Below are 142,698 nucleotides of genomic sequence, written 5' to 3' on the forward strand. Positions count from 1 at the left end.
GTAATGTAGGGAAGAAGATCTTCTCCAGTGTGGCTAGGTAATTCACGCTCTCATTTCATTGTGCCATGGGTTGGTGATTCTCCGATATTACTGAAGTTTCCCTATTTGACAGTTTCGTCAGTCATCGTTATGTCAGCTTCATATTTCTACCTTTGAAGACCACCTCAAAAGCAAAGGAAGGATGGTTATGTTTTAGCTATGTTGGATGCTTATTGGGGTTGAGTTTGTGATCTCCCCCCAATCTTCCCAGGGCCGGCGGTCAAAGAAGAAACTATCTCTATATATGAAAAAAGCTAGCTTTATATGGTCGACCAATTTATTGGTCGTTGGCTTTGTTTGTTCGACTTCTAGTAGTCTTTTGTATCCTCTCTGCGTGGATACAACTTTCATTTAAATTTGAATGAAATCTTAGTTTGATCAAAAAGAAAAAAAAAAACTGGATAAGATCAGGAAAACTGGGTTGCATTGGAGCTTATATCACATAGTTAAATTTGTACAACACAATGTGTATGATCTTTCTTGGTCAACATTTTGAATCTAGGAACACATATTTGTCTTTGCGAAAATGATATTGGTGAACATGTTGGTATCGTTGACATGGAACGACATACGCCAAAAACCAAGAACACATTTTATTTTTATTTTTAAAAAATATATAAAAACCCAAAATCATCTATGTCTTAGTTTAAGTAGTTTGTTATAAAAACTGTGTCTGATAGGTTAGGAAACTAAAACTATATCATCATTAGTTGAGTGTTTTCTTTTTTAGCACCGAAGTTCTCGAGTGTTGTTAAAATGAAAGAGTTGAGGACTAAAAAAAACATTAAATATGTGATCAATACAATAAAAACACAATGTTTCTTTCCATAACTTGACACCTCAGCTTCTGTATTGAAGCAGGTGTTGACACTTCAGTAAAAATCAACAACCTATCACATTATAACAATTAATACAGCTCAGCTTTTTTCTTACTTATGTGGACAAAGCAAATAAAAAACGCTTTGTAACACTGCGTTTAATCAATTCCTAAATTTATGTTCATCGTCGCCGTGATGCCCAACAATGGAGTACATAAACCCAGAAAGTTCGATTTGATGGTCGCCGATTCAATGAGGTATGTTTCCCATCTCTCTATTCCTTGTCTTTGTTTGCTGATGATGCCTTCACAAGTTAATTTCTGATGCGTCTTGTAATGAAATCTCAGTTTAGGCAAATCGTAGCTGGTTTTCCATCTCAGTTTTAAATTTGGCACTTATATATGAACACAAAAATTTCAACTTTGTTTTTAGTTCTGCTGTTTTCGAGATGGGCATACCAAAGTAATTGCAGCTGTCTATGGTCCAAGAGAGGTACTTGATTTGACCTATAAACATTTGTACTTTAGTTGTATATAATCCAGTGAATTAAGCGAATTGGTTTATTTCTGTCTGTTTTAATCTTATGTATCTATCTCTGTGCTTCCTCATATTCAAAACAAGAGCCTACAAAAAAAAAAAAGAACGATCATACATTGGTATGTATATGCTTTCTTGAGTTGCCAGAGTTTCTGCATGAGGTTTTTTCTATGTGATAAGTTCCCTTAAATCTTAATTGATAAATAAAGATGAATTGACATCTCTCTTGGCTGATTTTAGTTACTGATAGGTTTCAGCGATGGAAATAGAACACTTTCCTCATCTTCATAACGAAAAGCTCCCCCCTTGTATCATCTATATATAACAAATTGGTGGGTATGCAGTTTCACGTTTTAGTTTTCGCATAGGTTCTATACTATATCTTAAAAGGTTTAGCTATGAAGATTTTTAGGCATAGTTGCCTTTTAGAATTTAACCTCATTATTAAGAAAGGTGAAATTGAGCTCCTATAATATGGAACCCGTTTTATTATAAACAACATACAAAAGTTATCATACAAATAATTAAAATAAAAATAAAACAAAAAACATTCCCGTGGCATAGCGCGGGTACGTACTATCCTAGTATTTTCAATAACTTTCACTCATTTGATTGTGTTTTCTATATACAAATATGTTATTTATTTCGGAACTAACTGAGAGTTTATTAGTGAGTACTTTGGTAATGAAAGATCGGATATATTCAATACCCTATCGCTGGTAACTATAGCTAAAGTGAGAACAACATACGCTTAGGGATGGTGAATGTAATTCATTTCTAAGTACTTCAGTTTATTCGTTTTATGAGAAACATAATGTTAATCATGGGTTTATTGAAGGAGGACAAGAAAAATAAGTAAATGTAACCAATTGGCATCACTGCAAGGTTAATTTTTTGTAGGGAAATCATATTTTTAACATTCATAGTGTCACTAAATAACACTTTAAAACTGAAGAGAATTTCAGTATATGTAAACCACCAAAATAATGTTATTTTACACTTTAACCTTTAAATTAGTTTTCTTGTTTGTGCCGTCGTAAAAGATGACGGAGCAGTAACGTTCTTCAACGCAAAATAGTTCAATTCGGCTGGTTTAATTACTGTTAATTTCAATTTTGATTAATGTAATTTAATTTGTATTAATTTATTACAATTAATATTTTCAAAAAATAAAATTTTACCTTTTTCACTTATTCACCATCTGATTAAGTCGTGGAAAATTGAAGACCGCAACATATGTAGAGGATTCATTGGTTTACAGTGAAAAATCAATCGACTTTAATCAGATTTCAGTGGAGATGCATCTATTAAAAGAATTAACTTGAAGAGAAACAACGGAAAATTTTGTCTATGCGGAAGATGAATAGAGACAATGTATTGAATAAAAAATCTAAAAAATATGTAGTAAAAGAAGATAACTTTTTTTTTAACAAATAATAAACTCGTTAAAATTTAACTAAACCAACATTATAACTATTTCGTGTTGATGGACATTGTTGTTCTCTAATTTTTTATAGCGTAAAAACATGAAAACTAGTTTTTTTTTTGACAAAAATGAAGCTTATTTTAAGGTTTAAATTGTTAGTACAGTAAAATTATTTTGGTGAATAGTGCTAGTGTAATTATTTATAGGTTTAAAGTGCTACCAAGTGTTACTAGTGACAATTTGAAAATTAAAAGTGTGATTTTTCCATTATTTATCATTTCATTAGTTATTATTTTTTTTTTTTGAATTATTAAGAGGTTCCGGGCCTAGGGCCGTACATCCCCTCAGACCAGGGACCAAAGCATTTTATATGGTTCCCTTCCAAGCGCCGTCCCTCGAACCGGCGACCTCTAGACTTTGCCATTAGTTATCTTATTTGTATAGTTTCTTTCAATTCTTCTTAGTTCAATTGTATCACTAACAAGATCTCAGAAATCAATTTCTCACTCACCTCTTTTTCTTTTCTTTTCTAATGTACAAACATAGTCTGAATACGTGTTGAAGAATTCTCCGCAGAAACATGATTTGGTATTGAACACTTATACAAAGTTAACTTAACTAATACAAAGATAACATTAAAACATTGAATTAGAATCTTAATCCTTTTAGCAGGAGTTTATTTTTCCCTTAAGATCTCAGAAATCCGTATGGAAAGGTTTGTAGACCTTGAGATCACTGACAATGCCAACTACTGATCCTGCAGCCGCGGCTACAGAAACGACAAGACAGGCCAAACTCAATACTTTTAGACAAACCCACCTTGTGCCCCATCTCTGAACATTTTTCTGTGCAATGTACATCTCGACAGGGAAATAAACCGTTAAAGGCCAAAAACCAACGGCCCCCAAGAGACCGAGTACATCGTTAAAGAAAGGCATTAGCATTGCGATTAACGTTGTAGTCATAACGAAGATCGTCCTCCACACGAGCCTGAATAGATTCAAATTGAAGGGCTTCCCTGGAATAAGTTGGATCTTTATCTCGTTTGTGATGAAACTACTCTCTGGATACCTCCTGGAGGCTTCCTTTTCGATAAACGAAAAGAGTGGTTGGCAATAAACTTGGTAAGCACCGACTAGATGGACCACTATGGCGATATTGGCTATGTCAAGCAACCAAAACGGGTTTCTAAACCCTCCAGTAGCGAGGAGATTCCCGGGCGCGGAGTCCCCGAATGCCGCATACCCTACACAGCCACAGAGCATGTAGAAGAGTGTCGTCACTGCCACACTTATTAGAGTCGCTTTTTTCATCGTGTTTTCTTCTGAAGGCGGTGATTTAACCGTGTCCTGCACCATCATCAAATCGCCTCTGTTAAATCATGCATTCTCAAAACAAACACTCACACATAGATAGACTCGAGTAGAACGTACCTGGATTTCGATGAGAATCATCGAGTAAGAGTAGGCGAACGCAATGTTTCCAAGAGACTGAAAGGTTCTCCAAACTTTCTGTTCCGGTGTCACTGTCCCAATGCTAACTCCAGTAAGAGTACCTTTCACTTCTTTGTTCTCTACCACTTTGGAGATACCGAGGCCAAGCCCGATGGTCGAGTAACCGAAAGACATGACTGTGGCAACAATGGACAGCCACCATAACTGATCAATATCCGGAATCTGAGAAAATATGATTTGTGAAATACCGAATGCAATCATGTAGGGATTGCCATTGACGGGACATGGAGCATCTTCCCCATTAGTCTGTTGACAACTCGTCCGTTGAATCGCTCTGTTTTTTTTTTTTATAATTCAAATCATAATTAATTAGTACAGGTCAAACAATAATTGAACCAAGAAGCAATAGGACAGAATCTGAAACCGTGACAGCGTTTTTGAGCCGTTCTTTAATTGATTTAATAAAACTACATTGACTTTGAGACAGCATTATTGAGTGTGAACCAAACTTAAAAATGACTTGTATGGACTATATTGAACAGCAAAGTGAGACACGCATCTACTTTTTGGACAAGTGTGGAGAATTAAAAAAAGAGTTGTGAAAACAAAGTTGTAACTTACATCATACTTATAGCTGATGCAATAGTGTATCCAATTGCAGTACCAAAGAGATTAAGATATTGCACAATTCCACATATTTTCATCTTCATGCCACCTGAAAAAAATGATACAAGATTCCCCTTTTAATTTAATAAATCTAACCATTAAAAAAAACAGAAATGAATTTTTTTTTTTTTTTTACCGAGGTTGGACTGAATAGCGTCCATGTAAGTATAGTTTCTTTTTCCCGTAACAGAGTCACCAGAGCGGTAACAAGAACATAGGAGGATAGATGTGTAATAAGTGACAAGAGAGAAGAGTAACATAGTCACTGGACCACCAACCCAACCGATCTGAGCAACAGCCCATGCTAAAGACAACACTCCTGACCCTATTACGGCTGTTATTATGTGTGCACTTGCTGTCCACACCGTCCCTAGATTCCAATCACAACCAAATCACCATCAATTTCCCCAACCAAACTTTCGAGGAAAAAAAAAAAAAAAGGTCAACTCTCATGGGTCTGATTTGTATTCCACACAAATCATGTTATTTCACAATTCCAGTGCGGGATTTGGCAAATGTCCACAAAAGCTACGCCTTTTAAAAACCTATGATGGTATGGTTCATCAAAAGTCACAAAGTCCAAAAGAAAAAAGGTTTGCAAAAACTTTCTTATTGTTAAAAACTTAAAAGACTCATTGTGAAGTTAAGGAGTAAAGAACCATGGTTTAAGTCTTTTTGGTTTAGTCACTGTATGTGTTTCAAAAAGTTTAACAGACTCTAGTTTCGATTGAAATCCCGAACCCAAACTTTACGAGGTTTGGGTTTCGGTTATAAAAAAAAGTTTGGACAGACTACTTTTTTGAGAAAACTATTTTCAAGAAAACATAAATCCGGTAATTCTGGTAACAGCTTTTACTTAGCTCTATTAAAAACAAAACTTCGAAGAAAAAAAAATGGTACCGGTTCGCTTGGGACGACCATCATCATCGAATAAATCGGAGCTATTTCTTGGAAGAACATCCAAATCTTGAACATTCTTGACGACCATCTTCTACTTCTTCTTCTTCTTCTTCACAAGAAACCCCAACACTAATTCCCAATAAAAATCCAAAATTTTAATTTACCGACAACCAAAAAGAAACGGTTTCAAAAAAGGTTTTAGCTGTTTTGTTTCTCTTTCTTGTTCTGGTTTAGATCTTGAAATCTTTTAGACCAGAAGTGAAATGAAAGGAATCAACGATTTTAAAGGGAGATTTTTTTCTTTTCTTTTTTCCAAATAAAATCAACGGTCACAAGAGACGGATGTTTTTTCTGCGGAGGATCCAAGATTCTGTGATTGGAGGAGAAGAGAGTGAAGCATAAAATTGAAAGAGATGATGGAGTCGTGCGATTATAAATGCACCATCATAATAATAATAACTACTAACCCAAGCTTCGCTATTTCCACTAATTTATAAGCTCCGTGGAAGACAGAGACATCCCAACTTGTACAAGGAAGAAGCTAAAGAAACCGCCGCATGTGCCTTTTTTTTTTTTTTTTTTTTTGTTTTCTGAAGCTATATTTTCTTTGTGAGGACTAGGAAATATACTTTAGTTTTTATGAAAAAAAGTTTATATGTTCAACAAAACTTTACATTTTTTTTTGTCTATAAACCCTTTATTTTAATATTTTAATCTCAAATCGTACAAACTCCAGAAAAGCTAAAACATCAACATAAATGTTATCTTTGACCTTTTAAAACATTAACATTTAATTCTAAATTATATGAAAATATTTTATGTCCTTAATTTAAACTATATTTGAGTAAACTAATGTAATTTTGAAAGGTATCATTAGTTCATTACAGATAGTGTACTTTTTTTAATACATTTTAGAAACTCTTTTTTTTTTGCTGAAAAAAAAATACTTTTGGATTTCTTTCCTTCTACCATTTCCTCTCTTGTTGTTTTCTTCATATATGATTTTTTTTTCTTTAAAAATGAAAGAGAGGAAACTACTACAGTTTTTTTTTTTGGTCATCTGATAATATTATAGAACATAAAAAGATACATTGTGAATTACAACTTATGCCGGCGGAAAACAAAGATATTCCCGGAGTCTACAGCCCAAAAGAGGGAAACTAAGCCGGCAAACAAAGAGAAGTTCCCGGAAACTAAACCTTATCCAAAGGAGACAAAGAAAACTACAAATGCAAGCAGATAGTACCAAGACCAAAATCGAAAGAGGACAATTCCTAAACATAAAAGCAGAAGTTTTAGGCAGACCTTAAAAAAAGGATAGCACCAAAAGAAAAGAGAGACTTCTTCTCCTGAAACACCAGCAAATGCGATTTATCACGAAAGCCCACGGCCAAATCGTAGAATAACATCTACCTTCTCCTATCACAAAGAGAGCCAATCTCTCAAGAACAAGGACAACATAACCCGGCAAGTAAAGAGCCTCATAGAAGGACATAGAGCCTCGAACACACTTCCAGATGCGACGACGACGACTGAAACGTCTCTTAACGTCTGACTAGAGTCCGCCAAAAAGCTAACTGATCTACACCAATCACGAAAGCAGAGACAAGGAGCAAGGAACAACTTATCGAAAAAACACCAATCACAGGAACGAGACTGACGAAGGATCAAGCTAGCTAACACACACCGTGAATGCCAAGGAGAAGAATCTCTCTAATCTTTGAAGACTACCACAACCAATCACTTAAACACGAAACTTCTACTAAGAAAGAAATCGAACCTGCAAGGAGTATAAGCTGAACCGAAGAGACAATGAACGGGAGGAAAGGCAACGGCTGGACGGAACTTACAAAGATCCACTACACAGCCAAACCACAACTGCAGCTTCGAAACGTAGATAAGAACAAGAGTAACTACAACATCTGAGACAGGAACAAGCAAACGACAATGGCATTTATTCTTCAAACCAACCGTAGATCTATAATCCGGCATCATCATCTTTACTTGTAATCAGTGATCTTCACAGATAAGGCTGCTCAAACTGCTTCCTCAACACAATCACAAAGTCTGAACACGAAACAAACAAATACTCCCCAATCGAAGGCCAACACCACTGCAACCAAAACTAAACACCTAAACCAAGCTAAGAGACGGAGGAGAAAGATGGGAGGATTAGCTTACACAATCAGAAGACCACAAAAGCCCAAGGTCACAGAAACGAGAAGCACCAAAGGAGACTTCTCCTGAAACCGCTGGGGGAGGAAGAGCAGCTCTCCAACGAACGCCTACCAAACCTCACCGTGAAGACCAACTAAGGATTGACTCACTAACATCCCCATCAAACTACCAGATCTCACTGATGCGAAACAAAAACATGAATAAACGAAACACAAAGAAACAGAGGCCCTCTCACGGTTTCGGCGAAGAGCGCCGATCACCGGAGAGGGCAAACGGAGATCTAAGTCAATATCAGGTTTTGTGGGAGGAAACTACTACAGTTATTTGAACATTTAATTTACTATCTCTTAACTTGAAAACAAATCTGATTTATCAAATATGATTTTGTTGGAGAAAACATACTTTGTTTGAAACATACTAGGATTTAATCCGTGGTACACCACGGGACAACTATTTTATATAATTTTTTTAAAAAAGTAAATAGAGTGAGTTTCTATGATTTTTAATATTGATATTACATTTTTGTATATATATTTTGGTGTTTTTTTAATAGCTCATAGTAGTATTTATTGTTGAATTTGAGAAAACTATAATTATTTGAATATTTAAGGCAATAGGATATCTAACATTTAATGGTGGTGTATAATTTTGATTTTTTCTTGCAGGAAAATCTTACCCAAAAAATAACATTAATTTTTTTTTTAATTTGAACTATATTTCTCAAATTCTGAGTCTATTTGCAAGATTGATATGACCTTTCTTTATAGTATGTTTGGTACTTTGTGAATCATCTTGTATTGTTATAACAGATCAATTAATCATAGAACAGTATTTACAATCAAATTTTTTGATGATATACAAGTTTTCATTAGTCAAGTCCTCCATTAGCAATTTTGGTCCCTTTTTTGTATATTAGTAAGCTGTAAATAAGAGATATATTAGTAAGCTGCAAATTAGTGTATTTCTTTTTTTTTTTGATCAAAACAAATTAGTGTATTCAACTTGACATTTTAAGTGATTTGTGTAAAATTTACAAATTCTATGTTATTCAATCATGGATTTTAAAAAGTCCATTAAAATCCATTGTTATTGAACTGATGATTTAAAAATCTGCTTTAAAATCCAAGGTTATTCAAAACAGTTTGTGGATTTGGATTTTAATTAATTTTAGGGATTCTGGAGGATTTGAGAGGATTTGTTTAGTTAAAAATACAGAAATCTAAATCTCATATTTTTAGGTGGGATTTGAAAATTTTTTACTATAAATCATACCAACTTCCCTAAAATCTCTTAAAATTCCAAATTTCTTAAATCCTATAAAATCCTCCAAAATCATGGTTTCAATATACCCCCTAAATCTCTTATTTACAGCTAAGGGGTTAGTACATACCCCTTTCACTTCCTGGATGATTTGCTGAAGAGAAGTGTTGATGGTTTGGAGGTGTATATTTTTGTTCTTATCTCCTTGTGGGAAAACGGCCTATTCCCCCACAAACTATGTTACTTTATCGCATTTATACATGAAACTTTTATGTGTGCTTAGAACTACATGAACTTTTATAAAATTTGAATTTCATACATAAACTAAACAAATCCGGCCTAAACCCACAAATTTCTAAACGCTGTTAATATTCCGTTAATACTATGCTGACTAGGATGCCATGTGGATAATAAGGGAAAAAAATTACATAACATCTGTAAACTGGGTATTCGAACTGTTGACAATGAAGACAGGATAACATATACTAAACCAAATGAGCCACCTCGACTTACGACATTATTGAAAACAAATAAACTTATATAAACAATTTTATAGTGACTTTGTTTTCCCACATATCGCTAACGATGACCTCCATCGCTAACGAGCTTCCAAGTTCCAACGACGACGATTCCTTAGCGTCAACCTCTGAATCCCTTGGCAAATTCGATATTTCTGGAATTCTCACTCAGTCACTATGTTTGTAACTTTATCCGCGCGAAAGTAGCAGAGACTGAGAGAGAAATGATTGAGCTACGGATTGGTGCGTGAGTGTGAAAGTTGCTTTTATTCGGATAAATGAAAACGTAAATTTGAGTTATTTTTATTAATATTTGTGCAAAAATAATGAAAATAGAGATGAAAACCTAAATAATAGAAGAAGAAAACGCAGGACCCATGGAGGCGGCTAGGGTTTTACTGTGGAAGAAGATAATGCTAGTGAAATGACAATTTTGTCCTTCTCATTTAAGTGAAAATAAAACTTATGGTCCTCCGTTTGGTTCGAACCTTGGGCTGGACCAGATTTAAAACATCACCGACCACTACACCAAGTTTAACTTCTGATGTAAAAGCTAACTTTAATAGTATATAGTCTATCTATTTGTCTTATTATCCACGTTGCAGCCTAGTCAGCATAGTATTAACGGGATAGTAAACGGCGTTTGGAGATTTGTGGGTTTAGGCCGGATTTTTTTAGATTGTGTATGAAATTCAAATTTAATAAAAGTTTATGTAGTTCTAAACACATATAAAAGTTTCATGTATAAATGCGATAAAGTAACATAGTTTGTGGGGGAATAGGCCGTTTTCCCATCTCCTTGTACCTTCTAATCATAATTTCGTTAGCTGCCTGAAAATATCAAAAACCTATTCAATAAACGTACCCTATAGTCGACGGCAATCTCTGTCTCTCATCACCATACAAAAAATTTCTCTATCATATAGTAACGAAAGGAACTGTAGATTATAAATATTAAAGTCTATTAAACTCGCTTTAGTCTCTTAATTTGAAATCAAGCTTGTTGGCTTGCTGTTAAACTCTAGCATTTGCGTCTCCCAATATTAACGATTTGGCCAAGCACATCTAGAAAAAAGAACAAAATTAATTAGTTTATAGCATAGCAAAAAATAATAATCTTTATATATATTATACTATTGTAGATATCAGTATGATTTGGAGCATTTTAGGTCATCTATTTACAGTTTCACATGTTATTTATAGAGTTCCTTTGTGACTATAGAATTAGGTGTGGTATCGAATCGAATATTTAGTATGTAGGTAAGGAATATCCCATTAAAGTGTCGTGTAGGTGTACTAATTAGTTTCTATTGTTGTATTTTAGCAATTTTATGAATATATATTAGAAAAAAACATATACTATTATGATTTAATGGCGTTATATTAGCACTAAATCGTCATATTCCTTCTCATCTAAAAAAATCCTACCAAAACTGGATTTATAGCTTGAAACGATATAATTGTTATATGGTTTTGTGGAGTCCGATTGAATATATCTTGCAAATCTAGAGTTCATATCTTTCATTATTTCTAGAACGCACATTAATTTTCATTTCCTGATTTTTTGTATGTTTAGACACATATATAGAAAATAAATATGCAATTAATAAGGGATTTATGTAGAAATAAATATTTTCTATAGAAAATATTGATTTTGTCGATTAACTATATTTAACTTAATGTTTTGTTATGCAAATATGTAGGGATCAATTTTGTAAATAAGGTTTTAAATAAGTTAAACTTCAAGGGTAGAAACCAAAATGTACTTCAAAAATGTATATATATATATATATATATATATATATATGAACTGTTATGGTTAAGAAATCAAAGATGTAACATCCACAAACCGGAATCCTGGTTTAGGGGATGCATCGATCGATGCACTATTGGTGTCGTTCGATGCAAGGCTGGTTTGGTCGGGAAGCGAATAAGCTAAACGTGCGTTTTGGATTGGGGGAAAACCATTAACTCGTTTTGTCTTCATTCGATGAGATTGGCCGTTTTTGAGAGAAAAGAAAAGAGAGAAAGAGTTCTAAGTGTTCTTGGTGAGACTTTGGGAGTTTGTGGCCGTTCCTGTAGAGATTTGTAGCTGGGATCGTTGTAGGAGCTTCCTAGGAGCGTTGTTTTGCTTGTTTGAGGTTCAGAATCTTCTTGGCAAAGGTGAGTGCATGACCATGGCTTATCTAAGCTTAAGATTTATCTGATCTGCTTGTTTATGTGTTGTTTGGCTTGTTAGAACATTATTTGAGGCTTTGTGAAGCTTTCTTGTGGCTTGGGATCGAGTTTGATGGTTGTAGAAATGAGGAGCCGGCAAGAAGCTTTGTGAAGCGTCGGTCGTTGCAAATGCGAGGACGGCGCAATTTGACCTAGAAGCGTCAGTCGATGCCATGTGGAAGCGTCGGTCGATGCAACTAGGGTTTTTCGTGAACTGTCGAGCATGCGTCGGTCGATGCATGGTTAGTGTCGGTTGATGCAGGCTAGCTTTGCATCGGTCGACGCAAGCTTGTGTCGGTCGATGCATCCCCTGTTGGTGTCGGTCGATGCATGGTTGGTGTCGGTCGATGCAGTTCCTGGTTTGTTTGTTGATTGTTGTTTGATGGTTAGAGTATCTCAATTACTTGTGTGTATAGTCCAGTTGATGAGAGGATTGCCTCACTGAATGTTTATAAAATACTCATGCATCTCAATTTGTGTTTGTGGTGCAGGTAAAGGTAAATAGTGATCGTGGAATCAAGACAATAAAGAGGAGGATGTTCTAGTGGTTCGCTTGGTTGCTTTCTGGCTTCTGTTAGGTTGCTAGAGCTGAGTCCTAGAGTGTTCCTTAGGATTGCTGGTTATTTTTTTTTATGTTGATTGAATTAGTAGACTATTTGTTATAATTTTTTATATTGATTATTGGATTCTTGATTATTCATTGGTATTGCTTATTTCCGCCGTTTGATGTGTTGTGGTTAGGTGGCTAGTATATATGGGACCACTAGTTTTAGATATTTATTATTAGTATTATTATTATTTTTTATTTTTTATTATTAAAAAAACGGGTACGGTCGTTTCAAAAGAAAAGAAAATCATATATCTTATTTTGAGGGGATCAGATGATCTAAAAAAATATTATTATTGTGATAGATATAAAAATTTAGCATATTCACTATACCTGAAAACTTAGCATAATCAAAGGATTTACCAAAATAATAAGGTCAAGTTCCTCCAAACTAGATAGATTTTCCAAGTTATTGTGAATTTTATGCTCAAGTGGCCAAAATAGCATAATCAAAATGATTTGTTAAAATTCTTCGAATTAGATTTTTGCCGATTCAACTATTCATTCTATAGGGTATGTATGGTTGATTATTGCTCCTTAAATTCGTTAAGTTTTTGTTGTTGTTGTTGTCATTCCTGTTTAACATAGATGTAATTAATATGCAAATTAAATCTCACCAGATTTTATGTCGGGAAGTTAAAGCTAATATGAAAATGAAAAAACATCTAATAAATATTTAAAAATGAAATTAACTGTTTTAACAAGAAAACGAAATTTTGCGGTTCTGGAAGGAAAACATAGTATTTGTGATTTTGACGGGACAACGAGATTTTACGATTTTTGTAGGAAAACATAATTTTGCGTTTTTAGCGGTAAAACATAATTTTGTATTTTTGCGTTTTTGAAGAGAAAACATAGTTTTTGCGGTTTTGGCTGAAAAATGAGATTTTACAATTTTAGCGGAAAAATATAGTTTCGTGTTTTGCGTTTTTGACGGAAAAACATAATTTTGTCCTCAACTTTAATATCACATTTTAAGTATATACAGTAAAACCATTATAAATTAATACTGGCAACAAATTATAAACATTATAAAATAATAAATATTTTAGTTCTGACAAAATAAGATAATACTTTTTTAAAAATCTTTTATGTAAATTTATTTGTATTGTAAATTATAATGTTGTAGTAATATACGTTAGGGACATTTGCAAAAAACACCTTTTATATTTTTTTGCAAAAATACTCTCTTTTGTTGTCCATTTTACATAATACATTTTTTTATATACAAAATGACTAAATTCTAAACCCTAAACTCCAAATACTAAACCCTACCCCCTTAAAACTATACCCTAAATGTAAAATAAAGAAATTGAACCTAAAAAAACTTCTAAAAGTTAATTTAACATATTATAATTATGTAAAAGATGACCAAAATGAAAATGACCAAAGATGAGTGTTTTTTAAAAAGGTATCTACAAAAAAAGTATTTATCACAATTCTCTATACTTTATCTCTGTCCTAAAATAACTAAACATTTCTGTACAATTTTTAATTTTTAAATATGCAAAATTTTAATTCGATAATCTAATAAATTATTAAAATACAACAGTTGAGATCATTAATCATAAATTTGAATTGATGTTGTTGGTATAAGTGAATCCACTTACAGTTTGATAATTTATTTGTCAATTTTTTTTCTAAATATTGAAATATCAAGTCCAAAAGTAACAACATATGACATCTAATACACTAATCTTATTTTCTTAAAAAAATAGAAATTTATTTTTCAATAATTCTAGAAATTAAAACATGTATCTGTTTAAATAATTATTATTAATTATGTTATAAATATTAATTTGTAACTAAATTAATATTACTATAAATTAGTCAAATATTATGATTCATACATTATTAATTTATACATAGAGATTTTACTGTACTAAACATTATTTACTTATTTTTTTCAGATTCTATTGTATTGGTTTATTTTTGTTGTCAACATAAAATATTGCACGACACAAAATGTAACGCCCACGAACCAGAAATCCGGTTTGTGCACGATCGACATCATGGAGTGCATCGATCGATGCAACTACGCGGATTGTGTTCGGCTTTGTTCTATTTTCTTTGGTTTAATGCAGTTTAGTTGATGAAAACCTAGAGCTTGAGTATATAAGGCCAAAACTCGACGCTACTTAGAGTTTTACCACTTTTGTCGTTTATGGAAAAAGAGAAAGAAGAGAAAATTTCTAAAAAGTTCTTTAGAGGTTTTTGTAAGTTTCCAGAGATTTCTAAGTCGTTTTTTGGTGTTTTGGGAGCTTGGAGAAGAAGATCTGAGTGTGGGTGTCGAGTAGAGATCTTGGGAAGCCTTGGATCTCGTTGTTCTTCGTCAGATATGCTTGTTTTAGAGGTGAGTGCATGACCATGGCTTATCTAGAGCATGATATATCTGAATTTCCTGTGTTTCTCTATGATTTGGTGGATTGATTCCTTGTTTGTTGTGTTTTTCGTGTTTTCTATAGCTTGGTTTGCTATTGTGATGCTCTTAGTCGAATGGTGGTGTTGGAGGACGAGTTTTGTTTGATGTCGGCGTCTGGAGTCAACACTAGGGCAACTACATCGATCTATGCCAGGAGGGCGTCGATTGACGCAATCGTGATGGTTTGCGAGCAATCGATGCGAGGAGTGCATCGGTCGACGCGTGGTGTACTGCATCGGTTGATTCAGGGAAGTTGCATCGGTCGACACAAGGCGTGTGTCGGTCGACACCGGTTCACAGCAGACGAATGATATGTGTGTTTTGTGGTTTGGTCTGATTGTGACTTGTTTGTGATTGTTGTTTGTGCTTTGAGATCTTATTGCTTGTGTGTATGACCCAATAGATGAGAGAATTGTCTTACTAAGTATTTTTGGTGATACTTATGCCTCTTTCTTGTGTTACGGTGCAGGTAAAGACAAAGTGTTATCATGGAATCAAGGGGATGAAGAGGAGGATGTTCTAAAGGCTCGATAGTTTGGTGGTCTGGCTTTTGTAAAATTGCTTGAGTTGGGTCATTGAACACTTTTAGAATGTTGGTTGATTGCTCTTTGATATTATTGGATTATAAATTGTTAGACTTTGTTACATTCTTTATTGGAGTTATTTATATGTTTATTGGTATTGTTTATATTATATGTGGTTGCTGGTTATTGTTAGAATGTTAGTGAGTATGAGAGCACTAGTTCAATGTCATGTTAAAAAAAAAATGGAATGAGTTGTTTCACAAAATAATAATAACTTTTCTTGAAGTATGGTATTACAACTTAGTGTTTTATTACCAGATATTTGATACCACTTTTGTAAGATTTTTGAACCGTCCTAGGACTAAGAACGAATCAAAGCGTTACTTGTGATGCTTGTATACGATCTGACCGAGTTTACTAGAGCAAATCCAATATCATTCATTTCTAACAGGACCTAAGACTTTTCAACGTTTTAATAAATAAAATGAGATTTTATTGAAAAGCTTTTGTGTTCTACTCGATATTAGTCTTGTCCATATATTTTCAGTATAGAAAAACAATATTTTTTTAATTTTTTTACTTTTCGCTAAGCCTTATCTAAGACAATTTTTGAACATATTTCTTCAAATTGATGAAAAAGACAAAAATGCCTTTTAAATTTCAAGATCTACATGTAGATATACGAGATATTAAAGTAGACTTACATAAATTTGTTCGTTGTTTGGTATTCAATTTTTTTTTCTTTTTTTTTTTTGGTGTTCAAATTTTATAAATACATATATAACATATATCAAACTAAACCACAATCCTAATATGTCCATATTAGTTATGTTAGTCAATGTTTGTGGTTTGATTTTACAATTTATTGCTTAGCTTTTCAAGCAATCTATGATTATATTTAACTTGGTATATAATATATCAAATGGAACACCAAACATAACTCAATTTGTGTGTTTTTTTTAATTAATATATTGTGTTCATACATATAAATTTTAAATTTGGCTACGGATAATTCGTTTTGTCCTAACTATTTTCACAAAATCTGAAAATTGATATTATTTAGACCAAAAAAGGAAACAAGTTCATGAAAATGAAAAATTTATCTTAGTGTATTAAATAATTTATTAAAAAGCAACGATAAAATTATTAATCTAAATAATAGCTTTGGGTTTTATTTATTAAATCCACCAACAAGTCTACCTTTTCAATTGTCAACTATACGATGGATGGTAATACAAACACGACGCTATATCTTTTATGTTCGTTCACACACATGTCATGGTTTAACAACTTTGCCTAATTTTAAATAACATAATAGATATATTATAATGAACTACAATGTGTCATTGGTGTGTTAAAAAAAAAACAAAAAACAAAAAAAACAACAACAAAAATGTGTCGTGAGAATTTATTAATATGATGGGTGATTTTTGGAAAGAACGTGAATGGCGTACGACCATCAAAAGTTGGTCAGTAAAGTCCCTTTGAATGTCGACTTACTCTCACTTACCATCGGAGCTACGCTCGAAACAGTTGACATTTTCAATTTCCACCATTGAAAACAAGTCAAAGTTAGAAAAGATGATGCTCACACACAAGTCACAACACATTATAATAATCCTAAAAAGAATAGGCTAATTGATCATAAATATTTTAAAAGGGCAAAAGGCATTCCAAAATAAATAATAATAATTGTAATGATGGGCAAAAAGCTTCATACTAAAAGTATACGTAAAAAATCTTAGGAATACGTTTTCAGAATCAAGTCATGCATATTTATTCGTTTCTCAAGTCAGCATTTCGATCTTAGCGTAACCATACCAATTGATACAATTTTTAACTAGGACAAAGCTCTTTTGCCACATCCCAGTGGTCAAGTTGCCAAGCCATGTAGGTTTAATTTAAGATTTATTCTTGTAGATATACACCGCTAGATGCAAATCTAACAAAAATCTTCGAAAATTATATATTGAAGAAAAAGTACTAAACTAAAAATATTTCACAAAAAGAATGGTATTGTCAACATAAAAGTAGTATTGTATAATTTAACTATATAAAGAGAGGTTAATGTGGTAAAAAAGCTCTATTCTTTTTTGTATATGGGTCATATATATATATATATGTATATATATACACATATATATATATATATGTATATATATACACATATATATATATATATATATTTAAATTTAAATTACATTTACATCTAATTGGATATAGATTTTGTATAATTAAAATGTATTAAGAAATATATAAAGGGGAAAAACCCGAAAAATATGCAATCTAATTTTTTTTGCCCGTTTAATTCTTCTAGTTATTAAATTTCCTAAAAAATACTTGGTTTAATTTTTGTTGTTTTTAAAAAACTTCATTTTATTAATAATGGTAGATCCATACTTACGACATAACGACTGTTAATTCTAATGACGGAGATGTTAACTAGAGTTAAAATATAACCCCACATGGTTAATTAGAGAGAACTAAAGACACTGTTACCCTTTTTTTCTTCCCCCAAATCGATTTCGAGTTTTAGAACTCTAGAAGGGTGAATAAATTTAAGTGATTTAAGATTGAGATACATCTGATATTGGTTGTAAATTATCTATGATTCAATAATGCAATCAAGTATCAACCGTTACTTCGAATTTATCGAATAATAGATTTTAGAATAATTTTTTTTTTACTAAAAAATAGGAAACCTTTTTTTATATATTCAAAGAATTGAAACTTTTACAAGTATAGGTTTAAAACAAAAACAAAATTGATGATAACAAAAAATTAGTATACTACAGCACAAGTGGTGGTCTACAACATTTAGAGGCAGCCAAACAATCTCCTCCACAACTCACAACGGTTAGCTCCTCCTATCATTTTCAAGATCGTCGATAGGGAGCTTCGCAATATCATCACCTCTAGAAGGCCTAACTAGGAAGCATTGGCGAAAGCTAATGATTCTTTGGATCTGTTAATTCTCTCAAATCTTTCTTATTGTAACCTTGTTTTTACTTTCTTTTGCCAAGGCTACTCTTGTCACTACAAAAAAGACGCTGGATAACGTCGGTATATTAACGTCAGTTGATAAACCGACTTAAAATTTTCGATTAGGAAGGAATTTTGCGTCACTTAAGAAACCGACATTTTGTTTTGTGTCATTTATCTAAAAGATTAAAAAAAATGATTTCTTCCATTAACATAATTTTAATTTTATGAGCTTTCGATTGTTTCTCATCTCTTCCATTTACGAGTTCTTCGTCTATGCTTCTCCTCGCTATGGTATATGGAGCTCTGATTTCAATCAATTTGGATTCAAGCTCAGAGGCGGAGAAGTAGATCTAAAATTGATGCTCTCTGTGACGGATCAAGCATCCTCTCATCTCGAATCCGCCAACTCAGGTATCGATTCTAACTTGGAACTTGATCGGAGATGTTCTTTGTTAGGTTTTCGAACATTGATTAGAATCGTGATAGTTTATGCGGAAAATTGAAATGTTAGTGTTTGAATGTATCGATCCATTTTGTTGGCTCTCAATTGGTACAGAGGAACTGGCGAGAGATTAAGTCACAGATTGACCTGATTCTAAGAGAAGCTTGGTTGCTCAATTTTCACTGTCAATATCGATTTAGAAAAAGGAGTTGATTTAAGCCAAGACTGCCTCAAGTTTTTGTTTTCCACGACTTCAATAAGTTGAGACTTGAGGATCTTCAAGGAGCATCGTGGACTTGTTCCAATGTTTTAATTTGGTTGATTTACCCTCTAGTTTTGGCAATGATGTTTTTGGTTGCTCATCAAGAAGAGCAACTACGTATATGTTTTGTTTTACATGTCACAGGGGCAGATGAGTTATAGCATAAGCTACAATAGGTGTGAATAACAAGAGATTGTAGCTTTTTCTTTAATCAAGATACTAGTATATGGTTTTGAGATTGTTTACAAAGTGTGAGAAGAGATTGCAGAATGTTAACTTAGGGCCTTAGACTGTTGGAGAATAAGTCAATTTTTAGTTTGGAAAAAGGTGTGGACGATTGATCAGGATTGGCAACTGATGCAAGAGGTAGAGATGTTACAGTTGGATTAGTACTACTTCCGGTTTCTTTTCCAAAAGATGCTTGATCCTGAAGAGGTAATGGCTATTCCCTGTAGTAATCTTTAAACTGCCAAAATCTGAACAATTTATCTAGCCATTGGAGTTATATGATAAGTCTTTGGTTTTGTATTTCAGCTTCCTCTAAATGATGAACTGATTTTTTTGCTTGACTTCATTTGTTCAGCTGAATTTGGAATTATCTTGTGCAAGAGCAGGAAGGGAGATATAGAGGTTAACAACATGTTTCATCCAGCAGCATTTGACACTCTTCATCTATTGTATCAAACGACCATGTAAGAATCACATCACATCATTTTCATTATAGTATACTAATTAATTTTTATAATATTTATATAAGTCTGGTATTTGTATATGATTCCAGGCCAGAACAAAAGCAAATAACCGAAGAGGAGAATAGCGAGATACATGGATAATAAGATGGCATATGTGTGTAACTGTTAAAGTGACATTTATATTTTATGTAAAACAGATTTATTTAATTAAGGGAGCTTTTATTTGAGTTCTTTTTGAAATTTGAGTTATTTTTTCAAATAACATTTAGATTTGAGTTATATATACTGATGAGCATAAACAATCTGGAGAAGAAACAAAAAAAACAAATACACGTCGGTTTACAAGTGAGAACACGTCGGAAGAAAATCGTTGCTAAGATTACTAAAACCGACGCTAATTAATCCGACGTAAAAGTAAGCGTCATTTTATAAACTGAAGTTAATATACTTAACGTCGTAATGTTACGACGGTTTTTAAACCGATGTTATTACTTTAAAGTCAGTTTGAAAATGACGTTAAAGTCACTAATGACCGACGTCAAATACCGTTTTTGTTGTAGTGTGTGTAGGAATTACTAACTTTCATTAATATGATATTTACATGTTTAGCAAAAAACAAAATAGTAGACTGCATAATTTCTATATATAGTTTAGCAAGTTGGACAGTTTTCTGATTTAGCTTTGATTGGATAGCTTAATATTGCGAATTGGAGGTTTGTGAACAATATTACAAAAGAAGAATTAGGTATGTTCTTATCGGTAGGCAAGAGGCATCAATTCCCAATACTTCTCGTAAATAATAGAATAAGTAAAACATAAATCAAGAACTAGGTTTTTTATATCGTATTTTAATTAATTCAAACGGTATAATCTTTGTAATCATAATTTATACTAATTAAGGTCAACTGAACATGTAAACAATATATTATAATCTATTGTGGATTTAATTATTACCATAACCGTTTTACCGTATGAGTTAAATTGTTGTAAGAAGTAAGAACTAAAACTACTTCTACTTTGTTAATATGTGAATAATGTAATGGAGAGATACGTTTTCAATGCAAACATAGATATACTCTGATGGCCATCCATATCAGCAAGAAAGGTTCCGCTCAGTCGAGGACCATCCAAAACATTCTTCCAAATAAACATCATTTATATTCGTATGCGGCTATACTGTATCCACTAGTTTTGAAAAGATATGCTCGTCTATTTTTAATACTAAACTATATATTGTATTATTACTATGAAAATATGCATTAGAGATTGTCATCAACCGTTGCATGCCGGTATTACAAATTGAAAATAGTAATTAAGATTACGTTTGAGATATTGGCATAGGTTAGACTTATTTAAATTTCATCTAGTCGTTTTTTTTTGGTGCAACTTTAAATTTTATACTAGTAATCGACAAATTCCAACCTATAATCTAGTCCTTACTATATAAAGTAATACGATTTGTCAGAGTCAAACTTCGATGGAAAAAAATCTGAATGCATTTCATTTCATATTTATTATAAAAAGCTATCGATTATCTTCAGTCTTCACGTGCAAGTAAAGAATGTATAAAGATTACACTAGTTCTATAACAGAAATGCTTACCGGTTAGTTTTTTATTTAACTGTTTCTTTTTTTGTTGAATTCATTATTAGTCATCAGTTTTGTTTTCTTTGATGATAATTCAGTTACTTAAAAGAGAGAATAATTTGGAACTGTATTTTTCGTGAGAATAAATATATATATAAAAGATTTTTTGCACCGAATTAGTCCATTAACAACTTGTGTTATTGGTTTCTTGTTTTTCTTTTTTTTTTTTTTTTTTTTTTTTTTTTTTTTTTGCCAAGAAACGAGTATTATAGGTTGTATACTATGTAAAACCAATCTCTTCATTTAACAAAATAAAGATTTTGGGAATCTATTCCATTTATCTAGAGAGTGACTCGTGCTACCGCCCGAGTTTAATACTACATAGTGTTTTTAGCATTTTTTTGAATTTAAGAGTTTAGTTTTGAGATATTTTCTATTATAATTTGTTTACTATTTTGTTTAAAATAAAATTTTATATTATTAATTAACATTTGTCATATTTCTAACATTTTGCTCGATATAACATTTAAAAGATTTGAAAAATGTATGGATTCAAGTATAAGATGGTAATGTATGAAACTAAAGGTTTTAAAATAATTTTAAATGAAGATATCTTCATAGTTTTAATATTAAAATGGTTTGATAATATTAATTAATAATAAGAATTAATATGCCAACATCCAAAAAATAAGGGGAAAAGAGCATTATGCTTGCCACATTCTTATAGTTTCGCAATGATTTTAAAATGGTAATGTATGAAACTAAAGGTTTTAAAATAATTTTAAATAAAGATATCTTCATAGTTTTAATATCACAATGATTTAGCCCATTGTTGTACCTACGATCTGCCATCTCGGGCAATAAGCAAAAGAGCCCATGCCGGGCTTGTCTAATGGGCCAAGAAGGTATTACTGATCGGCCCATCAGGCCTGGAGGAAGGAAGTGAGCGCGGAGGTGATCCGTGTTGGTCAGCTCGCAACTCGGGCCCGGTCAAAGATTCCCGCATTCAAGCGGATTAATTGGGTCGCGCAAATCGTGCCCTATTAATTATGTATTAATTAGATAATAAATTGGTTGGTATAAATATGTAAGGAAGGGGTCTTTTGTAAGGGGTCAAAAAGATTTTCCAAAAGCAGTAATACAAATTCAAATTCTCCAAACTCTCTCAATTCAGTTCGGAATTATAAACGGCGATAAGCTCCTCCACATTCGAATTACTTCGGAAGGAGAAACTAGATTTCAGTTCTCACACCCATTCTTTTTAATTGCTGCCTTTTGATTGATTAAAGACTATCAAATTACTGATAAATAATCTTTTACTATAATAATAAGATTTATGCAATTACATTCTATATTTAATTTTGAATTTAAAGTCTTATATTTACAATAATTGTAGCATAAAAAAAAACTAAAGATTTGCCTAAAATTTATCAATTATGTTGTATCTCATTTGCAACATAAAAGATATATATTTTTTTATCTTTTTAATATGTCTTTTGAGTTTTTTTTTTAATTATCTTCATAGATTGCATCATCCAATGTGTACTACATTTAGTATTTTCAAGACAAAATTATCAGACATGCTATTGCCTTCACACCACATCCAATACAGAAAAAAACAAAATATATATTATTGACTATATTAACAATAAATTGAGTTCCTAGTTAAAATTAAAATCAATGGTTACATTATCCACAATAAATAGCATTAAAAAGTTTTGTCTCCAAATTTAGCACACCATCTCTAAAATTCCAAAGATAGCACCATATTTAAAAATTAAACTTTCAAAACTAAATCATAAACTCTAATTACTAAACTTTACCTCCTTAATTAAATCTTTACCCTAAATGTAAAATAGAGAATCCAAACCTAAAAAAAAAAATTCTTAAAACTAATTTAATTATTATAATTATATTAAATTGTGCTATTTTTAGAAATTTACGGTGTGTGTTAAAGTTATCCATAAACCTTATTTTGGTTCTTTTTTTAGGGCATTTCTTTTTTTTTAAATCATTTTTCTGTTCTATTTGTGATGTTTAATAATTTATGAGTTTTAGAAGTAAGTTGTTTTTTTTGTCAACCATTGGGCCACAACAAGTTGGCAAATTAGCCAAATCCCTATATTCGTAGGGAGCATGACTTGATCCCTGGTGTGATGGTGACTTGGGCATTAAAGACTTACCATTGGCCACTGCACTAAGGTCACTCCACTAGAATTAAGTTGTTTAAAAATTGTAAATTTGGGAAGTATCTTTAGTCATGTAGTTAACGGTCCACATCTACAACTTTCACACTAAAGTTCGACTCCATTAAATCGCGTTATCCCATGTAGTAGGGATTGACTATAAATAGAATCTTGTCAATCCATAGATGTAAAAAAAAATTCAATCTTAAATATACACCATGCATTCACTTTCCTCACTAATGATGGTTTTATTTGTTATTAAGTTTCTGTTACTCATATCTAAGTATCTAACAATAAATATGTATCAACTAATTGTGTTGATGAGGTATTTTGTTACAACATTTTTTTTCAGTTTTAGTGTTATTAACGATATGTCCAAGCAGTAAAATAAAGCTGTTAAATTAAATATATGGCGATGTTCAGATATTAAAACAATAAATAGACATCTCAGAAAAGTTTTTGTGAAGTTTAAATATAGTTTTTATTAGGAAATCGATGAGATATTATCGAGTCCGAATACTTTCGTGGAGTAGTATTGTGGGTTGTTAAAAAAACAAATCCAAAATACATTCCAAAAAAAATCTTATTCCGATAAGGAGGATTCACAGTTAAAGACATATAATAGAATCAGTTCCAAATTCCATTACATCCCACAAATTTGGTCCACAATAGAATACGGTCTCGGTCAATCTCATTCTCATTGATCACCACGTGCTATTAATTTTTAATAATTTACAATATACACAAACATATATATATACCAAGACTAAGGCTAATCCAAAAGCTGGCATCAAGTGTCATTTAAAAGCTCCCAGGCCCGAGTATCGAGGAAGCAAGTAAAAGGATGGTAACTCCTTTTATCCAGATCTCAATCACCAACAAGTACTAGGTCTACCTTTTTACCCGCTAGTCCGAAGCATGAAGAATTTGAATTTTGGAATACTGGCTGAGAGATCCGGCAACCACACTCCTCAATCTGCCTTAAGCCTCTCCTCCGATCTAAGGATTCTCGTGGTGCAATACTAAGTCTGGTAAACTCTCTTTCTCTTTACATCTTTCTAACCCTTGGAACCTTTTTAAACCTTGTAAACCAGTGTGAAAAGTCTTGACCACCATATTAGCAAACCTGTTTTACAACCTCCGAAGTTACAACCTTTAACCGGAAAAAGAAACCCCACAAACCTGATAGTCAGTATGAGCCGAAACATACCTTACCGCCTCAAAGGGAAAGAGATAGAACAGGGTTTCTCTCCACCACCCCGGAAACGCATCAGAGCTCTAGATCTAGATACGACCGAACTCATTGAAGCCAATGCTCTCACTTTAATGGGACGCCTTACCAATCCGTCGGTGCAACGCCTATGGTCACTCTTCCCTTTCCTATCCAACCGCTGGAATCTACGGGGAACAGCAACAGGAGCGGACCTTGGTAAAGGATGTTTCCAGTTCGTCTTTGAGTATGAGGAGGATATGCAAAAATTCCTGGATAATAGACCATACTTCTTTGATCAATGGATGGTTATACTTCAAAAATGGGAGCCAGTAATTTCAGAAACTTTCCCGGCTATGATACCTTTCTGGGTCGAACTACAGGGCTTACCCAAGCACTTCTGGCAACCAGCCATGTTAAAAACAGTGGCAGAGGAACTTGGCGAATTCATGGACATGGAAATTACTCCTGCAGCAGTAAAAGTTAAAGTCCTTGTCAATGGTCTACAACCACTCACGAAAGAAACTGTAGTAGAGTTTGCAGATGGCAAGGAAGCGATAGTCTACCTAGATTATAAAAGTCTCAAAAATCACTGCCTCCACTGCCACAGACTCACTCATGAGCAGAAGGACTGCCCAGGACTCGCCCGTCCAAGAGAAAATAGGTCGCACTCTGCAACACTTTCGGAACCAACAGCCTCTAAACCTGTCTCAAGAAATTATTATACTCCCCAAGACAACTTTACAGCACCAAGATCAACAGTAGGAGCTTTTGAACCTCGTACCTCAACTGACTTTGAGTATAATCCCAGGAAGAGGAAGACGGCGTACCAAGAGGATAGGTCCTATTCCCAGGTGGAAACTAGATCAAACAATCACCCTCACGTTACTCACCGCAGATCACCTGTCAGATCTCCAGAACATCAAGTGAGAACTTACAAACGAGATGACAGACAAAACTGGTCTCATCAAGGAAACGAAAGTTACCTGAGACGACATAATCTGGAATGGAGAGAAAAGGTTGCTTCCCCTGCCCTATCCAACCAGGAGTTATCTTCATCATCCAGAGCTCGTCGACCCCCTCTCGAAAGATCAGCTACTAGCCCTGAACCAACAACACCGCCACCAACACAAGTATTATCGAGAGAACAAGTGTTGAATGATCTAAGAGAAGTCACAATCCAATACACTTCATGTGTTGATCAAACTGAAAGCGCGGCTAGGAAAATGAGAGTCATACAAGGTGAGAGCAGAAACCTTATGGCTAATACAGCTGATAACATTCTCGCAGCATCCGCAAGCTCAATACAAGTTCCTATCCAGGCTGCTTCCCCAATGCTAACCGATAGTGTATCTCCAAGAGACTCACCCTCAGTGGATCTACCTCGACCAAGAGCACTCACGGAAGAACAACAACGAAGGGGGAGAGGAAGACCACCGTTAGCAAAGGGCTCAACAAAAGTTAACACTACTTTGATGGGAGCAAAGTCGCAGAAGAGAAATCTTACCTTAGGTTCCCTAAAGAAGTCATCAAAAGCCCATGGGGGAAGATCCGAAACAACTGGAGGAAGGTCCGAACCATCGGGGAGAACTGGTAGAAGCAAAGAAACTAAAGGTAGAGGTCAGAGTTGTGAAGTTGGACCCTCAAGGACCGGAAAAACTAAACAAACAAAGGCTCCAAATCCCAAGATTACCTTAATACCGGCAAGCAAAAAGAAAGGGGTGGATTTTCAGAATCCGCCAGCTCCTCTTCCTTAAGAGTTCTGAGCTGGAACTGTTGTGGGCTGAGGAATCCCATGACAGGACAGCGACTTAGGGAAATCAAGAGAAAGATTTCCCCAGATATCCTATTCCTCATGGAGACACGCAACACTTCTGAGTTCGTACTCCAACACCTAGAGTGGATGAACTACTCCTCTTCTTATCTAGTCCCCCCCTCTGAAACAACTGATGGAGGACTTGCCCTGTTCTGGAAACCAAGTGTAAAAGTAGAAGTTATTCAATCGTGTGCAAATTTTGTTGACACAATCATCACTGCAAAAGGAAAAACTTTTTACTCTACCTTTATTTATGGAGAACCAGACCAAGGCAAACGCCATATTATATGGAATAAGATCCAGGATTTTGCAACCTGTAGAAGTGGCCCCTGGTTTCTTACCGGAGACTTTAATGACATCATTAATGATGCGGAAAAAGTTGGTGGTCCGCAGAGATCAGAGAGCTCATTTACTGCTTTGAGAACATTTATGTCTACATGTGACCTCTATGATTTAAAACACACAGGTAATTACCTATCCTGGAGGGGGAAAAGACATACGCACATGGTCAGGTGTCGACTGGATAGGGCCATGTCAAACAGTGAATGGGTGGTTGAATACCCATCTGGCCGCAGTGAATACTTGAGGTTTGAGGGATCGGATCATCGCCCCCTGGTAACATCCTTTGACCCTGTTAAAAAAAGAACAAAAGGGTTATTCAGGTATTATAGGCGCCTTAGAGATAATGAGGAAGTACGACATATGGTTTGTGATGCCTGATCTTCCCTACCAACGGGCACAGTGAATGAACGTATTGGTGCTTGTCGCCACGCAATTATTACCTGGAGCAAGGAGCAACATGAAAATAGTCAGAAGGAGATCAATGAACTAAGGTTAAGGCTGGAGGACAGCATGAACATGAATACAGATAATCACGAGGAGATCTCGCTTATAAACAAAAAACTCCTAGTAGCCTATAAGAAAGAAGAGGCGTTCTGGCAGCAACGCAGCAGACAGCTGTGGCTAACGTTGGGGGATAAGAACACTGGATATTTTCATGCTGCAACAAAAGGAAGACGAGCAGTCAATAATATCTCAGTCATGGAGTCAGCTGAAGGAGCCCCAGTTTTTGAGGAAAAAGAGATTGTTAAGGCAATTACTGACTATTTTCAACAAATCTTTACCTCTCAGGATGGATCTAGTTTGAATGTTGTACTAGATGCGCTAAAACCTCGCATAACTCCACAAGTTAATGAAGTGCTGATCCGAATACCAACAACAGAAGAGATCCACCAAGCTTGCTTTGAGATCCATCCGGACAAAGCTCCAGGCCCTGATGGTTTCTCAGCCAGCTTTTTTCAGTCAAACTGGAGCACGGTGGGAATGGAGATAACAGCTGAGATCCAAGCTTTTTTCATTTCAGGCTCGCTACCTAGGCATATAAACCATACACATGTCAGGCTTATACCAAGAATCCAAAGTCCACAAAAGGTCTCGGACTATAGACCAATAGCTCTGTGTTCAGTGTACTACAAAATCATATCCAAAATCCTGACAAAGAGACTACAACCTTTTCTGCATACCTGTATCTCTGAGAACCAGTCTGCTTTCATCCCAAACAGAGCAATCTCGGATAACGTACTCATCACCCATGAAACACTCCACTATCTGAAAACTTCAAACGCAAAAGAGAGAGTCTCCATGGCGGTAAAAACCGATATGAGTAAAGCGTATGACAGACTTGAATGGAATTTCATTGAAGCAGTCATGGAGAGGTTAGGCTTTCACAGAAACTGGATACTTTGGATCATGTGATGTATCACGTCAGTCTCATATTCATACCTTATAAATGGTCAAGCCCTGGGATTAGTAGTACCAACCAGAGGTATCAGACAGGGCGACCCTTTGTCCCCCTACGTCTTCATCCTTTGCAGCGAAGTCCTTTCCGGATTATGTAACCAAGCGCAGGAACAAGGCAGTCTCCCTGGAATCCGAGTGGCAAAAGCAAGCCCAAGAGTTAACCACCTACTTTTTGCGGATGATACTATGTTCTTCTGCAGATCTGACCACAAAAGCTGCCTGGCTCTGAAAGGAATCATGCAGAAATACGAACAGGCATCAGGTCAGAAGATTAACATTGATAAATCAGCAATCACCTTTGCAAAACATACAAAAGAAGAAGTGAAATGCAGAGTGAAAAGGGACCTTGGAATCACCAAAGAAGGAGGGCAGGGTAAATACCTGGGACTCCCTGAACTGTTTGGACGCAAGAAAAAGGACCTCTTCTCGCAAATTGTGGATCGTATCAAGCAACGGGCCATTAGTTGGTCCTCTTGCTTCCTCTCGTCAGCAGGAAAAATGACTCTCCTCAAATCAGTACTAGCCTCAATGCCCACTTATACTATGACGTGCTTAAAACTACCTAATGGTCTGTATAATAGAATTCAGTCAACCCTTACGAGATTCTGGTGGGACTCAAACGCGGGAAAGAAGAGCATGTGCTGGGTAGCCTGGAGGAGAATGACCAGATCGTTCAGACAAGGGGATTTGGGCTTCAGAGATATTAAGACTTTCAATGACGCCCTATTGGCAAAACTCAGCTGGCGCTTACTAAAAAACCCTGACTGCTTGCTGTCCAGAGTTCTGAGGGGAAAATACTGTCAAACTACATATTTTCTGAACTGCAATGCCTCCTCAACAGCTTCCCACGGCTGGAGAGGAATCTGCCTTGGTAAAGATCTGCTAAAACGAAAACTAGGCAGATTAATAGGTAATGGGGAAACGACCCCGGTCTGGTACACTCCCTGGATGTCAATATCCGAACCTTTAAGTCCGATGGGACCTCCCACACAAGCCACATATTCACTAAAAGTGGCGGATCTTCTCTTACCTAATTCGGGGGAATGGAACTTACCACTGATCAGAGAAACTCTACCAGAGTATGAGAGGGAGAACCTGAAAATTAAACCAAGCACAACTGGAGCAGCGGATTCATGGGCCTGGCTACCAACAGCTTCTGGAACCTATACGGCAAAGTTAATATACTACGAAACGCTAACCCAACGAGAAAGAGGTGATCTCCCCTTCTTACCTCCCCCAGCCAATGACTTCAACTGGCGATCGGCGATCTGGAGCCTGAAAGTCTCCCCCAAAGTGAAGATGTTCCTTTGGAAACTAGCTCAAGAGGCTCTCCCTGTGGGAAGTAAGCTTGTGCAAAAACATGTCACCTTGAGTCCAGACTGCCCCCACTGTGGAGAGGAGGAAACAGCCCTGCATCTCTTTTTCCACTGCCCTTTCGCGTCTCGTGTTTGGAAGCTAGCCCCGGTAGTCACACCCTTTGGGACAGCAACTGTCATTTCAGTCAAAGAAGGGATCTCCAAAGGTAACTGACTGTTATGCCTCCCCCCTACAGGCTTATGGCTAAGCCCTATGGCTCCGTGGATCCTCTGGTCTATCTGGACTACACGAAATCGTCTGCTGTTCAACAAAGAAAAATGTCAACCCTCAGATACCTTATCCATGGCAATACTACGAGGACGGGAATGGCAAGAAGCTCAAGGAAGGAATACAAAAAAACCTACCAGACCTCGCTTCCCTCAAACAATTTCCAACCGAGGTTCGGCTACTTTAGCTCAGTCAGATGCAGCTTGGCGAGTACCGGGGCAAGCCGGTTTTGGATGGAGCTTTCTCGATCAGAACAATAGCACAATCCTGGAAGGTACAGCCTCTTCGCCACAGGTCAATTCACCGTTGATGGCCGAAGCCTTGACAACTCTGGCGACAGTAAGAGTTGCAATCGCTTCGGGCTTCACAAACGTTTTCTTCGCTTCAGACTCGTTGAACCTTGTCAAAGCTCTTAATCAGGAGATCCAATCTAAGGAGCTCCATGGGATTCTACATGATATCCTATCACTATCTGCAAATCTTCTGTATTTTTCTTTCAATTTCATACCCAGAGATCTTAATCAAAGAGCTGATGCTCTCGCAAAAGAAGCTCTGGTTTGTACGGAAACCTAATTTGGAAATGAAAAGTCGCGTATTTGACCAAAAAAAAAAAAATACCAAGACTATCTACATTCAATTTAAAAAATATACTAGTAAGAAAGTAATGTGGCTAAGTATTTATAAAAAATTATAGTATGTATCATAATAATTTTCTTTTAAACTACTAATGAAAATTATAAAATGAAGAAAATTAGTTTGTCAACTAAAAAGTTTCATTTAATTAAATCTATAAATGTATTATACAAAACTATAGATTTACATTTTTGAAGTAAACAATTTTATCGTTTTAAAAAGTATTTCAACTTTTATTTTAAAAATCTCTTAGCTTAATAAAGCATAAAATATCTTATGCAATAGTTAAATATTAAGACCAAGACCACTGGATGTTGGTCAAACAAATATTTTTATTAAAAAAAATAATACAAGGAAGAGAAAGAAAAAAAAAAAAAAAAGGAGAAACGTTCCTTACTTGAACAACTTGAAAAACGTTTCCCAAAAGAAATGAGACAAGTGTCACTTATTTAATAGAACAAATATTAAAAAAAATAAAAAAAATTGTGAGAAACGTTAACCGTTGCTCCACTAAAGATGCCCTAAGATAATCTTATTATGTAGTTAAATATTTGTGTTCTAGTTGTTCAATATGACATACAATATTTGTTCAGTATTTTGGAGAATTACAAACTTTTAATTACTAAAACTTTAAATTAACAAAGTTAAGACTATAATATCTTGTTAATTTATATAATTATTAATTTATCAATATAATTTGAAAATTATTGACTATTGTATGTCATATTGACAAAACACCTTTATTAACTATTGTATGTCATAAAAATAATGTACACGAACATTATGCAAGAAAATTAGTCATTAATTTATCAATAGTGTTTTGTCAATGACATATTTCCGGATTTTGTCAACGCAAGAAAATTATTGACTACACTATCAACACGTTCGTGTACAAAAAATAATAATGCATTAGTCTTCAATTTCTAAGTCTACAAAAATGGAGAATGGTGAATTTTTTTTGTTTTTTGTCAACACGTTTTTTATAAATCTTAACCAACACAACAATACTACACCTTTTTCTCTACATAATTGCAGTTACCTAATTATGAACCACGATTGTGCTAATTCATCGATTAGTCATAAAATATATCAAAGAAAAAAATGCATTTCACGTTTACATTTTTCATTTGATAACTTTCCTACTTTTTACCCATCAACTCATATAATTTTATCAACTAATTTATTTCTCATCTTAGGTAAGCAGCATCATCATCCTCCACTTTATAGAGAGCAAGATAATATAACTAATCAGCATAAGAACTATAGTCGAGTGAAGTGAGATCGTAGACATCTAATTTTATAAAAGGCCCAACAACAGCAAGAATCATATACAAAACCATCCAACGCAACATTGGAAATAAAGTTTAAACTTGTGAGGATTTAGCTGTTGTTGAAGAACTCGTGCGGGATTATGGATGGATAGAACTTCTTTGCCACAAACTTGTACTGCAAAATAACAAAACCACAATCGTTATTAGACATAAAACAACTAAGCCATCATTTCTTGATTCCTCTTACACAATCAAACTTACTTTGTGTTGGCTGTACTTCTCTCTCACAGCAGGTAGAGTAGAGCCGTGAGCAGTACTACACAATCGTTGAAGATCTTTCACACATCCTCTCAACTCCAAGGCTTTATATTGCGTATAGTGTTGCAATGTCGTATTCTGATCCAACCAAGAAACAACAACAAACTCATTTTACTAACATGTACCCGAAGGAGCATGTATCCGAAGGAGCCATCGAGCTGGAAGAACAAGTCTGAATCCCAACACGATCGAGGAGGATCCAAGAGCAGGAAGAACAACTCGAAGATCTACCCGAGGAGTAACCCGACCTCATCCTCGTGTACCCCATCGAGTAGACCCTCGGGCAGGACTGGGAAGCTAGGTCAAAGGGGTTTCCATATATAAATCCCTCCTCTCCTTCCTCGCAAACAAGCACGCCGCAGACCCTCAAACCAGAGAGCGAGAGCTTCTATGAGAGAACTGAGCGACTCAAAACACTTTTCCCCTTTTGTTAGATTTTATTTCATAACTTTTTATCATTTCTTTAGATTTCTATCTTATATTCTTACTTCTCTACTCTACCGTTTATTATAATGCAATTTTCGTTTATATATGCTTTTATGTTTCTTGCTATGATTTTCGTGTAGTGTAGTAAAGTTTCTAGGGATGGGATAGATGATTTTGTGTTCTTGATCGGTTAGGATGTCTTAGTTTGATTGTATATGTTTAATAGATTTCCTTCTAGATTGGTGTTCTTAATGATGTCAACAAACCGAGAGGCTGAGATTAGATCTAATGTGTTTTACCACCGAGAGGTGTAGATGAGATGCTTGAATCTACCAATGCTAGAGGTTTATCCACTTAGCCTAAGAGATTAGATGAGTAAGGGGTTTACTGACAATAATGAATCGGATCATAATGCATGCTTGGTCATGTTTCTCCAACGAGAGTTGGGTAGGGGAGTGATCAAGGTTGATTGTTTCTATCACGAGAGTGTTTTAACAAGATTTTAGAGATTCATTGTCTAGGAAATATTTTCTTGAGGCATGTAAGACATCTGTACTGGTCAGGAATACTTAGGATTCGATTACCCCATCCTTAGAAGCTTTCATATCTTAATTGCTTACATTTTCATTCATCACTCGATCCCTTACCCAAACAGGTACACGATCACCTGCTTCGAGTAACCCCTCGAGTTGTTCATACTTCATTTGCTAACTCGATCATCCCACCTGATCCTGTACTCAAATGCTTGCATCGAGTGCTTAGGTCGTGTGGTTTCTTTGTTTATATTATTTTCTTTCATTATTTTAGGATTGTTAGACAAAACCATTTATTGCTTGGCTTGACTTGCATTGTTCTGATTGCATCCTTCTTGCTAGCATAAACAACTATTTGGATTGATAACCCTTTGTACTACAACTGCATAAGGAATTGATACCTTGGGTGAAAATCCATTTATCAATTTGGCGTCATTGCCATTTGGTTGTATTTATTTTGCTACATTTAGGATTTCAGCACTCGCTAGATCAAGTTATTTTATTTAATTGGTTCAGAATCTGACTTGTTTGCTTTCGTTTTTGTTTGTTTTGAATCTCAGGTACAACCCGAGCACCCACCCGACTCGTCATTCGATCACATGGATCTGGTTGACCCTCATGTACACACTCGGTCATCTACTTGTGCATGCAAACACGATCAAGAGGTAGCCAAAACTTGAGTCCTTTCATAGACAACATCGACAGACCAAGGCTACTCAGACAACAACAAGTTCACCAACCGCAACCAGTAATCATTGAGGAGACAATGAACAATCAGAACGGTCCACCAGCTCCTCAAGCAAGGACCAACATTGGAGCACGAGATGCTCCATCTACTCACACTCAAAGGAATGGTATTGTGCCACCTGCTGTCCAGAACAACAATTTTGAGATCAAGAGTAGTCTCATCCAGATGATACAGAGTAACATGTTTCATGGATTGCCAATGGAGGATCCATTGGATCATCTGGATGAATTTGATAGGCTCTGTAGCCTCACCAAGAAAAAGGAGTTAGTGAGGATGGATTCAAACTCCGACTATTCCCATTCTCTTTGGGAGACAAAGCGCACATCTGGGTGAAATCACTCCCCAATGAGTCCATCACCACTTGGGAAGCGTGCAAGAAGGCATTCCTGGCCAAATTCTTCTCTAACTCCAGAACCGCAAGGCTGCGAAATACATTTTCAGCTTTGTTCAGAAGAACAATGAGACTTTCAGTGAAGCTTGGGAACGTTTCAATGGATACACTACCAGATGTCCTCATCATGGCTTTAGTAATGCTTTATTGCTGAGTACACTTTAAAGAGGAGTGGTCCTCAAGATACAGATGTTGCTGGACACCGCAAGCAATGGTAACTTCCTCAACAAGGATGTTGATGAAGGTTGGGACCTAGTGGAGAACTTGGCTCAATCTGATGGGAATTACAATGAGGAGTATGATCGCAATGTGCGATCTACTGGAGAGGAAGAAGATGCCAAGTACAAGAGGGACATGAAAGCCCTCAATGACAAGCTCGATAAACAACTCAGCCAACAGCAGCAATATAAGAGGAAGAACAATTTTTACAACAAGATGGGGACACTGTACAACTAGAGGATGTTAACTACATCAACAACCAAGGAGGTTACAACAGAGGGTACAACAATTACAAGCCGAATCCGAATTTGTCCTGCCAGAACCCAAATGTTGCCAATCCTCAAGACCAAACCTACCCATCTGCAGTCCAAGGGAACCAGGTCCAACAGAAGCATTTTGTCCAGTACAATCAAGGCTATGCTCCTAAGCAGCAGTATTCTGGCAATTACCACCAACCTACTGCACCACCTGGATTCCAACAACAACAAAGCACGCAGAACCAATCACAAGAAGCTGACCTATGCGGCCTATTTCAGCAAATGATTCAGAATCAGGCATCAACTGCTATGGACACCGCAAAACATTTTGCGGAAATGAGCAACAAGATCGATTCTGGATACAATGATTTGAACGCCAAGTATGATCACCTCAACACTAAGCTGAGGTACCTAGAAGGCCACCACAACAACCAACCAGCTCCAAAGATCAACCAACTCCCAGGTAAAGCTGTTCAAAACCCTAAGGATTATGCCACTACCCAAGCCATCTTCCTTGATGATGACTATGAGGATTACCTCACCGAGAACAGTGATGTTCAAGATAGGGAGGATATGGACCACTATGGGTTAAACGAGGCCAAGTACTACATATCCGAGCATGAACCCGAGCCTTCATCCGAGGAAACTGATCGAGTTGATGATCGAGCAATGGTTCGAGAATCACAAATTAAAGAACAACCCAAGGCGGAACCCCATTACCTACCCGGCGAGGGAGATCGGATGATACATCGAGTAGATGTTGAGATGAGGGATCAACCTCAACTACCTGTAGCAGCGGAAGGGGAACTAGAGGAAAGGTTCAATGCTGCATTTGACATCCAGCTGGAGGCGCTTGCAGAGCATATGGCCAAGCGTAAGGCTCCACCACCTAAGCTTTTGCCACCAGACGAACTTCAAGAGGAATCTGCCAAGGAGGCAGCTTGGCTGGAGAATGAGGTTAAGGAGGCTGTCAAGGAGATTGGGTTTGAGATTCTCAGGAGTGGAGTGTGCTTAGATCCTGAGCTGCGAATCGAGGAAAAATTAGAGGATCCTGGTTCTTTTACTTTGCCATGCTCAATAGGACTTCGGATTTTCAAGAATTGATTGTGCGACCTTAGAGCTTCAGTTAGCATTATGCCACTGTCAATTGCCAACAAGATGGGGTTCACCAACTTTAAACCAAGTAGTCTGTATTTGGTTCTAGCTGAAAGAACAGTCAGATATCATATTGGGATCCTAGAAAACTTGCCACTCAGGACTGGAAGAGTGGAGGTCCCTACTGATTTCATGATCCTTGATATGGATAAAGAACCAGACGATCCACTGATCCTAGGAAGACCATTCTTGGCAACAGTAGGTGCTGTGATTGAGGTGAAGCAAGGCAAGATGAGAATTGAGCATTGGGAGCACTTCAAGAGGGAGTTTGATGTGAAGAAGGGAATTAAGAGGCCAACCATTGATGGTCAAGCTTTTTCCACTAAGACAAAGAAGAGAAAAGTCAAACATCTTGAAAAAGTCAACACCACATTTGCTTTGGAACCTGGACAAGACCTGGAGAATCAATTGAACCAGCTTGGTACAGTGGAGAGGATTTCCAGAATCTCTCCCTCCTAGATCCCATGCTTAAAGAGCATGAAGAGTCAAGCTCAGTGACTTAAAACAAGCTCACTTGGGAGGAAGTCCCAAAGGCATCCTTTATTTTATTTTAATTCTGATTTATTTGTTTTATCTTACTTGCTATTTTTGCATATTTATTTATAAAAAAACAAAAAATGAAAAAAGGAAAATTTGGGGAACCCGAGGCTCAACCCGACACCGTACTCGACGTGTCTGATCGTATCCCTGCTCGGGTGGCGAGTGGAGTCCGAATTCCACAAGCAAAGCCCACTCTCGGTGAAGCCCAAACCACTAACCCTACCTTATTTAAGGGTTTCGAACCGTTCTCCCTCAGCAGCACCGATAAGTCTTTCTACCCTAGAGCTTTTTGTTTTCCTACTTTCTATTCTCTCTCAAACTCGAGTGATCTTTGATTTTCTTTGGGAACTAACCCTATTAATCTCGAAGTTTAGCCTTTTTCTTCTCAAGGACTTGACAATGGAACCACACACAAAAACCTACCAATGGAAGGGACGAAGATCAACATCCGCTGCTGCTACAACCGGACGTGATGCCGTCGAACCTCAAGAATCCCAAGGAAGAGGAAACGTTCCGCATTCCCAACAGCTGGCTGGACGTTTTGCTTCCCCAACCCGACGCTCAACCCGATCCGCCACTCGATCCGGTGCTCGAGTAACCGATCGTGTAGACCATCGAGTTCGCTCACTAAGTCTGATGGCGAGTGTTGTTCGCCGATCTCCTCAACGTAGGGACCTGTCTGCGTCCGAGAGAACTGTTACCAACCTCATGGAGGTCGATTCTGATGCTGGTGGAGAAGAGCAAGGGGAGATCCAAATGTTGCGGCTAAGGAGTCGAGCCGCGGTTGCAAGAGGAAAGATACCAGCCTCCGAGAAGGCTGAGACGGTAGCTGAGAGAGCAGATGAGGAAGAGGATCGAGATACAGAGGAGGAGAACCGTGAGCGAGAGGAGAAATAGAGAGAAAGAACACGCCAAGCCTCGCGGAGGCTGAAGCAGAAGGACGTGGAGACTCCGGCAAAACTCTTCAAGGTTTTCAGGAAGATGAGCTTCGTTGGTACCTGTTACCCTCACCGAGAGACGATGAAGCAGTTGGGCATCGCTAGAGATGTCGAGTTTCTGTTCGACATGTGCCACCTGGGCCATATGATGCGAGCCCAACTTGAAGCTTATGAAGAGGAGACGGTCCATTTTCTCTCTACACTTCAGCTGCACTACTTTGAGGACCACCCGACCCTACCTTCTCCGTGAGAAACAAAGAGTACCAGCTCACTTTCAAGGAGATGGAGAAGTTGTACGGTTTCAAAGCTGGGAGTGGAGAAGGAATGGAGGTTAGCAAGGAGGAAATGAGGTCCCTATGGCTGAAAATATGAGACAAGCTCCCCTACAAGTCCACAAGCTCCAAATCCGCTCAAATAAGGAGCCCTGTCTTGAGGTATTTTCACAAGTCCCTTGCATGCACTCTTTTTGCTAGAAAGGAGACTGGGAATGTGAATAATCACGAGCTCCAGCTGCTGGACATTGCACTGTGTGGAGTTTTGGACAATGCTAGGGATGGTACACTGCTAGTTGGAGATGTTGCGGATACTAACATGGTCTTTGTGCTGCTCGATTAGTTCCTCTACCTCAAGTCATGGGCTATTAAGAGAAGAGAAGGAGGCGGAGAGATCTCCATTGGAGGACTGGTCACACCGATCTTGGTGGCTTACGATGTCCTCTTGAAGGGAGTGGTACACGATCCGAGATGGCTGGACGTAGACTACCTCGTGCTGGCGAAATTTTTAGCCTATGAGAGGCCTAACGACATGATGCTCTTCAAGTTCGTCCATCCAACCGCCGGAGCCGCCCAAATGATCCTACCCAATGTAGTGTGCACCAAGGTCCGGCTGGGAGACAACAACGACTTTGCACCGCCTTTGGAGGAGCTGTACAATCCGGAGGAGGAATTCGAAGCTGAGAAGAGAGAGGCAACCGGGCAAAGACAGGGAGATAGCTCGGAAGATTTTGACTTTGAGGAGTATGTTTGCTCTCAAAAGCAACCCGTTGGAGTGAGGGAAGCCCAGAAAAGGATCGGATGGCTGAAGAGGATGAACAAATTTTTGGTGAGAAAGGTGAAAGATCTTACCGGCTCGTTGAAGACTATGGGAGGTCAGATTAAGGAGCTGCAACACAAGGCAAGCTGTGCCTCAGCCCCTACCTCGGCATATGCACCAACATGGATGGGGAGAAGCGGACCGCTAGGAGGAATTTGAGGACTGGCACCTCCAGAACCTCACAGAGCATCATCCTACGAGCCCCAAGCTGAGGAGAACATCACACGACCTGAAGTATCGCGGAGAAGCCATTCAGACGCCTATCTGATGCCTAACCCGATGGGATACACGATGCCCTATCCGATGCACCCATCGAGCACACAATCGGGTGATTACTCAGGATTCTTCCCTCCGCCTTACTAGATGCCATACACGATGCCATATTTGACGCACCCCGCGAGTGGCTACACGGGTGATCACTCTGGACCTCTTCCACCATACCCATCATATTACCCGATGAGCTACGCGATACCCCCCTCGATCAACCCATCGGATGCTGGTCCGAGTAAGTCGTCCGTGCATATCACCGAGCTCTCTGACGAGCAAACCCTGACACCTGCTGAAGCCGGTGACGACCCTGGCTACACGTTGGCGAGTATGGAGGCTGCTGCAACCTCCTTCTTCACCAACCCATGAGGTACCAAATTCATCCAACTATTGTAAATAACATTGCATTTAGTTTTTATTTCATTTTGTGTGATTCTTGGATTTTTTTTTCCGACTTTTATTTACACAGAGACTGTGTAATTTAAGTTTGGGGGAGGGTCCTAGAATATATTTAACATTGTGTTTCATTTTCTTAATTTTCTTATTTCAAATTTTTGCATGCTAGTTTTATTCATTTGAGTCTGCATCTATGTGCATTGAAAAACCCAAAAAAATTGAAAAAATATATATATATATATATATATATATATATATATATATATATATATATATATAAAGAGTGTTCAAGTAGTTGCATTTACATATTAGGATTGAGTCTAGTTTGTTTCATATAGGATTGTTGCATATGCATCTTAGGGGACAATGATTAAAACTACCTTGTTTAAAATCAAACCTTACAATTGAAGTTATAGCCATTAATCACAGTTCATTGTTGCTAGATCAATCTTTGGAAAAAAATGAAAAATCTTTGCTTAGAAACTTATGTCTTTTGAATGCTTCCTCCACTTGTTTGAACATTGGAACATCTCTATATTATTAGATTTAATTTGAAATTAAATTGTCTTGCTTATGGAATTTGAATACTTGCTCATGATAACTCTAAATTCGGGTTAGCACTCCATTTTTACCAATCTTTTTCGTTTAACCCGATTCATTTTTCCTACCCATGAACCCAAACCTTTCTTTCAAACCCTGTTGTGAATTGTTGAGTGATGCCTTTTTCATTGTGCTATAGGTTGTGAAACCTTGAGAGTATTGAGAACGACAAAGAATTGCCTCTTGATTTAGCTAAGTTAGAATTTTAACTAGCTGATAGACTCGGTTTTGAAAGATAGGTGGTTAGCATCTTTATTTGGGTTGGGTTGAGGAATAAAAAAAAAGGGAAAAGAAGTCCCTAAGGTTAAAATCAATTAGCTCTAAGTATCTAAGTAAAAAAAAAAAAAAAGATCTTGCTATAGTCTCCTAGAAAAAAAAAAAAAAAAGAGCTAGAAGTTTAAAGTTTAAACCTTAGGGAGTAAAAAAAAGAGTTAAAATCAAGGATGTGGGTAGTTTAATTCTAGGGGTTTGATAAAAAAAAATGAATGAGAAAAGGGTAGATTATCAAGAGTTAAGCTTTGTATGCCCAAATTGTTCTCAATCTAAGATAGTTTTCACAACTGTCTAGCATTACTTCTTTTGAGGGAAAACCACCCAAAGAATTTGTTTGAAACCACCTTACCAAAAAGCCTTACCCTTGAAACCAATTGAGCTTGATTCACCTTCCATTTGCAAGAATTCGCCAAACACTTAATTGAATGTGAAAGAGATGTTCTTTACTTTTAGTTGGAGGTTGAACTAGATCGATGCATGGTGATGAGCATAGAAAAATATTTGTAAGTATGTTGAATGATCTTAGGACCATTAAACTATCTTCAAGGACTACAGATTGAATCCTTCGCTTAGCATATAAAGGTTATGAGTCCCCGTTTTTAAACCGCACCCTCCTACTTCCTTGCTAGAGGACTAGCAAGATTTAAGTTTGGGGGTTTGATAACTCTCTAATTTACATGTTTTTAGCATCCTTTTTTTGTCCATATTTTGTATTGTTCATACCCTTAACTTAGCATTTTAGGTCATTAATTGTAGGAATTCACTTTTAGGCCATTTAGGGTGTTGCATTTTTGCATTTGCATATTTTAGATGAAAACAGGTGCTTAAGAGCCTAAAATGGAGAAAAACAAGGACAAACCCGAGCATGTATCCGAAGGAGTCATCGAGCTGGAAGAACAAGTCCGAACCCCAACACGATCGAGGAGGATCCAAGAGCAGGAAGAACAACTCGAAAATCTACCAGAGGAGTAACCCGACCTCATCCTTGTGTACCCCATCGAGAAGACCCTCGGGCAGGACTGGAAAGCTAGGTAAAAGGGGTTTCCATATATAAACCCCTCCTCTCCTTCCTCGCAAACAAGCACGCTGCAGACCCTCAAACCAGAGAGCGAGAGCTTCTGTGAGAGAACTGAGCGACTCAAAACACTTTTCTCCTTTTGTTAGATTTTATTTCATAACTTTTTATCATTTCTTTAGATTTCTATCTTGTATTCTTACTTCTCTACTCTACTGTTTATTATAATGCAATTTTCGTTCATATATGCTTTTATGTTTCTTGCTATGATTTCCGAGTAGTGTAGTAGAGTTTCTAGGGATGGGATAGATGATTTTGTGTTCTTGATCGGTTAGGATGTCTTAGTTTGATTGTATATGTTTAATAGATTTCCTTCTAGATTGGTGTTCTTAATGCTATCAACAAACCGAGAGGGTGAGATTAGATCTAAGGTGTTTTACCACCGAGAGGTGTAGATGAAATGCTTAAATCTACCAATGCTAGAGGTTTACTCATTTAGCCTAAGAGATTAGATGAGTAAGGGGTTTACTGACAATAATGAATCGGATCTTAATGTCTGCTTGGTCATGTTTCTCCAACGAGAGTTGGGTAGGGGAGTGATCAAGGTTGATTGTTTCTATCACGAGAGTGTTTTAACAAGATTTTAGAGATTCATTGTCTAGGAAATATTTACTTGAGGCATGTAAGACATCTGTACTGGTCAGGAATACTTAGGATTCGATTATCCCATCATTAGAAGCTTTCGTATCTTAATTGCTTACATTTTCTTTCATCACTCGATCCCTTACCCGAACAGGTACACAATCACCTGCTTCGAGTAACCCCTCGAGTTGTTCATACTTCATTTGTTAACTCGATCATCCCACCCGATCTTGTACTCGAATGCTTGCATCGAGTGCTTAGGTCGTGTGGTTTCTTTGTTTATATTCTTTTCTTTCATTATTTTAGGATTGTTAGATAAAACCATTTATTGCTTGGTTTGACTTGCATTGTTCTGATTGCATCCTTCCTGCTAGCATAAACAACCATTTGGATTGATAACCCTTTGTACTACAACTGCATAGGAAATTGATACCCTGGGTGAAAATCCGTTTATCAAGATGATAGCTCCTCTAGCCATTGATTTTGGTATGTTCATGCATAGATCGGCGAGCCAACTATTGGATTACGCCAACTATGGATTGGGTTGAGCATTTGCAGATCGGACTTTGATATTATAATAGACTATGGACTTCCAACTCATTATGTCTACCTGCAAACATATTTATTAAACACACTAATGTCAATATTTGTAAACTGTTCACCCTAGAATTGGATAACTAACCATATAATTTTGATGTTTATACAGTTACAATTTGATTACGGTTTAGATATGATCCGGTTAAAGTCTAAAATATGGTCATGGTTTAGTTTTGACCATGCCTACATTCGTTCTAGATGAAGGTTTTTGTATTGTTATCAAATTCAACTTTAAAAAAAAAATATCATACAATAGTGACAAATTCAGATATGTAATTGTAATTGATAACAACCTTCAATAATTTCCAAAATAAATTAGGCTTATGAGATCCTTTCTAATCAGATCCTTTCTAAATTAGGCTTATGAGATCCTTTTTAAGGTTATAAATTACCACTATCTGTGTTAGAATTCACATAAATATTGAGAGAAGTTTCTAGGTTAAGAAATATTATGATTTTTCTATGTTAGCTAGGTTTTTTTTTTGGCACAAAAAAAAAAGTTAGGTTTTTTAAATAAACAAACTAAAAGTTGTAATATACTCAAAATTGTTTTAGCATACGACACCTAGTGGTGTAAATCAGGTATGCGATAAAGAAAAATAGGATAACAAATGTGAAAGAATGAGAAAATTCAGGAAGTTGCATCAAAAAGTTTTTTCTTTTACTTTTTTAACATTTGCGTAAATAGTTATGGTTTGGGATTTCTTGATTTCTCCCTCTTCTCTGTCAAACCTTTAGAACAAAAGAAAAAGAAGAAAGATTTTTTTTTTGTTTGTTTGTCGAACAAACTGTCCGGCGATTCTTGTCCGAAACAAAAACTGAGAGGTATAAATAGTCATTCAGAAACGTTGATCACAACCCATCGTCACACATACTAATTGCAACCTTTGAATATTAGGAGAATGGAGTTGTAGAACGTTTTGGGATAAAAGGTAAATTTATAAATTAATTATGCATTTCATTTCTTTGGATTTTCTTCGATAAGAGTTAAATCTTGGAACTCTTATGTTGAAATGTGTTTCGTAGAAAATGCCTAACCATTGGTTACAAGGTGAGGTTTTAGATCACCAATATGATGCGTAGACGTGTGATTAGGAAGAAATATATATACCTTAAAACAAACAAACAAAAAGTTATATAAAAGCTAAATAAGTTTCATATGTTCCCTGCGTTACATCGCTAGTATCATATGATTAGATTTTTAAAATACACATTCTCAATAGATCATTATTACTAATGACAAAAAAAACAAAGAGATTATATATTTAGTATGATTTGTTGTTGAATTGATTTAGCTATAATTCTTTTTTAGTATATTATCAATTAAAGTTTTCTTTTATTCAGATTAGAGAAGATGACAAAGCCTCCCTCCTCAACAAATCAGCAAGAGACTCATTCTGTGTCTTCTCCTCGGCTAAGGAATTGATCTGTTTCCGCAATATTTACGCTAATAAATTTGCCTAGCTTTCTCATTGAGGGCTTTTGGGTGCAGGGAAAGCAATAAAACAATGAGTCTGGAGATAGATAATGATCATGAGAAACCAGCTGTCACAATCACACGTCTCATCGAACAGCTTCATGCCAAGAAATCATCAACGCAAGAAAAAGAGCTCAGCACCGCTCGAATTCTCGGTCTAGCCAAAGGTAAAAAAGAATGTAGAAAGATCATTAGCCAGAACGTGAATGCCATGCCTGCCTTCATTTCACTTCTCAGGAATGGAACCCTCTTGGCAAAACTCAATTCTGCTTCGGTCCTGACCGTTCTATGCAAAGACAAAAATGTTCGTTCTAAGGTATTGATAGGCGGATGCATCCCGCCGCTGCTGTCACTTTTGAAATCTGACTCTGTGGATGCAAGAAGAGCTGCGGCCGAGGCTATATGTGAAGTTTCCTTGTGTGGAATGGAAGATGATAATGTAGGTAATAAGATATTTGTCACGGAAGGTGTAGTACCAACTTTGTGGGATTTATTAAAGGCAAAGAAAAAACAGGACACGATAGTTGAAGGGTTTTTGGTTGGAGCTTTGAGAAATCTTTGTGGCGATAAAGATGGTTTTTGGGCATTAACACTTGAAGATGGTGGAGTCGATATCATCCTTAGCCTTCTTCAGTCTAGTAACCCGGTATCTCAATCAAATGCAGCTTCTCTCTTAGCTCGTCTTATTAGGATTTTCACTAGTAGCATCTCAAAAATAGTAGAGTCAGGTTCTGTGCAAGTTCTGGTTCAACTTCTAGGTGAGGAAAACAGTGTTGTCGTACGTGCCAATGTAGCCAATGCTCTAGAAGCCATTACATCAAAGTCCGAAGAAGCAAAAAATGTGGCAAGAGATTTGGATGGGATACACCTTCTGATTGGTGCAGTTGTAATTTCATCTAAAGAGTCAGTGGATAAAGAAAATGAACGCATCTTACAAATTCATGGGACACAAGCTTTAGCAAACTTATGCGGAGGAATGTCTGGTTTGATAGTGTATCTTGGAGGGCTATCTTTGTCTCCGCGCCTCACTGAGCCCATCGCTGATATTCTTGGAGCTCTTGCTTATGCTCTAAGGAAGTTTCAGCTAAGTTGTGATGATGATTTTGATCCAACACTAACAGAAGGAATACTAGTGAAACTACTAAAGCCGCGAGATACTCAGTTGATCCAAGAACGTATCTTGGAGGCTATGGCAAGTCTATATGGTAACACTAATCTATCAGAAAAACTCAACAATGTGGAGGCTAAGAGGGTTTTAGTCAATCTTACAATCTTGTCCACAGCTGGTCCACGTGAGCGGATGATAACCTGTTTGTCAAATTTATACAAATATGATAATGTTTGGGATGCTATTGGGAAGAGAGAAGGGATACAAATCCTAATACCATATCTTGGATTGTCAAGCGAACAACATCAAGAACTGTCAGTTGAATTCTTAGCGATCTTGACTGACAAGGTCGAAGAAAGTAGATGGGCTGTTACTTCTGCAGGCGGGATTCCTCCATTATTGCAGATACTAGAGACTAGTGTATCTCACAAGGCAAAGGATGATGCAGTCCGTGTCATTTGGAACCTATGTTGTCACAGTGAAGAGATCCGTCTCTGCCTTGAGGAAGCAGGAGCTATTCCTGCACTTTTGGGGCTTTTAAAGAACGGTGGACCAAAATCCCAAGAGTGGTCAGCAAATACCCTTATGAAACTGATCAAAACAGCTGATCCAATTGTTATCGAGCAAGTACAAGCTTTGTTTCTTGGAGATGTTCCTAAATCAAAGGCTCATTTGGTAAGAGTTCTAGGCCATGTTCTTGCATCGGCTACTTTAGAGGAATTCGTCACCAAGGGTTCTGCAGCGAATAATGGATTGAGGTCTCTTGTCCAGAGACTTGCCTCATCAAATGACAAGATGAAAGAGAATGCAACTTCTGTATTGGCTGATTTATTCAATTCAAGAAAAGACCTTTGTGGTGGTCTTGGATTTGATGAGAATGACAATCCCTGCACCAAACTTTTAAGTGGAAACACTCATGCTGTTGCAACACAGTTAGCGCATGCCTTAGGCTCTCTATCTAATCCAACAAAGAAAAAGAGTACTGGCCAAAAGAAGTTATCTAGTCCAGAAGTCGAAGTGATCAAACCATTGATAAAGTCAGCAAAAACAAACCCTATCGAGTCAACAGAGAATCCTATGTCGACTCTTGCTAACCTTCTTTCAGACCAAAATGTTGCAGCTGAAGCATTAAATGATGATGTTGTTTCTGCATTGACGAGAGTGCTGAGAGAGGGAACCCTACAAGGTAAAAGGAATGCTTCGCATGCTCTTCATCAATTACTAAAGCATTTTCAGGTCGATGATGTGTTCAAAGGAAATGATCAGTGTCGGTTTGCTGTTTCCGAACTCATTGATCTCTTAAACACAACTGATACGAACAATAGCGCTTTTATCGATGTTCTAGAAGTACTCTCTTTACTGGCCAAAGCTAAATATGGTGCTAACTTGTCCCATAACCCATTTTCTACATTCACTGAAGTTCCTTCGTGTTTGGACTCTCTTGTTCGCGGTGTGGCTGAAGGTCATCCGTTGGTCCAAGATAAAGCAATAGAGGTTTTGTCTCGCTTCTGCAAGACACAGTTTTTATTGTTAGGTCAACTTTTGGTGATACAGTCAAAATCAATTTCTTCACTGGCCAATAGAATAATCAACTCATCTATTCATGAAATAAAAGTCGGAGGGGCTATGTTGCTTGTTTGTGCAGCAAAGAACGACAAGAAATTATGGACGGAAACAACTGGACGATCAGGGTATTTGAAAAGCTTAGTAAAAACTCTTCTTGATATGTCAAAGGAGAACTCTAAATCTTCTTCATATGGAATTGAAATTCAAAGACCAAGATCTTGCATTACAAGCATTTTGTGCTTAACCATGGATGGCTCTCAAATGGTTGATCCAGTTACTATCTTGGGAAGCACCGTCTCCATGTGGTTACTTTCTATTATTTGCTCTTCTCATCCCAAGAACAGACTTGTTGTCATGGAAACCAATGGACTTGAAATTATTGTAGAAAAGCTTCAAAAAATTAAGTCCAACAATACAGAGGTAGATAAGTAAACTTACTAGCTTTCTTTATTTTTTTTTTATTTTTTTATTTTTCTCCAAATCCAACAAGTTTTGGTGTTGTTGAGTTGTGATCTTTAATTTTTGCAGGACAATTTCTCCGATTCCGAAGAAAAATGGATTGCTATGTCATTCTTAGCTGTTATGTCTCAAGAACCAAACATTGTCTCATCTCCTATAACAGAAAATCTTTTGCCAACACTAGCACCTTTCATGCAATCTGATCAGATGATTGATGGATATTTTACTGCACAAGTATTGGCAGCACTAGTTCGTCAAAAGAATGACAAGATCATTTCAGAAATCATGGATTCAGATATAGTACAAACTACAATAAACTTGGTAGGGTGTGAAGAATCAGACACAAGGACTTTTTGTGCTTTAGCAGAAGAGTTATCTTTGGTACAAAATCCTTTTGAGGCCACTTTAGAGGCACTCTTTGAAGATGAAAGAGTAAGACGTAGTTCATTTATGAAAGAAAATATTTTTTTGCTGGTGAATCTCTTGAAGCCAAATGTAGACAAAGTTGGAGCTACTCCAGTGGTTGTTCGGCTTCTAAGTCGTATTGCAGAGTGTGGCGATTCAAGTAAATTACTTATCACTGAAGCTGGAGCTCTGGATGCTTTAGTGAGGTATCTTTCTTTGAGTCCTCAAGATTCGAATGAGATAATTGTTTATCAACTATTAGAATCACTGTTCCGCAACCCAGAAGTTACACGGCATAAAACAACTATAAATTCCATGAAGCAACTTATTGGAATTCTTCATCATGATTCTAGAAGTACCCGTTACAATGCTGCAAGGGTGCTTTGCGAACTTTTTAGCCATGAACACGTCAGAGATTCTGAATTAGCATGGAAAACACTTTCCCCTCTTCTAGAAATGTTGAATACTAAATTGGAGAGTGAGAAAGTGGCTGCTCTTACAGCTTTGGTGAAACTAACTATGGGAACTAGTCCAAGCCCATATATTCTTACCAGTCTTGAAGGCAACCCATTGGAGAACATTTACAAAACTTTATGTTCAGATAGTTCATCGCTTGAATCAAAGACAAGTGCTGCGAGGGTATGCCGCTTTCTATTTACCAGTGAAGTTTTGAGAACAAACTCATCCGCCGTAGGTTGCATGGCACCTCTTATATCACTAATCCGATCAGGAACAAGCACAGCTATAGAAGCTGGAATGTTTGCACTTGACATACTCTTGGATAGCAAAACATTCTCAGATGTCGCAGAAGAACATGATTGTGTGAACCTGTTTTATGGCTTTGTGGCTTCTGAAAACTATCTGATCAGTGAGGCTGCAATTTCTTGTCTTGTGAAAATGGCTAAAGACAACACTCCGCGTAAAATGGATCTTATTAAAATGGGTATAATCAAGAAATGCCTTGGTCAACTCTCTAGATCTCCTACGTGTTCTTTGTGTTCAGTAATCGCAGAGCTTTTCAGAGTTTTGACGAATGTTGGTGTTGTAGCTAGAAGCCAAGATGCAATAAAAATGGTACAACCACTCCTCTTGATGATTTTGATTAGACAAGACTTGGATTTTCAAGGCCAGCTCAGTAGTTTACAAGCTGTCGCAAACATCTTGGAAAAGCCAAAGATTCTTGAATCATTAAATATTTCATCGTCTGCTGTCATTACGCCTATGATACCATTGCTTGAATCTGAATCTTTAGCGGTCAAAAATGCAACGGCAGAACTACTGACCTCACTACTCAAAATGCCACGTTTCCAAGAAGAGATAATGACTAAGGATCTCGTTGCTCCTCTTGTGAAATTAGCGGGGATCAAAGTAAGAAACTTGCAAGAGACAGCGTTGATGGGTTTGGAGAAATCTTCAGTTACATGGACAAAAGACGTAGCTGATGCCGAAGGAATTCAAGAGCTTTCCAAGGTTATTATCGACGAAGATCCTCAACTTCCTGTATATCTTTGGGAATCAGCAGCTTTCATTCTCTGCAACATCCTCAGATTCAATCCAGAACACTATTACTTTACAGTGCCTATACCAGTTGTAGCAAAAATGTTGTTCTCAACAGCTGAGAGCATAGTGATCTTAGCCATAGACGTATTGATCATCCGTGAGAACCAAGATTCATTAAGCGTCTTGGAAATGGTTGAAGCTGGTGCACTCGACGCATTACTAGATCTACTAAGATCACACCACTGCGAAGAACACTCTGGAAGATTACTCGAATTAATACTACGCAGTCCAAAGGTTAGAGAGACAAAGATATGCCAGTTTGTAATAACTCCCTTGTCAGAGTATATACTAGACTTAAACACAACATCAGAATCCGCAAAGCTTCTTGTAGCCATGGCTTTAGGTGACATATCTCAACACGAAGGACTAGCTAAAGCCACTGATACTCCTCTGGCTTGTCGCGCATTAATCAGTTTGATAGCGGAGGAACCGAGCAACGAGATGCAAATGGTTGTGATTTGTGCATTAGGAAACTTTGCAATGCATAGTAGAACAAGTCGTAAAGCTATAGCTGAAGCTGGTGGAGTGTGTTTGGTTCAAGAGATGCTTAGATCTTGTAACCCACAAGTTTCTACACAAGCAGCTCTAATGATCAAATCTCTCTTCTCAAACCATACACTTCAAGAATACGTCTCCGGTGAAATCATCAAATCTTTAACAAGTAGGTTTCCGATTCCGACTTCCAATTGCGATTAGAGAAATCAAAACACTCACCGATTTTTTATGCAGCTGCTATGGAGAGAGAGTTATGGACGACGGCGATGGTAAACGTGGAAATAGTAAGAACACTAAACGCGATTCTCACGACGTTTCCCAAACTCCGTTCGTCGGAAGCAGCCACCGCTTGCATCCCTCACTTAATTGGAGCTCTAAAATCCGGCGAGCAAGAAGCGAGAGCTACAGCAATGGATACCATATACACAATGCGACAATCGTGGACAACAATGCCGACGGAGATAGCGAAATCTCAGGCGGTTTTAGCGGCGGAGGCGATACCGGTTTTGCAATTGATGATGAAATCAAAATCTCCGGCTCCATCGAGCTTTCACGAGAGAGGTAACAGTCTCTTGAATTCTTTGCCGGGAAGTCTCACGGTGGCGATCAAACGCGGCGATAACCTGAAACGTTCCAATGCGTTTTGCAGATTAATCATCGATAATTGTCCCAGCAAGAAAACCAAGGTAATGTAATTTTGGTTTAACTTGGTTTAGTCCGGTTCTAGTCAATTCGGTGCAATTCAATCCCATTATGGCGGTTTAAAGTGGTTCAATCCGAGTGTCTAAGCAATTCGGTGCAATTCAATCCGAGTTTCGAAGCAATTCGGTGTAATCCAATCTTGTTTTGGCTACTCGATTTCATTTAACCGGGTTTTGGTTCAGGTTGTGAAACGAAGCAGCTCACCGGTTTGGAAAGAATCATTCACATGGGACTTTGCTGTACCTCCAAGAGGACAGTTTCTTGAAATCGTATGCAAATCTAACAACATCTTCCGAAACGTACGTAAAGATTCATCATTGTTTGTGTGTTTTTGGTACCAGATCTTTCACAAATGTTGTGTTTATGATTTTTTGTTAAATCTTTGCAGAAAAATATGGGAAGAGTGATGATCCCAATCGATAAAGTATTGACAGAAGGGAGTTACAGTGGAAGTTTCAAGCTGAGTGATGACAGCAATAAAGATGATTCTTCTAATAAAAGTCTAGAAATCGATATTGTCTGGTCCAATCAGACATTTTAATTTAATTATCATTTAAAATGGTACGGTGTTTCTAATTACTCAAACTTTTTCTGTAAATCGTGAATATTATTGTTCCTAAATTGCTTTTATGTAAGGAGTTTATATAGTATAAGTTAATGGTGATGTTATGACTTATGATCTAGGAAGCTTATTGCAATCTGCAGTAACCCATCCTAGTTGTTGTTTCTCGTTGTCGTAGATCACCATTAGCCCTTGCATAGATATATCTTCAAACATGACAAAAGGAAACACATATTCAGTTTTTAGTTAGAAAACATTACTATTGCAAAGTGTTAATGTTGTTTGTTTCTTCCTACCTCCGATTACGTTGGAGTCTTGTAATCCAACCTCACTTCCATTTAGTAGTCCTAAGCAGACGTTCCCAGTATTCTAAACAAGACAAATAAAAATATCATTATTAGTGACTAATTATGTGGTATGAAAACGAGTTTTTTTGGGTCTTATTCTTACAGAAATTATGAGATAAGATTCAGGTGGAATCTGGAGCTGAGTGTTTTTTCTGCCGTTTGTAAAGTTGATTGTTAAGGTCTTGAAGTAGGTCTTGACGTCAAGAACAGATTTAAAAGGCTTAGCTCCTTTCCAGCAGATTGGTAAAGTCTTATCCTCTTTCGCATCTTTTAACGGCGTGGCTTTTAGATCAGTTTCGATCTGAATCACGCGTAAAAGAGATTGATGCATCATGTGACATACATAGTGTCTTGAGTGTTATATGTTTAGTGTGTGTTCAGTTACGTACCAGCTTAACTATTGTTTGGTATGTTTTGCTGTTGAAATAAGTGTATGAGCTTCCTGTATCGAAAATGAGTTTAAGTCCTTTTAAACCTGTTGGCTTTCCGTTGAAAAGAATCTCGGCTGCTCCGGTCGTGTAATGGTTACTGAACACAAATAGATGAACATGAATCAGTTCTAGTAAACAACAATATAATCAATCTATCTTAAAAAACTGATCGATGCAAATATGTAAAGAAGTATACTCTGGTGACAATAACGGTGTCCATGCCACACCAGTGGAAGGAATAAGATTGTCTCCAAAGAACAAATAGCCTCCACCTTTAGAGCTTAAGCAATGTCCAACCACGTTTCTCGTTACTCCCGCGGAGACAAGCTGTGACAAGATGCTGATTTTGCCTTTCCCAAGCCCCAAAACTCCAGCAGTCGCAGGCGGAGGATGTGCACTAGGGAAACTCTGATCATAACCACACCTGAAAAAACAAAACACCAGAGTCCTTTCAAGAATTCAACATTTTTTCATCATCTCAAGATTCACATGTCTGTTTTTCTAGCTCACTCACCCGAATGCTAAACGAGGTTGGACGATCGCGCCATTTAGGGTGGTTAAAGGAAACTGATCAGTAACAAGTGCACCCATTGATGAACCTTGATCAGCATATTCAACTTCATAATCGCATTGTTCTTTCGGGTTTGGGCATTGAGGCTTGTTAGGCCAGTGAAGAGCCGAACAAATCGGGTCTGAACACGGGACAGTGTTTGCCTTAGGCGTGTACTGAAATGGAGGACCCTACAAACAAAACAGAGATCATCAAGAAAGGATAAAGTCTAATCTTGAAAAGAAAAAAAACATAATGGATCAAAACAATGTACATACCACTGTGCAGCCAGAGCAAGGAGCATTGCATTGAACCCAAGTGACATCACTACCAGTATCAATATCAAATTGAAAGGCCTTTGGAGGGTTTCCTATTTTAAGTAAGACCGAGTAGTATCTACAAAGCAAAAAAAAAAAAATCGAAAAAAAAATCAAAAGAAATTGTTTTTTGTTTGTGTGGATCAAGAAGATAGAGAAAACATTTGATGAGCTTACCCGAGAGGGAAGACGTTTCCGGAGAGAGGGAGGACGATTGAGGAAAGAGGAGATTTGGGAGAGGTAATACTAGAGAAGGTTTTGAAGATGGACGATCTTGATAAAGGAACTATAACCAAGAACAAGAACAAGAGAAGAGATAATCTTGAATTCATGTCTTTAATTTGTCGCTCTTTCTTGCTTGGACAACAAACAATCAAAAGCTTCTTCACAAAGAGATTAAAATAGGAGACGGATCTGAAGATTATAAGGTTTCGAGGTCAATGAATATAAGCGTGTGTGTTTGTTTACAGGTCAATGGTCATTATATAAAAGTCATATTCTAATTAATACTATATCCTAACAAGAAAAATAAATACAGCAATACATTAATTCTTTGTTTTTTTGTTCCAAAAAAGATATACTATAATTAAAGAATTTAATGTACACTGCTTATGATTTTTATATACTTTTCCCAATTTATCATTATTTTGCTGTTTTGGACGAGCAGATATAAATAATTTTGCTCTATTTTTAATTTAAGTTTTGTACCAAAATTAAGATGACTTTCGAGGTAAGAAGAGAATTATATTAAGGAGAGGAAGCTTCGTGGAACATATTGGATTTGGATTCCAACGCGGTTTTAGACACGGAAAGAGCTGTACTTGTGTGTTTGATGATTTTGACACTTTTAATTTTACTTTGTTCTAATCAAAAATTTTGACACTACTAATTAAATAAATTAAATAGTGAACAGTTCAGATCAGTTAATTATATAAATATTTATCAAATTTTTCTACCAAAAAAAAATAAAATTTAACATTTAACATGATAAAAGTTTCATAACGGTTGATCCTATCGGTTGAAATGGCGGTTTAGCCTTATTTTATAATAATAATTATGATGTTTCTGTTTTATTTGAGTCTAATCGGTTAATTGATGTGGAACTTACTTATAAAGAACAAATTATTTACTTTACTTTTGTTTATGGTGACCCGGTCCTAACGAATCGTGATTTAGTATGGGAAAGGTTAACATGAATTGGTCTCTCTAGAGACTCCCCTTGGTTTTTGGTTGGGAACTTTAATGAGTTGAAACAACCATGAAAAACGTGGAGGGAAGCTCCGCCATGCGTCTTCCTTTGTGGGTTTCAACACAATGATTCGACATTGTGGTTTATTAGAGTTTTCTGCGGTTGGAGACAGCTTGTCTTGGCATGGTTGGCAAGATAAGAAGCCAATTCGTTGTCGTCTTGACCGAGCTCTAGCCAATGAGAAACTTCATGACCTGTTCAAGATTCCTTTACGGAATATTTACCGATGATAGCTTCAGACCATAAACTGGGTTTAGCTTCTCTGGAAGATAAAGTTCAGCGAGGGAGGAGCATTTTTTATTTTGACCGACGGTGGCTTGAAAAAGAGGGTTTCTTTGGAGCTGTTTCAGAGGGTTGGGATGCTGGGGAAACAGGGTAATGCAGGGAGTAGAACGAGTAAATCGAGAAGTCAAACTTTGATAGTAAAAGCTTGAAGACTCGAGCTAAGATCTTGATGACTTGTGCAAGAAGAAACGAGATTCGAAGACTTGTGTTAAGAAGAGATATCTTCTGTATAATAAAATATTCAAGACCGTCTTACAAAGAAGCAAACAAAACACTTAAATAGAGAAGAGGATAAAGCCGCTAACCCTAATTAGATAATCTAGAAACATCTATAGCGTATCTTCGTAAAAGGAAATACATAATAAAAGGAAAATCCAAAACACCAACAAAAAGTAAAGGTTGAGAAGAAGCTTCTAGATGCTACATCACAGGGGTAACTGGAAACTTAATGGACAAAATCATTAGTGTCGCCAAGCCATTTCCCGATGACGGAAAGCGCAGGCCCCGTTCGGTCGGGAAACGATTGAGGAATTAAAGTCTCACTTAGCAACCACCCAGGCGGATGACTCTGTATCTGTTGAGGTTATTTCGGAGATGACTTGGAAGTTGCGAGAAGCTTATCGGGATGAAGAGATTTACTGGTATCAGAAAAGTCGGAGTCGCTGGATGCGTTTTGGGGATCAAAATACTAGCTATTTTCATGCCCAAACAAAATTAAGAAGAGCTAAGAATCGCATTGTCGGGCTGCATGACGAGGCTGGACATTGGATTACGGAGGAGACTAAGGTTTAGGATATAGCGGTCACTTATTTTCAGGAGGTCTTCACGTCCACAGATCCTGTGGATATTGAGGAATCGCTGGGTGAAATAAGCACGTCTATTACGGGTGAAATTAATGAGACACTGACGCAACCAGTCACAGAACAGGAAATCAAAGAGGCTCTGTTTATGATGCATCCTGATAAAGCTCCTTGACCGGATGGTATGACGGCCCTTTTTTATCAGCGTGCATGGGATACAATTAAGGCTGATTTAAAGCTTTCGGTAGAATCTTTCTTATAGGGTGATAATTTTGATAAACGCCTAAATAGGACAAATATTTGTCTTATTCCAAGAGTGGATAAACCGATCCAGATGACTGAATGGAGGCCAATTAGTTTATGCAATGTTGGTTACAAGATTATCTCGAAGATCTTATGTCAGCGTCTGCGTAAGTTTTTGCCAGCATTGATCTCTGAGACACAATCGGCTTTTGTGGAAGGACAGTTAATTACGGATAACATTTTGATTGCTCAGGAGATGTTTCACGGACTCCGCACTAACATCTCTTGTAAGGGAAAGTTCATGGCCATAAAAACATATATAAGTAAGGCCTACGATCAGGTAGAATGGTCTTTCATTGATCATTTATTGCGGAAATTTAGTTTTTGTGACAAATGGATTTTGTGGATCATGTGGTGTGTGACATCAGTTGAATATAGTGTTTTATTAAATGGTCAATCCCATGGGTCCATAATTTCTTCTAGAGGGCTTCGTCAGGGAGATCCCTTGTCACCTTATCTTTTTATCCTTTGGACTGAGGTTCTTATTGCAAATCTTCAAAAGGCAGAAAGTTCTAAACTTATTACGGGTATTAAGGTGTCGACTGCTTGTCCGGCGATTTCGCACTTATTGTTTGCAGATCATAGTCTGTTTTTCTATCGGGCCACGAAGGAGCAGTGTGAAGTTATTTTAGGGATACTAAGACAATATGAACGGATTTCTGGACAGCGGATTAACTTTCAGAAGTCCTCGGTTCAATTTGGACATACAGTGGATGTGGGTGTGCTTGAGGAATTTAAAGGCATCTTGGATTTTAGCATTTTGGGTGGTATGAATTCATACTTGGGCATCCCGGAAAGTCTTGGTGGGTCGAAAACTAAAATATTTTCCTTTGTTCAGGATCGGTTGCAAAAACGGGCCGGTGGCTATCCTGCTAGGTTGCTCTCTCGGGGAGGGGGGGAAGAGGTAATGATCAAATCGGTTGAGACCGCTGTCCCTACCTTTGTTATGTCATGTTTTCGACTTCCGAAAACAGTTACACGGAAACTTACTAGTGCGATCTCTAACTTATGGTAGAGCTCTTCAGAGGAAACACGAGGTTTACATTGGATCGCTTGGGACAGGTTGTGTGTTGATAAGATGGAGGGAGGTTTGGATTTTTGGTGTCTGGATGATTTTAATACCGCACTGCTGGCTAAGAAACTATGGCGGTTAATTTCAGTTCCAGACTCTTTATTTGCAAAGGTTTTCAAAGGACGATACTATAGACATTCTGATCCATTGGATCCAATTAAATCTTATTCCCCATCTTATGGATGGCGGAGTATGATTTTTGCTCGCTCTTCTGTGAACAAAGGACTCATTAAACGGGTAGGATCTGGGGACTCCATTTTAGTATGGTATGACCCCTGGATTCCTGCTCAATCCCCAAGACCAGTATTGCGTTCAGGATCGCCAGTCGATCCAACGCTTAGAGTTGAAACTTTCATTGACAGGAGTTCGCACTCCTGGAATTTGGCTTTGCTTTTGGCTTTTTTCGAGCCGGAGGATGTTGCCCTTATTTCTGCTTTACCTCTTGGCAATCTGACCACACCGGATAGATTGGGTTGGAATTTGACAAAAACCGGTGTATACACCGTTAAATCTGGATATCAAGCTTTACGCCAGAAACCATAAAAGCCTGTTTTCGGTCCCAATATTATTCCTCTACAGGCATTTGTCTGGCAGATTTGGTGTCCACCAAAAATTAGACACTTTTTGTGGCAAGCAATTACGGGTTGTATGGCGACAACAGCTAATATGCGGCGACGTGGACTAAGCTGTGACATGGAGTGTGCGCTTTGTGTAGGGACGGAGGAGACAGTCAATCATGCACTTTTCTTATGTCCTCCGGCTAGGCAGGTTTGGGGATTGTCTCCATTCCCGACATCTTCGGGTTGTTTTCCTTCAGACTCTATCTATGCAAACATGGATTCATTATTTTGGAGATTTCAGGACACTCCTTCGGTGGAGGTGTTTCCGTGGATTCTCTGGTATATCTGGAAGGCCAGAAATGATAAATTGTTAAGCAATTTGGACTCCAATCCATTAGCGATTTTACGGATAGCGGAAGAGGAGGCAAAGCTTTGGTCTTTAGCCCAAGAGGATCCCTTTGGATCTTCACCTCAGGGTGGCTTTCGACCTCTATCTATGTCTAAGGTTCATACTAGTGCTGCGGTTAACGGATATGGAACTAGTTACCGATGCTTTGTGGATGGATCTTGGAAGACGACTGACCAGTTTACAGGTAGAGGATGGCATTGCATTTCTCCTGAGGGGGAATCTCCCACTATGGGTGCATCTAACTCTCGCCGTAGCTTATCACCCCTCCATGCAGAAGTGGAAGCTCTCATATGGGCAATGCGGTGTATGATTAGTGCGGATAATGAGAAAGTTGTATTTCTCACAGACTGTTCTGATTTGGTGGAGATGGTTTCTTCGCCTTCCGAGTGGCCTGCTTTCAAGACATATTTGGATGTGATTAAAGAAGATAAGGATGAGTTCCTATTATAAACTGTAGTTCAGATTCCCAGATCCCAAATGGTAGTGCGCAAGGCCGGCCCGTACTCTGATGTGGCCTAATTGCTATTTAGGGTAATTTGTTTTCAATTCATATTGCATATAAATAACTGTAAAAATGAAAAGATGGGAAGGAGGTTAGGGGGAGTCGAACCATAAAACTGCATGATATAACATGAAAGGGGAACCACTAGACTATATTTTTCTCACATGTGTGGCCTTCAATACTAGTTTATAATCGGTGGCCTAAAGCACATGCTTTAGCTGCCTTATGGACTGGCCGGGCCTGGTAGTGCGGACAAACTGGCGCGTCGTGCTAGAGTGGAGTCACATCCAATTACCATTGTGAACAATTTTCCTGCTAACTGGCTCGTTTGAGTCAATTTTGTATATTGTTGGCAAAAAAAAAAGTTTCATGACGAGGCATTCATTAAAAAAAAAAATTTGGGTCGAATGCTGTGTAAAAAGGATTTGAGTCTAAATATCATATAATTCGACAAAAATCAGGTCCTTGAAGTTAAAAAGCCTTTGGGGTAGAGTTTTCTTTTTTCATGCTAACATATAAGTTTGCTAACATATGAGTGGACTTGGGTTGGGCGGTCCTAAAGTCCCAAATAAATAGAGTAGTCTATTAAAACCTTAATCATAGAGCTTAAATGTGTTTAGTGCAAGTTTTAATTTCTATATTTTTAATATTAATATTAAAGTTTGATTATTTCTTTTTTTATATATATAACATGTTTTCTTCGTATAACATGATTTGAAAATTGAAGACAATGTCAATATATAACAATGGGTTTTCATCAAAACTAAATCATAAACCCTAAATAGTAAAATCTAAACTCCATTGGTTTTACTTTTGTTTATCGGTTTGGTTGAAACCCAAAAACCAATAATGCCGTAAACAAACCGGTATTCGAAACCATCTACTGATCTACCTCTAATTATTCTTTATTTCAAAAAAAATAATAATAATATGAAACTAAACTAACCAAATCCATACCATACACTTCAATTTTTAAATAACTGTTAAGTTAGATGCATAGGCTGATAACCATACATAACAGGCCAAAAAGGCCTTCTCTAAACCTATTCTAAGCAGAATTATAAGGGCTTCTCTCTCATTCGCTTGCAATTTGGTGATTGCGGTTTATCAAAAGAGGGAAATAATTCGCTTGCAGATTGTTGCGTTATTCAATGAAGAAAGTGATCTAAAAGAACTTTAGTGAGCTATGAATCACTTAACGTGATTTTACGAGTTCACATCTCAACCGTAACCCTATATCTTGACTAATCATTGTTAATAATCCATATCTCCATATCACAGAACAACTGATTTTAAACCACAAGATCTCAATTTTGAAGACATGGCCCTGTTTGTTTCCTTGTTGGTTCTCCGTTTTTTTTTCATAATAAAAACTTTAACAGCTTTCATTGACTTCCACAATTGCAATCTATTGTATGTGTGTAATCCCCGACCATCCCCAATCTCCACTTTTTAGTGGGTCCCATGTCTAATCCTAGTACAACACCTTCCTTAATGGGCCTCATATCCTCTCACTAGGTCCGTGAGCCCATCAATATCCGACAGCCGGTTTGCTATGTCTGGGAAGCTTTAAAGACTTGTTACCGTCCCTACAAATCACCACATGATCTTTCGCTGTGTTTTGTCCTCAATCACACAGTTCTGATAGTGATTTCTTGGAAGGTCACCTATCCTAAGACTAATCCAGCTCAAAGCACGCTTAACTTTGGAGTTCTCTCAGGTCCCTTGACTGAAAAGATAAGTGCATTTGGTGATATAAGTGACCAAATCAATTTTTTTAAACTTTTCTGCATGTCCCTGAAATCGAGGTATGACAATTATATGTATGTCTTAACGAAGGTGGTTCAGATTTGAGATCAATTTGTCTGGCTAAGCTCAATTATTATTGGACCGATCTCATTCCCAATTATATAGCAAACCTGAACTAATTGTTAACCAAGAATAATTGAGCTTAGCCAGACAAATTGATCCCAACTCTGAACCACCTTAACCAACTTTCGGTTTACCTCAAATTCAATCGTTCTTTGTTTGTCACACTTATTAGGTCAACAAGCCCCCTTTAAATTCACAAAGAAATAAAGCCATAAATATATACTATTTTTTAATTAAAAACGAACTGAAATTTTAAGGAAATACAAAAACAATCATCGAAAGGTCAAATCTAAATTAATCAATAACCTGTTTACCTTTCTTGGCAAAACTGTTAGATCCAATTGGTAAATACGGTAACCAATTGTAATTTCCTTTCGCCAAGATAGAATGATTCCAAAAATTGGTATAAGTGAATGAACTCGGTAAATTTCATCGAGTTGCCAACACCAAAATATTCTTTCCTAACAATGGAATATATCTCAAAATCTTTTTTACTAACTAAAGCAACCAATCTTAGTTTTCCATGTATATAATTATATCATTACATTTTTACAAAAGTCAACTCCTAATCTTTTGGACAGTAGTCATATTTTTGTCATATATGAATATATATTATAGATATCGTAAATATTATGACAACAGCGACTCGTTATGAGATTGAGATGAAATAAATGAAAAAAAAAAAGATAGGTTTAAGCTAATTAGTAAATATGACGAGAGCGTTTCTTATCTTGAACCTTATTGATCTGTACTCCTATCTGTGTCGGTCAATAGCAAAAGATTTTGTCTAAAAAAGGAAGTTATGATAACAAAAACGTTTCAATTCTCTCATTCATCCATCTCCCGGAAACGTCTCTCTCTCTCTGTCTCTCTCTCTCTTTCTCTTTCTTTTTCTCTGTCTCCGCCGTGAATGGCAACACAAGGTATGGCTCAGCCATCGGCGAAGAAACGAAGCTTCATCCTCCGTGATCTCTTCAAACTTTGCCGATCAATCTCAAGTGTTTTGCCTCGTGAAAAACTTAAACATCATCATCATCATATTCATAAGGCTAAACATGTCACAAACGAATCCAAACGTGTTGATGAAGAACCTAAACGGAATAAACCTAACGCCTTCAAAGTCCAGGTTAGTTTCACAACAAAACATACGACTTAATTCTTTTGAGGTTCGGTAATATGTATTTGATAGATTTTATTTTCCCTAGGAAACGAAGGGGACGGGTGATAATAATGATGTGGAAGGTGTGGGTCTTTGTAAGGTTCGTAGCTATAGATATGTCAACACCAATACCAATTTCGTGGGGAACAAGAAACGATCATCTCTTTCAAGAAGTTGTAGCCACAACACGGCCACGGATACCTCAACCAACTCGACATTGCGGAGCTTATCGTATGTAGGGAGGAACAACAGGATGACGGAATCCGGTAGATTTATGCCAACACTTATGAGATCTTCAACCACGGTTCCAAGGAGCTTTGCGAATCAGATTTTGTATTCGACCTCCTCTGCCAGAGTGGCCAAACCTTCTCCAACAGAGAAGAAGCTAAGATGCACGCTTGAAGAGCTATGCAACGGATGTACCAAGAAGATCAAATTCAAGAGAGATGTTATTACCAGCTCAGGGTTGGTTCTGTTTCTTTACCTAACTTGGCAACGAGGTTACGAAAAGAAGACTATATAACTAACTTACTAAATTTTTGTGTTGTGTAGGCAAATGTGTGAGGAGGAAGAGATGGTGGAAATAAAAGTGAAACCAGGATGGAAAGGAGGAACAAGACTAACATTCGAAGGCAAAGGAAACGAAGCAATGGGGAGTACTGTACCGGCTGATTTGATATTCGTGATAGTTGAGAAAGAGCATGAGGTGTTTCAAAGAGAAGGAGATGACCTCGAAATGGCGGTGGAAGTCTCTCTCGTCGAAGCTTTAACGGGATGCGAGCTCTCCGTTGCTTTACTTGATGGTGACAATATGAGTTTGAGGATAGAAGATGTGATTTACCCTGGATATGTTACAGTTGTTCAAGGCAAAGGCATGCCAAAATTAAAGGAGAAAGGGAAGAGAGGAGACTTGAGAGTTCGGTTTCAGACTAAGTTCCCACAACAACTTACAGATGAACAAAGGGCAGAGATTCATAGCATTCTTGAAGATTCTTCTTGATCTGTTGCTACACAACTCTCTTTCCCTTTATACGGGAACTTTTACAACATGGTTTAGATAAAAAAATCACTCTGTGTCATCTTTGTTTGTAAACAACTAAGTTGAAATGAAGAAACCGGTTACCAATCTTTTATTTATCGACTTAAATATTCATCCACAATAAAACAAATCATATATCTTTGACAACAAACCATGTTCATAGGGTAAAAAAAACCGAGAAAGTAAGATACAAGGGGAAGTGGTATTCATGTTTTAGTCTTAGCCGTTTAAGATAAACCTAGAAGGACTTTGAATATATTGAATATATTGCTGTCGACAAGGGCTTTTAACAACCTAAGCTTTCCTCTCGAGTACGGTGGGTACCTGACTGGGGCATCACCAAATAGGCTTCTGTAGAGAACAGCCTTCTTGTGACTGAAAGCATCAAATGAGAATTTACCATGGTAAGCACCCATTCCACTTTCACCAACTCCTCCGAATGGTAATGTGTGAAGTGCAAGCTGCAAAACATCAGTTTTATTATGATAAATTGCTAAAGTGTGTATGTATCTAGCTTAATAGATCAGATAGAGCTAGTGTTTTTTTACATGAACAGCTATGTCGTTGACCACTATGCCTCCAGCGGAAACTGTCATGGCGAATCTCTCTTTCAGTTTCTGGTTATGGGTAAACAAGTATGCAGCCAGTGGTTTTGGTCGAGAATGAATCACGTCAAAACTCTCTTCCAAGTTGTTGAGCTGTAAAGAACAAAAGAGCTCGTTAAAGTTGCCTCCAAGGAGATGAAGCAGAGCCTATATAGAATGTAAAAATGGTTCCTACCGTGATGATTGGGAGGAGAGGGCCAAATATTTCTTCACTCATGATCAAAGAATCTAATGGTACATCAAGCAAGATTGTTGGAGCAATTTTCCTGAATGATGTAAACTAAAGATTAGCATAAGGAAACTAAGGGATGATGAGAATATAATATAACAGAGAGGAACTCACAGGTTCTCTCTGTCTTTGTCACCACCGTAGACGATTTTGTCAGAAACATCCTTCTCTTCTAACAGCTTGGATAGGCGATCAAAGTGGTTTGAGTTTACAATACGTGACATATCTTTCGAGTCCATAGGCTTCTTCCCATAAAATGTCTCCAATTCATGCTTCATGGCATCAATCTTGGGAAGAGAGAAGAAAAAGGTCAAAAACAAAAGTGCATCAAGGGAGCTATCTTAAGGTTCTTAACCTTACCAATTTTGGAGCAAATTCCTTTGTTGTCAAGATGTAGTCTGGAGAAACACACGCCTGACCATTGTTGCAACCCCATTTGCCTGCGATTATCCGCCTGACAGTAACCTTCAGTATACGTAAAGAAGACACTACATTAACCTCAGTACAAACAAAACATTATGCAGGAGTCGTGATATAAAGAAGTATTTCAGTACTTTCAAATCGGTGTTTGAGTCTACTACAACAGGAGATTTTCCTCCAAGCTCCAGGACAACTGGTGTGAGATGCTTTGCAGCTGCAGTCATTATGACACGCCCGATTTTCGAACTACCTAACCAAGCAAAAGTAGGAATCTTTTAGTCTCCTGAAAGAAAATTTACTAGAATAGTGCGTTTCATGTTGCTCCTCACGTATGAAAACTTTGAGGGATAACTTTTGAAAGAAACACATTATGCCAAGTTTTAATAAGAACCTGTGTAGAATATTTTGTCCCACTTTTGATCCAGCAGAAGAGTTGTCTCATTAACATTTCCTTCGATAACTCTCACCGCAGAAGGGTCTAGATACTGTTCCAATAACTTTGCGAGCAGAGCAGACGATGCTGGAGCCAGTTCTGATGGCTTTAAGACAACAGCATTTCCAGCAGAAATTGCACCAATTACAGGATCAATAGACAGCACTTGCAAGAAACAAGAAACTGTCAGAGTTCATCCAAAATGTATAAATACATTAAGAGTGCAAATCCAATCAATTAAGAGGGACATACAGAAGGGATAGTTCCAAGCCGAGATTACTAGGACAACTCCAAGAGGCTCAGACACAATCTCGGCCGATGCAGGAAACGTCGTTAGGGAAGTCTTTGCCTAAAAGCAAAACAGAACAGTAAATAACATAGCTTGACAACAAAACTCTGCAGAAACTTTAATCCAAAGCACACCTTATCCGGCGCCATCCAGTTTTTTAGCTGCTTAAGAGCTAACTTGCACGAGTTCCTCAGTAGAGCTACCTGCATAATTAGTCAAACATCATAATCAGATAACAGCTAATGTAATCAAGATTAGTCTTTGTCAAAAATCGACAGCTTAGGGCCAAAAGTGATAAAGACCATGGACCACTAAAGAATTGGCAGAACCACAAACTAATCAACTCAAGGGTAACTTGTGTTGGTAACATTAAATGAGGAAAGGACAGTTTTCGAAAGCTCTGTGTGGGTGTCATTGGATGTAAACGTTGTTACAGAGTTAAGGAACAAAAGTAATGGAAAACGTGGGAATCCATACAGGTAGGTGTATCAGTTGCATAAAGATATTAAATGCGTATTGCTTTCAAGAGGACCCCAATATTATTTAGAGTATTGGTTCCTACATCCAACAAACATAAAGTTACCAGCAGTTTTGATCTGAGTACACTATTAAAGTTATGAAACAAAAGTTGCATTGAAGTTGGTATTGTACAAATGTTGACACACAACATCATCGACGTAGCCAACTAAGGTGAAAAGATATTAATGACTCCGACCAAGTTGGAGAAATATACTAATCGAATTTAAAGAGAGGTATGGCTAATATATGAAAGAGACACTAATTCAAGAAAATATCTCACTAGACAAATTATGTACGCCGCAAAGATATTGCAACTGGTCCTTGATGGTTTTAACCGACGCTTACAACTAATTATAGAGGTGAGAGCATGCTTCTTATTATTTTACGCAAAATCCACCAAATATAAAACAGAAACACCAAGTTCAAACTCAAGTCGACAACAAATAAAACACTAAGACTAGTACCAGGTAATATGCTTTTGTACTAATAAATCAACATATTTAGGAACTAAGTCTACCTCGAATAAAACAATAAAGACTATCACAAACTAGTAATTTAGAGGGTAACCAATTAGCTAATTCACACTGTAATTAATTACAAATTAGCTTCTAGTTTTCGTGAATCCTATATTACCACAATGCCACAACACGTTTGATCACACTGTAATAAATGGATCTTCAATTTTAAAATTTCAAAAAATTCAGAAACTAGATTCGAGTTAGAATTGATCACCAATCTCAAATCTAACAAGCTAAAGAAAGCGAAAGCATAATAAATAAGAAAGAAGGAAAAGGAAAAAAAAAAAAACAGAGTTTGTTAAGAGACCTCAAAGACAGAAGATTCAAGCTCAGGCTTGCCGAGATCGTGGCGAAGAGCCTCGACGATGTCATGCTCATGGTTATCACAAATAACCAAGAGTTTCTTAAGCTGAGTAATTCTCCAGTCATAACCACGAGTCACTCCATCATCAAAGCTCCGACGAAGCTCGTTCACCAAATCACTCGCTTCCGCCGCTCCAAACACCTTCTTCGCTGCCGCCATTCCACGAAACGTGTGCTAATCAAAGACGTTACGCAAAAGATGTCACGGGAAAGAGAGAGAGAGAGAAGGAGAGAAAAGAACAAATATTGAGTTCGGATCCCGAGAAAAAAACTGATATTGATTTTTTTTTTGTTAAATGAATGATAAATAATAAATATTCTTCTCGTATAAGATATTGACGTTGCTCGTGTCACCAAAAACAAAAAAAAATGTGATAATATCTTTTACTTTTTCTTATTTTCTTTCTCGATATTGATTATAACAAAAAGGCGAGCGTTTCAATATATTCATTCACTTATATTTATAGACATGTCGAAAAAAAATAAGAAGGAAACATTAATCTATAAATAGAAATATATATATAATGAAGACATCAAGATATTTTTTAAAAATATATGTATATAGAATGAAGACCAAAATAAGAATAAAATAAAATAAAAATAAGAATAAGGTAAGGATGATAATGTAATGGTGCGTGTAACGTATGAGTGATGATGTAAAGAGAAGAGGCGTGTGGGTATAACTCGCGGAGCATAAGCGAACTCACAACTCACGTGTCATGAGCGTGAGATACACGTGCGGTATGTGCGAAGTGTGATGGACACTGATCTGGGTGGGTTGGTGGGAGAAGTTGAGATTAGGCAAGACGACGGACCATATTGTATTATTGATATTTTTGGGTAGAGAGAGTTGGGCAAATTAGCTGTGTTTTACCGGGTCAAGGTTTTCTATTTAAATTCCACTCTTGTTCTCTTTTAATATCTTATCTACTTTTATTTTGGGTGTGACTTAAAGACATTACTAGAAGGTGGAATTGTCTTTTTTTTTTTTGTTTCCGTGTACTAGTCAAAAAAGAAAAAAAAAATTTGATGGAATTTTTTTTGCTATGAATAATATAATTTTTTTATAGAATTAATGAAATTTTGTAGTATATGATGATAATAGGCCTAGACATAAAAACCAAAATCTAAAATTAAAAATTTGGTTACAAAATTAGACCGAATAGTCACAAAATTTAAACGTAGTCTAAATGTTTATATCTGAATTAGTTGAATTGAATCGTACAAAAAACCGAGCTGTATATCAGAAAATCCAAAATAAAATTATATATCCTAACATATTAGTTATAGTTATAATTTTATAATCAAAAATATCTGAAATAACCTGGATATCCAAAAAGCATTGTTATATTTGTCAAAATTGTACAATTGTTTTGCAAAATCTACCAAACTTTATTAAAATTGAACAACTTTTTTTGTTTAATTTGAAAACCAATCCAAACCCGACACCTATTAAAACCAAAACTGAACTGAATAATTTATAAAAACTGAACGAATAATAATTTATCTTACCCAAAATTATCTTAATCCTAGAAATTACACATCAATATGATTACATGAAAAGCTCTTAATTAACAAACTGTAACAGAAAAAAAAAATAGAAAAGAAAAAACAAAATCAAGAGAAAAATAGGAAAAACACTGGAGGAGAAGGATGTGTATTCCTATATTTCAAACTTGGTATAAACTTTGATGCGATTACTTATTTTGTTTATTTGGTTGTGATACATAGGAACACTAATTCAAGAAACAATGTTAATGATGCTGCAAGGAAGTTCTATGACAGATTCTAATTAGGAAAGGTCTATTATATATATCATGGGAATAACTTACACATGCTAACAAGCAGTTCAAGACGGTTCATAATGATTATGAGATGACACTGAATGAAAATTTAGAGGTTGAGATCACATCTGAGTGATGGTATACATAAATCTAGTTACAGAATGCATATCGCAGTTGTGCTACTTTTGACTTCAATGAGTTAACCTGGGATACAATAACTCCCATCAATGAATACATAACTCTTTCTTTGTTTTGGTTACTGAGCAAAGAAACTGAAAGTGAACACATCCATCAGTTAAGAAAGCAATGGACAAAAATCTGTTACCTACCTTTCTTGAGTCTATTAATTGATTCTCCTAGAGTTTTTGAATCTTGATTGAATTGATTTCACATTTCCCCTTTTGCCAGGCAAACCCTTTTCTTTTTTTTACAGGAATGGTGGACCTCTCTATAGATACCATATTTGCTTCTCCACTCTTTTCTCTTCTGTTTTTAAAGTCGTGGTAAAGCAAGCAACCAGAGCGGACATTGAGGCCAAGCAAGCAAGCCATGTACATTCGGCCTTGTCTTGTATTAGTAAATTTTCGGCTTTCTATTGGTAGGGTGTATAATTATGAATGTTGAGTTGTCAAGTTCGAATCATCTTGTGATCTCTTTTAACATTTTCTATAAAAAAAATTTCAATAGTTTGTAGGCCCAAATTTTGTTTGAGCTTAAGGCATTGATGATTGATGATCGTGACCTCTATTAACGTTTTTTTTTTGATATTTTCATTAATTTGTAGGCCCAATTTTTTTTAACTTGCGGTATTGATGCTCTGGACTGGCTCTGGTCACAACATATTGTAAACTCTTTTGTGGGTCACAACAAATTTCAGACAGTAAATTTTGGAACCACGGGGGTCTTTGTAAACTTTCTGATGGGTCTTTATTGGAATTAAATTGATTCAGATCGTAGTGTGAAACATCTTTAGAGGAGGTGGGTTCTATTCCTACAGAAAGTGGTAAGACTTTGTGTGTGGGCAAGAATAGAATTGCGCATGAGAATATTATTTTGTTGTTCTCTTTCCCGGCTTTGTGAGGTTTAATAAAAGCAAAGAAAGTTTTATTTGCTTTTTCTGATACAACGCTGGACTGAAACTGACTTATTGAATGTCAGCTTTGATCTTTTACATGCATGCCATATAGTTCCTATATTAAGTGACGCACATCGTTTCGGAGTTCATAAATTGTTTTTCTGAGCTCCCCATCCTTGGTACTCTTAGACCTTATTATGTAGCACGTGTGATATGTTGATATCAATATCGGAACGATTGTTAAATTACGAGAGAGATACTCTAGTGTGTAATCACCGACCCATCTCTTACGGGTGGCAAGAGGGATTGCATCATCAGTATCAGGTCCATGATGTAGTTTATGTAGTAAGTCTGTCAAGTCCCTAAGGATGGCATAAGCATCATGATGATTGGTTGTTTTTTTGGTGAAAGCACTGCCCATTGGAAAGAAAACAAATATATGCGCATTATACATTATGACAAACAAAGAAAGATTCATAATATCATCCACGCCAACAAAGAATGTAGTTTCTTCTTACTCTTGAAGATCACCAAAGATAACATAAGAAAATATTTTACAACTTCCTTCGTTTTGCCCACTATATTTAGTGCTTCGACTGTGAATATACAGAAAAAAAATATTCAAGTAAGATTATATCGCCAGCCATAGGCAAACGAACATGGCCTAGTGTTTGAGTATTTGACATGATATTGGTGGTAAAATCTACTTATCGGGAGAGAATTTTCTAATTTCATGAAACCATCAGATTCATTCTGCCTATACAGAACATCAGCTCTTGAAATGTAACCATCAGATTCTTGCGTAAGAAGATCGCCAACTAGCTGACTCATGTAGTAGTTTCTTCTGCCATTGATTTAGTAACTTCCTCAGCAAGAATCTGCCTATACAGAACAGCAGCTCTTGAAATGTACTTAGCCTTGATTTGCCACTGTCCGTCCATCCATGTTGCTTGAAGAACACGTGAGCACGGTTGTTGCCACCTAAAATCATCGTCCATGAGTTTACCTACAAAAAAAATGTAGCATTCTTTAATGATCCTTGATCTCACATGTACCAAAATGATTTCTAGTTTTTGGCTCAAAGCTTTCAAAAATCTATTGTCGATTAATCTTTTCTATCATTGTTTCTTTGTTGTTTTGGCATTGGGGAATGCTCTTCTCGTTTGTGTTTTAAACATTGGATTTTCAGAATCCTCCTCTTGTTGTATTTGTTTTCAACTTTAATGGAATGAAAACAAACTTTAGCCCAAAAAAAAAAAGGAGCTAATATTCTTGAATTTCCGCGTTTGTCCATTTCTTGCTCTTGAAACTTTTAAACCATAAAATTGATTATTATCCAAATTTTAGAATTTTTCTTTTAACGGTTTTCCTTCTTTTTGAACAACCACTGACAGAGTCATATTCTAGTTAAGGTGCATGTGGTTGGGGAAAAAAAAAAAACTGATGTGTGAGAAGAAGGATTTTTGAGGTGTATATCGTGAGACAAAAAGATTATACATTAGGCCAAACAAACTCATAGTTTAGAATCAAGCTTTTATTCAATGCAATAGATATGTAACAACTTTTTTGAGAGCTCAAAGATCAACATATTCTAAAATCCTGCTCCAAGCACGAACCACATTTCTTTTAGAAGTTTGAGAATTTTGTAGACAAATCACATAATCTGATATTAACAAAGGGTTATTACTTAACTATAAGCAGCCACTTAGGATATCACAAGGCTAGAGTGAATGTATTGCTTGCATCCATACATGTTTCAGATCACTTGACCAGCAGATACTCCCTCAAAGGAACTTAGTGCGCTGATAACCGATTCATATACCTCTATACCTTTCATGAACACAGTATCTTTAAGGAACTGAGGCCAAGAGAAAATGTTTATATCAGTATTGTGATTAATACATATAATTCAAAGATATCAATACAGAATATCATCATGCCAAATACCTCGTTATGGTCATGCACTAAAACAGGAGTATTACTCATTGGAGAGAAACCCAAAACCGGAATTCCCAAAGTGCGAATAAAGCGTGAATCCGTAGTTGAAAGCAAAACTTCAGGCTTTGCGAGTTTTCCTCCCGTTGCTTTAACAGCTTGCTTGAAGATAGACCACCAAGGATTCGAATCATCTATTGGATTCATCATGGCTCGTCCTAAATGGTCTCTTAAATTTCCTTTCAGTTTTATCTGGTGGCAAGAAAAATACAGCAAAATGATTATTCTACCTAATTAAGAGCCAAGAACAGTTGAGATTTGCATAGCCATAAAATGTTATTTCTCTCCTTTGCTGCATTTGGTGCTAAATTCTTAACCAAGGAAGACCATAGAAGGATCACTCCTTAGACAGATTAAAAAAGAAAGAGCTAAAGAATATTCTATAACCAACACAAACAACATCTAGTTTAATTCTTACTATGTAGGTCATGTTCCTAATAGAAGGAGCCCATTCTTCAGCAATTCTTTTTTCCATAAGATCTGGATCTGCCGTAGGAGGCAACCTTAGATCATACCCAGCTTCTGCTTCTGAGGGCTGCATGTTCATCACAAACCCCTAAAAACACACACACGCACACTTAAAACAAAATCTCATACGTACACATCAAAAAAGAAAAATTGCAAAACTGAAATCATCAACGTAACTCACAGTAGTAGAAGGAGTTCCAGCTTTAAGATAAACTGGATTCACAGAGATAACTTCAGAATTTGCAGCTTTCCCAGCTTTGACTAAATCAAACTGCGTCTCTCTAAACTTAGATATCAACTCAACACTCTTCATCAAATTCTCCATAGCTGAATTATCATACAACTTAGCATCATGCCCTGGGATGCCTTCAGCTCGTATAACAAGATGCCATGGAGTACGTTCAGCGTAAAACAATCTGAACTCATCTCCAGGACTCGCTTGCCCTTCATCCATGACAAATCCTAAATTCAACTCTGTAAATTCCGAAGATGCCGCGAACTTCATCATCCCGTCGAATCCACCGAGCTCTTCTTCAGGAACGTATGAGATATGAACAGTACGAAGAGGAGAGAAGCCTCTTGATTTCAGATTCTTGATTGCTTCAAGGTACTGAATACCGATACACTTGTCATCTTGCGCGCCACGAGCGTAGATATGACCATCCACGGTTCTGTGAGCCGAGAACGGTGGATGAATCCATTTTTCGGATTCAGCGGGAACAGAATCGAGGTGAGAGTTAAAGAGAATCGAAGGAAGGTTAGAGTTTGAGCCTAGCCATGTGAGGAGAAGAACTGGCTTACCAGGAACAAACTCGATGGTTCGAGAAGTTAGACCTATTGATCTTGCTTGATCAAGAAGAAACGAGACTGCTGCGGTGTAGTTAGGGTTTGGATGAGCGGTGTTGATTCTTAAGTATTGTTGGAATCTTGTGATTGGTGTATCTTCTTCGTTTTCGCTGTTTGATCGAAGTGAGAAGATGATGGAGAAGAGGAAGAGAGTCCAGAGAAGAGAATACACCGCCCCAGAATCTTTCGCCATGGATTTGTAGTTGGAGGAGTGATTACCGATCTGAGGATGAAGAAGAAGAAGAGCTTTTGCTATTTTTATTGTGACTTGAGCTTGACCGACGAACTGTGGATGGAAATGGTCTTTTAAAAAATTATTAAACAAGAGACCATGTCATATATTCAAATCATTTGTATCGTGCGGGGGATATTTTCAATATCTAGTCTTTTAAAAATGTATCCGTTTAAGATTAGTAGATATTATCTTACATCTCTTAATGTAAACTGATCCGACTTCACAATCTTTACTAAAACGCATAGAATATGTTAATTTTCTAAAAACTTAAGTATACGAAGGTTGACTTTGCTATTGGTTTTATCATTTATGATGTAAAAGCACTTGTGATTTCAAAGTCTTAAGTTCTCATTTATTGTAAAATAGTTTGGGTTTATATGTAGTTTAGTTACTGTGGTTCAAAAATCATTTATTTCAGGGTTTAGTTTTGAAGAAATGTTGTAAAAGTAAGAGACAAGGTTTGTGTTTCTCTTAATCTTTTTATTCATTAATCAATCGATAGGCTTACATATATATATAGTAAAGGACAGAAGCCCTATCATAATAGGAAATACTACCGCAGGGGAATAATGTAATATAATACTATTTGGTGGGTCTTTGTTTGGTGGGTCTCGACGTCTCGTGATATTTATTTTTTCCTCTCAAACCATTGGTATTCACCAATTATAGTCGTATAAAAATATAATACTTATCCTGTTTTATGTATTTATGTGAGACAAACGTTCTTGGATTCCTATTAATACATTCGGCAGGTTCGATTTTTACATGTATGTCAAAAACTTTTGTCGGTTTACATATACGGTACTTACTCTTATACATACACAGGATTATATTTTATAAAGATTCATGCAAAATGACGTAAATGTTTTTATAGATAGACCCTTACGTTATATTTGTTCATCTGAAAGGCCTTAGGTCTTTTTTTTTTTTAATTTAATAATAAAGACTACGGTTTATCTAACGAAAAGGAAAAATAGAGACATTAGAAAAGGTATGAAAACACGGCGTAATACGTCAGGAACGTTCCTCCCATTTGATCTCGTCATCGAGATACTCACGAGATTGCCGGCGAAGTCTATCGTGAGATTTCGTTTCTTGTCGAAGGTATGTGATTCCACACTTAGCAATCCAATATTCACTGACTCGTTCTTCACCAAATCTTTGTCTCGCCGGAAGCTACTGTTCACGTGCCCTAAAGACGGCAAAACGTTCTTCTTCTCATCACCAAAGCCTCATGATTCGTCTCCTTTAGTGGTAGATTTATTCTCTTATAGCCAAACTTATTAGAAATCTAAAAGTTGTTGCATCCATCACAGGGGAGTATGTCTCCTCATAATATATTCCTGGTCTTTGTGAGAATCCTTATGCCACAAGCCGTGCCTTATATCTCACGATTTCATTATTCTCATTTCTCTTCCTTACAAAGACCCACTTATGTCCAACTGGTTTTATATCGAATGGTGTCCTTAAGATCAGAGCAAACACATTCCTCTTCTTTAAAGACTTTAACTCCACGTCAATGGCTTCTTTCCACTTTAGCCAATCTTTACTTTGAGTGCACGTGGGTTCCTGATCCTCATTTATTTCAAGTGCTACCTTATAAGCAAATATTTCATCAATGTCGACATTATTACGGTTCCATTGTATTCCAGACATGATATAATTGATTGAGATCTCATTATTATTAATACCTACAGGACCTTGAGGTTCAGCATCCCAAACCTCATTTGGTACCTTAGGCTTTGCCGCGGCCATGTCTATAATTTCCTAAACCTCAGTTTGTTTTGCACCTTTCTTAGATTTCCGAGGGTTCTTATCTTTGGAACCTAATGGTCTACCACGTTTCAAACGTGCCTTAGACTCTGTAGCAACTTGATTATTGTGTCCCTTTTGAATATCAATACGTACTGGTGCATTACAAGCTGGTATGTACGATTTTGTTACTCTCTTTGGATCAACAAAGGAATCTGGCAATTGAATAGCTAGCTTTTGCAAATGTATAATCTTTTGGACCTCTGCATCACATGCTAGAGTCCGAGGATCTTGCCAATTTAAGGATGTTTGATTCCATGATATTTCCTTGACCAGCTTGTTTGTCTCTCCACCCAACATAGGAAATTCGGATTCAACAAAGTGACAATCCGCGTATCTGGCCTTAAATAGATCACCCGTAGTTGGCTCAAGATACTTAATAATGGTGGGAGAATCATATCTTAACATATATTCCCATCCTCCTCTGAGGTCCCATCTTAGTTCTCTGTGGTGGAGCAATTGGTACATAAACGGCACACCCGAATGTTTTTAGATGGGATATGTTTGGCTCATGACCCGTTAGTAATTGGAATGGTAAATATTTATGTTCACTAGATGGCCTGATGCGTATAAGCTCTTCTGCATGTAATACCGCGTGTACCCAAGCCGACACAGGAAGCTTCGACCTCATTAGTAATGGCCGAGCTATAAGTTGTATTCATTTAATGAAGGATTCAGCTAATCTGTTTTGTGTATGGACATGTGCCACGAGATGTTCCACACTTACCCCCATGGACATACAATAATCATTAAATGCTTGGGATGTAAATTCACCAGCATTGTCTAGACGTATAGTCTTAAGTGGAAAATCTGGAAAGTGGGCTCACAGTTTTATTATCTGGGCCAGCAATCTAGCAAAGGCTAGATTTCTCGTGGATAACAAACAAACATGCGACCATCTGGTCGATGCATCAATAAGGACCATAAAATATCTAAACGACCCACAAGGTGGGTGTATTGGTCCGCATATATCTTCTTGTATCCTTTCCAGAAAATTCAAAGTCTCTTTAGTTACTTTGACTGGTGATGGCCTTATAATAAGTTTCTCTTGTGCACATGCTATACACGTGAGATGTTTAGGGATAACTTTTCTCTCTTTAAGAGTGTGCCCATTAGAATTCATAATTAGCTTACGCATCATGTTAGAACCCGGATGGCCAAGCCGGTCATACCATAGAGTGAATTGTTCATTAAACATTTTATTCATTGCCAAATTAGCCTCTATCATATCAATCTTAGCATGGTAAAGACCAGTGGCTAGTGCAGGTATAGACTCTAGGACTTTCTTATGTCCTTGGGTGATTTCAGTGATATATAGGAACTCTCTGTTTCCTTCACCATTTGTTTCAACATGGAAACCATTCAAACGAATGTCCTTAAAGCTCAATAAGCTTCTCTTAGAGCTGGGTGAATACAAGGCATCACTTATTTCAAGATGTGTGCCATTAGGTAATAATATATGAGTTTGGCCGTAGCCCTCAACTAAGCTTGCTATACCCGTAATTGTACTAATATTGGCACTTTTCATTATGAGATTAATAAAATATCTCTTATCCTTCAAAATTGTGTGGCTAGATCCACTATCCACCACAAGTATCTTCTTGTCCTCAGCCATTTCTATAATGGACAAGAATTTAAGTTTTAAACTCTAAGTAATAAAACAAGCAAATATATATATTGAAGGAAATAAAATCATTGAATTTAAACCAAAATAATAATCCAAAACAATAATCCAATCAAATGCAAAGCATAAAACATAAAATTAAATCAAGACAACATTTGAGTTTTAATTATCCTCTCCTAAACAATCGGAGGTTTCATGATCCAACAGGTCATCCTTCTCATGGTCGAAATCACCTTCACCATCGAGATGAACCAGGTTAGCTTCTAGATTCTTTTTCAAACTCTCTTGATAGAGATCAACAAGGTGCTTAGGAGTTCTGCAAGTCTTTATCCAATGGTTCTCCATACCACATCTATGACAAGTGGACTTGGTCTTATGTTACGGTTTAAACATATCGTGGCCTCTACCCCGACCACGGCCGAAGCCGAATTGGTTTCCACGGCCTTGACCACCATAATTATGTCCTTGGTAAGTCCCACGACCAGGACCACCACGGCCACGACCACTCTTGTCCCTATGGACATAATTAGACTCCTTAGTCTCTTTTGGCTCTTTAGGCTCTTTAAGATTTTTCTTTGCCATGTCAACCTTGTGAGCTTCTGGTAATGGAGCTGTACCGGGAGGTCTCAATGCACTATTCATCATCAATAGCTCATTGTTAGCAAGCAGCAAACAAGAGATGAGGCTTGCGTATGTCTTAAACCCTTTCTCATGATACTGTTGTTGAAGCAGTATGTTATTGGTGTGAAAGGTTGAGAATGTCTTCTCTAGCAAGTCCTTCTCAGTACCACATAACTTCAAAATTGAGACTATCTTGAATAGCTCTGAGTTATACTCATCCATGGATTTAAAATCCTAGATCCTTAGGTTTTTCCAATCAAATTGAGCCTTTGGTAGGAGCACCGTGTTTTGGTGTCCATATCTGCTTTTCAGCTCTGTCCAAAGGTCAATAGGATCTTCAATAGTGAGGTACTGGTTCTTGAGATTCTCAGCAAGGTGATGGCGTATATGCATAATCGCCTTATACTTATCCTTTTCAGAACACTCAAACTCCTTCTCAATGCATTCACATAAGCTCTTCGATTTCAGATGGATCTTAGTGTCCAAAGCCCATTGCAAGTAGTTGTTTCCAGAAACATTAAGGGCAGCATAGGAGAGGTTGTTGAGCTTAGCCATCTGCACAATACATAATATACAACCGATCAGGGGCGGATCTAGGCTTATGAGGGGTGGGGCAAGTGCCCCATACTCATTTTCTTAATTCTTGTAAATTATTAGGTAAGTTGTGTTGGTATATCTATTAAAATCAACAAAAAATTCAGTTTCTTAAGGTTGTGCTACAGGTAAAATGCTAAGCTAAGTAGTATATCAATTAAATTTAACAAAATTATTAGTTCATTAAAGTGGTGCCCCATACAAGAATGACTTCTGCATCCGCCATTGTAACTGATCATTAGCATGCGGTATTTGAGACCGAATCATGCAACAAATTTAGGCCATGCGGTATTTGAGACCGAACAATGCCAAACACGTAGGGCCATGCGGTATTTGAGACCAAACCATGCCATCATATTACACTCAAATTTCGTGGTTTTAATATGCATGCAAGACAACAATCCTAGATAAACACTAGCATGCAAAGTTTTACTTTTATTAAGATTTCCTTTTCTAATTAGGATTAAGACAAATTTTAGGAAATATTTTCTAGGCTTTTAGGATAATGATTAGAATTAATTTAGAAGTTATCCTAATTTATGTTTTGATCTTTCATACAAAACTTAGAACAATTCCGATTTTAAGTTTTAGTTTTAGAAGTTTTGACAAACAGTCAAGAACAATCAGATTCTAACAACCTAGAACAACCAAATTAATATTTTCTTATGGATTTCGAATTTATGGTTTTAGTTCTAAGGTTCTCATGCACCAAGCAAACAATCAAACACAACCGGATTTTAATCATATCATACACAGTTTAATTGCAAGCAATCTAAAAAACCTAAACCTCATAACAACCGATTTTTAAGTTTTAGGGTTTTAGGATTTCAAAACTTATGAACTTATTTTTTGATTGTTTACTTGTAGATTTAAGGTTCCAATAGATTTAAAAGATCAGTTTCGATTCATAGGTTCTAAGAGGGTTTGATTTATTTACCTTCCACCGTTTGGGAGTTGACTAGAATGGAACCGAGAGCTAAAGACCTCGATTTTACCTTGAACTTGACAACGAACCTCGAACAAATCTCGGACAAAACTTGATCGTGAATAGACCACGAACTGGAAACAATCGCCAATCTGGAACAACCACGAACTCGTCACGAACAGGAACTGATCGCCGAGAGTTTAAACGAACAAAGGTTGTGCGGCGGTGGTTTAGGGTTTTAGGGTTTTCTCAGCTGGTGTTAGAGCTTCGTGCTGATAACGTGTTGTAAATGTAAGAGACAAGGTTTGTGTTTCTCTTAATCTTCTTATTCATTAATCAATCGATAGGCTTACATATATATATATATAGTAAAGGACAAAAGCCTTATCATGATAGGAAATACTAAACACTAAACCGATTTAGTACAAAGAAGATAGCCGATGGGCCTTATGGTCTTGGACATGAATATGAGCCGGTTATGGATTCCACTCTAAGTGTTTTACAACAAGAAATCATTTATTTCAGGGTCAATAAGTTTGATTTATCATGTAAGAGATCGTTATGATAAAGTTGACAGTTGACACCATAGTTGCCACTTGATCAGCTAGTTCGGCCATGACTAGATTTAAGAATTTACATTCTTTGGAAAAAAAGTAATTAAATGAGATTGCATATCGATGAGAGACTTTTATACATCTTTTTAATATAATCTAAAAGGGAACTAAAAAAAATCTTATTATTCGTGAAATGTAGCAAAAGAGTGGTCCATAAGACATGGACAACAACAAAAAATTGCATGACTAAGGAACCCCAAGATGAAAAATAAAAAAAAACAAAAAAAAAACCCCCAAATAAAAGCTAGATCTTAACGTGGCAAGTACAACGAATAAGAGGTACGAAGAAAGGATCGGTGAAGTAGCCAAGAATCACATTGGTGCATTCATGTCTCATGTTGACAATAAGGTTGCAGCAATAGTCACTAACACGAAACCTCCCAGTGAAGTAACTCACTTCCATCTGTTGTTTACATATTGCCGACGGCCCAAAATCTCTTACGCAGCTGATGAAATGAACCCATGGATTCTGATATGGATGCGCTGGAGTTGTTGGCATTGTTGGCGTGGGAGTGGACACAGGTTGTGGCGGTGGTGGAGACTTCTTGGGAGTTGGACGTGGAGGAGATGGTGGTGAAACTTTGGGAGTTGGTGGAGGCGTTGATGGTTTTGGAGTCGGAGGAGATGGTTTACGACGTGGAGGAGATGGTTTGGGAGGTGGCTGGGACTTTTTAGGAGTTGGTGGAGGTGTTGATGGTTTAGGAGGAGATGGTGATGGTTTAGGAGACGCGGAGACTTTTTAGGAGTTGGTGGAGGCATTGATGGTTTGGGAGGAGACGGAGATGGCTTAGGAGACGGTGGAGACTTTTTGGGAGTTGGTGGTGGTGATAATGGTTTAGGAGGAGAAGGTGATGGTTTAGGAGGCGGCTGAGACTTTTTGGGAGTTGGTGGCGGTGATAATGGTTTAGGAGGCGGCGGCGACTTTTTAGGAGGTCGTGACGGCGGTGATGGTTTAGGAGGCGGTGGAGATATTTTGGGAGGTCGTGACGGCGGTGATGGTTTAGGCGATGGTGGAGATGGCTCACGCGACGGAGGAGGTGGAGGTGCAGGGTAGGATATAGAGACGGCGGCTCCAGATCCGTTGTTATAAGTACATTTCCAAATTTTTGAATCTTGGAAACTCAAATCCACACCAAAGTAATGGTTCTGGTCGGTATTTATCAGCGTGTCCTCATTGGAGACTTCCAAAGGTTTTGGCCAAGTTGCGATCGTTGTTGTTGGTGAAAAGATGAAACATATGAGAGGTACGAAAACGATGAGGCTCTTCATTGTTGAATGCAGTTTTATTGAAATGGAACTAGAGTTATATATAGATGAGCTTTCGGTTAAACCTTTTTTCTTTCTTTCTTTCTTTCTCTTTTGTTTACTTATTTGTTTTTGATTTAATGTATATTAAGGAAGAAGAATAGATTAAACTTGCATGACCTTTATTTATGGATAAAAACACGGACATATAGAATTTTATGATATATTTTAGGAGGATCTTATCAGATACTTAACTGAACTCATCCTCTTATATTTTCTCGGATTGAAATTGTCAAACATATGGTTTTCTTTAAGATATGTTGCGGATTTCATCATATCAGCCGAAATCTAATGTTAAAGAAAAAAAATGTGCATATATATATATATACTAGATAAGGGCCCGCACAAGTTGTGCGGGTTTAAAAGTTGTTGAAGAAAATAAATTCTAAATCTGAAACAAATTTTTAAAATATAAAAAGAAATTTTATTTCCAAAATAAAATATATAAATAATTTTAGTTAGAGAAAAATCTTATTTGTATTTACTTTCATACAATTATTTATATTTATCTATTTTAATATATTATAAAAAATTATTACAACAATTTAAACCAAAATTTTTGCCAAATACTCGTCGATGAATATTATTGTTGTCAAATTTTAAAAACGTTTCATAATTTATTCACAAAATATTTTACATGCAAATAATTCATCAAAGCAACGTCTAGTTAATTTGTCCAAAAAAAAAAGCAACATCTAGTTAGTAAGTATGTACAATTTTACTCTATGTTTTACCATTAAAAATATGTTCTTACATCCAAAATTATTTTATTGTTAAGCTATGCTCTTTATCACTACCTATAAAGTATCTTATGAACAAATTAAACAAATTTTATGTTGCTTTACTTTTATTTTAGCATAATTATAGTTCTTTTAATTACTAAAACTGTTTTGTGACATAATTTCTTTAACCATAATTTTTTTTACTCCACAGATATTTTGGATGAACAACTGGTGAAAATTATCTACTCTATGACAATGATTTTATGACCAACCTAATAAAAGTTTAGAAAGTGAGAAAAAGTTAATACAACATGATAAAAATTAAATTTGAAAATTATAATCATGATGGTATATAAAAGTCTTAGATAATTCAAATATACAAAATAGAAACTTTATAAACAATCTAAAACATGACATATGTCATAATCACGTTAAGGATCGACGACCTATTTACTCCTCAGAAGTATTGCATTGTACCAAAACTACGACCTCCATATACCGGAGTTTAAACGATTTACGAACCAAAACCAATAGAAAACCACATAAATCCGGTTTGAAACTAATTTTAAAACGGTTTACCATTCCAACTTCCCAAATTTGAAAATCGTTTCTCAATTACTCGATCAAGCAGCTCTTAATCAAGAAATAATAAATTTTTATGTAGATATAATGACCATTGCTCTAAGATCACTTCACAAACATAATTTTTATGTAGATATAATGTTATTTTCTTAATTAGATGTCCTATTACGTTTCAAAAATAATAATTCGTTTCACATAACTTATGTTATTTTTTTTTTCATATTTGTTATTTACTATTTATTGATTAATAATAATATACATGCCTATTGAATTATTTTTTGTTTATACATGTCAATATCTAATTGAGAAAAATATATAATATATTAGTGTACAATGGAAAATAGATTAGTTTTGTTAATTTTCTTTTTTGATGGAAAATAGATTAGTTTTGTTAATTTTTCTTTTTGATTTAGTAATTTTTGTAAGATATGAACATGTAAATTTTAGGGAATTTTGTTGAGAGTACCACATTTGAATATAAACTTTTCTATTCTACCATAATGAAAAACTCTTTTTCTATTCTACCACAACAGATACTTAAAAAGACGCAAATACCCTCTCATTTATTAACAAAAAATCAAGAATGCATCGGTATACGTATACCTATGTCACGAGGCAATAATGTACAATGACCTTTTTATGACACAACATAAACAGAATTATTTATATTTAGATAAAATATAAAATCATTTTATTAATGATGAGAGTTTTTGTTTTTCTTATTCATTTCTTACACATTGTTCCTATGTCACTTTGTTCCTATGTCAAATAATACATTGTGGACATGTTATGAACGTTGATAGACAACATTTTAAAATCATGTCCATTAATTTTGTGATATCATGGACATGTCTGATCGTAGACTTTTATATCAATGGACAAGTGTTTCATCTAATTTCTAAATACCATGGACAACTATTTGCGTATAAGTAGTCCACCAGTTCAAATGCAACAATAGACAATTTCAATAACTGAATACAAAAACTTGTCCACAATTTTGTATTCAGTAGACAGATTATCTTCTAATTGATTGTGAATAGTTTTTCATTTACTTGATGGACAACAAATCTTCTATATATAACTACTCATTTCTGATTGTGTTATTTAACATAATATATATATATATATAAAATATTAGACATTTCTAGCTGACATGTTGTTCTCATATATATATACTATCCTTCAAATATTTTTCAGTGGACAAGTTCTAAACACTTGCATACTAGAATGTGAACAATTTTTTATTTACATGGTAGACATTATTATTTATTAGACTATACTCGGCTGCCAAAAGAAAAAGACAGCAGTTTTGGGTTTGGAATTTTTAGGATAAGAAGATAGAAAAAGAAAAGTTTTTGTATGTCTTGATTTTATGTTTTGAGAAATGACGAGAGAAACAAAGGAAGGAAGAAAGAGTTGAATTATAATGTGGGACTATTTTAGTTGAAATTAGTCTGACAAAATATGAAAAGACATGACACCAAAAAAGCAAGCGTTTTATTTATTATTAAAGTTTTAACAAAAAAATGAAGAATGTTATAAAGCTAATTTTGTCATTTCAGATTATCAATGTGGTATTTTAAAAAAACAGTTATGCAATGTGGTAGATATAATAAGAAGAGAATCTGAATGTGGTAGAATTGTTAAAAATCTCTAAATTTTATGTAGATTTAATGTTATTTTCTTAAGTAGCTGTTTCTTAATTTTGACACTTGTCAATATCTCATCAGTATACTTGACACGTGTCATGATCCTGTTAATGACTAATTTTGAAAACCAACTTTATATAATAAGATATCTATATATATATATATATATATATGTGTGTGTGTGTTGTTTATACAATTAGGGTGTGGTATTGGATTCTAACTTATAAGGAATTTTGAAAACTTTTAACAAAATTATCAAAAGTGAATAAACGGTGAAAGATTATTAGGGATTGCATGATAGTATTTTATAATTTTGTTGATTAGTTTTCTCAAATCTTATAAAGTGTTCCAAACAATCTCTATATTTTAGTGGTATTTTCCATGACTTTATTTTGTAAAAAAGTGTATAAATTCATGAACTAATAACATAATAATTGAATTCATTAACAATCCTAATTCTTTTGTTTTAATTAAATAACACAAAACTTTTATTGACTTCATAATTAAAAGTCTGAATCCAATAACTCCAAATTTGTTAAGATTTTAAATGACTTTTTATAAATCACAAACTAATAACAACAAACTTTAAAAGAGTTTAACAAAATCTTGATTGAATAACAACATATTCTATATAATTTAAAGTTTTTAAAACTCTATTTAAATCACAAACTAATAACAATATAACATCCTCTTAAACATTTTGTTGAGACACCCTTCGTGTTGTTATACCATCGGTTGATAATAACTTTTTTTTTCCTCAACAAACAAAAAACATTATGGGATAATCGCACCATCATTAAGTTGACTTTCTTATCGTCGACATCGTCTTCATCATTGGCGCCATCTCCATTTTGGCACCATCTCCATCTCCAGCGCCATATCCGGCGTCACTTCCATCACCAGCAATGTCTCACACCTACTCAATTAGTTTAATGTCTTTTTTTTTCGTCAGTACGATTTTGGCACCATTTTGGCACCATCTTCCCTAAACCCTAAACCCTGGGCAAAAAACCCAGACCCGAAAACCCGAACCGGAACCGACCCAAAAATATGGACCCGAATCCGAACCCGGAACCGGTAAAATACCCTATTGGCTCCTAATCTTCTAAACCCGAAGAACCGGAACCGAACTCGGAACCGAACCGAAAACCGAATGGGTACCCGACATACCCGTAATAAAATTATATATAGAGAATATTAGTTATATATATTTTTTATATAACATAGTTATTCAAAGTTACAACTTAAAATTCAAAAATATTATTTTTTCTTAGATCAAAATAATGAAAATACTCAAAATAACCAAAATTATATTGAAATGTTTAGCTATATTTTTAAAAATATTTATTTTTAAAAATATTTATTTTTAAAAATTTATTTTAATATTTAACATTAAAATTTCTAAATAATCGGGTAAAATTCAGATTTTTGGGTTAAATTTCGGGTAATCGGGTACAAAATACCCGAACCCGAATGATATCCGATTTTTTCGGGTATTTATAGGTTCTGAAATTTTAGACCCGAACCGACCCGAACCGACCCGAACCCGGTAAGACCCGAACCGAATCCGAACCGATATTTTCTGTTTACCCTATTGGGTCCTAAACTCCTCTACCCGAGAAACCCGAACCCGATCGGTTCCTACCCGAACCCGACCCGAGTACCCGAATGCCCATGGCTAGATAGAACACAAGAAAGATAACAAGATGGAATAAAAGAGCTGGCAAGGATATCAATCCTTCTAAAGGCATAAGCTGGTGAGCACAAAACATTCCCAAAGACAAAGGGGAAAAACCCCCCAAACAATCTAAAACATTACATCCATTCAATTATAACCCGGATCAGGATCTAGAGACCCAAAAAAGACAATTAAAACTTAAATCTTTGAAAAATTAAAAACAGATCTAAGACAAGAAAATCCCATAAACAGTTACAATACAAGATTCTCATATACCACAATACTTGAACCGGATTAAAGTGTCGGGCGACCCTCTTTTGTTGCTCCAGTGAAGAGCCACAGAGGTGGTGAAACAAATTCAAACCCTAAAGACTCTTCAAGAGGAAAGAAAGAAGATTTAGATCTACGATGGTGAAATTTTTTCATTTGAGGCAATTAATAAAATTGGTTGAAGACTGCCTCTGCCATGGAAGGAACGGCCAAATCTGAAGATGTGCTTGACCAGAACACAAGAACTAAGCAACAAACCTAAGGATGAAAAGATATAAACTTTAAAAATCTAGATCTAAAAAACCAGATCGGATGTCGTAGGAAGAAAAAAGAAATGGATGTGCCTAGAAAGAGAAGAAACAAAACTAATTAAAGAGAGAACCCCGACTCTGGTGCTGAGAAAGTCACCATAGTCAGTTAACCTAGACAGCGGCGGCGAGTTTGTTTTTAAAGAGAAATTGAAAGAACCGACCTTTTTTTAATAATAAATAATAAATATATAATATAATATAATATAAATAAACTACAACTAGTGGTCCCATACCCACTAGCCACCTAACCACAATCACAATCAACAGCGGAATAACAGTACCAATAACCAATAATATCCAATAAATATAATTAACCAATATTCAAACATAACCAACAAATATAATTAACCAATATTCAAACATAACCAACAAATATCCATAACACAATCCAATAATCAAACATCGGGAAACATGAAACTAGCAACCTAACAATATTCCTAAAAACCCAACTCTAGCAACCTAGCAATGCCAGACAACATACAATCAAGTCCCTAGAACATCCTCCTCTTCATCGCCTTGATTCCACGATCACACTTTGCCTTTACCTTCACCACAAACACATATTGAGATGCATGAGTATTTGATAAACACTCAGTGAGGCAATCCTCCCATCTACTGGGCTATACACACAAGCAACAATGATTCCAATGTTCCAAACAAACAACAAACAAAACATACAAACCAAGAAATCAGACATCGTCTCGCTGGAAAGGAGGTGTCGACCGACACCAGCCAAGTGTCGACCGATGCTGGCCTTGGTGTCGACCGACACTACCCCACAGTGTCGATCGATGCCCAATTTGCTGGTGTTGACCGACACCAAATGGTGTCGATCGACACTCCCTATGCCATCGCGATCCGCTCAAAGCCGAGAGTCGAATCTTGCTCACAATCTCCTCCAAATCGCCCAATACTCATAACCCAAGCCAAATACGTCCATAGGAACCTATAGCAACCAATCTCAGCAAGAAAAAAACACACAAAACAACAACAACCAAGCAAGAACAAGGAAATCAAAGGCTTAGATTAGCCATGGTCATGCACTCACCTCATTGCAGGAAGATTCAGACCAATAGCAACGAATCCAACCCTCCTAGCAAACTTCTAGATCCTTCCTAGCTCCAAATCTCACAAGAACAGCTAAGAAAACTCACAAATCTCTCTCAAAACCGATTTCTCCTTCTTCTCTCTATTTCTTTGTCAAAAACGGGCAAAAGGGAAGAGAAAAGTCAAGTTCTCCTTTTAAAACTCGAGTTTAGGGTTTTCCCTAAACCAACCACACAAACCGAACGATTAAAAATGAACCAATCGAACCAACTACAACCAGTGTCGATCGACACTCTCACCAAACTACCAAAAAATGGTTTGTGGGTGTTACAATTCTCCCCCACCAATCTAGATTCGTCCTCGAATCTCGAACGACCATCAGCCAAGGACTCCCGTGCAATCGTCTCCACGGCTCGCACTCCTCCGACCGATCTACGGAAGGTCACCTCTAGGCAATAGAGTCCCGCTCCGGGTGTCATTTGCTCTCGACTTTTGGACTTTTCTTTACTCATAGGCCTAAACCTTGAGTTTTGATTGGCTCCTCATCAGACCTAAGTCTGCATGCCATAATGTTGGCTCCTCATTGGGCCTAAGCCCGCATGCCATAATATATAAGGAAAAATCTAACTCGTCTCTTGGGTTGCCACCCTACAGCGCATCTCCGGATCGTCATCCGAAGTCGATATACCAACCATATTCTCAAGACACAAAGTCTTAGAATATGGCAGTACTAGGAGAACCTAAGTCCTCCAAGAGTCGCGAGCAAACAATTCTGAACACGTCTGAGTCTTCCCGTGGCTCGCGTAGAACATCTCAGTGCCCTACCAACCACATATGCCATCACTGGAATACCTCATGACCACACAAGGATCATATACATGCCACAAGGGCCAAACAAATGTCCTAAACAGGACCGTCACCAAGGCCAAACAATCTGTCATAAACAGGACTGTCACAAAGACCACACAATCTGTCCTAAATAGGACCGTCACAAAGACCAAACAATCTGTCCCAAAGGACCGCCTAAACATGCACTCTGGCTAAACAGCCCTGCCACAAAGGCCATTGATAACTCTCTAATTTACATGTTTTTAGCATCCTTTTTTGTCCATATTTTGCATTGTTCATACCTCTAACTTAGCATTTTTAGGTCATTTACTGTAGGAATTCACTTTTAGAGCATTTAGGGTATTGCATTTCTGCATTTGCATATTTTGGATGAAAACAGGTGCTAAAGAGCCAAAAATGGGGAAAAACAAGGACAACTCGAGCATGTACCCGAAGGAGCCATCGAGCTACAAGAACAAGTCCGAACCCCAACACGATTGAAGAGGATCCAAGAGCGTGAAGAGCAACCCGAAGATCCACCCGAGGAATAACCTGACTTCACCCTCTTGTACCCCATCGAGTAGACCATCGGGCAAGTCTGGGAAGCTAGGTCAAATGGGTTTCCATATATAAACCCCCTCTTCCCCTAGCTCGCAAACGAGCACGCCGCAGACCCTCAAACAAGAGAGCGAGAGCTTCTGTGAGAGAACTGAGCGACTCAACATTTTTCTTCTTGTTTTGCATTTTTATTTTGTAGTTTTCTTAGATTCCTATCATATACTCTTTCTACTCTACTCTATCTTTTAATACAATGTCATTTTCATTCATTTTGATTGCTTTGTTATTCGTTTCTATGTCTGAGTAGTGTAGTAAAGTTTCTAGGGATGGGATAGATGATTTTGTGTTCTTGATCGGTTAGGATGCTTTAGTTGATTGTGATGATTGATAGATTTCCTTCTAGGTTGGTGTTCTTAATGCTGTCAACAGACCGAAAGGTTGAGATTAGATCTAGGGCGTTTACAATGCTACAGGCCGAAAGGAGTAGATAAAATGCTTGATTTAGCCAATGCTAGAGGTTTACTTAACTCTGAGTAACAAAATTAGATGAGTTTAAGTCTAATGACAATAATGAATCGTTCTTAATGCCTGCTTGTTCATATTGCTATTGCGACAGGGTGGTAGTGTGTTCAAGGTTGATTGTTGCTATTGCGAAAGTGTGGTGACAAGGTCTTAGAGGTTCATTGTCTAGGAAATAATTGCTTGAGGCATGTAAGGCATCCGTACTGGTCTAGAACACTTAGGATTCGATTACCCCCATCCTTAGGAACTTTCGTATTTTATTTGTTTGCATTTTCTTCACTCACTCGACCACTTACCCGATCAGGTACACGATAACCTGCATCGAGTAATACCTCGAGCTGTTCATACCTCACTTGCATACTCGATCACCCCACTCCATCCTGTACTCGATTGCTTGCATCTACTTAGGTCGTGTGGTTTACATGTTTATATTCTTTTACTTTGTTTATTTTAGGATTGTTAGAACCAAAACCCTAATTGTTTGGCTTGACTTGTATTGTACTGATCATATCCTCCCTGCTAGCAATACACAACCATTTGGATTAGTAACCTTTTGTACTACAACTGCATAGGGGATTGATACCCTGGGTGAAAACCTGTCTATCAATTTGGCGCCATTGCCATTTGGTTGTTTTAATTTTGCTACGTTTAGGATTTCAGGACTTGCTAGATCAAGTTCGTTTGTTTATATTTGTTTCGGATACTGACTTGTTTGCTTTCGCATTGTTTGTTTTGAATCTCAGGTACAACCCGAGCACCCACCCGACCCGTCACTCGATCATCTGGATCGAGTTGATCCTCGTGTACACACTCGGATACCTACCTGTGCATGCAAACACGATCCAGAGGTAGCCAGAACCTGAGTCCTTTCATCGACAACATCGACAGACCTCGGCTACTCAGACAACAACAAGTTCAACCGGAACCAGCATTCATTGAGGAGACAATGAATACTCATAACGGTCCACCAGCTCCTCAAGCAAGGACCAATATAGGAGCAGGAGATGCTCCAACTACTCACACTCAGAGGAATGGCATTGTGCCACCAGTTGTGCAGAATAATAATTTTGAGATCAAGAGTAGTCTCATCCAGATGATACATAGCAATAAGTTTCATGGACTGCCAATGGAGGACCCATTGGATCATCAGGATGAATTTGATAGGCTCTGTAGCCTCACTAAGATAAATGGAGTCAGTGAAGATGGATTCAAGCTCAGGCTTTTCCCATTTTCTTTGGGAGATAAAGCATACATCTGGGAGAAATCGCTCCCTAAGGAGTCCATCACCACTTGGGAAGCGTGCAAGAAGGCATTCCTAGCCAAATTCTTCTCCAACTCCAGAACCGCAAGGCTGCGAAATGACATTTCCGGCTTTGTATAGAAGAACAATGAAACGTTCAATGAAGCTTGGGAACTTTTCAAGGGGTACACTACTCGATGTCCACATCACGGCTTCAGTAATGCTTCATTGCTGAGCACACTATACAGAGGAGTGGTCCCCAAGATACGGATGTTGCTGGACACCGCAAGTCATGGTAACTTTCTCAACACGGATGTCGATGAAGGTTGGGACCTAGTGGAGAACTTGGCTCAATCTGATGGCATTTACAATGAGGAATATGATCGCTCTGTGCGATCTACAGGAGAGGAAGATGCCAAGTACAAGAGGGACATGAAATCCCTCAATGACAAGCTCGATCAACTCCTCAACCAGCAGAAGCATGTTCATGCTATATCAGAGGAAGAGCAGTTTCTACAACAAGATGGGGAGACTATGCAGCTAGAGGATGTTAACTACATCAACAACCAAGGAGGTTACAACAGAGGGTACAACAACTTCAAGCCGAATCTGTCTTATCGGAACCCGAATGTTACGAATCCTCAGGACCAAACTTACCAATCTGCAGTTCAAGGGAACCAGATTCAACAGAAGCCTTTTGTCCAATACAACCAAGGCTATGCACCTAAGCAGCAGTATTCAGGAACCTACAACCAACCACCTGGATTCCAACAACAACAAGGTCCACCATACCAATCACAAGAAGCTGAGTTACGCGGTCTCATTCAGCAGATGATTTAGAATCATGCTACAACTTCTATGGACATCGCGAAACGGTTCGCAGAGATGAGCAACAAGATCGACTCAGGATACAATGATCTCAATGCCAAGTACAAATCACTCAACACAAAGGTTCGATATCTGGAAGGCCACCACAACAACCAACCAGCCCCAAAGATCAACCAACTCCCAGGTAAGACTGTTCAAAACCCCAAGGATTATGCGACTGCTCAAGCCATCTTCCTCGATGATGACTATGAGGATTACCTCACTGGGGACAGTGATGATCAAGCTGGGGAGGATGTGGAACACCCATGGAAAAATGAGGCCAAAAACTATATATCCGAGTATGAACCCGAGCCTTCACCCGAAGAGACTGATCGAGTTGATGATCGAGCACCGGTTCGAGAATCACAAACTGAAGAACAACCCAAAGTGGAACCCAATGACCTACACGATGGTGTTGATCGGATGATGCATCGAGTAGATGTTGAAGAGAGAGATCAGCCTCAACCACCTGCAAAAAGGAAGGGGAGTTAGAGGAAAGGTTCAATGCTGCACTTGACATCCAGTTGGAGGCGCTTGCAGAGCGAATGGCTAAGCGCAAAGCTCCACCACCTAAGCTTTTGCCCCCACACGGGCTTCAGAGGGAAGCTGCCAAGGAAGCAGCTCGATTGGAGGATGAGGTCAAGGAAGCTGTTAAAGAGATCGGTTTTGAGATTCTGAGAAGTGGAGTATGCTTGGATCCTGATTTGCGGATTGAGGAAAAACTTGAAGACCCTGGCTCTTTTACTTTACCGTGTTTGATAGGACTTCAGATCTTCAAGAACTGTTTGTGTGACCTTGGAGCTTCAGTTAGCATTATGCCGCTTTAAGTTGCCAACAAGCTGGGATTCACTGATTTTAAACCAAGTAAATTGTATTTAGTTCTGGTCGATAGAACAGTGAGGCATCCGATTGGTATCCTGGAGAATCTGCCTCTCAGGATTGGAAGATTGGAAATGCCTACCGACTTCATGATCCTCGATATGGACAAGGAACCAGATGATCCATTGATTCTAGGAAGACCATTCTTGGCAACAGTTGGTGCTGTGATCGAAGTGAAACAAGGCAAGATCAAGATAGAGCATGGTGAGCATTTCAAGATGAAATTTGATGTGAAGAAAGGGATTAAAAGGCCAACCATTGATGGTCAAGCTTTTTCCACTAAAACCAAACAAAGGAAGGTGCAACATATTGAAGAGGTCAACACCACATTTGCCTTGGAACCTGGACAAAACCTGGAAAATCTTTTGAACCAGCCTACTGTAGTGGAGAGGATTCCAGAACCTTTTCCACATGGACCCCATGCTTAGGGAGCATGAAGAGTCAAGCTTAGTGACTTTAAACAAGCTCACTTGGGAGGAAGTCCCAAAGGTATCCTTTAGTTTTAGGTTATTTGCTTTATTTACTTTTCTTTAATTTTTCTCTTTTTGCAATTCTAAAAAAAAAAAAAAAAAAAAAAATTGAAAAATTAAGAAGAGTAAAATTGGGGAATCCGAGGGTCAACCCGACACCGTACTCGACGCGCCTGATCTTGTCCCTGCTCTGGTAGTGAGTGAAGTCCGAATACAGCAAGGAAGCCCACTCTCAGTGAAGCCCACCAACCGAAACCCTAGCCTATTTAAGGGAGTCGAACCCTTCTCCCTCATCATCACCGATAAGTCTCTCCTATACTCTAAAGCTTTTTGTTTTCCATAAGTTTCTATTCTTCTCTCTCGATTTCAAGCTTTATCAATTTTCTTTGAAGACTAACCCTATTAACCTCGAGACCTAGCCTTTCTTTTTCTTCTCAAGGAATCAAACATGGAGCCAACCGCTAGAACCTACCAAAGGAAGGGAAGAAGATCCACCTCCGCCACCGCTACAACCGAAGATGATGCCGTCAAAGTTCGAGAGTCTCAAGGGAGAGGAAACGTTCCACATTCCCAACTGTTGGCTGGACGTTTTGTCTCCCCAACCCGATGCACAACCCGATCGACCACCCAACCTGATGCTCAAGTACCCGATAGAGTAGGCCCCCGAGTTCACTCACCAAGTCCAATGGCGAGTGCTGTCTGTCGTTCTCCTTGACGTAGGGACATGTCTACGTCCGAAAAAACCCTTACCGACCCTATAGAGGTCGATTCTGATGCTGGAGGAGAAGAGCAAGGGGAGATCCAAACCTCTCGATCAAGGAGCAGAGCTGCGATTGCAAGAGGGAAGAGACCGGCTTCGGAGAAGGCTGAGAAGATAGTTGAGAGAGCGGTTGAGGAAGAAGATCAACACGCCAAGGAGGAAGAAAGGGAGAGAGAAGAGGAGCAGAGAGAGGACCCACCAAGCTTTGCGGAGGCTAAAACAGAAGGAGGTGGATACTCCGGCAAGACTATTTAAGGTTTTCCGAAGATGAGCTTTGTTGGTACCCGATACCCTCACCGTGAGACCATGAAGCAATTGGGAATCGCTAGAGATGTAGAATTTCTGTTTGATATGTGCCACTTGGGCCAGATGATGCAATCCCACCTTGAAGCATATGAGGAGGAGACGCACCACTTCCTTTCAACCTTGAAGCTGCACTATTTCGAGGACCACCCGACCCTACTACCCGATGGGGGGATCAGGTTCATCACCTTCTCCGTGAGGAACAAGGACTATCGACTTAGTTTCAAAGAGATGGAGAAGCTGTATGGCTTCAAAGCTAGTAGCAGAGAAGGTATGAGGTTAGCAAGGAGGAGATGAGGTCCCTATGGCTGACAATAGAAGACAAGAACCCCTACAAGTCCACAAGCTCCAAATCCGCTCAAATAAGGAGCCCTGTCTTGAGGTATTTTCACAAGTCCCTCGCATGCACTCTTTTTGCTAGAAAAGAGACTGGGAATGTGAACAACCATTAGCTTCAGCTGTTAGATATTGCATTGTGTGGAGTTTTGGATAGCACTAGGGATGGAACACCGCTAGTAGGAGATGTTGCTGATATTAGCATGTTGTTTGTGTTACTCCTATACTTGAAATCGTGGGCCGTGAAAAGAAGAGAAGGAGGCGGAGAGATCTCTATTGAAGGACTAGTCACACCAATCCTAGTGGCATGTGATGTGCCATTGAAGGGAATTGTTCAGGAACCAAGGTGGCTGGATGCGGATTACCTTGTGCTGGCGAGATTTTTGGCCTATGAGAGGCTTAATGACATGATGCTGTTCAAGTTTGTCCATCCAACCGCCAGAGCTGCTCAAATGGTTCTACCGAATGTCATATGCACCAAGGTTCGGTTGGGAAACAATATTGACTTTGCACCACCGTTGGAAGAGCTGTACAACCCAGAGGAGGAGTCCGAAGCTGAGAAGAGAGAGGAGATCGGGTAGAGACAAGGAGATAGCTCGAAGGAGTTTGATTTTGAGGAGTATGTATACTCCCAAAAGCAACTGGTTGGAGTGAGGGAAGCTCACAAGAGAATCGGCTGGCTGAAGAAGATGAACAAGTTTTTGGCGAAGAAGGTAAAAGACCTTGCTGGTTCGGTGAAGACAATGGGAGGTCAAATCAAGGAGTTGCAAGACAAGGCAAGCTGTGCCTCAGCTCCTACCTCGGCACAAGCACCTATTTGGATGGGGAGAAGCGGACCACTAGGAGGAACTCGAGGACTGCCACCTCCGGAGCCTCAAAGAACATCATCATACGAGCCCCGAGCTGAGGAGAACATCACCCGACCAGAAGCATCTAGGAGAAGCCATTCTGACGCTTACCCTACGCCTAACTCGATGGGATACACGATGAACTATCCGATGCACCCATCAAGCACCCAATCGGGTGAATATGCTGGAATCTTCCCTCCGCCCTACCAGATGCCATTCACGATGCCATACACGATGCACCCTGCGAGTGAATACACGGGTGATCATTCTGGACCTCTTCCGCCATTTCCGTCATAAACCCGATACCCTACCCGATGAGCTACGCAATCCCACCCTCGATCAACACCTTGGATGCTGGTCCGAGTAAGTCGTCTCTGCACATTACTGATCTTTCTGACGAGCAAACACCGGCACCTGCTATAGCCGGCGATGACCCTGGCTACACGTTGGCGAGTATGGAGGCTGCTGCAACCTCCTTCTTCTCCAACCCATGAGGTACCAATTTCATCCAACACTTGTATATACCATTGCATTTAGTTTAATTCATTTTGTGTGATTCTTGGATTCTTTTCAGACTTTTATTTACAAAAGGACTGTGTAATTTAAGTTTGGGGGAGGGTCCTAGAATGTATTTAACATTGTGTTTTATTTTCTAATTTTTATTATTTCAAATTTTTGCATGCTAGTTTTATTCATTTGAGTCTGCATCTATGTGCATTAAAAACCCAAAAAATTTGAAAAACTTTGAAAAAAATATATAAAAAAGAGTGTTCATGTAGTTGCATTTGCATATTAGGATTAAGTCTAGTTTGTTTCATATAGGATTGTTGCATATGCATCTTAGGGGACAATGATTAAAACCACCTTGTTTAAAATCAAACCTTAGGATTGAAGCTATAGCCCTTAGTCACAGTTCATTGTTGCTAGATCAGTCTTTAGAAAAAAATGAAAAATCTTTGCTTAGACCCTTTGTGTCGATTGAATTCTTCCTCCACTTTCTTGAACATTAGAACATCTCTATATTATTGGATTTAATTTGAACTTTAATTGTCTTGCTTATGGAACTTGAATACTTTCTCATGGTAATTCTAAACTCGGGTTAGCACTCTACTTTTTACCAATCTTTTCGTTTAACCCGATTCATTTTTCCTACCCATGAACCCAAACCTTTCTTTCAAACCTTGTTGTGAATTGTTGAGTGAGGCCTCTTTCATTGTGCTATAGGTTGTGAAACCTTGAGAGTATTGAGAACGATAAAGAACTGTCTCTTGATTTAGCTAAGTTAGATTTGAACTAGCTAATAGATTCGGTTTTGAAAGAGAGGTGGTTAGACTGTTTATTTGGGGTTGGGTTATGGAATAATAAAAAAAAAGTCCCTAAGGTTAGAATCAATTAGCTCTAAGTCTCTAAGTAAAAAAAAAAGAGAGAAAAGTTCTTGCTATAGTCTCCTAGAAAGAAAGAAAAGAATATATATACATTAGGAGTTTAGCAAAGAAAGAAAAAAAAAAGAGAAAAAGCTAGAAAATTTAAAGTTTAAAAGTCTAAGCCTTAAGGAATAATAATAAAAAAAAAAGTTAAAATCAAGGATGTGGGTAGTTTAATTCTAGGGGGTTTAAATAAAAAAAAATGAATGAGAAAAGGGTTAGATAGTTAAGCTTTGTATGCCCAAATTGTTCTCAGTCTTAGATAGTTTTCACAACTGTCTAGCATTCCTTTTTTTTGAGAGAAAACCACCTAAAGAATTTGTTTCTAAACCACCTTACCAAAAAGCCTTACCCTTGAAACCGATTGAGCTTGATTCACCTTCCATTTGCAAGAATTCGTCAAACACTTAATTGAATGTGAAAGAGATGTTCCTTATCTTTAGTTGGAGGTTGAGCTAGATCGATGCATGGTAATAAGCATAGAAAATTATTTGTAAGTATGTTGATTGATCTTAGCACCATTAAACTATCTTTAAGGACTATAGCTTGAATCCTTTGATTAGCATCTTAAGGTTATGAGTTCCCGCTTTCAAACCGTACCCTCTTACTTCCTTGCTAGAGGACTAGCAAGATTTAAGTTTGGGGGTCTGATAACTCTCTAATTTACATATTTTTAGCATATTTTTTGTCCATATTTTGCATTGTTCATACCTTTAACTTAGCATTTTTAGGTCATTTACTGTAGGAATTCACTTTTAGAGCATTTAGGGTGTTGCATTTCTGCATTTGCATATTTTGGATGAAAACAGGTGCTAAAGAGCCAAAAAATGGGGAAAAACAAGGACAAATCGAGCATGTACCCGAAGGAGCCATCGAGCTACAAGAACAAATCCGAACCCCAACACGATCGAAGAGGATCCAAGAGCGTGAAGAGCAACCCAAAGATCCACCCGAGGAGTAACCCGACTTCACCCTCGTGTACCCCATCGAGTAGACCATCAGGCAAGTCTGGGAAGCTAGGTCAAATGGGTTTCCATATATAAACCCCCTCTTCCCCTAGCTCGCAAACAAGCACGCCGCAGACCCTCAAACCAGAGAGCGAGAGCTTCTGTGAGAGAACTGAGCGACTCAACATTTTTCTTTTTGTTTTGCATTTTTATTTTGTAGTTTTAGATTTCTATCCTATACTCTTTCTACTCTACTCTATCTTTTAATACAATGTCCTTTTCATTCATTTTGATTGCTTTGTTATTCGTTTCTATGTCCGAGTAGTGTAGTAAAGTTTTTAGGGATGGGATAGATGATTTTGTATTCTTGATCGGTTAGGATGCTTTAGTTGATTGTGATGATTGATAGATTTCCTTCTAGGTTGGTGTTCTTAATGCTGTCAACAGACCGAAAGGTTGAGATTAGATCTAGGGCGTTTACAATGCTACAGGCCGAAAGGAGTAGATAAAATGCTTGATTTAGCCAATGCTAGAGGTTTACTTAACTCTGAGTAACAAAATTAGATGAGTTTAAGTCAACTAACAATAATGAATCGTTCTTAATGCCTGCTTGTTCATATTGCTATTGCGACAGTGTGGTAGTGTGTTCAAGGTTGATTGTTACTAGTGCGGAAGTGTGGTGACAAGATCTTAGAGGTTTATTGTCTAGGAAATAATTGCTTGAGGCATGTAAGACATCCGTAATGGTCTAGAACACTTAGGATTCGATTACCCCCATCCTTAGGAACTTTCGTATTTTATTTGTTTGCATTTTCTTCACTCACTCGACCACTTACCCGATCAGGTACACGATAACCTGCATCGAGTAATACCTCGAGCTGTTCATACCTCACTTGCATACTCGATCACCCCACTCGATCCTGTACTCGATTGCTTGCATCGAGTACTTAGGTCGTGTGGTTTACTTGTTTATATTCTTTTACTTTGTTTATTTTAGGATTGTTAGAACCAAAACCCTAATTGCTTGGCTTGACTTGTATTGTACTGATCATATCCTTCCTGCTAGCAATACACAACCATTTGGATTGATAACCTTTTGTACTACAACTGCATAGGTGATGTTCATATATTTTACCATGTTTTCCCTTAGTTTATTCACATCTTTTGCATCTTTTTCTATCCATTCTCACCATTATTGTGCAGCTTTAGGACTAATCATGCATTATAGTGTAGTTGCATTGCATTTGCATCTTTTCATGCATAAACAGGTGATTTTGGAGCTTAAGGAGCATGGAAGCAATGGAGAAGAGATGTGAAGCAATCATGAAGAGGAAACAAGGGAGTTAAGGCTGAAGAACAGGGAATCCGGAGTCCAGCTCGACCAAGCACTCGACCGAGTGGGAGATGGACTCGACCGTGTGGATTTGCACAAGAGAAGCCAGCTCGACCCCCAGCTCGACCGAGCACTGGTCGAGTTGACCGATGCGTGGACCACTTTGACTTTTCCCATTTTTAGGGCTTCCACCTCCCCCACTATATAAGGACTTGTACTGCAGCCACCTGAACCAAGTTTTAATCTAGATTTTTAGTCAGCTTTTCAGATATTTTAAACCTAGTTTTTGCCTTTTAAGGAAAATTATTCCTTTTGCTTTTTATTTTCTTTTTTAGATCTTGTACTTGGAAAAGAAGAATTTCCTCATACTTGTTGGTTGAATAACTTTCTAAGTATTGAGAATCTGAGTTTGATTTCTTCTTTAAAGTTGTAGATCTTAATCTTATCTTTCTAATCATGCAAGTTTCAATGATTTCTGGGTTTATGATTTGTTTGATCATGTCTTGTTGTGAGTAGTCTTCTTAGGATCTTGAGGATGGGTTAGGATAGATTGATCTTGTGGTATATCTGATTTGATCAAGCTTGATTGTTGTAGATCTCTTCTAGGCTAGATGTTCTTAATGCTGATCCTATATCTGAGAGGGTAGGATCTGATCTCAAGCTTTTTAGCATCACACCAATGTTTAAGAAGCATAGATAAGGCTAGATCTAGAGCTTACCATTAGGCTTGCTAAGAGATTAGAGGTCTTGTTTGGTTTGAGATGTATTGCTTAATGCCTGCTTGTGTAGATTCTTTTCATTGTGAGAGCAAGTCTAGGATTGCATAGGTTTGATTGTCTCTTGACCATGAGAGTGGGAGAGACTTGTCTTAGATTAATATGTCTAGAGGTTAGCTCATAGCATTGCTTGAGATTTGTTGATCAAGTTAGATTACCACAATGGTTAGTTTATCCCATGAATCCATCCTCAGGAACCTTCTTTGTTTATTGAGTTTAAAGTCTTAATCTTGTTATTTGCCTGCTGTTTGATCTGTGTTATCTTTACTCTGTTTTTATTGCATTGCTCTGTTTTTCCGGATTCGTCTAGCTCGACCACTCACTCGACCTACACTCGGTCGAGTGCTGCTCGAGTTCATCCCCAGAACTCTTGTTTATGATCTGTGTTTGTCTTGTTTCATTTCTGTTTAATTTCCATTGCATTCACTTAGGATCTAGTTCATCACTTGTCTTGCATTAGTTCTTATCTAGTGTTTACAGTTTCTGTTTCTGTTCTTAGTTCATAATCATTCTGTTTTATTTGCATCTAGTTCTTAGCTCTTGTAATTTATTTTCTGCATTTTATCATTATCATCATAGGATTGTTAGTGACAAAACATCCTTTCATATTTGTCTTAACTTAGATTCATATGCATATCTTGATTGTTCACAAGCACTCAGACTGGATTGACACCTCTTATACTGCAACTGCATAAGGGGAATTGAAAAACCCATCATTCCATATCATACCATTGCACACACTCATTCACCTATCATCATTCAACACAACACAATAATTCATGTTTCAATTTGGCGCCGTTGCCTGTTTGAGTTAGTTTTTGTGACATTTAGGATCCATATTAGTCTAAGATTAAGTTCTTGTATACATTTGTGAAGTTTCTGCACTTGAATCTTGTGTTTGGGGTTGAAGTTCCATTTCAGGTACCACTCGACCAGTCACTCGACCACCACTCGACCGAGTAGTGCTCGAGCACTTGATCGAGCCAGACCCCGGATCTCTGTAAGCCTTTTTTCCAGTCACCCTACCTTCCTACTTGAGCCTGTGCTCAGTCGCTTGCTCGGGAAAAATTGTTTGCGTTCGTTGATGCACACAAGGTCCAAAGGAAAGGACAATCTTCTAAGGCATAGTGACAGCATCAACAAGTTGAACAAGGGTTTGGGATCCAAGAAGAAGAGAGTTGTTCAGCAACAACAAGAGGCTCCAGTAGCTATGGATCAGCAAGATCAGGTTCAGAGACCAAGACATATTGGTGCTGGAGATGCACCCAACACACACAACCAAAGAGCTGGCATTGTACCACCAACAGTTGCCAATAACAACTTTGAGATCAAGAGTGGATTGATTTCAATGATTCAGGCCAATAAGTTTCATGGATTGCCTATGGAGGATCCACTTGATCATCTTGATGAGTTTGACAGGATTTGTGGTCTTACCAAGATCAATGGAGTAAGTGAAGATGGTTTCAAGCTGAGGTTGTTCCCTTTCTCTCTTGGGGACAAGGCTCATTTATGGGAGAAGACTCTGCCCACTGGTGCTATCACTACTTGGGACCAATGTAAGAAGGCTTTCTTGGCCAAGTTCTTCTCCAATGCTAGGACAGCAAGGCTGAGGAATGAGATCTCTGGATTTGCTCAAAGGAACAATGAGAGCTTTTGTGAAGCTTGGGAAAGATTCAAGGGCTACCAGACTCAATGCCCTCATCATGGTTTCAGTATGGAGTCATTGTTGAGCACATTGTATAGAGGAGTGCTTCCAAAGTTCAGAATGCTTCTTGACACAACCTCCAATGGAAACTTCCTCAACAAGCATGTGGATGAAGGCTGGGAGTTAGTAGAGAATCTTGCTCAGTCAGATGGCAATTATAATGAAGATTATGATAGGACCATAAGGAGTTCCTCAACTGATCAAGAGGACAAGTACAAGAAGGATCTGAAGATGGTCAATGAGAAACTTGACAAGATACTCCTTAGCCAGTCCAAATCTATTCACTTCATTGGTGAAGAAGAAGCTCCAGTTCAAGAGGGGGAGAATGAGTTTGCTGAGCTTTGCTATATGCAAAACCAAGGTGGATTCAAGGGCTACAATCAAGGTGGTTTCAAGAACAACAACCTATCTTATAGGAGCACCAATGTGGCTAATCCACAAGATCAAGTTTACCCTCCTCAACAGCCTCAACAGCCTCAAGGGTTCCAAAACTATATCCCCAAACAACAACAGCAGGTGTTCCAGCCCCAGTTGTGTCCCCCACCAGGGTTTCAGACTAACCAAGGCCAAGAACAAGACCTTAGAGCTATGATTCAGCAGCTGTTGATTGGTCAAACACAAGGGAAGATTGAGGAAGCCAAGCAGTTTGCTGAGCTAAACCAAAGGCTTACATCCCAGTATAATGACCTGAACATGAAGTTTGAAGGACTTAACTCTAGAGTGAAGTACATGGAGAGCAACATAGCATCTACTTCAGCTCCAAAACCCACCCAACTCCCTGGAAAAGCTGTTCAAAATCCAAGGGAGTTCACAGCCAAAGCCATCCTACTTCAAGAGGAAGAAGTCACTGAGGACAGTGAAGTCCAAGTTTGGGGGAATTCATCAGTTACTGAAGCCCCAAGTGACATCTGTGCAAAGCAACAGGAGCTCGCAGGAGAACTCGACCAGCAGCTCGACCACACACTCGATCGAGTGCATGCTCGAGTGGTCGACCGAGCTGAAGACTCCGAAGCTGTCAAGCCTGCTAAGTACATTCCTCCTGCTTACAAGCCTCCACTACCATTTCCTGGGCGTTTCAAAGCACAGAAGATTAGGGAATTGAAGGAAATCATTGAGAAAAAGGAGATGTTGGCTAGGCAACAAGAGGAAGAGAGGGTTTTGAAAGAAGAAGCTTTGGTTGAGAAGGAGGAACAAGTGTCAGCCATTCAAGAGATCATCATAGCTTACCAAGAAGAGGAGAGAGGACCTGCCTTGGAACAGTATGAGCCATATCCTCTCTACAAAATTTTTTTGCTTGATATGTCTAGTAAGAGGGCTGAAGCTCAAGATGAGAAGGATCTTGAGGACCTTGGAGGAGTGATCATTCCAATAAAGCTTAAGGATCCTGGACCTTTTTATCTGCCCTGCACTATCAGCTACCTTCACTACAATCAGTGCCTTTGTGATTTGGGAGCTTCAACAAGTGTGATGCCATACTCCATAGCTCAAAAGCTAGGGAGAACTGATTTCAAATCTACCAATGTCCATGTGCTTCTAGCTGATGGGACAAATAGAGAGGTAGTTGGGAGGTTGGAGAATGTCCCACTCAAGATAGGGAAAGCAAGGATTCACACTGACTTTGTGGTGATAGAGATGGGCAAAGAGCCTGAAGATCCAATCTTGTTAGGGAGGCCATTCTTAGCTACTGTTGGAGCAGTTATTGATGTGAAGGAGGGTCTTGTGACCTTGAACATAGCTGAAGATGTGGTTATGAAGTTCAATATCCACAATCCAACAAACCTTCCTACCATTGATGACCAGCCCTTCACTATCAAAGACAAAGGAGGTCAAGGAAGTTTAGGTGATAAGGCAACCCCAAAGGCTGAGTTCCCACTTCAAGAGGATTCTGTTGAGAAGCTTAAGAGGTCAGTTCAGGAGCTGACTAGTATGGTTGAGGACCTCCAAGTCAGACTGAATAAGAGGTCTTTGAGGAGAACAAGGCCAAGGCTCAAATTTAAGAAGAAATATGGTTTGTGTGCTAAGGGTGAGGTGATCAAGGATCAACTTCACAGTGACCAAGAGGTTCCAGGGAGGATTTCATCACCTCCTTGGTACTTGAACCAAAGTTAAGATGGAAACCAAAGTCAAGCTTAGTGACTATAAACAAGCTCACTAGGGAGGAAGTCCCTAAGGTATCCCTTGTACATATGGTTTAATTTCTTAGTAGTTTTGATGTGTTTTGTTTTATGTTTTTGTTGGACAGGCTTTTTTATAAGAATATAGTTGAGTAAGGAGAAATGTGGACATGGAGAAGAAGGCTCGCAGGCCCACTCGACCACAAAACAAGAGGTACTCGGCCGAGCTGGACACTAATTGAGGCCCATTCGACTCCCATTCTTCTATAATGATCGAGTGGACGGAAGAACAAGGAGAAAAATTTTGAAATTTCAAAATTGGTCAAGGAGCTCGACCACGTGCTGGTCGAGTGTGGGGTCGAGTGGCAGCCAGAAAGCAAGTCAAAGATTCCCAATTCAAATTTGAAATGTAATGACGCTCCACCCTTGTTTTCTTGTCCCCTTAGCTTCTTTAAATAGCCCTTGCACGATCCTATGCCTCTCACATTCTCTCATTTGCTCAAAACACTTAAATTCAAGCTCCAAATCTCTCTCAAAGTTCATCTCTTGCTCTAGTTTTGTTCTTTCAAGTTTTTGGGTCACTAACCTATTAACTTTGAGCTTTGAGTCTATTCCCCTTCAGTTTCTTTTTTGAAAATGTCTTCTAAGATCACCAAGAAGTCTCACAAAACCGCTGCAAGCTCCATGGAACGTCGTGATGCTGACCTTGAATCAAGAAGAGAAGCTGGGAGAGTCACTCGACGGGCCACTCGATCGACCACTCGACCGAGTGCTGGTTCGAGCAGTCGGTCGAGCCAATCGCCGTTTCCAAGAAGAGAATCTGTTGAGGAAGATCCTGAAAGGACTGAGAGTGAGGAGGAAAGAGAGCCTACTCTTAATGAGTTTATGAGGAAACACAAGGCCAAAGGGAAGAGGCCAGCTGTTGAAGTTGAGGAAGTGAGTGAAGATGAAAGTGAGGAGATGTATGAAGAAGAAGGAGAATTGAGGGATGATGGAGAAGCTGAGTCTTGTGGGCTGACAAAGAGGCAGATTTATGATGCTTTCATGAGGATGGAGTTCCTGGGAACTAGGTATCCACACAAGGAGACTATGGAGAAGCTTGCTATTGATGAAGATGTGGAATGTCTTTTTGAGAAGAGCAGCCTTACCAAGTTCATGGGACTTTGCATGGAAGGGTATAGAGAGGAAAGCTGTGAGTTCCTAGCCACTGTCAAGCTGCACCAATACTTGAGGAAAGATGCTGAAGTAGGAGCTGGTCATATCTCCTTCACCATCAAAGGGAAGAAGCATGAGCTTTCATTGAAGAAGCTGGCTGATGTGTTTGGTTTTGAGGTTGGGAGCCATAGGAGCATGATGGTTCCAAGAGAAGAATTGTTTGCTGTATGGGAGACCATTGGGGATAACAAGTATTACTCATCCTCCAGCTCCAAGAGCTCAAGGATTAGGAGCCCAGTCTTGAGGTATTACCATAAGGCTCTTGCCAATACTTTCTTTGCAAGAAAGGAGACTGGAAACATCAATGAGGGAGAGCTGAAGATGATTGACTTGGCTCTCAATGGAGTTCTTCTTCAAGCAAGAAATGGAACCATCATCCTTGGTAGCACTGTGGAGACTGATCTTGCTATGGTATTGATAGACCACATGATTTATTTGAGGAGTTGGGTAGGCAAGCTTGAGACCAAGGGTTCAAGAGGAGCACTTACCGTTGGAGGCATCATCACTGCAATCCTTCAAGCTGCTAACATCCAACTTAGAGGAGAAAGAGTCTTACCAAGATGGATAGATTCAAGCTACCTTACCTCCACTCTCATCCTAGCCAAGGAGAAGCATCAAGGGAACCACATATTCAACTTTGAGCTTCCAACACTTGGGAAAAAGCAAATCATTTTGCCTAACCAAGAGCTCACCACCATTCAAGAAGGAGCCAACATTGATTTTTGGCCAGCTGAGGAGCATTGGTTTGATGGAGTGATTCAGTCTAGAGTGGAGGAAGCTGGGAATGCACAAGTAGCTGATGGAGAGCAACAGTTCTACTTTGAAGACTATGAGCCAAACCCAAGAGATAGTAGAGGAGTGAGGGAGAATGCAAAGAGGCTGACTCTCTTGCAAAGATGGAACAAGTGGAATGGGAAAAGGTTTGATAAGCTCAAGAAGAAGGTGACCAACATGGCTAAGTCCATCAAAGGCTTGAAGAAGGAGATTGCTGAGCTGAAGAGTGGAAACTCATCTCCTATCCAACATTCAAGCCCTTTGAGGAGAAGCAGCTCAACTAGAGCACTTTCAAGGATTGGGGAACCTGTGGAACCAGCTAGGGCTTCAATGTATGAGCCAAATCAGAGGAAAAGGAGCTCAAGTACCCGCGAACATCAGTTTTCGAGGCACTCGACCGGGTCACTCGAGCACCCACTCGACCGAGCACCTCCGATGCACTCGGCCGAGCACCTTCCCAGACCACCTTATGGCTTCCCACCTCCAGCTGCTTATCCAGGTTATCCACATTACCCACCCTTCCCACCCCAATACTTTATGGATCCCACACTCTACCAGCAGTACCAGCAGTACCAGACTCAAGATTTGGAGACACGCAACCCAGCTCGACCCCCCCACTCGGACACGCACTCGACCGAGTCCCGGTCGATTTCTATAGTCGAGCTGCCCCAAAGTCCTTCTCCAAGCCACCAGCCTGACCCCAACTACTCCTATGATAGCATGCAGATGGATGTGGACAACTTCTTCCACAATCCCTAAGGTACCATCATCACCTTACCATTGTTTATACCATTGCATTTGATGTGTGTTTTGTTTTTTGTTTAAGTCTTGAAACCTCTCACAACTTTTTCACACAAGGGACTGTGTGATTTAAGTTTGGAGGAGGGTTCTAGATAGCATTTGATGTTGTGTTTTGTGTTCTTATTTCAAATTTTTATCATCATCATGTTAGCACTTGCATTAGCATCTAAGGCATAGAAAAACCATAAAAATTTGAAAAATTTTGAAAAAAATCTTCATAAAAAAAGAGTGTTCATGTAGTTTGCATTGCATATTAGGATCTTGTTTAGCATGTTTCATGTAGAATTGTATAATATTTGCATTAGGGATCTATGATGAGTATTTCCTTGTTAGCTTGCTTTATTCACTAGACTAGGATCAATGCCCAAGTTATTAGTACTTTGATGCTAGTTGAGTGGTTAGAAGCATAAGACTGAACCAAGCCTTGAATTCCTGCATTGCATTTGGTCTAAATTGAAGCATGTTGTGATTTGATTCCATTTCCTATCTATAAGAACCTAATATTGACTTTTAATTATTATTGTATGCATTGCATTAAACTCATGGATACCACATACATATTTGGATCATCTTTCTCCTTTTTACCACTCTTGTTGATCCAAGTAGCTGATTTCACTTTTAAATCAGTTTCCCTACCCCTAAACCAAAACCTTCTTTCAAGCCATGTTTATTCTTGTGTGTGTGAGGCCTTTTTGGGATTGAGCTTGGTAGAAAGTGTTAGGTTTGAACTGACAAGAGTAAGACCTTGTGTAGTTCTAGTTTGCATTTTTCAAACTAGATAGGACTAGGTAGTTCACTTGTTGGGTTTGGGACTTGGCTGTTATAAGAAGGAAAGAAAGAAAAGAGAAAGAAAAAGGGTAGAGTCTTTAGGAGAGGAATGTGTTTAAGTGAAAGCTAATGTCTAGTGAAAGGATGGGAAGTAAGAAAGTATTATCTAAGATGGTTCTAGTCAAAAGAAAAAGAAAAGAAAGCAAAGAGCAGTTTAGCAAAAAGCTTAAATGTCTTAAGAATAAGAAGAAAAGAGAACCATAGCAATCAATAAGAATCCCCCATCCCACTAGAAAGATCAAGTAAGAAACCTCTCCTAAGACTTGAAAACCAAAAGAGAAAAGGGTTAAAGAGAAAAGAAGAAGTTAAAGGGTAGCACTAGGATCATTTGGGTTTAGATTGTTAGGATAAACACTTTGGGTGCTTTTGGGTAGACAAGGTTTTATTCTTGTATGAGTTTAGGTGTTCTTACCTTTAGCATTCTTCTAAAGCTCAATCCATTTTTAATGAGAGAACCTTGATATTGACAAGCCCCACTCTGAAAAGAGACCATCATTGTCTCTAAAACCCTTTAGTACCAAGCCAAATGAGTTTAAGCATTGCATAGAATTGATTCATGTTCTTGATTAATGAATGTTAAAGGAAATGGTTGATTTGAATGCATGTGAATATCTAAGGCTCAAATCAGTAAAGGTTGTGATGTGCTTGTCTAAAGTTTTTAAGTATAGCTCTTCACCTTGCATTCTAGTACTAGTAACTTGGACATTGATTCTAGATGGTCTATTTGCAAGCTTTAGGAGCTGAGATCCCACTTTTAAACCTCACTTACCTTCTTATGTCTTGTTTATTTGCTTGAGGGCAAGCAAAGACTAAGTTTGGGGGTGTTGATGTTCATATATTTTACCATGTTTTCCTTTAGTTTATTCACATCTTTTGCATCTTTTTCTATCCATTCTCACCATTATTGTGCAGCTTTAGGACTAATCATGCATTATAGTGTAGTTGCATTGCATTTGCATCTTTTCATGCATAAACAGGTGATTTTGGAGCTTAAGGAGCATGGAAGCAATGGAGAAGAGATGTGAAGCAATCATGAAGAGGAAACAAGGGAGTTAAGGCTGAAGAACAGGGAATCCGGAGTCCAGCTCGACCAAGCACTCGACCGAGTGGGAGATGGACTCGACCGTGTGGATTTGCACAAGAGAAGCCAGCTCGACCCCCAGCTCGACCGAGCACTGGTCGAGTTGACCGATGCGTGGACCACTTTGACTTTTCCCATTTTTAGGGCTTCCACCGCCCCCACTATATAAGGACTTGTACTGCAGCCACCTGAACCAAGTTTTAATCTAGATTTTTAGTCAGCTTTTCAGATATTTTAAACCTAGTTTTTGCCTTTTAAGGAAAATTATTCCTTTTGCTTTTTATTTTCTTTTTTAGATCTTGTACTTGGAAAAGAAGAATTTCCTCATACTTGTTGGTTGAATAACTTTCTAAGTATTGAGAATCTGAGTTTGATTTCTTCTTTAAAGTTGTAGATCTTAATCTTATCTTTCTAATCATGCAAGTTTCAATGATTTCTGGGTTTATGATTTGTTTGATCATGTCTTGTTGTGAGTAGTCTTCTTAGGATCTTGAGGATGGGTTATGATAGATTGATCTTGTGGTATATCTGATTTGATCAAGCTTGATTGTTGTAGATCTCTTCTAGGCTAGATGTTCTTAATGCTGATCCTATATCTGAGAGGGTAGGATCTGATCTCAAGCTTTTTAGCATCACACCAATGTTTAAGAAGCATAGATAAGGCTAGATCTAGAGCTTACCATTAGGCTTGCTAAGAGATTAGAGGTCTTGTTTGGTTTGAGATGTATTGCTTAATGCCTGCTTGTGTAGATTCTTTTCATTGTGAGAGCAAGTCTAGGATTGCATAGGTTTGATTGTCTCTTGACCATGAGAGTGGGAGAGACTTGTCTTAGATTAATATGTCTAGAGGTTAGCTCATAGCATTGCTTGAGATTTGTTGATCAAGTTAGATTACCACAATGGTTAGTTTATCCTATGAATCCATCCTCAGGAACCTTCTTTGTTTATTGAGTTTAAAGTCTTAATCTTGTTATTTGCCTGCTGTTTGATCTGTGTTATCTTTACTCTGTTTTTATTGCATTGCTCTGTTTTTCCGGATTCGTCTAGCTCGACCACTCACTCGACCTACACTCGGTCGAGTGCTGCTCGAGTTCATCCCCAGAACTCTTGTTTATGATCTGTGTTTGTCTTGTTTCATTTCTGTTTAATTTCCATTGCATTCACTTAGCATCTAGTTCATCACTTGTCTTGCATTAGTTCTTATCTAGTGTTTACAGTTTCTGTTTCTGTTCTTAGTTCATAATCATTCTGTTTTATTTGCATCTAGTTCTTAGCTCTTGTAATTTATTTTCTGCATTTTATCATTATCATCATAGGATTGTTAGTGACAAAACATCCTTTCATATTTGTCTTAACTTAGATTCATATGCATATCTTGATTGTTCACAAGCACTCAGACTGGATTGACACCTCTTATACTGCAACTGCATAAGGGGAATTGAAACACCCATCATTCCATATCATACCATTGCACACACTCATTCACCTATCATCATTCAATACAACACAATAATACATGTTTCAATAGGGGATTGATATGTCTATATTTTGTCTCTCCTTAGCCTATTTTTATCATGCATTTAGCTAGGATAACTCATTAGTTTGCATCGTTTTCTAGTTTTTTCTATACACTTTGCACGTCTAGGTAGTTCTTGCATCATCCTTGCATATATTGTGCATTTTTGAGTATTTCAGGTATTTAGGAGACGTTGGAAGCCATTCTCGTCCGAGCCATTGTCACCATCTCCGTTTCGTCCGAGCCATTGTCACCATCTCCGTCTCGTCCGAGCCATTGTCACCATCTCCGTTTCGTCCGAGCCATTGTCACCATCTCTGTCTCGTCCGAGCCATTGTCACCATCTCCGTTTCGTCCGAGCCATTGTCACCATCTCAGTCTCGTCCGAGCCATTGTTACCATCTCCGTTTCGTCCGAGCCATTGTCACCATCTCCATTCCGTCTGAGCCATCCGTTCGAGCCATCGAACTCGAGTTGGATTTAGCTTTCGACGTCTTCATCGAAGTTGTAGGGAATTGTGTTACCTTTCCATCGCCGTTTATTTCAAGTCAATCGGAGGTGTGGTTCAAGAGTTATCATCGTTTTAGTGGATGCGTATACACCACGCTCGAGCCATGCTTCCCCGCCACACACTCCAGCTTGTTTGATCGAGCCATGCTCCTCAGCCTTCCGTCCGAGCCATGCTCCTCAGCCTTCCGTCCGAGCCATGATGACATTGCATTCCATTCGACGCACACGGACTCGATCGCACATGTCGGGAAGAAGGACGTTTGGTTTCACACGCTTCAGGAGATTACCGAACCGACGCTTTACCTTGTCGTTTTAAGTTTTAGGGTTTTCTATGTTGGATTACTATATATACATTTTGTTAAGTCTTTGCAGAGACATCTTATCTTTTATCTCGTTTTTGTTCCCAGAAGGTTTCTGAACCTAGCCTCCAAAAAACGTTCTCAGACTTGTATTCCAATATCTTTGAGATTATTGAGACTTTGCATTTGATTCTTTCTACAAAGTTGTTCACCTTATTTTTATCTACCTAATAATGCTTGTTTCAATGATTTCTGTTTTTGCATCCTTGACTATGATTTTCGGATCTGAGTAGTGTGTTAGTTCTTGAGGATGGGATAGATTAGGTGGAGGATCTTAGGATGTAGAGTGTTTAAGCTTTGATTGTATGATTCCCTTCTGGACTAGAGTTAGAATTACTAGTTTCTCTCTGATCAATTGGAACTAGGTTCGAGACATTTCCGCACCCAAAAGGTGTTTGATGAAATGTCTGACCAACTAGTGCCAGAGACTTACGTTCCTAGCCTAAGAGATTAGTTGTCTAGGATGTTTGTTGACGTGAATGAACTTGTTTGTCATGCCTGCTCGACCACGTTTCTCTAGCGAGAGCTAGGTATGGAAGTTGTTGAGTCTGAGTAGCTTTTGCCAAGAGATTGGATTAGCTAAGTTGTGATGTTCATTGTTTAGGGATACCTTGCTTGTGGTATGTTAAACACTCCTTAGACTAGGATACTCCACCGACATCAATTACCCCATCCTCAGGACTTCTTTCTTTCTGATTTTTATTACATTCCTGGAACTGTTTTGTTTGTTCATGTTAGAATCGTTTGCATTTTCATTCACTTTCGCTTCTTGTCATGCATTCTTGTTTCTAGTTCTGTGACTCATTTCCGTTTCGCATTTTGATCATTCTAGGACTGTTAGATAAAAACACTCTTTGAATTGGCTTAACTTGTGACTTCTTGATTGCATCTTGAGTGATAGTAAAATTTGCCAACTGGATTGACACCTTAAGTATTACAACGCATAAGGTTAATTGAACCTACTAGGAGACACAAAAATCCTAGTATCAGGGATTGATACCCTGGGTGAAAACCTGTCTATCAATTTGGTGCCATTGCAATTTGGTTGTTTTAGTTTTGCTATATTTAGGATTTCAGGACTTGCTAGATCAAGTTCGTTTGTTTATATTTGTTTTGGATACTGACTTGTTTGCTTTTGCATTGTTTGTTTTGAATCTCAGGTACAACCCGAGCACCCACCCGACCCGTCACTCGATCATCTGTATCGAATTGATCCTCGTATTTACACTCGGATACCTACCTGTGCATGCAAACACGATCCAGAGGTAGCCAGAACCTGAGTCCTTTCATCAACAACATCGACAGACCTCGGCTACTCAGACAACAACAAGTTCAACCAGAACCAGCAATCATTGAGGAGACGATGAATACTCAGAACGGTCTACCAGCTCCTCAATTAATGACCAATATAGGAGCAGGAGATGTTTATTTTAGGATTGTTAGAACCAAAACACTAATTGCTTGGCTTGACTTGTATTGTACTGATTATATCCTTCCTGCTAGCAATACACAACCATTTGGATTGATAACCCTTTGTACTACAACTGCATAGGGGATTGATACCCTGGGTGAAAACCTGTCTATCAGCCATCTGTCCCGAAGGACCATCTGTCCCGAATGACCATATGTCCCGAAAGACCATCTGTCCCGAAGGACCATCTTTCCCGAAGGACCATCTTTCCCGAAGGACCATCTGTCCCGAAGGACCGCCTAAACAGGCACTCTGGCTAAACAGCCCGCCACAAAGGCCACACATCTGGCTAAACAGCCCGCCGCAAAGGCAACATATCTGGCTAAACAGCCTGCCACAAAGGCCACACAACTGGCTAAAAAGCCTGCCAAAAGCCACACAATGTCTAAAAAGACTGCCACACACGGCACAAAAGACTCAAAAGTCCGCAACTAAGGCCACACAAGCCCCTCCAAGGCTCTCCACCACTAAAAATGAACAAGTTCTAACTCACATAAACTTTCCATTTTTAGCACTTTCCACTATTGGCAACTTCTATTTCAGGAAACTTTCCCCCAACATCCCGCCTCACGAAAACTTTGTACCCCGAGCACCACCTCATTTTGTTACTGAGTCGCACAACCAACCATCCCAAGCGACCGAGTAAACATGAGAGATGGGCTGGAATACTCCATTCCCGCTCCAGCCACGGATTACAGATGGGACCAGGCTAGACAAACTAAAGTCGCGGCTTGCTTCTCATACCACTTCTTAAACCTTGCCTTCATCCTCGCCTCAGGCTCCCAAGTCTGCTCCTCCACACAATCACAGTCCCAAAGGACTCTCATCAAAGGAATCTTCTTCTTCCGAAGTTCCTTGATCCTCCTCTCGAGTACCCTCACTGGTCTCGCCTCCAAATTCATGTTAGGCTGAAGATCCTCAGGAATCTTAGCCAACACCCGCTCTCCCTCACGGATACACTTCCGCAACATAGACACATGGAAAACCTTATGGAATGCACGCATAACCTCAGGTAACTCCAGTCTATATGCCACTGGTCCAACTCGCTCAATCACTCTGAACGGACCAATATACCTCGGACTCAACTTTATCTCAGATAATGACCTGTTCGGACCCTGCCACATGGCCATCTTGAGGTACACTCTGTCTCCTACGTGAAAATCAAGATCTCTTCTCCTCCTATCAGCATAACTCCTCTGCCTATCCTGAGCCTCCTTCATGTTCAGCTTGAGAACCCGAATCTTCTTTGAGGTCTCCTGAACAAAATCTGCCCCGAACACGCTCATCTCCCCCACCTGAGTCCAGCATAATGGTGTACGACACGGTCTCCCATACAAAGCCTCATAAGGAGCCATCCCAATACTCGCCTGATAACTGTTGTTGTAAGCAATCTCTACCAGGTTCAGGTGATCTGCCCAATGGCCACCCCAATCCAAAACACACATCCTCAGCAAATCCTCCAGCGTCAGGATCGTCCTCTCTGACTGTCCATCTGTCTACGGATGATAAGCTGTACTCAAATGCACCTTATTGCCCATCTCTGCCTGAAATGCCTTCCAGAACACCGAAGTGAACTTAGAATCCCTATCAGACACAATACTTGCTGACACCCCATGCAACCTGATTATCTCCCTCACATACTTCTTAGCCAAGACCGCTGCTCCATCAGTCTTCTTAATGACCAGAAAATATGCTGACTTAGTCAACCGATCCACAATGACCCAAATAGCATCAAACGTCCTGGACACTGGCAAACCCACCACGAATTCCATAGTAATCATATCCCATTTCCACTCAGGAATGGGTAGACTCTTCAACAACCCGCCAGGAACTTGGTGTTCAGCCTTCACTAGCTGACAAACATCGCACCTCCTAACCCAACTAGCTACACCCTTCTTCATCCCGACCCAGTGATAGTACCTCTTAAGATCACGGTACATCTTAGTCGCTCCTGGATGAATAGAAAACCTGCTCGTATGAGCCTCTCTCAGGATCTCCTGTCTCAACTCCTCATTCTTGGGCACACAAACACGACCATGCACCAAGATAGTACCATTATCTGAGACCTGATACTCTGAATTCACATCCTTTGAGGCATTCACCAGCCCCAAATCCTGCTCTTGAGCCAAACGCACCCTACTCAGAAGATCTGCTCTATCAACTGCCTCCAAACCCAACGGTTCCTGTGAAACTGCACACAAGCTCAAAGCACTGATCTCCCCTACCAGAGTCTCCATCTCCTGCTCCTGAGCCAAAGCTACCCTCTTCCGACTCAGAGCACCTGCAACCGTGTTAGCCTTACCAGGGTGATAAGCTATCTCCAAATCATAATCTGCCACAAGCTCTATCCACCGCCTCTGTCTCAAATTCAGCTCAGGCTGAGTTAATATGTACTTCAGGCTCTTATGATCTGTAAACACCTGTACCTTTGCACCATAAAGATAAGATCTCCAAATCTTCAGGACAAAAACTACAGCAGCCATCTCTAAATCATGAGTAGGATAGTTGCCCTCATGCTTCCGCAACTGCCGCAAAGCATAGGCAATCACCTTCCCATGCTGCATCAGCACACACCCCAAACCAACTCTAGATGCATCGGTATAAACCACATAGGGTTCTCCCTGCTCTGGCAAAGCCAACATTGGCGTAGTAGTCAACATCTCTTATAGGTTTTCAAAGCCCTCCTCACACTCCTGTGACCACACAAAGCGGACATCCTTCCCTGTTAACTTAGTCATAGGGCGTGCTCTACTTGCAAAACCCTGCACAAACCTCCTGTAGTATCCTGCCAAACCAAGGAAACTCTTGATCTCTGTGGCATTCTGCGGTCTAGGCCAATCTCTGATAGCCTGAATCTTCTCCGGATCTACAGAAACCCCCTCTGCAAAAACAATGTGACCCAGAAAACCCATCTCACGCTGCCAAAAACTGCACTTGCTTAACTTGGCAAACAACTTCTGCTCCCACAGCTTCTCCAAAACTGCCCTCATATGCACTGCATGCTCCTCAGGACTCTTAGAATATACCAGGATATCGTCGATAAAAATGATGATAGACACGTCCGGAAACTCTTGAAACACGCTGTTCATCAATCTCATAAACGCTGTTGGCGCGTTAGTCAACCCGAAAGGCATCACCACAAACTCATAATGCCCATACCTCATCCTGAAAGCCGTCTTCCTCACATCTGCCTCATTTATTGGTATCTGATGATAACCTGACGCAAGATCTAACTTGGAGAACCAAGTAGCACCTCTCAACTGATCCAACAACTCATCGATCCTAGAAACAGGGTACTTGTTCTTCACAGTAACCCAGTTCAAATCCCGATAATCGATACACAACCGGAAACTCCCATCTTTCTTCTTCACAAACAACACCGGCGCTCCCCACGGTGATACACTAGGACGGATGAATCCCTTACTCAATAAATCCTCTAGCTGCTTCTTCAGCTATGCCATCTCTGCTGGAGCCATTCTGTAAGGAACCTTGGATAACGACATCGTCCCCGGTTCCAGTTCAATAGTAAAAGGATCCAACCGAGATGGTGGTAATCCCTACAATGACTGAAACACATCCTCAAACTCCTCCACTACCGGAATAGCGCTAACCGTAGACTTCCCCACTGACTCTGGCATAGATATAGTAACCAGATAAGCCTCACGGCCCTTCTCGATCATCTTCCTAGCCTGAATGGCCAAGATCACGAGACTCCCCGAAGTCGGTCTAATACCCTGAAAAACCAACTTCCCTCCTGGACGCTCAAACTCCACTCTACCCCGATAACAATCCAAATGCACCATATGCTGGTGCAACCAATCCATCCCGAGAATAACATCATACAACTCCACTGGACTGATAAGCAAATCCGCTGACCACGACTCTCCTGCGATCTGAATATCAACTCCGCTAACTCGTCCAACAACTCTCAGGAACTTGCCTCCCGCAACTCTGACAACTTCTGTACGCTCCCCGGGATCCCCTCTGATTCCCGCACTCTCTGCACACTCTGGAGTAATGAAGCTATGAGAAGCTCCAGAATCAAACATAACGTGGGACTTAAACCCGCCCACCAACAAGGTACCTACACAAACCTCATGTGTTGAGAACCTAACACTTTATGACAGGAAAACATAAAATCTGAACCTACTAAAAATTCACAAAGCTTAAGTACCAGAAATTATACATGTGATCGCCCCTGCACTGGTTCTACCAGTCTCTGCTTTCGTGTAAACCCGTGGCGCCTGCTAAATCCGTGCCACCTGCTGACCTCTCGGCTGCACCTGCTGCAACGCTGCCATTGCTGCCTGCTGCAACTTAGGACAAAAGGGCCTGATGTGCCCTGACTCCCTACAATGATAACATACTCGAGGCCCTGCCGTCGGACCACTCCTCTAGGGACAACTAGCAAACTTGTGATCCTTGCTCCCACACTTGAAGCAACCCCTGCCACTCTGCGTCTGCGTAGCCTCCCACTTCCTCTTAGTTCCCTGCAAAGGCTTGCCGCCCCTGCTAGAACCTCCATGATGCTGAGCCTTACTAGGCTGAACTGTTGGACTAACAGCCACTGACTGTGCCCGGATATCTTGCTCAATCTCTGCTGCAGTCTCAACCAGCTCTACACCCGTAGCATAACTACGTCCTCTACAATGGACCCTCAAGTCATCACGAAGAGCCCTTATAAACCTCCTGATCTGGGCCTCCTCAGGCTCCATAGCCCGACCCCCATAACAAAGAAGTCGACTGAACTCCAAGTCCAGCTCCCGCACTGACCGTGTCCCCTGAAGGAACTGCACCTCCAACCGATCAAATGCCTCTCTAGGAAAATACTTGCGGTTGAACTCCAAGACGAAATCAGCCCAAGTCATCTCCCTCTGCACTCTCCTAGCAGCCACTGATCTCCACCACAGCTCCGCATCACCACTCAAATGATGGACCCCTATGTCCACCCAAAACTCCTCAGGACATCTCAGAGTATGGAAGTTACGTCCACACTTGTCCTCCATGCATCCGCAACAGTAGGGTCTGTACCACCCAAAAAACTCTCAGTGAAAAGACCCTTCATCTCCTTGAGCATGGACAGATACCGCCCATGTGCTCCTGCATCCGCAGCCACTGGCTGCCGCTCCTCCGCCACCACTGGTGGCACTACCTGAGCCTGAGCCGGTACCACTGGTGGTAACTGCTCCAACAACTGTGCTACCATAGCCGCAAAGTCTGCACCAGGGACTCCATCCGCTGGAACTCCCACACCCGGGACCCTAGCACCACTGGCCACTGGAGCATCAACACCGCCCCCTCTGGCCACACTCACCAAATCCCTCGGAACATCCTGCGACTCGCCAACACCCTCAACTATCATACTCTAGTCCTCGGCCTCACTAACCTCTGGGACTCTGCCCCTACCACGACCACGTCCGCGTCCACGACCACGTCTGTGTCCACGACCACGACCAGCAACAGCACCATCTCTAGCCATCTGCACTACCATGAACAGAAGACTAAGCAAAGAATTTCTATTATAACACAGAAGCATAAACTCACCGTGGAATCACACAGTCGGCTCGAAGAGGATGTTCTAAGACTCCATGTCACACACAATTGACTAACTCACATAATCAATCAAGACATGCAATCCCAAACATCACAACAGAAACCTAGTGAACCCAAACCTAGAACCGTAAGGGCTTTGATACCAAAATAAAAAGACCGACCTTTTTAAAAAAAAAAATAATAATAATAATAATAAATATATAATATAATGTAAAATAATAAACTACAACTAGTGGTCCCATACCCACTAGCCACCTAACCACAATCACAATCAATAGCGGAATAACAGTACCAATAACCAGTAATATCCAATAAATATAATTAACCAATATTCATACATAACCAACAAATATCCATAACACAATCCAATAATCAAACATTTGGAAACATGAAACCAAAAACCTAAAAATGTTCCTAAAAACCCAACTCTAGCAACCTAGCAATGCCAGACAACATACAATCGAGTCCCTAGAACATCCTCCTCTTCATCGCCTTGATTCCACGATCACACTTTGCCTTTACCTGCACCACAAACACATATTGAGATGCATGAGTATTTGATAAACACTCAGTGAGGAAATCCTCCCATCTACGGGGCTATACACACAAGCAACAGTGATTCCAATGTTCCAAACAAACAACAAACAAAACATACAAACCAAGAAATCAGACATCGTCTCGCTGGAAGGGAGGTGTCGACCGACACCAGCCAAGTGTCGACCGACACTGGCCTTGGTGTCGACCGACACTACCCTACAGTGTCGATCGATGCCCAATTTGCTGGTGTCGACCGACACTAAGTGGTGTCGATCGACACTCCCTATGCCATCGCGATCCGCTCAAAGCCGAGAGTCGAATCTTGCTCACAATCTCCTCCAAATCGCCCAATACTCATAACCCAAGCAAAATACATCCATAGGAACCTGTAGCAACCAATCCTAGCAAGAAACAAACACACAAAACAACAACAACCAAGCAAGAACAAGGAAATCAAAGGCTTAGATTAGCCATGGTCATGCACTCACCTCATTGCAGGAAGATTCAGACCAATAGCAACGAATCCAACCCTCCTAGCAAACCTCTAGATCCTTCCTAGCTCCAAGTCTCACAAGAAAAGCTAAGAAAACTCACAAATCTCTCTCAAAACCGATTTCTCCTTCTTCTCTCTATTTCTTTGTCAAAAACGGCCAAAAGGGAAGAGAAAAGTTAAGTTCTTCTTTTAAAACTCGAGTTTAGGGTTTTCCCTAAAACAACCACACAAACCGAACGATTAAAAACAAACCGATCGAACCAACTACAACCAATGTCGATCGACACCTCCTGTGGTGTCGATCGACACCCTCACCAAACTACCAAAAAATGGTTTGCGGGTGTTACAGAAAGAACAGTCTTTTTTAAGGCATCTTTTTTCTTCTACTCGTCAGTTAATTTCATGTAAATAAAGTAGTTTTTTGGTATAATTATATCTTTTTACTTTGATTGAAATGTTTATGAGACAATAGCTATTCTCGAGTACAATAGTATAAACTTTGCAAAAGAAGTGATGATGGATTTATTAGCTTTTGATTTTTCTTCTATATAAATAAGAATACTTGTTAGTTTAAGTCTGTTTGGTTTCGTTAGATATATAAAATCAGTCTTTTTCATTTTCCAGTGTTCTGTAGTCATTTGCTTAGATTTATCTTTTAGATGTTTGTTACCGTTGGATATGGTGATGTAGTCTAGTTTTTTTTATACAGTTTGGAATCTTAATCTAATCAATCTGCAAAGCACTGAGACATTTTAGTGAGTGGTTTTTTACTAAACAAAACTCCAACACTTATTATATAACAAAAAATTAGAATGTGTGTTAGAATATAAAAGATTGTAATTGCTGAAGCATTGAAAAAAAAAACTGCAAATTTCATTGAACAAGTGGTTCACTTTGCTTTGTCTCTTTTGGTTTTAACACTTTCAAAATTTGCTTGTTATCAAAACAACATTTCAACACTTACACATTGCAGGTGTCTTTAATTTGTTATTACTTTCAAATCTCTTCAATTTCCAATTCTCTCAAACCTTAACCACATATACAACAACAACAAAAAAACCACACAAACATGTCATCTTCAAATTTAGATGAAGAATTTGATCAAGCTATTTATATGTAGTACATTTATGTTTTTATAAAATGTACTATAATTATATAATGGACAATTCTCATAAAAACCACTAAAATAACTTTTTCCCAAAAATACCACTTTTACTTTTATTTTTCACAAAAATGAGTTTTCCAAAAATACCACAAAAAATTAAACTAAAGTTTTAATATTCAAAACTACTAAACCCTAAATACTAAACACTAAAACCTTCCTCCTAAAAACTATACCCTAAATCTAAAATTGTCACCAAAACCTAGAAAATGAATTCTACATTTTTAAAAATCAGTTTTTTTGTGTTTGTGGTATTTTAGAAAAAACTTATATTGTTGTATTTTGAGGAATTCCTCCTATATATTTCACATTTTCAATAGATAATTAATTTTTAATTCTTAAGAAACTCATATATAAAATTCACCAATGGAGAAAAAAACTAATACATAGTTAATGGGATTCTTAGATTAAACTAATATTTAATTTAATATTAATTTAAAGTTAAGACACCCATTAAAGGTTGTCTAATGAGGATGCTCTAGGTGGAATTTAAATTAAGAAAAGGCAACATTAATGCTGTGTTATTTTATTTTTCTTACTTGTCAATTGTCATTGAGTCTTTCATCGTGTATAGCTTATTTACATAGAAACAAACAAACAAACAAAATTAAAACTGCATGCATGCAAGTTAACGTTTTATTTCTCTCTTTGATAGGATCGAGTGGGACATCAATTCTTCAATGCTGGGTTACATAAGGCTGTTTGAAAGTTTTAAGTTTAGGCTTGTTTCTCCTTTCTTATTCAGGCTTCCTTTGCTTGGATCCTTCTTCCCTTAGTACTTAGTAGCTAGTAGTTTTCTTTTTTCTCTCTGTTTGTAATGGTTACATCTTGTTCGTTGTACTCTTTGCCTTCTATTTAAGAAAACCTTTTAACAAAAAAAGATAGGATCGAGTGAAAACTCGAAAGTATTTGGGTTCCTAGTAAAAATCCTTATTCATTTTGAATTCAGAGCCCCTAATCTTATTATATAAAGTATGGTTTCAAAAGTTACTAATTCATAAGATCGATATGTGTCAAAATCTTATTATGGTGTGGATTATTAAATAATAAAATTATTAAAATAATAATAAAATCTTATTATTATTTATAAAAGTTACTAATTCATAAGATTGCGACATGTGTCAAAATCTTATTATTTTAAGATTATTAAAATACTGTAAATTATACAATTTTGTAATCCTAAAGAAAAAGGAATCGTCCAAACAAAAAAAAAATCATAATTCAAAAACATAAAAGAAATCATACAGATAATTTTACAATAGCGATACACGTAGTTATCCTAAAGAAAATCCTAAAAATTCTAAAATAATTAAATTTATACAAAAACTATCCTACGTTATATTGAATTCCTTGGCCTAATCTTAAAAAAAAAAAGAAAAAATATTTTTTTTCCCTCAAAAGAAAAAAAATACATATAAAGATATGTATTATCTCATATCTTTGTCATATATATAGAGAGAGGAAGAGATCATTCCAATATATCAAACTCAATTAGAATTTTTAAACACGAGCACTAAAAATGGAAACCAAAACTGTGAAACTAACGAAAAGTCAAGATCATAAAAATTGTTTGGGATAGAAAAAGTCTCACGCGATGCATGGGTAAAATAAAGATTAAATATGTTTAGTAATTTTAAAATACATTCAATAACAATTAACATTAATATTGTAACTAAGATATATTAACTTTTTTTTTGTCAACAACTTAAATAGATTAGCGCAAAATAGCCAATTGGTGGGAACACAGTTTACATAAGTGATATGAAGCGGTAGGAACTAAGATTTATTAACTATAAACTAAAAATCTAATTGATTTTATGAATTATTATGTAGAACTAAATTTTTATATTTAAAATTTATAAAATAGATAAAAAAAAACAAAGCACAATTTTAATACACAAAATAAGCATTTTGAACAACATATACTAATTTCAAAACATGAACAAAAAGTAGAAACGAAAGGTAAAAAATATACGAAAGACCTTGTGTCTCTTCTAAAAGTGAGAATGTGTCATGTGCATTAGACCTTCTCATCTAGCCTTTTTACATATGCTCCAAAATTTTGACTGTACTTATTTGTTTCAAAACCTACAAAAGTCACATAAAAGAGAGAAAAAAATATTTTAGTTAAATAAAAATTGATATTACTAAATTTAAAAATTTATGTGAGAGGTAGAGTATGATGTTTGATGAAGAATTTATCTTGCTATTTATAGAGAAATTTTTGGTTGCGCGACTAAAAAGACGTCAATTTCCTGTATGAGTTTGCTATGCAATAACTATCAATAAGAGCCAAGGTCAAAGCTTTTAAAAAAGGTTGGTTTATATTTGCCAAGTCCAGTCTTTTCTCACGTATAATTATACGTAGCCCTCTCCAGAGTCACTACAACTACTGGATTTCAGATTCTTATAGGAGACACAAAATACTACGACAACAATGTTCTATAAAATATTGTCTACAAAGAAGTTTTCAGCAACATATGATTTTTAAAGACAAATTTGATTTTGTTCTATTGCTTCTATTTACCATGATATTGCTTTCAACTTTGTTCTATTGGTGAAACATTTTTAATGGGAAGGTAAGTTTTTCTTATTTTTTTAAACCAAAATATACTCTTATTTTCTCCTTTTTTCAGTTTTGAATAAGTAAGATTAATATGTAGACCCAAAAACATGGAAGATTAATATATGCATCTTCTTTTTCTAATACTGTATTTTAAAATTTATTATAGTAGTTTTAGACTGTTTTATTTAATTTATATTTTCATCTTTGAATTATTTGAGATTCATATATTATCATGCTTATAATTTCCTATTATTTCCTTAATTATGTCAAATTAATATTCTTCTAATTTCTCAACCTTGATTGGTTGGTCATATAACTTTTTTTTTTGGGTAAACATAATTGTTACCATTCGTTCAATCCCAAAAGGAGATAAAGAGGAGAAGGTCATCAACCTAGTGGTTGGATAAAATAGGTTAATCAAACACAAGCTTACAACAAAAATTGATAGATTAGAAAAGAATAAATCGTTGTTGATAGATCCATAGGAGCTCAAAGACAGAGGCTACATCATGGTGTGTCAAAGAATCTTTCACGAATACATTGGGAAATTTAATATTAGTTACTATCAAAAGATTTTGTAAAGTTGGAAAAGGGTCTTTAGTTTCATTGGTTGCTGGAGCACGCCACTTTGAGATAACTAAAAGACGTGAATATGTTTTCTCCACACAGGAGGAGAGCAGAGTCGAGGTTCTCTCTATGGTAGAGGAGGTTGGACGCAAGGTTATCTCTCCAAGGAAGGAAGGTGGGGAGGTTGGACGCAAGTTTATCTCCCCATGGGAGGAAGGCGGCCCAAAGGTTCTCTCCATGGTGAAGGAGGTTGGACCAAGGTTCTCTCCATAAGGGAAGAGAGCAGAACCGAGGTTTTCTCGATAGTTGGTCATGCACTATTGTGATGTAATTTATTTTTTCTTCGAAATGTTTTTTGAGCTAAAAATTTTAGTAATTAAAGAAACTATGCAAAAGTGAAAGTAAATAGACATATAATAGTTGGTTTAATTTGTTCATATGGACATTTTCTAGGTGGTGGTAAATAATATATTTGTAATATACATTATATCTAGGTGTAAAAAATACACTTTTAATGGAAACATACATAAAAAATTGTATATAGATATAAATCAGTGTATTATATCAAAAAAAAATTATAAACAATGTAAAATTTTATAAATTTTAATATATTTTATTAAATTTAATTTTAATTACAAAACTTTAAACCCGCATATCGGGCGGGTCCTTATCTAGTAATCATATAATATTTTGTGATACTTTTTGGAAATTTGGAAAATTTATGTTTTATTTTCTTGGATAAAAAAAAATATTTCTTGGTTGGTTCTTGTTATAAACTGATTAAGTATATTTGTTATTAATTGGACTTGGATTGTAATTATTTTGTTAGGGGCTTGAAATCATTTTCACTGTTTTGAAAAATATGCATTTGGGCTTTCTTTTCCTAGGAGGGTTGTTGTTGGCTAGCGCTTAATCAGGTATAAGGATCAAAACAATAAAAAATACTTCAAATAATTAACATATCCAACAGTTTTTACTTATATTTTTCAAATTTAAATACTCCTTTGCAAAATATAAATAATCTATTTTCTTTCTAACTGTTTTCTGTTTTTGTAGTTATTATTTTTTGCAGTTATTTGGTTAATTTTCAGTTATATTCGCTTAAATTTGGGTAGAAAACTAAACCAAAAATTTATAAATTTCGGTTCGTTACGGACCTTACGGTTATCTATTCAAATATCCGAACCGAAACAAAACCCATAATATCATTGACAATACCTGAAAATATATAGGGATGGTCCAAATATACGTTGACAAAAAAAAAGGGTAGTGAAAATGTTAATTAAATACATTGAAAACCCATAATATCGTTGACAGCACTTGAAAATATATACTATTAGTTTATATACTAGTTTATTTCTGCTATTGGATTCTTTTTTTAATAGCCACCTTTTACTCAACGTAGAATAGAACTAGGCAGGATACTATGGAAATAATACTTGAAAGGCGAAAGTATTTATAAAACTAAATATCCAGAGCAAGCACTTGCTTAGTATTTGGTGTGCTTGATGTGGCACGAGTATCGAAGAAGAGGAACGAAGAATGGGCTCTTGAACAACATGTGAATGTGTCTTTTGCACTTCTTGTCCAATTTCACAACGATATCACAGCACTCATTGTCCAATAATGCAAAATCTTTGCTTGACCAGCTCGACGATATTTGTGAAAAGCATTTCTCTGATGTCTTTGATTTATCTATCCTTAAGCACTTCTCCACTTCAACCGATTGCAACACAACTTGTGACCGGACTGGCGGTAGAGGAGGCAGTTCCGGGAGTCTAGGAAGGCCCGGGAGGCTAGGGAGGCCCGGGAGGTTAGGGAGGCTCGGAATGTTAGGAAGCCTCGGGATGTTTGGTAGTTGTGGGATACTAGGAATCCTCGGAATGTTTGGTATTTGCGGGATGTTGGGAAGTCCTGGAATCATGGGAATCCCCGGGATGTTAGGAATTCCTGGGATGTTGGGAAACCCTGGTAACAATCCTGGAGGGGACAGGGGTGCGTTAGACTCTGATAAAGAAGAGCTAACCTTCGAGTCTCCAAGGTGGCCAGAGCCTTTGTGATAGTGGCGCCCGGCCACTAGTTTCAACGGCTTACGCCACGGTTCCTTTGGTAAACCAACGGTTGAAATCGGGAGATAGAAGAAGCATAGCAGTGCTACAAGGAGTGTTGTGGTTAAAATGAAGCTCCTCATGATAAGAGCAAAAACAAAAGATTAGTGAGAGTAAATGAATTACTTTGTGCACTGATACAATTTTGTGAGACTACTACATTATATATAGGTGTTTTCACCTATTCTACTTTAATTTTTTAGACAAAGTTATACAGATATACGAGTATACCATTATCTATTTAAAAACATATTTTCGCAATTTTTTTCCTAATCACGTCGTTTACATTTCACTAAATATCAGGTCATGTAGTTAATGTGATATATGTTAAGATGCCAATATGCAAGAAATTTCTTTTTGAAATCGACCGATGTTAAGATGCCAATATGCAAGAAATTTCTTTTTGAAATCGACCGATGTTAAGATATCCCTTTTTTATAAAAGGGAAGTACACAACATAGTTTTTGTAAACTTTATATTTTTAATAAATAGTTACAAATTGTTACAAATAGGTTATAGATAATTTATAGATTAATCTATATATTAATATTAATGGTTACACCTAAATATTAGGGATATTCCAAATTGATAACTGATATATTAATAGTAACAAATAAAATCATGGATATTCCAAACTGTATTTTTGGAAGATTTTAGTCCTATATCACGTTGTCACAACGTTAACCAAAGATAAATTATGAAATTGATAGATTGATTGGTTACAAGTTAAATAATGGGTTACAAGATAGATTACGAAATAAAATTTAACCATTGTTATAGCAAAAGTACTTATCTAGAATCATTAACAATATAAAATTTACAAAATATTTTTTTTTTCAAGCCTTCATATTTAGCATATGATTTATTGCATAATGTTTTATTCAAAAAAAACTTTTTAAAACAATAACATAAATTATATTTTATATAAAAAAATACAATATAAATAAAATAAATTTCAACCCGTGCCTAGCACGGGTCTTAATCTAGTGCATACATTATTCTAGTCGAGGATATTAGGACATCTCTGCTACATACCCTAAATAAAGAGCTAAAATTGGATGAAAAATAACAAACGAAATTTCTATTGATTCATGAGTCATTAAAACAAATGATGTAAAAGGTATGTCGCGATAAAATAGTAAAGTATGAGTAAATTAGGTACGAAAAAAATAAAATCGAAACTGACTCAAAGATTTTAAAGAACTTGCTCTTCTTTATTGATTTAGAAACTCTTCTCAAAACTAAACCAAACCTCTTAGTCTCTTATGGGATATCTTTCCCATAGACACTTGTTTATATAGAGATTAGCTCCTCCTAATCCTATAAGGAATACAAAGCCTTATCTAAATCTCTTTTGAACTTATCTAGATTTCTTATTTTGTATTCATCATTTATCTCTTTAAGCTAACTCCTTAAAAGATATCTTTTCCTTCAAATAATTGGAATTACCCAACATTCACTCCCTTAGTTCCAATTTGAACTTCAGGAGACTTGATTGCTTCCACTCCGACAAGACTTCGCATTTCTTCAAACTTGACTCTTCCCAACGGCTTAATGAGTATGTCTACTTTCTGTTCATGCTCAACTTCAATCTGTTCACTCTCCACACATTCACGGATGGAGTGATACTTCTTGAGAATGTGTTTGCTCCTCCCATAAAAAACTGGGTTCATGGTCAAGGCTATGGCTGATCGGTTGTCAATTCTTAGCGTGACCTTCTCATCTTCACTCTGTATTTCCTGTAACAACTCCTTAATCCATATAGCTTGTTTTGAGGCTTCAATGGCTGCCATGAATTCTGCTTCACATGAGGAGAGAGCAACCCGTAGGCTGCTTTTGCGACGTCCATGTGATTGGTGATGAGCCTAGACAAAACAAGTGACCTGATGTGCTTCTACCATCGTTCACATCAATATTATGACTACTATCACTATAGCCAATGACCTTCCTTGATCCAGCTCTCTTGAAAAACAGACCCATATTTGTTGTTCCTTTTATGTATCTTAACACACGCTTCAAAGCTTGACCGTGTGATTTTCTTGGACTTTGCATATTTCGACTAAGAACTCCCACAAAATATGCTAAGTCTAGTCTTGTGTGAACAAGGTACCTTAAGCATCCGATTGTTCTTCTATACTCTATGGCATCGATCTCTTCTTCATTTTCAGCTTTTGAAAGTTTTAAATTCGCCTCCATTGGTGCGTGAGTCGAATTGCAGGTCTGCATTCCAGTGTCTAGAAGTATCCCTTTAGCATATCGTTCTTGCTTAATTCTGATCCCATCTTCTCCTTGGATCACTTCTATACCGAGATAGTATGCTAGCTTCCCAAGGCCTGACATCTCGAATCTTCTTGACATATCTTCTTTAAACTCATTAATGATCTTCCGTGAGGTTCCTGTCACAAAAAGATCGTCAACATAGATAGCAATTATCAAGAGATCCCTTCCGTTTTTCTTGAGATAAACAGAGGTTTCTTTCAAGCATCTCTCGAACTTCATCTCTCTTAGAACATAGTCCAGCTTCTGGTTCCACGCTCTAGGGGCTTGGCGAAGTCCATATAGTGCTTTGTGAAGTCGGTACACATAGTTCTCTTTCCCTTTCTTCAGGTTGGCTAACATATACTTCTTTGTTTAATTCTCCATTTAAGAAGGCTGTTTTAACGTCTAGATGGTGAATCTCCCATTCTCTGGTTGCTGTGAAAGCTATTAGTAAACGAATAGTTTCAATTCTTGCAACTGGTGCGAAAGCATATTCGAAATCAATTCCTTGTTGTTGAACATAGCCCTTTGCTACTAGTCTAGCTTTATGCTTATTTACTGATCCATCAGCCATTCTCTTGAGCTTAAAAATCCATCTTAGACCGATTGTGTTCATGTCACTCGATTTCCTAACAAGCTCCCAGGTTCTGTTTTTTATGATCGAGTCTAGCTCACTTTCCATTGCTTTAACCCATGCCTCTGAACTAGCAGCTTCATAGTAATTCTCTGGCTCTCCATCTACTGTGAGTAGCAGCTTTATGCCTTCGAAATCAGCTAGTAAGGCATAATCATCAAGATACCTTGGTCTAGATATCATACGACCATATCTAGTTATTACAGGTTGAGGTCCTGCTGCAGCTTGATTCTCAACCTGATTACCTGCTGTCTCGTCCTCTTCATCATGATTTATAGGGTTTTGATCATTATTCTGCTCCTCTAGCTGTTCTTGTTCACCATTGTCTCCTACTAGATCATATTGTGGTAAGGAAAACATTCCTGGATCACCGTATTCTTCTCTTGTTGCAGGCGACCAGTCCCATGATGTTTCTTCATCGAAGACCACATCTCTGCTAACAATAACTCTGTTTTCAACCGGATCATAGAGCCTATACGCTTTGGTCCCTGGTTTGGTGCCTAGATAAATGGCTGTCCTTGATCTCTCTTCTAGCTTCTTAAAGTAAGGACCATTGATCTTCGTATATGCGACACAACCAAAAATCCTTAGATGCTCGATGTTTGGTTTTCTTCCTGTAAGACATTCATATGGTGTTTGCTTGTGTAATGCCTTTCTAGCAACTTTGTTTATTATGTAGGTAGAATGTCGAACAGCTTCTCCCCACAATGTGTTTGGAATTTTCATTCCCTTGAGCATGCTTCTTGTCATCTCCATCAAGGTTCTATTTCTTCTTTCTACAACACCATTCTGCTGTGGTGTATAGGGTGCCGTTAGATGCCTTGAGATCCCATTCTCTTCACAGAATGAGTTGAATTCAATTGAGTTAAACTCTCCTCCTCTATCGGTGCGAAAAGTTTTTATAATCGAACCTGTTTGCTTCTCAACATACTCCTTAAACTTTTTGAATCGATAGAATGCTTCACTCTTCTCCTTAAGTAGCATCGTCCACATATATCGTGAGTAGTCGTCAATCAAAACAAATGCATATCGGTAGTTTGATGGTGTTGGTGGATAAATAGGTCCACACATATCGGTAGCTTGTCCAAGACTAATTATGTTATGCTTTAAATCAGGTATGTAGTAAATCTCCTTCACAACTCTTTTCTCTCTTGTCTTACTTACAAAGATGATTGTCCCTTTTCCGACAATGTTAACACATGAGCCATCACCAAATCGAACTTTCCCGTTGGGGCTTTCATCAAGGCTTGAAAAATAGTGTTTGTTTCCAGTCATATGGTTACTTGCACCGTTGTCTAGATACCACATACTGTCATCTCCATTGTTGATATCATAGTTTTTTGGAAACACCTTATCTTCATTCAAAAACACTATCGCATGGACATAGAGAGCCTCATATGCTGTTTGTGTCTCATTCAAGTTGACTTCTTGCGGTTTAGGTCTCTCGGGACAAATTGATGAAAAATGACCTGGCTTGTCACGACGCCAGCAGATTATCTTTGATCGATCCTTTTTCTGCTTTTGATTATATTCAACAATTTCTCCTCCTGAGTTTTGTCCTTCTGACCTCCCATGTCCTCTGCCTCTGCCTCCAAGACCTCTGCCTCTTCCTCTGCCTCGGAATCCTCCGCGACCTCCACGGTAGCTTTGATCGTTGCCACCATGGTAGCTCTGTTGATTGTTACTTGTCCACATAAGTTTTCCTTGATCCTCCTTATGACCTTCTTCACCTATGCGTTCTTCATATGCTTTAATTCTCCCAAAAATGTCTTCAAATCTTGTAGTCTTTAAATTTAAGACTTGTTCGAGAGAAGCTACAATTTGAATGAATTTATTTCTTGGAAGCCCTTTTAGAAACTTCTTAACCAGCTTTGTTTCTTGTATGGCTTCTCCCAACGATGATGCTTTCGATGCTATTGACTGGATTTTCCCTACAAAGTCATCAACCGAGTCGGAATCATTCATCTGAATCTTGTCAAATTCCGACATCAAAGTTTGGAGTTTGGCCTCTTTCACGCGTTCTGCTCCATGGTAACGTGACTTAATGGCTTCCCAAATCTCCTTTGGTGTGACTAGCTCTCCGATTTGTAAGAGCAAACTCTCAGGGATGGACTGGAACAGAAGTGCCTTCGCCGTGACGTTCTTTAATCTGTCTACTGACCCAGGATCGATCGTGTCCAAAACATCATAGACCTCCAACATAAGCTTCATTCTCATTACCCAAACTGTGTAGTTGGTGGCAGGTAACATCGGACATTGTAACGATGAGGTTCCAATGTCTTTTGTTCGTGTCTGGGTGTTGGTCTCGTCTCCCATGTTTTGAAGTCGTGTTCTCCTTCTTTTAGATCACCGCTCTGATACCAAATAAAATTGAAACTGACTCAAAGGTTTTAAAGAACTTGCTCTTCTTTATTGATTTAGAAACTCTTCTCAAAACTAAACCAAATATCTTAGTCTCTTATGGGACATCTTCCCCATAGACACTTGTTTATATAGAGATTAGCTCCTCCTAATCCTATAAGGAATACAAAGCCTTATCTAAATCTCTTTTGAACTTATCTAAATTTCTTATTTTGTATTCATCATTATCTCTTTAAGCTAACTCTTTAAGAGATATCTTTTCCTTCAAGTAATTGGAATTACCCAACAAAAAACACATGCAAGAAACAACAAACTTATTTACGATTTTCTTATTTCTTATTTCTTATTTCTTATTTCTTATTTCTTATTTTGTTACAAATAAATCACTAATATGAGAGCAACTTTTCTAATTAATTGATCTGGTATATGCGCCTGATCTAATGACCTTCAGACACTTAAGTCTGAAAAGCCGCGCTCCAAAAGAAGTTGGATGAGATGGTTTTGCACTATGCAGGTACTGTTAGGATACTTTGTGTTTTTATTTATAATGCACGTTCTCTCTCAAGAATATTAGAAAAAACTACATTCTTTTTTTTTTCTATATTGGTGCTTAGTGATGTATATAAAAGACAAGCTAGCTTTACTATGTTTGATTATCAGTACCAAAATTATATGTTGGTAAGTTTAGATCTTGGGTATGTTAGATTGATGATTGGATTATTGCTATGTGATGTTTAAATATAGAATCTTGATAGATCTACTAACTGAACCCAATACTAAATTAGGAGTATTTAACCCAATATTAATACTATGTGTTTTTATGCATGTAAGCGTGTATGATGATAATACTGAGTGAATCTATCAAGATTGCGAACCTACTGAACTTAATCTTGATACTTGCTGTTTACTTGATTTGTCAAACGGCATTTTCACACCATTTACTGCTCAGCAAAGTTGATTAATTAGCACAACTAAAGTGCGGTGGTATTTGTTTTTTCGGCAAATCAAATATATCGATATCATAAAGAGTTTACAAGATACATAAGCATTTGAAAACAACTGTTTACGCAAAGATAAGAAATTATTACAATTTTGATGAAAAAGTGGAGATTAACCATCACACACTTTTTATTGGCTATTAGCTTATAGCTGAGGCTCCAAAATGCTTTTGATAAGTGATTTTAAGTGATTCATGTTTTAGATAAGCTATTTATCAGTTTCCTTGCATCATCGTTTCATCATTGTTTGCCGTAGTCGTCCACGAACCATTGATCCAGTGTTTTTATCTATATGAGTTTAACTAGTTAAAACTATCAATTTTTTTTTTTTTCCTTTTTAACGTTATAATTTTGTGAAGTACTTTGTTAGTTATACACTTAAAAGTGTCCCTTAGAGGGATGGAGTATGTAATGGACTCAGAGTGTCCGTTGAAAACTGCGCTACATATACCTACGATGTCATTGTGCTTTGATGTGGAAAGTAATGGATGTAAAAGTGTGTGTGTACACTCACATAGTCACATGCTGTCCCCGTAACAAAATTGTAAAACACGATCACTTTACTCTCTCTATATAAAATAAGATTTTCTAATTATTCAGATTTAAACTAGAAGATCTGAGTTCACGTAGGAATATTTTTTTTTTTTGAATTTCTCGCTATTTAAAGGTCTAAAATAAAGTTCCGTTTTGTAAACTACAAGATTTGACGGAGGTGATCGGTATTTGTTCTACTTACGATATCATATATGATTCATATCACATTTTGTCAACTACAAGATTTGTTGACACTTGACATCTGCTGATACCAGGTATCGTAGATCACTTTTATACCAAAAGAAAAATATATTTATCGGATCACCTAAGATATGCTTATACGATAATTTATCATGTTACATGTATGTTCTGCACGTTAATTTAATCGAGATTTGCGAACCTATAAATAAAAGTTATTTTAACATATTAGTTTTCTCTCTCACTGGGATAAAAAAGGACTATAAAACAAGAGGTCTCACTCTCTGAGTTTTACATATTGGTTTCATTTACAAGTTTTTTATTATTCCCTGATTTCAGCATATTTGCATGGCGTCATCCATGTTTAGATCTCCTTGCAAGATTCCGGGGATGAAAGGGTTTGAGAAGAAGAGCTACGTTAGACGTAAAGAAACGTCGTGTAACATCAGAACTAATCCTTTTCGAAGCACAGAAGTTGCTTGTCAATTGCAAAAGATCGACTCCACTTTGATTTGGCCGGTACATGCTCCCGAGGCGCCTCCAGTTCCGAGTAAACCACCCGCACCTGTGATTGATCAGCCGCTTGTAAGTAAACTCACTCTTAGAAAACATCTTTTTTTTTTTTGGGTTGAAACTTCATTTTCTATATCCAATCTAATGTGAATTAAGTGTCTCAGCTGCTAAGCCGACGTGCACGTCGTAACCGCAAGTGCCCTACCCAGAGAGCTGCGTTTCAAGAGAGTAATATCTCTCCTGCCAATTTCATTTACCCTATCTTTATTCACGAAGGTACGTTAGTTGGAGGTTTGACATAGGATTAACCCCGTTATATATGAAAAATGACAAATATATAGGTTCTTTTGTTTTTTTTTGTTTTATTTTGCATTCATCCAGCAGTGTGTTTCTTTTCTTTTCTTACATGACTGACACATGGGACCGTTAACGTTGTAGGTGAGGTAGAAATTCCGATAAGAACGATGCCTGGACGTTACATGCTTGGGAGACATGGCCTCATTGAAGAGGTGAGTGTTGTTGTATCTTTATGAAAACTTAGGGATGAGAAATTGTTGTCTTTTCTTCTTGTTGTACTTGTAAGTAATTAATCTTGTTTAATTTACGGTTTTGTTCCAACAAGGACCTAAAATGAAAACTTATAGTTATATAGTATTGATTTAAAAAAAGCCTCCACTGTAAAAGAATGAACTATTTTTCCTGGCTAAATCACTTTTGTATGTTTTGAGCGGAGAACAGGTAGCAAGCGCCCGAGAACTTGGTGTGAATAGTATAATGTTGTATCCTAAAGTTCCTGAGGCGTTAAAGGTTTTCATCACTCAAAAGTATTATGAACTCAAATATAATGAAGTTTCCATAGATCAATGATGATCTTTTTTGTTTAGTCTCCAACAGGGGAAGAGGCGTTCAACGACAACGGTCTAGTTCCTAGAACAGTTCGTCTTCTCAAGGACAGATTCCCTGATCTCGTAAGAATCAATATATGTCCTCTTCGCTCACTAGCTCGAAGTGGTCTCAAATATGATAACGACACTTTCTTTATAATTTCACAAGGTTATCTACACTGATGTCAATTTTGATGAGTACTCATCAAGTGGGCATGGCGGGATCGTACGTGAAGATGGTAAGAAATGTAATTTGTATATCTTTGTAAAGAAAACAAGTCACACTATCAATTTTTAAACTAACCATGTATGTTCTATAGGCGTGATACTGAATGATGAAACAATTCACCAATTGCGGAAGCAAGCAGTTTCTCAGGTATATATAAACCCTTTTTCAATCAAAGACACAAAATGTTTAAAATTCTAATAAGAACGGATGCACACAGGCACGAGCTGGAGCAGATGTTGTTTGTACGAGTGAGATGTTGGATGGTCGGGTAGGCGCGGTTCGTGCAGCTCTAGATGCTGAGGGCTTTCAGCATGTTTCCATCATGTCTTACTCTGTCAAGTAAACTACTTACTATCTCATCATTTTGCTTTATTTTCTATTATGTCCAACCTGATAATTGTAACCACTCCACCAACAGGTATACAAGTTCATTATATGGCCGTTTTCGCAAAGTGGAATTAGACAAGAAAACGTAAGACAACCTCAGTGGTCTTGATTGTTTTTTCTTTACATTTGTGCTTACTTTCGCATTTACGTATTATGATTGTTTTTTTTTTTTTGCATGAAACCAACATATTTACAGTATGTGTAATTATTAATTATGTGTACATATGCATTTATAAGGTTTCTTAGCTTACACCTTCTAATTAACTTGGTGTTGTTAAATGGTTGGTAAATAAAAAGTTATCAGATAAACCCCGCAAATTCACGAGAGGCATTGCTCGAAGCCCGAGAAGACGAAGCTGAAGGAGCTGATATCCTTATGGTGAAGCCAGCACTCTCATCTCTTGATATCATACGTTTATTGAAGGACCAGACTCTGTTGCCCATTGGAGCTTGCCAAGTTTCTGGTGAGTACTCCATGATCAAAGCTGCTGGACATCTCAAGATGATCGATGAGGAAAAAGTTATGATGGAGTCATTGATTTGCATGCGCAGAGCTGGTGCAGATCTCATTCTTACATACTTTGCTCTTCAAGCTGCTACAATATTATGCGGCGAGAATAGAAAATTTGTATTCAAATAGTCATTGGTTTTTATTTTTCTTGTGTTTTGGGTTCATTTCATGTTTAAAATTCATAAAACTTTATTTCAAATAAATTCATAACATTTATATTTTTGTATGAATGTGCAAAATTTATCCAACAAAAAGAAGGTTTTATTTACATCATGTGCAACTTAATTTGAGAAAAAAAAAAGAAAATCCAAAAAACAAAGATAATATAGAATAAATTAAGTTACACCCGAAAACAAAAAAAAAATGATCCGGAGTGGGTTATATGAGACACATATTGTGTAACTTCACTACCCCAGACTCCAGTCCACATGCACTCATTCAATCTCATGTAGTTAACTGATTATGAGATGCTAGCCAGGCAAGAAATGAGAATTTCGGAGTAACAAGTGTTAATGTCCCAAACTTGTCGAACTTGGTGCCATGTCTCTTAAGTCGATAATTTTTTTTTGAATTTACCTTCCTTACAGCCATAACATTTATAATTTGAACCAAAACTAACCTTTATATTTGCTCTCGTGATGAAAATGATAACAAGGAAAAAAATTTAACTTACATACGATAATGTTTTACACATACAAGTAAATTTCGAAATTGGTTCGTGCGAAAATCTAGATTTCTTTCACAATTCTATTTTGTCCATTCAACTATATTTCTCTTTTGTTTGATTCCACAAGGACCCATATACATCCCAATGCCAACCATTTAAAATAATAAAATCAATTCCTCGTCTTTAGTCTTTGCGTAAAGCTGGCAACATTTGTATCCTAGTGAAATTCTGTTTTTTTTCTTGTATTTTTATATTTTATATTCTTTTGTAAATTTATTTTCTTCTCAAAAAAATTAATTTCAACCCTTAAACGAATCTTCACTTGACGCTACTTACTATGGATTGTCTCACTTGCAAGCTAAGTGTTAAAATATGGAAATTGAATTGCAAAGATCAATATTAGATTAACCCTTAAAGCTACTAAAAGTGATAGTGTATTATAGTTAACTAATCCTTACAAAGTACCCAAAAATTTTGGAAATCTTCCTCGTCTGTATGTTTTCGAATTCCGTGATTTTCTTCTTGAACTTTGGGTATTGTCAACCTTGCAGTTAACTTTAGTTGACGTTACTGTTCTTTGTTTCACTTGCAAGCAAAGAATCAAATATGAATCCTCTGTTGTGAATAGATATTAAACAATCACAGTGAGTTTTAAGTTACAAATTCCGTAGCAAAATATTCTTTAAATTCCCATGATAATAAAATCAAGGTGAAATTATAGTATAAAGATTACAATATTTTGTACAGTTATCTCTTACTCTAACAGCTCCTGCTAAAAAATTACCATACAGCTATATAGATCATATGCGGTTTACACAATTAAAAGACAAAAATAAAACTACTCTTCACAAACATTTCCAAGCAAAGAGAGATTAATAACACCTAAAATATAACCACCCTAAAAAAAAAATGCCCGGGAGATTTTTTTTGTTCTTATAAATGTTTAGCATTTAAGTATCTCTCAGCCACAGCGGCATGAACCGCAGCTCCAACAGGTAAACTATCTTCATCGATCATGAAATGTGGTGAATGGCCAATGTGGACTGATCCAAGTTCTTCATTTCTTATGCCAATAAAGTAGAATGCGGCCGGGATTATCTCCGAGTAGAAGGCGAAATCTTCAGCTCCCATCATCTGTGGAGCCAGCGTAAAGTGACTGTCTCCGAGCAAATCGACGGTGACTTTCTTTAAGTGATTATATGTTGCGTCGTTGTTTGTGGTTGGTGGGTAGATGGCATTCTGCTTCTCAAAGAAGTTCACTGTTGCTGTACAACCGAAAACCCCGACTTGATCCACGAGTACCTGCCGTTACAAATTAAATGAAGCATATTTTTAGTTTGGCTATGCTATACCGGTAGAGCTAAAGGCTAGTAATACATATGTAACATATCTATTTTGGTCCAATGTGTGTCATGTGGAATAGTTACGACCTATACCAAGCATCATAACCCAACCAGACATATTTGTTATGTGCCAATATGGATATTTGGACCATTTGGTACCGAATTAAAGATATAGGAGTAGAAAATGTTGTTTACAATTTTTTCTGTTTTAATTTCATAAGCCTTCTTGAAAGTAAACACTATTTATAATTCAGTTTAGTTTGTAATTATCCAAAATAATAGATTTAAAAGTATAATTATTAAAAAATTAAACTAAGATATGTTTAGAATATATTTTTTGTTACATTTATTTGTGTATATAACTAAGAACGTCCCAATTATAATCAACTTTAGCTTATTCAGTATTGCTGTTGTTTTTGTTTCTTACAGTTCTTTAAAGAAAAAACAAGAAAACCAATTGAGTAAACACATTTTCAATCGATTGAATTCAATTCTGTTTGGGTTGGTCAAATTGGTTTTATATGCCACTTTGAATCTTACTTATTGGTCTAAATTTTGTTGGGCCCTGTTTCTGGACTTTTTGAATTATTAGGTCTACGTAGTACTAACATATATATAGCAAGATACCGAAAGCTTAGTCCAAGTGGGTTATTATGGTACGCACCTCTTGAATACGCTTCATAAGGTAGTAGAAGCTTGAGTTAGAAAAAGCTCTGTAAGTACCACCGAGGACCACCGTGTCTGGCAGCACATCGAGACTATGACCGCCATCAAATGAAGTTACCGACACAACCTACATTTCAAGAAAATGCGAATCAGAAATCAGCTTTTAATTTATGAATATCTTGTTTTTTTTTTTTTTGGATTTTAAGAAAGCACCTGAGAGTCAAGAGGACTAGCTTCACGAGATACAATGCCTTGAAGGCTAATGACGGCGGAAGAAGCTGCAAGAATAAGATTAGCGGCGCCACCACTATCTTCCGCAGTGATAACCGCCCGGAAAATTCCACATCCAGCGAGCAAAGGACCACTTCTAGATCCAATCACACCCGTTGGATGGATGTGAGACACATGGACCGCGAAGATAGCCTCTACGTCCTCCAAGGCTCCGTCTTCTATCATATTCTTTGCACCATTTCCAGCTTCTTCGGCCGGCTGGAATAACAAAACAACTGTTCCCTGTAAAAAGTACACAAATGTATTAATGTACGTTCTTACCGGAAACGGGAAAGGGACTAATCTATCTGGCTTTGATCTATGGTCCAATGAAACTATGGACCTAATGACTACAACTCCTCTTGCCCATATAAAATATTTTAAGATATGGATGTTATCCCTTATCTTTAAATGCATATCATTAGTTCACATCACTTGTCACTATAGCACAGCAAACAGTGACAAGAAATAAAGTTTAGAAATCATCAACAGTATTCGAAAAGACACATTCACTGTATAGGCAATCAAATAATGTAAGAATAAAAAAAAAGGCAAAGAGTTTAATGAAGTACCTTGAGAAGATGTTCACGAGACTTAAGAATATGGGCAGCACCAAGAAGCATAGTCACATGTGCGTCATGACCACATGCATGCATTTTGCCTGCAACTTTGCTTTTGTGTTCCCATTCCACTGCTTCCTATTTTGCATGACCACAACCCAATATTATGACAATATATAAAAATAAAATCCTATGAAATCTCTATACGTTAGCTATAACCATATCACCTCAACCACACAATCTATCATTATCATCATATCTGGTACATCATCATGTGTGACACAGCCTCTGTGTCAGCGAGTAACTACTACCGATATAAGTACAATAATATTTCCTAAAATGGAATATTTCACATGGTCACATGGACCAACTAATATAATGCACTAGTTTAAACGTACTGTAATGCCAAGATAATTGATAACACAAAAAATAGTACACTGATCAACTCACACAATTTGCATAATTTCTGAATTCTTTTGACTTTCCTTTCGAAAAATATTTTTTAAATCTGAAGTCTTAACAAAGGTTAAACATATCCAAAAGTCTTACTGTTTCATAAAACATAAATAGGGCACGTGAAAATCATGTAGCGTTTTGCTACAAATTTTAATGTTCACATGGACCTTAGTCCCACATTTTATACTGTACAATTTTGGCGGCCCAAATAATATGAGCCACACATGTCTATAATAGTTTGTTTGTATCAATTAAGCTATGTATATACGTAGATAACTATGTACTCATATCTAAATACATCCTAACAAGAAAAAAGTAATTACTTCAAATTAAGAAACACTTTTTTTTTTTGTTCCGGTTTAGTTTACCTGAATTGGTAGTGCGTCCATATCAGCCCGAACCGCCACAAAAGGCGGTCCACCGGATCCGATCCAAGCCCGAATACCCGTTTTAGCTAACGGGTATCTATACATGATACCCATACGATCCAGCTCGGACCTCACGAGCCTACTTGTCTCGACCTCCTCAAAGGCAAGCTCCGGGTTCTCATGGATCGTCCTCCTAACGCGTTTGAGCCACGCCACGTTATCAGGCTCATAGGTCAGCCTAAGAATCTCATCTGAACAGGCTTTGCTCCAAACCAAACACTCATCTGACCCGACCGGAGCCGGTTGACCCGATGATTGGTTCTTGGTCGGTGTCGGCCGTAGCAACATACCAAAAGGGTTGTTGTGGTTATTGGGATATTTCACTTCAAGAAAGGGTAAGTTGGTCGCTATGGTAAGGGAGACAAAGATTATGGTTAAAGAGACAGAGAGGAGATTAAGTTTCCGGAGGTTGTCCATAACTTTCTGAGATTCTTGTTCTTGTTTGAGACAGAGAGAGAGAGAGATAAAGTTTTGTTTCGGTTTTAAAAGGAACTTGAGTGAAGAGAGAGAGAAGAGAGAAAGAATTGGGCATGTGGGCATAAAAGGGGTAAAGAGAGAGATATAGAGAGAGAGAATGAATTAGTCACGTGGGTTAATTGAGCGTCGAATCGTAACGGCTGGAGTGGACAACACCACTTTCCACGGAGACTTGTTCACTCTTGACACGTCTCTTTAGATTTCATTTCATCCATTCTTTTTTTTTTTCCACGGCCGGTGATTTTGTTTTTTTCGACGTCTCTTTTTTTTCTCTGCCGGTGAAAAGTTTTTTTAAAAAACGTTTTGTATAGAAGTGAATAAAAGACAGAAGTAACTCAAATCCAACTGAAATTTTACTATATACTGAAAGATAATAAAAAATTAGCATCTCCAACAATAGCTTTTATTTTAAAGGAAATATACCTTTAAAAAAAAAGGTTTGAGGGTTACTTACTCCAATGACACATCTACAAATTTATTTATTTTTTTGGTCAAAAAAAAAGTTTTATTTCTATTTTTTTTATATTTACATTACAATTAACAATATTAGCAATAATTAGTTATAATAATTAAAACTTTCATATTTTATTATATAAAGTTTAGTTTTGAAAGTTAGTCATTAACAGGATTTTGACACGTGTCAAGTTATTAATCTGAGATTTTGACACGTATAAAAGTTAATATTTAATTAGATAAATTTGAGATAATGACAAAAAAATAAAAAATATTTAAACAATATTAATAATGTAAAAAATAATTATTAAAAAATTACAAAAATTAAACAGTTTCTTAAAAACTAATTATAAGGAGATTATATATTTTATAAAATTCAAAATTATAACATTATTACTTATTTTTAATTTTAAGTTATTAATTCAAAAAAATAGAAAAAGAATTAAGACAAATGTACAGTTAATTATTAATTCTAAAAAATGTAAATACTCACTTCTACATAAACATAAATTGTCTCACATTTTTCATCTAAAATAGTTTATTCAAAAACAATGCTTTAAACTTTGTTCTATTGGTAAAAAAAATTTAATGGGAAGATAAATTTTCTTTATTTTTTAACAAAACTTTCTCCTACTTTCTCATTTTTTCAGTTTGGAATATGTTTTTTTTTTTTTTTTGATCAAAGGGGTGTTCTCATTTCATTAGGTAGAACCAAACATACAGAACATAAATTGTTTGGGATACAATAGACATAAAACAGTAAAAGTACAGAGATAGATAAATGCAGTCGATATGAAGAGCTTGAGAGCTATGAGCCATATGCTAAGAAGCAATATGGAACTTGTAAGATCAAGACAAACCGATGCAGACTCCATAAGCAGGTCAAAGGAGTATAAAGCCATTGTCTTGATTCTTCGAAGACTTGGCGGAGATGAGAATGACAAAGCTACGTTGCCAAAGGTTCGAGCATGGGTGTTGAGGCTCTGATGACCGGTTACTACAAAGGTAGTTGATGGTCCAAGGTTGGTAAAGTAGGCCTTTAGAGGGTTGTGGTAACCAACACTTCTTTGAGTGAGGGTCATAATGCCACTGACCTTTAAGGTTAAATGCAGGGACTTCAAAAAGTAGCAACTATGCGGTTTAAGGATCGTTAAGGTTTGGTGAGGTATGGACAAGGCAATGGTGGAGCACCGGTAATCACCACTCCATAGAGATGGGATCATAATGCCAGACTGCACCAAATTGCCTCCATAAATGGGATCGCCCCTAGGGTATCCAACGAATAGGTTTTCAAAAGATTCATATGCCATTCTAGCAACAATGTTGGTTTAAGGTTCAAAAGCATTCTTCGGACTAAATAGACCATTAAACTAAACACAAATTGCTTAGGGTGGGAAGGAGTAGAGTTCAGATCAAAACCGGATACACACTGGTCTCGACACAAGAGAGTATCAACCAAACTAGAAGGAACCAGTAATCTGTTCTCGAGAATTACTCGACTTGACCAAATATACAACAACGGTGCTAACAGGTTTGAGCTTGATGTATCATTATCTAAATCGGGTCGGATTAGGTACCAGTTCGGGATTATGACACAGTTTAATCAAGGTAAACTATCTACCAGGTAGCTAAGATATGAGTGGAGAGCAGACCTGGGCCAGGGAGGTGTCGTCAGGGAAATAGAGACCGCCGGGTTTGTTGAAATCTCCATCAAGATCTTCCATGGCTCCGGCATCAAAACAGAGCTCCCGTCCATCTGCAACCAAATAGAACACTTGGAGAGTGAATGTAGATCCAAGGAGCGGAGAGATGTTGCAGTTGATTGCGAGATGTGCCAGATCGAGGAGTAGAAATCACGGTTACTGGAGCGTTCTAGGGTTTGTGGAGGCGGTTGCAAGATCAGGGGATCAAGGTCGCCGAGAGGGATGGACAGAGGTGGAGGGAAGAGGGGAACGAGCTGAAGCTTACGCACTGCCGGGGTCGAGATCTGAAATCTCAAAGGGCTTCCGGTGAAGAGAACAAGAACCATGAGAGATATGAGCGGAGAGAGGGGAGGACCAAGGTTACAGATCCAAGGCCCAGCGACACCGATCGGTCTTGACGCTGCCGAGGGAAGCGTCCTCGGTGGTTGTGCCAGAGAGAAATATCGGCTAGGGCGAGGGTTCCATTCAGTTTAACACTCAGTTTGGAATAGGTAAGAGATTAATATGTTGACCCAAACAAAAATGTAAGATTAATATATGCCTCTTCTTTTTCTAATATTGTATTTTTAATTTTATTTTAGTGTTTTTAGATTATTTTATTTAATTTATATTTTCATCTCTGATTTGAGATTCATAAATTATCGTGCTTATAATTTTCATTTATTTCTTTAATTATGTCAAATTAATTTTCTTCTAATTTTTCAACCTTGATTGGTTTGGTCATAGACCCTTTTTTATGCAAACATAATTGTTACCATTCATTCAATCCCAAAGGAAGATAAAGAGTAGAACCCCATCTTTGTAACCGATTGATGTTGTCGATAGCAGGAAGGAGGTTCTGATGTCCTCTTGATCTGGTGTGCATGCAATGTTGCAATCAACAGGTTCCTGAGATGCAAAAGAAACAAGCAGACAACCAAAACAAGTCGATACTCAGAATGATAAGTGTAATAAAACTTAATCTTGCAAAACTAGAAATCTCAAATGTAGCAAAATGAATCTCAAATGGCAACGGCGCCAAATTGATACTAGGATTTTTGTGTCTCTATCCTAGCAGGTTCAATTAACCTTATGTAGTTGTAGTACTTAAGCTGTCAATCCAAATGGGATGTTGCTAACAATTGAGATGCAATCAAGCTATCACAAGTCAAGCCAATTCAAAGAGTGTTTTTATCTAACAATCCTAGAATGATCAAAATGCAAAACGGAAATGAGTCACAGAACTAGAAACGAGAATGCATGACAAGAAGCGAAAATGAATAAAAACATAAACGAGTCTAAGCATGAACTAAAAAGCAAGAAACGAAACAGTCCCAGGAATGTAATAAAAATCAGGAAGAAAGAAGTCCTAAGGATGGGTAATTGATGTCGGTGGAGTATCCTAGTCTACAGAGTGTTTAACATACCACAAGCAAACTATCCCTAAACAATGAACATCACAACTTAGCTAATCCAATCTCTTGGCAAAAGCTACTCAGACTCAACCACTTCCATACCTAGCTCTTGCTAGAGAAACGTGGTTGAGCAGGCATGACAAACAAGTTCATTCACCTCAACAGACATCCTAGACAACTAATCTCTTAGGCTAGGAACGTAAGTCTCTGGCACTAGTTGGTCAGACATTTCATCAAACACCTTTTGGGTGTGGAAATGTCTCGAGCCTAGTTCCAATTGATTAGAGAGAAACTAGCAATTCTAACTCTAGTCCAGAAGGGAATCATACAAATCAAGCTTAAACACCCTACATCCAAAGATCCTCCACCTAATCTATCCCATCCTCAAGAACTACCACACTACTCAGATCCGAAAATCATAGTCAAGGATGCAAACACAAAAATCATTGAATCAGGCATAATAAGATAGATAAAAATAAGATGAACAACTTTGTAGAAGGAATCAAATGCAAAATCTAAATAAATCTCAAAAATATCGGAATACAAGTCGCATAACGTATTGGTGGGTAGGTTCAGAAATCTTCTGGGAGCAAAAACGAGATAAAAGATAAGATTTTTCAGCAAAGACTTAACAAAATGTATATATAGTAGTCCAACATGAAAAGCCCTAAAACTTAAAATGACAAGGTAAAGCGTCGGTTCGGTAATCTCCTGAAGTATGTGAAACCAAACGTCTTTCTTTCCGACATGTGCGATCGAGTCCGTGTGCGTCGAATGGAATGCAATGTCATCATGGCTTGGACGGACGGCTGAGGAGCATGGCTCGGACGGACGCTGGGGAGCATGGCTCGGATGGACGCTGGGGAGCATGGCTCGGACGGATGCTGGGGAGCATTGCTCGGACGGATGCTGGGGAGCATGGCTCGATCATACAAGCTGGAGTGCGTGGCTGAGAAGCATGGCTCGATCAAACAAGCTGGAGTGCGTGGCGGGAAAGCATGGCTAGATCAAACAAGCTGGAGTGCGTGGCGGGGGAGCATGGCTCGATCAAACAAGCTGGAGTGCGTGGCTGAGGAGCATGGCTCGATCAAACAAGCTTGAATGCGCGGCTGAGGAGCATGGCTCGAGCATGGTGTATACGCATCCACTAAAACGATGATAACACTTGAAACACACCTCTGATTGGCTTGAAATAAACGGCTTTGTAAAGATTACTCAATTCCCTACAACTTTGATGAAGACGTCGAAAGCTAAATCCAACTCGAGAATGGCTCGAACAAATGGCTCGGTTGACACTTCACAGGGATGGCTTGGTTGACGCTTCCCGGAGATGGCTCGGTTGACGCTTCATGGAAGTGTTGTGAGATTGGCTCGAGAGACGGTTCCGAGAGTGTTGTGCAGTGGATGGGTCGAGCGATGCACTTCCAACGTCTCCTAAATACCTGAAATACTCCGAAATGCACAATGTATGCAAGGATGATGCAAGAACTACCTAAACATGCAAAGTGTATAAAAAAGACTAGAAAATGATGCAAACCAATGAGTTATCCTAGCTAAATGCATGATAAATATATGCTAAGGAGAGGCAAAATATAGACATATCAACTCCCCCAAACTTACTCTTTGTTTGCCCTCAAGCAAACAATCAAGAACAGAGTATGGAAGAGATGTGTGAAGATGGGGTCTCAGAACCTAAAACATGCTAAATAAAATAGTTAGAATCAAGGTCCTTGTTTTTAGTTCTATGATGCATGGTGAAGGAACTCTATATTTTTTTTACACATGCAATCCTATCAATCATTCCCTTTAACATTCATTAACAGAGAACCGTGAATCGAGCTAAGCAATGTCTTTGAACTCATTTGGCTAGGGTAAAAGGTTAGAGACTTAGATGGTCTCCTTCTCAAGTGGTTTCATCAATTCAGAACAAGGTTCTCTCACAAAAAGGAGTTGAGCTTAAGAGAAGGCTAAAGGTTGAAACCAACTGATACATACAAGAGCAGCGCCCTGTCTACCCAAAGAACGTTCCAAACCAAAGTTGGTTCTACCCTTCATCACAAACATTATCTCAAACCCATTCTTTCATTCTTTACACTTGGTCTTAGGAGGAGTTCACTTC

The 142,698-nt window shown here is 37.7% G+C and overlaps 11 protein-coding genes, 1 long non-coding RNA gene, 3 other non-coding genes and 2 pseudogenes across 20 annotated transcripts; 7 read left to right on the forward strand and 10 right to left on the reverse strand.

Moving 5' to 3' along the window:
- Nucleotides 1-3,386: 3,386 nt before the first annotated feature.
- Nucleotides 3,387-6,501, reverse strand: LOC104757941 (amino acid permease 5). The gene is made up of 5 exons (XM_087495636.1): nt 5,841-6,501; nt 5,077-5,310; nt 4,896-4,989; nt 4,254-4,608; nt 3,387-4,169 (listed from the first exon to the last, which is right to left on the reverse strand). The coding sequence occupies exons 1-5, from the start codon at nt 5,926-5,928 to the stop codon at nt 3,516-3,518; spliced, it is 1,425 nt and encodes a 474-aa protein (XP_087351762.1). The 5' UTR covers nt 5,929-6,501; the 3' UTR covers nt 3,387-3,515.
- An 11,806-nt stretch (nt 6,502-18,307) lies between these two features.
- LOC104757942 (uncharacterized) lies at nt 18,308-20,187 on the forward strand. Its single transcript, XR_762585.3, has 4 exons — nt 18,308-18,962; nt 19,108-19,690; nt 19,839-19,947; nt 20,037-20,187. It is a non-coding gene; the product is annotated as an uncharacterized LOC104757942 (long non-coding RNA).
- A 4,316-nt stretch (nt 20,188-24,503) lies between these two features.
- Nucleotides 24,504-36,423, forward strand: LOC147924531 (uncharacterized). Of its 3 annotated transcripts, XM_087494255.1 has the most exons (3): nt 24,504-24,751; nt 33,872-35,909; nt 35,962-36,423. In XM_087494255.1, the coding sequence occupies exons 2-3, from the start codon at nt 35,209-35,211 to the stop codon at nt 35,969-35,971; spliced, it is 711 nt and encodes a 236-aa protein (XP_087350381.1). In that variant the 5' UTR covers nt 24,504-24,751; nt 33,872-35,208; the 3' UTR covers nt 35,972-36,423. The 3 variants fall into 3 exon arrangements, with proteins under 3 accessions (XP_087350381.1, XP_087350379.1, XP_087350380.1); XM_087494253.1 differs by having other exon boundaries at nt 32,325-36,423; XM_087494254.1 differs by having other exon boundaries at nt 24,506-24,751; nt 33,872-36,423.
- Nucleotides 24,776-31,142, forward strand: LOC147924532 (uncharacterized; annotated as a pseudogene). The gene has a single exon (XR_015586186.1). The product of XR_015586186.1 is annotated as an uncharacterized LOC147924532 (transcript).
- Nucleotides 34,479-34,584, reverse strand: LOC147924533 (small nucleolar RNA R71). The gene has a single exon (XR_015587900.1). It is a non-coding gene; the product is annotated as a small nucleolar RNA R71 (small nucleolar RNA).
- Nucleotides 36,424-43,237: 6,814 nt separating the features above from the next.
- Nucleotides 43,238-50,887, forward strand: LOC104757944 (protein CELLULOSE SYNTHASE INTERACTIVE 2). Of its 3 annotated transcripts, none has more exons than XM_087494251.1 (6): nt 43,238-43,373; nt 43,786-47,012; nt 47,121-49,677; nt 49,746-50,197; nt 50,396-50,512; nt 50,602-50,887. In XM_087494251.1, the coding sequence occupies exons 2-6, from the start codon at nt 43,950-43,952 to the stop codon at nt 50,752-50,754; spliced, it is 6,342 nt and encodes a 2,113-aa protein (XP_087350377.1). In that variant the 5' UTR covers nt 43,238-43,373; nt 43,786-43,949; the 3' UTR covers nt 50,755-50,887. The 3 variants fall into 3 exon arrangements, 2 of the variants coding, with proteins under 2 accessions (XP_087350377.1, XP_087350378.1); XM_087494252.1 differs by lacking the exon at nt 43,238-43,373 and having other exon boundaries at nt 43,796-43,857; nt 43,931-47,012; XR_015586184.1 differs by lacking the exon at nt 43,238-43,373 and having other exon boundaries at nt 43,821-47,012; nt 49,746-50,072; nt 50,161-50,197.
- Nucleotides 50,725-52,975, reverse strand: LOC104757943 (aspartic proteinase Asp1). Its single transcript, XM_010480738.3, has 8 exons — nt 52,598-52,975; nt 52,382-52,499; nt 52,068-52,294; nt 51,750-51,977; nt 51,512-51,650; nt 51,226-51,423; nt 51,072-51,144; nt 50,725-50,981 (listed from the first exon to the last, which is right to left on the reverse strand). Exons 1-8 carry the CDS (start codon nt 52,750-52,752, stop codon nt 50,887-50,889), a joined length of 1,233 nt encoding a protein of 410 aa, XP_010479040.1. The 5' UTR covers nt 52,753-52,975; the 3' UTR covers nt 50,725-50,886.
- Nucleotides 52,976-56,777: 3,802 nt separating this feature from the next.
- Nucleotides 56,778-57,548, forward strand: LOC147924534 (uncharacterized). The gene has a single exon (XM_087496823.1). The coding sequence runs from the start codon at nt 56,778-56,780 to the stop codon at nt 57,546-57,548; it is 771 nt and encodes a 256-aa protein (XP_087352949.1).
- Nucleotides 57,549-60,109: 2,561 nt separating this feature from the next.
- LOC104757946 (uncharacterized) lies at nt 60,110-61,759 on the forward strand. The gene is made up of 3 exons (XM_010480741.3): nt 60,110-60,598; nt 60,678-61,096; nt 61,184-61,759. Exons 1-3 carry the CDS (start codon nt 60,383-60,385, stop codon nt 61,629-61,631), a joined length of 1,083 nt encoding a protein of 360 aa, XP_010479043.1. The 5' UTR covers nt 60,110-60,382; the 3' UTR covers nt 61,632-61,759.
- On the reverse strand, nt 61,739-65,926 carry LOC104757945 (aldehyde dehydrogenase family 3 member H1). The gene is made up of 10 exons (XM_010480740.3): nt 64,991-65,926; nt 63,781-63,849; nt 63,610-63,706; nt 63,316-63,522; nt 63,059-63,174; nt 62,865-62,969; nt 62,619-62,791; nt 62,451-62,541; nt 62,219-62,368; nt 61,739-62,131 (listed from the first exon to the last, which is right to left on the reverse strand). The coding sequence occupies exons 1-10, from the start codon at nt 65,204-65,206 to the stop codon at nt 61,898-61,900; spliced, it is 1,458 nt and encodes a 485-aa protein (XP_010479042.1). The 5' UTR covers nt 65,207-65,926; the 3' UTR covers nt 61,739-61,897.
- A 3,495-nt stretch (nt 65,927-69,421) lies between these two features.
- LOC104757947 (uncharacterized) lies at nt 69,422-71,467 on the reverse strand. Its single transcript, XM_010480742.3, has 4 exons — nt 70,550-71,467; nt 70,319-70,456; nt 69,853-70,092; nt 69,422-69,763 (listed from the first exon to the last, which is right to left on the reverse strand). The coding sequence occupies exons 1-4, from the start codon at nt 71,405-71,407 to the stop codon at nt 69,662-69,664; spliced, it is 1,338 nt and encodes a 445-aa protein (XP_010479044.1). The 5' UTR covers nt 71,408-71,467; the 3' UTR covers nt 69,422-69,661.
- Nucleotides 71,468-77,742: 6,275 nt separating this feature from the next.
- On the reverse strand, nt 77,743-78,970 carry LOC104757948 (uncharacterized; annotated as a pseudogene).
- Nucleotides 78,971-88,459: 9,489 nt separating this feature from the next.
- On the reverse strand, nt 88,460-88,566 carry LOC147924535 (small nucleolar RNA R71). Its single transcript, XR_015587888.1, has one exon. It is a non-coding gene; the product is annotated as a small nucleolar RNA R71 (small nucleolar RNA).
- A 10,331-nt stretch (nt 88,567-98,897) lies between these two features.
- On the reverse strand, nt 98,898-99,004 carry LOC147924536 (small nucleolar RNA R71). The gene has a single exon (XR_015588049.1). It is a non-coding gene; the product is annotated as a small nucleolar RNA R71 (small nucleolar RNA).
- Nucleotides 99,005-121,735: 22,731 nt separating this feature from the next.
- On the reverse strand, nt 121,736-122,868 carry LOC104757949 (uncharacterized). The gene has a single exon (XM_010480743.2). The coding sequence runs from the start codon at nt 122,735-122,737 to the stop codon at nt 122,036-122,038; it is 702 nt and encodes a 233-aa protein (XP_010479045.1). The 5' UTR covers nt 122,738-122,868; the 3' UTR covers nt 121,736-122,035.
- Nucleotides 122,869-128,290: 5,422 nt separating this feature from the next.
- Nucleotides 128,291-132,430, forward strand: LOC104759782 (putative delta-aminolevulinic acid dehydratase 2, chloroplastic). Its single transcript, XM_010482668.2, has 11 exons — nt 128,291-128,422; nt 129,978-130,223; nt 130,316-130,427; nt 130,590-130,660; nt 130,890-130,958; nt 131,036-131,119; nt 131,205-131,274; nt 131,356-131,411; nt 131,482-131,603; nt 131,683-131,736; nt 131,949-132,430. The coding sequence occupies exons 1-11, from the start codon at nt 128,399-128,401 to the stop codon at nt 132,289-132,291; spliced, it is 1,251 nt and encodes a 416-aa protein (XP_010480970.2). The 5' UTR covers nt 128,291-128,398; the 3' UTR covers nt 132,292-132,430.
- A 1,095-nt stretch (nt 132,431-133,525) lies between these two features.
- LOC104757950 (IAA-amino acid hydrolase ILR1-like 6) lies at nt 133,526-137,427 on the reverse strand. The gene is made up of 5 exons (XM_087496214.1): nt 136,493-137,427; nt 135,681-135,806; nt 135,052-135,351; nt 134,837-134,965; nt 133,526-134,131 (listed from the first exon to the last, which is right to left on the reverse strand). Exons 1-5 carry the CDS (start codon nt 137,090-137,092, stop codon nt 133,763-133,765), a joined length of 1,524 nt encoding a protein of 507 aa, XP_087352340.1. The 5' UTR covers nt 137,093-137,427; the 3' UTR covers nt 133,526-133,762.
- Nucleotides 137,428-142,698: the final 5,271 nt, after the last annotated feature.

The sequence above is a fragment of the Camelina sativa genome, chromosome 17 (genome assembly GCF_030686135.1).
Source record: "Camelina sativa cultivar CO46 ecotype springtype chromosome 17, ASM3068613v1".
Classification (NCBI taxonomy): Eukaryota; Viridiplantae; Streptophyta; class Magnoliopsida; order Brassicales; family Brassicaceae; genus Camelina; species Camelina sativa.

What these genes read in the sequence shown, in the direction of transcription:
- LOC104757941 (XM_087495636.1), bottom strand. Translation starts at nt 5,928, where the DNA reads ATGGTCGTCAAGAATGTTCAAGATTTGGATGTTCTTCCAAGAAATAGC. An exon ending in CGCTATTCAGTCCAACCTCG is followed by an intron (nt 4,990 to 5,076) that starts GTAAAAAAAAAA and finishes CATTTTTTTCAG; the next exon opens with GTGGCATGAAGATGAAAATA. An exon ending in GCATCAGCTATAAGTATGAT is followed by an intron (nt 4,609 to 4,895) that starts GTAAGTTACAAC and finishes AAAAAAAAACAG; the next exon opens with AGCGATTCAACGGACGAGTT.
- LOC147924531 (XM_087494253.1), top strand. Translation starts at nt 35,209, where the DNA reads ATGATTCAGAATCAGGCATCAACTGCTATGGACACCGCAAAACATTTT.
- LOC104757944 (XM_087494252.1), top strand. Translation starts at nt 43,796, where the DNA reads ATGACAAAGCCTCCCTCCTCAACAAATCAGCAAGAGACTCATTCTGTG. An exon ending in TCTGTGTCTTCTCCTCGGCT is followed by an intron (nt 43,858 to 43,930) that starts AAGGAATTGATC and finishes GGCTTTTGGGTG; the next exon opens with CAGGGAAAGCAATAAAACAA. An exon ending in TTAAGTCCAACAATACAGAG is followed by an intron (nt 47,013 to 47,120) that starts GTAGATAAGTAA and finishes TAATTTTTGCAG; the next exon opens with GACAATTTCTCCGATTCCGA.
- LOC104757943 (XM_010480738.3), bottom strand. Translation starts at nt 52,752, where the DNA reads ATGAATTCAAGATTATCTCTTCTCTTGTTCTTGTTCTTGGTTATAGTT. An exon ending in CTTGCTCTGGCTGCACAGTG is followed by an intron (nt 52,295 to 52,381) that starts GTATGTACATTG and finishes TTTTGTTTGTAG; the next exon opens with GGTCCTCCATTTCAGTACAC. An exon ending in CAACCTCGTTTAGCATTCGG is followed by an intron (nt 51,978 to 52,067) that starts GTGAGTGAGCTA and finishes TTGTTTTTTCAG; the next exon opens with GTGTGGTTATGATCAGAGTT.
- LOC147924534 (XM_087496823.1), top strand. Translation starts at nt 56,778, where the DNA reads ATGGCGACAACAGCTAATATGCGGCGACGTGGACTAAGCTGTGACATG.
- LOC104757946 (XM_010480741.3), top strand. Translation starts at nt 60,383, where the DNA reads ATGGCAACACAAGGTATGGCTCAGCCATCGGCGAAGAAACGAAGCTTC. An exon ending in CTAACGCCTTCAAAGTCCAG is followed by an intron (nt 60,599 to 60,677) that starts GTTAGTTTCACA and finishes TATTTTCCCTAG; the next exon opens with GAAACGAAGGGGACGGGTGA. An exon ending in GATGTTATTACCAGCTCAGG is followed by an intron (nt 61,097 to 61,183) that starts GTTGGTTCTGTT and finishes TGTGTTGTGTAG; the next exon opens with GCAAATGTGTGAGGAGGAAG.
- LOC104757945 (XM_010480740.3), bottom strand. Translation starts at nt 65,206, where the DNA reads ATGGCGGCAGCGAAGAAGGTGTTTGGAGCGGCGGAAGCGAGTGATTTG. An exon ending in GGCTTGGAACTATCCCTTCT is followed by an intron (nt 63,523 to 63,609) that starts GTATGTCCCTCT and finishes GTTTCTTGCAAG; the next exon opens with TGCTGTCTATTGATCCTGTA. An exon ending in AGGAATTTGCTCCAAAATTG is followed by an intron (nt 62,792 to 62,864) that starts GTAAGGTTAAGA and finishes TCTCTTCCCAAG; the next exon opens with ATTGATGCCATGAAGCATGA.
- LOC104757947 (XM_010480742.3), bottom strand. Translation starts at nt 71,407, where the DNA reads ATGGCGAAAGATTCTGGGGCGGTGTATTCTCTTCTCTGGACTCTCTTC. An exon ending in TTAGGAACATGACCTACATA is followed by an intron (nt 70,093 to 70,318) that starts GTAAGAATTAAA and finishes TCTTGCCACCAG; the next exon opens with ATAAAACTGAAAGGAAATTT. An exon ending in TAGTGCATGACCATAACGAG is followed by an intron (nt 69,764 to 69,852) that starts GTATTTGGCATG and finishes TCTTGGCCTCAG; the next exon opens with TTCCTTAAAGATACTGTGTT.
- LOC104757949 (XM_010480743.2), bottom strand. Translation starts at nt 122,737, where the DNA reads ATGAGGAGCTTCATTTTAACCACAACACTCCTTGTAGCACTGCTATGC.
- LOC104759782 (XM_010482668.2), top strand. Translation starts at nt 128,399, where the DNA reads ATGAGATGGTTTTGCACTATGCAG. An exon ending in GACATGGCCTCATTGAAGAG is followed by an intron (nt 130,661 to 130,889) that starts GTGAGTGTTGTT and finishes AGCGGAGAACAG; the next exon opens with GTAGCAAGCGCCCGAGAACT. An exon ending in ATCATGTCTTACTCTGTCAA is followed by an intron (nt 131,604 to 131,682) that starts GTAAACTACTTA and finishes CTCCACCAACAG; the next exon opens with GTATACAAGTTCATTATATG.
- LOC104757950 (XM_087496214.1), bottom strand. Translation starts at nt 137,092, where the DNA reads ATGCCCACATGCCCAATTCTTTCTCTCTTCTCTCTCTCTTCACTCAAG. An exon ending in CTAGTCCTCTTGACTCTCAG is followed by an intron (nt 134,966 to 135,051) that starts GTGCTTTCTTAA and finishes CTTGAAATGTAG; the next exon opens with GTTGTGTCGGTAACTTCATT. An exon ending in TTATGAAGCGTATTCAAGAG is followed by an intron (nt 134,132 to 134,836) that starts GTGCGTACCATA and finishes TTGTAACGGCAG; the next exon opens with GTACTCGTGGATCAAGTCGG.